At 46.3% G+C, this 124,485-nt stretch overlaps 7 protein-coding genes and 3 long non-coding RNA genes across 18 annotated transcripts; 5 read left to right on the forward strand and 5 right to left on the reverse strand.

The window, feature by feature from the left end:
* Window positions 1–49,375: 49,375 nt before the first annotated feature.
* ccne1 (cyclin E1) lies at window positions 49,376–56,569 on the reverse strand. 2 transcript variants are annotated; one of them, XM_082545816.1, is made up of 12 exons: window positions 54,910–56,569; window positions 54,391–54,441; window positions 54,133–54,220; window positions 53,659–53,721; window positions 53,390–53,556; window positions 53,146–53,281; window positions 52,730–52,876; window positions 52,545–52,640; window positions 51,838–51,972; window positions 51,609–51,720; window positions 51,366–51,523; window positions 49,376–50,206 (listed from the first exon to the last, which is right to left on the reverse strand). In XM_082545816.1, the coding sequence occupies exons 2-12, from the start codon at window positions 54,402–54,404 to the stop codon at window positions 50,036–50,038; spliced, it is 1,287 nt and encodes a 428-aa protein (XP_082401942.1). In that variant the 5' UTR covers window positions 54,405–54,441; window positions 54,910–56,569; the 3' UTR covers window positions 49,376–50,035. The 2 variants fall into 2 exon arrangements, with proteins under 2 accessions (XP_082401942.1, XP_082401941.1); XM_082545815.1 differs by lacking the exon at window positions 54,910–56,569 and adding an exon at window positions 54,717–54,903.
* On the forward strand, window positions 56,009–61,433 carry LOC309713998 (uncharacterized protein F13E9.13, mitochondrial). Of its 4 annotated transcripts, none has more exons than XM_082546022.1 (7): window positions 56,009–56,062; window positions 56,959–57,122; window positions 58,130–58,212; window positions 58,301–58,481; window positions 58,569–58,719; window positions 59,219–59,346; window positions 61,235–61,433. In XM_082546022.1, exons 2-7 carry the CDS (start codon window positions 57,050–57,052, stop codon window positions 61,423–61,425), a joined length of 807 nt encoding a protein of 268 aa, XP_082402148.1. In that variant the 5' UTR covers window positions 56,009–56,062; window positions 56,959–57,049; the 3' UTR covers window positions 61,426–61,433. The 4 variants fall into 4 exon arrangements, with proteins under 4 accessions (XP_082402148.1, XP_082402147.1, XP_082402150.1 ...); XM_082546021.1 differs by lacking the exon at window positions 56,009–56,062 and adding an exon at window positions 56,597–56,786; XM_082546024.1 differs by lacking the exon at window positions 56,009–56,062 and adding an exon at window positions 56,637–56,703.
* Window positions 61,434–61,460: 27 nt separating this feature from the next.
* LOC309714215 (tumor protein p53-inducible nuclear protein 1) lies at window positions 61,461–63,205 on the reverse strand. Of its 2 annotated transcripts, none has more exons than XM_082546486.1 (4): window positions 63,098–63,205; window positions 62,434–62,577; window positions 62,215–62,359; window positions 61,461–62,096 (listed from the first exon to the last, which is right to left on the reverse strand). In XM_082546486.1, exons 2-4 carry the CDS (start codon window positions 62,555–62,557, stop codon window positions 61,868–61,870), a joined length of 498 nt encoding a protein of 165 aa, XP_082402612.1. In that variant the 5' UTR covers window positions 62,558–62,577; window positions 63,098–63,205; the 3' UTR covers window positions 61,461–61,867. The 2 variants fall into 2 exon arrangements, with proteins under 2 accessions (XP_082402612.1, XP_082402613.1); XM_082546487.1 differs by lacking the exon at window positions 63,098–63,205 and adding an exon at window positions 62,827–63,071.
* Window positions 63,206–63,306: 101 nt separating this feature from the next.
* Window positions 63,307–67,543, forward strand: LOC309714331 (protein C19orf12 homolog). Its single transcript, XM_082546665.1, has 3 exons — window positions 63,307–64,614; window positions 65,715–65,900; window positions 66,850–67,543. Exons 2-3 carry the CDS (start codon window positions 65,741–65,743, stop codon window positions 67,113–67,115), a joined length of 426 nt encoding a protein of 141 aa, XP_082402791.1. The 5' UTR covers window positions 63,307–64,614; window positions 65,715–65,740; the 3' UTR covers window positions 67,116–67,543.
* Window positions 67,544–69,292: 1,749 nt separating this feature from the next.
* Window positions 69,293–70,472, forward strand: LOC309711510. The gene is made up of 3 exons (XR_014277991.1): window positions 69,293–69,406; window positions 69,513–69,694; window positions 70,055–70,472. It is a non-coding gene; the product is annotated as an uncharacterized lncRNA (long non-coding RNA).
* Window positions 70,473–77,909: 7,437 nt separating this feature from the next.
* On the forward strand, window positions 77,910–79,566 carry LOC309711566 (protein C19orf12-like). 2 transcript variants are annotated; one of them, XM_082541968.1, is made up of 3 exons: window positions 77,910–77,984; window positions 78,435–78,536; window positions 79,281–79,566. In XM_082541968.1, exons 2-3 carry the CDS (start codon window positions 78,449–78,451, stop codon window positions 79,517–79,519), a joined length of 327 nt encoding a protein of 108 aa, XP_082398094.1. In that variant the 5' UTR covers window positions 77,910–77,984; window positions 78,435–78,448; the 3' UTR covers window positions 79,520–79,566. The 2 variants fall into 2 exon arrangements, with proteins under 2 accessions (XP_082398094.1, XP_082398095.1); XM_082541969.1 differs by lacking the exon at window positions 77,910–77,984 and having other exon boundaries at window positions 78,408–78,536.
* A 4,737-nt stretch (window positions 79,567–84,303) lies between these two features.
* LOC309702294 (AP-2 complex subunit alpha-2) lies at window positions 84,304–98,902 on the reverse strand. 2 transcript variants are annotated; one of them, XM_082526907.1, is made up of 22 exons: window positions 98,636–98,899; window positions 96,685–96,753; window positions 95,909–96,051; window positions 94,729–94,922; window positions 93,672–93,801; window positions 93,447–93,548; window positions 93,257–93,365; window positions 93,011–93,161; window positions 92,201–92,369; window positions 91,898–92,035; window positions 91,632–91,814; window positions 90,974–91,071; window positions 90,482–90,713; window positions 90,223–90,387; window positions 89,712–89,848; window positions 88,882–88,964; window positions 88,652–88,743; window positions 87,661–87,782; window positions 87,193–87,309; window positions 86,886–86,955; window positions 86,246–86,380; window positions 84,304–86,148 (listed from the first exon to the last, which is right to left on the reverse strand). In XM_082526907.1, the coding sequence occupies exons 1-22, from the start codon at window positions 98,700–98,702 to the stop codon at window positions 86,071–86,073; spliced, it is 2,784 nt and encodes a 927-aa protein (XP_082383033.1). In that variant the 5' UTR covers window positions 98,703–98,899; the 3' UTR covers window positions 84,304–86,070. The 2 variants fall into 2 exon arrangements, with proteins under 2 accessions (XP_082383033.1, XP_082383032.1); XM_082526906.1 differs by lacking the exons at window positions 84,304–86,148; window positions 86,246–86,380; window positions 86,886–86,955; window positions 87,193–87,309; window positions 87,661–87,782 and having other exon boundaries at window positions 88,501–88,743; window positions 92,201–92,365; window positions 93,007–93,161; window positions 98,636–98,902.
* On the forward strand, window positions 96,760–111,042 carry LOC309702307 (tryptophan 5-hydroxylase 1-like). Its single transcript, XM_082526939.1, has 11 exons — window positions 96,760–97,762; window positions 101,554–102,522; window positions 102,672–102,855; window positions 102,943–103,043; window positions 103,120–103,187; window positions 103,275–103,471; window positions 107,464–107,599; window positions 107,761–107,887; window positions 109,849–109,944; window positions 110,343–110,476; window positions 110,618–111,042. Exons 2-11 carry the CDS (start codon window positions 102,367–102,369, stop codon window positions 110,793–110,795), a joined length of 1,377 nt encoding a protein of 458 aa, XP_082383065.1. The 5' UTR covers window positions 96,760–97,762; window positions 101,554–102,366; the 3' UTR covers window positions 110,796–111,042.
* Window positions 107,979–109,819, reverse strand: LOC309702315. The gene is made up of 2 exons (XR_014275427.1): window positions 109,731–109,819; window positions 107,979–109,056 (listed from the first exon to the last, which is right to left on the reverse strand). It is a non-coding gene; the product is annotated as an uncharacterized lncRNA (long non-coding RNA).
* On the reverse strand, window positions 109,851–120,188 carry LOC309702311. 2 transcript variants are annotated; one of them, XR_014275422.1, is made up of 4 exons: window positions 119,961–120,188; window positions 118,250–118,339; window positions 115,931–116,041; window positions 109,851–109,975 (listed from the first exon to the last, which is right to left on the reverse strand). It is a non-coding gene; the product is annotated as an uncharacterized lncRNA (long non-coding RNA). The 2 variants fall into 2 exon arrangements; XR_014275421.1 differs by lacking the exon at window positions 118,250–118,339.
* Window positions 120,189–124,485: the final 4,297 nt, after the last annotated feature.

Genomic DNA, 124,485 nt, shown 5'->3' on the forward strand with positions numbered 1-124,485 from the left:
ATAAACATGTATATGTGTCCATGTGAATATGTATATGCCACACACATGCAGGGTCCCATCAACGCCCCCCCTCCCCGGCCTGCCTGTGCCAGGTCTATTATCACACAGGATGTGTTGCAGGGCCACAACACAACAGCTAAATACATTTACACCCAGTAAGCAGACATATGCAGAGAACAGCCTGCTGTTGTGCTTAGCAGCACCCGCCCAACGCGTCACCTTTTCTCTACAGCGAGATCCACCTCAAAGACCCTGGAAACATTTAAACTGCGCTGCAGAAATATGAATGCATTTCAGATCTGAAAAGGTCTCAAACACGCACATCACAGTTTGGAGGATAGCGTGCTGCTATAGTCGTTATTTGTGGTTTTTCACAGCAAATCAAAACAGTCAAAGCCATCTCGCCTCATTATACCACAGAGGTCACTGAACGTGGTTCTTCCAGCTGAATCCAAAGACACCGTCCTGGACATCAGCTTTGGGCCCGTGCCATTCTGTTTTTCTTTGTTTGTCTCCAGAAGTGACCATATTTGGGTGACAGGGTGCAAAGATCAGCTCATGCAAGATTGTCAGACTCTATGGGAGAATCACTCAGACACAGAACTTCAGTGTATTTGTCAGATAATTTAAATAAAAAGGCTCCATCACTGCAGTAATGGTAAGTGGAATGGCATTTATACATTTGTAGATATTTAAATTTATATTTATACAGAGTTTACATATTCTGCTCAGAGCGCTTTCTCACTACAAGCCTCGCTCTCACACACACACACACACACACACACACACACACACACACACGAGTTGCTATGGTCTCTGAGCACATTTAACCTGACGTGTTAGCACGCGACTCTAAGCCCACCCAGTCCTGAGGCACAGACGTCTACAGACCTGTCAGTCAGGGGCCACGCCCCTAACAATGCAAAGTGACTTATAGAAACATCCTCCCCCCGTTCAGGTGTTGTGAAGGAGGAAATTCTGAACAGAGACCAAACAGTTTGTGTATCCGGCTGTAAACATGTTGTTCTCTGCCGGGAGTGTATGGGGACCAACTCGCTGCTGCCTCTGCTGGACATTTGAGGAACTGCATGTTATTTAATGGCGCAGTGCATTCATTTTTCAGCCTGGAGAATGATCTTTAGCTAAGTGTAATAAAATGCACAGCACTTTGAGGAGTTACTATTTTTTAGCCTTTAATGCGGTCAGCTTTTGCAAAGGTCAACCTGTTTGTGTCAGGCCAACAACGAAGGACCAGCATGGCAGGGAATGACAGGAGGAAGAGGAAGCAGGCAGGAATGCGGCTGCTGGAATGGGATCAGTGGCTGAGCTTTAACCTTGGGGCTCTTCATGCTGGAAAACGAGAGGGCCCTTAGCCTCCGTTTACAAAGGGCCAAAGAGGGTCTGCGCTTCCACCACCCCCCTCGCTGCTCCTCACATACAGACAATCCACTCTAAGACACGAGCAGGGTTTAGCTCTGTTCATGTCGACAGAGCCCTGCAGAAACCTTTTGATGTCCCTCTTGTTTTTGAGGGGACTGCAGAAAGGCTGCAGGACTTTTGGATGCGCTGCCAAGAACAACAAGCGAGGAGGCAGCTGTGTGCGCGAGGAGGCGGATCGGCCCAGGAATCAAAGATGGCTGGCGAAGAAAGGAAAACAGCGTATCAAAGGAGGGGTCCCACGTAATTGGAGTTAGTCAGTGTCTTTAAATAAATTGAATTGGGCGGAGGCCACCAAAACCACACACACACACGCACACGCACACACGCACACACGCACACACGCACACGCACACACACACACACACACGCTAGAAGTGGACGATCAGAAACTTTCACTTTCCAGGAAATGTTTGCAGGAACTGGAAAAACAAACTGACTTCAGCCACTTTAAAGGAGAAGCCCACCAATTTACCCCCAGTGACCCGCTCGCTATCATTAAACACTATTTTCAACATGTGGTGTGAAATGTTTCGTCTTTCATAGACGGAGTGATGGCAAAAAACAAAATGAATGGATAGAAATAAAACAGCAAGAAATTATGAGTGAAAACCTGTGAAGACAAAAGTCTGCTGTGCAGTTCTAAAGCATCAGAATAAATGCCCAAATAACAGCCCTGAGACGTTTCAGGTGACCCAGCACTTCAGTTTTATCTATTTAGCACGATCAGATAATACAGAGAAAACACAGCAATCGGACGACCCCCGATCAGCAAGTACTTGGTGACAGTGGGGAGGAAAAAGGCCCTTTTAACAGGAAGAAACCTCCAGCAGAACCAGGCTCAGAAAAGTCAGCCTGTGAAAAGAACCAGAGCAGGGTTAGCTCCGCCTCCTACCTCCTACGGTAACTAATGCTGTAAAAAACTATGAGACAGGAAACAAAGAACCGGCGAATGTTTCGACTCATCGCTGTTTACCTGCTCAGCTGATACAGGTACATCCCTGTGCTATTTTATTTTCAACTTTAATTTATATATTTTATCTTGTTCTTTCCCAGTTAAATTTACCCTTCAGTCTAATTTGTGTTGTACAGTTATTTCATTTTTAACTTTAATTTTTATATTTTATTTTATTCCTTCCTAGTTAAATTTACCCTTTTTAATTTTCATATTTATTTCCTATCTTATTCATAGCCTTTTCTTTTTTCTTTAGGTCACGAGCAGTTGTCCAAGCATTTCACTGCATATCGTACTGTGTATGACTGTGTACGTGACAAATAAAATTTGAATTTGAATTTGCTGGACAAAGACGGTGGTTACAGTTTTGCCTGTCTGCAGCACCGCACGACTAACATCATTTTTAAATATAGAGACTGTCATATAAAGATGTTTTTGAGGCTAAATCAGTCACTGCAACAGGAAACAAAATTATATCCTGATATTTCACGAACATTTGCAACAATGATATTTATGACCGTACAGAAAAAATACTGAATAATGCTGAAATGATGCTTGCAGTAAATGAAGGACATCGTGCTTTCCACAGAGCTGCTGTCACCGATGACAAGCTTTCTAATTCAGTGAATCTACTGAAAGCAGGTGGCGGCAGCATCGTAGCGCAACAGCAGTGACTCAGCAGAAGTCAAACACAAACACAGATGAAGCTCAGGTCGTGTTTCCCTGGAAATTAGGAGCAAAAGTATAAAAGAACTGCTTAATACATAACGTAGCCTATTATTACGTACCACAGAACAAATGTGCCAGAGCTTATCTTTACATGCTGTGGTGCAGATTTTGGACCAAACTGAAGTAAAAATGAAAATAAAGACAGCATGCACATCAAAATAAACCGTGTCCCACAAACCTCTGCACAGAAGGTCAAAGGTGACTTTTCAATAGCACCAGCTGGAGCTGTGATAGACTTTGGAAAATTCCCGCAAAAATGATGTCACTTCCTGTTGTTGCAGTGAGTGGTGCACATGAAAAGCATGTGATAGGTCATGTTGATCACATGATGACATATCTTCCAAAGTAGGAAGTGCTGTGAACAGCCAATCAGATGGATAAAGAATCTGGATTGTCTCGCGGCTTTGTTACCTGATTTCTGCAAACCCCGCCCACTGAGGCGTCATTAATGTTTGATATGTTAGAGTCAGTCCTCCAGGTTGTATGCTCTTATTTTGGAACCTGCATTTAAAAGGAAGAACCCTGAAATCTGTGGCGCACCGTCACAGAACGAAGCTGAAAAACATTTCCTACCAGGGATGTTGTGTGTTAGGTCAGGCTACCACATTTTCACCACCTAAACACGCCACTAACCTCCACCCACCATTTCCCCTTCCTGTCACATAGATCCTCACTCGGTGGATTCATGTCTTTACCTTCGGGCGACACGTCACCAGCTGCTAGCATCTCCTTGGCTGTACTCAGGTCGTTCCCAGCTTCAGGAACAGTTTTCCTGCATACTTTGCATTCTGGGTGGATGCTGAAGAAGCACGTGCTCGCTCTCAGACATGCCGGACAACACGGCCCAGCCCTCCTGCTGTGCAGGCTCGTCTGCCCTCGGCTGTCCAGTCAGGACTCCCGTGCAGATCACCTGGGTCCTCTAAAATCTAAAAGAGCCAATCAGCAGGCAAACAGGAAGTCTATGAGCCAATCAGGACATTAAGAGTGTCTTCTATCTTCCTGTCTTCCTTCTCTCACCCCAACCGGTTGCAGCAGATGGCCCCGCCCCTCCCTGAGCCTGGTTCTGCTGGAGGTTTCTTCCTGTTAAAAGGGAGTTTTTCCTTCCCACTGTCGCCAAAGTGCTTGCTCATAGGGGGTCATATGATTGTTGGTTAGCCTTCTTGTGTGAGCTTTTCAAGTGCACTTTAAGGTTTGTGGGATTTTTTTCCCTTTAGAAATGTCCCGCATCATTTGTCTCTTTCCACTACAAGACACTTGCTTTATCTAAAACACAGTCATATTCAAAGTAATCCGACATTGGACTCTGGCGCTTTCTCCCGACTTTTGCTGACGTGATTCTGCGTGGGACGGAGCAGCGACACAGACGACTCGACTAACGTGCTGCCACCTGCTGGCATAATGAGACACAGCAAGACAAAAACCTGGAAACGGCACTTCATTTTCACCCTTGACTCTTGTATGACACGCACACATCAATGAAAACTAAACACATTTTCGCTATAAATTCAATTTTAGTTAGTTTTGTGAACACTCATTACAGTTTTAGTTAGTTTTACTTTTCTTGCAAAGTCTTGTTTTTATTTTTATTTCCGTTAACGAAAATGTTTTTTCGCTTCTAGTTTTCATTAACGATAATAACCTTGATCAGGATCAGCATGAAGTTTTTCTTGTAATATGCTGAAAGCTTTAAGAGGAGTGTGTGAACACAGTAACATCCTCCTCCTCGCCCTGATCTGCTCAGTTAAGTGATCATGAAGTGAACTTTATGCTACAAATACACTTTTTCCATCTTGCACACTCCATTACAGCCTCTTAAGAGATATCCATGCGTTTCCTGAGGCTTCGTGCCCCCAGGGCCTCCCCTCTCCTCGCAGGAAGAAATCATCAGCTAAAGCAACAGCTTCTCCTTTCCCCCACGGCTACTCCAACCACACACATGTACCACTTATGCCTGGAAATCACATTTCCCCATCACTTTAGCACCATCGCTTTTTAAAAGCATGCCATTTCCCACCAGTTTAGGCCGAGTAAGGAGATAAAGAGGATAACACAGAGGCTGCTTTAAAGATGGCTGCTCAGGCGTGCTGTGATGTCACAGGTTGTTGTCTCCACGCTGTCCCTTTGTCACGTCGCTTTTCTCATATAGACGTGAGGTCAGACAATCGAGGTCCGACGTGGCTTCGGTCATCACTGAAGAAGAAAAGCAGTGAGCCTCGACTTCAGTGTTGCACCAGGACGGTTTGTGGACTCAAGATATTTTCTGCCTTTTGCAGACGATGTGCTTCTCCTGGCTTCATCAGGCGGTGACCTCCAGGCCATGGGCCTCAGCCAAAAAAGGGTGGAGTGACGCAGTTGATCTGCGTTCCCACCCTCACCTACGACCACGAGCTCTGGAAGCTTCCTCTGACAGGCGTCTGGACTCAGTCATTCATAAAGGGCTGAGTAGAGCTGCCACTCGACCTGGATCCCTCCTGATCGCCTCCTAGGCGAGGTGTTTCACACGTTGTACCAGGAGGAGACGCCGGGGCAGGCCCAGGACCCCTGGAGAGATTACCTGTCCTGCATGAGCTGGGAGGGGTGGACATGGAGAAGGGAGGACCGAGCGTCTCTGCTGCTCACACGACCCAACAGCAGAAAACAGATGGATGTACCAAACACGTTTATTCTGATCCTTGACAGAGTGAAACGCTCGCTGCAGTTCAGTCGACAAACTCAGTCAGAAATGTGGACGTTCGGTTCGGTGACATTCGCATCTGCTGCAAACTGCAAAATAACCTTTGAACTGTAAAATGGGCGCACACAGGAGTGCTCGATAGCACAAAGTCATTCAACTAAGTTCCATTTTCACAGCCAGGAATCCAAACGTGTTTAAACGCGTTTCCTTAATGTCAGATTTCCTCCGAATCAGGTGAAACTTTTATGTTTTGTTCAGAAGAAACAGGAGAGAGAGGCTGAAGGTGCGGACGTGTGAGCGATGCTTGTGAACAATATTTGAGCTGAGGAGAAAAAGAGGGGATGAAAAGGAGGCAGGATGAAAGCGAGAGGGAGGCAGGAGAGAGGAGAGGGGACAAGACATCCAGCCTTCAGCCACGTGTTGTGATCAGCTGTCAGGTGGATCTAATCTGCTGTCGTCTCTTTTCCTCACCTTTCTTTCATGTTTAGTCTCAGCTCGTCGACTTTGTTCTGCGCTGCTGTTACGCTGCCTTCCTTCCTCACTTCATTCACATTGTGAAGGGCTTCCACCCCCCCGCCGCCCCCAGCAGTCTGAGTTTAAGCAGAAGCCGTCGGCCGCGTGATGTTCTGCGTTTGTGGCGCCACCAAAATGCAATCAGCTGTGTTTTCACCACTTCAGTCCCGACGTGTCATCGTGTTGAGACGTTTACTTTCAGCTCGCTCGTCACGTCGTCACACGAGGAACTCCTGAAGAAGAAACACACTGCTTTAGCACTTTTTGTGCTTACAAAGCCTGACGAGGGCTGAATGGAGACAGTATACAAACGTGATAATGAGGCCTTTTCACTGATGAGACACTCATTTGAAACCGCACACATTTCTCCTACAAAGAGACGCCAAAGCTGGATGCTCACGCCGTCTCCTCAGAACGTGCTTTCACAGCCGCAGAAAAAAACAAAAGAAGAAGAGATTTTCTCCTCTGTTGTGTCCGCGCGCCGGCATCCAGCTGAACCGCCTTCAGTCTTCTCCTGGACGCCTTCGTGGACCCGTCGGCACGACAGTCAGCGCGCTCGTGGTCGTTCTCGGGTTTGAAATGAAATCTGTCGGCCTGCTCGAGGTAAACAGACAGCTAAGCCCTACAAGGCTTTTCCGCCTAAACGGTCCACTTAAAGCAAATTATCATTTACCTTTTGACGTGTGCCAGATCATTAGGCAGGGACATTAAAACCAGCCACCGCAGCACCAGAGGGGGCCCGAGTGAACCGCTGCCCGCTGCACAGCTCTGAGCGCGTGCACGAGGACAGAAGTGGGCATTTTCAAGAAGGCGTGTGCGTGCTATCAAAGAGGGCCAGCAGCCCTGGGTGTCGCCATGTGCCCAGAATCATTTGACACAAGCAGATGCATCATTAAAACGCCGCCGCGGCGCTCGCTGGCCAGCCGCTCGAACGCACGTCGACGTTTTCTGCCCCTGTTTCTTTCAAACCGCCCCCAAATTCCTCAAAGACGTGCAGAAAGCTCGCAGGACGGGACGGGGCGCATTTTTCCACGTTTTCCAGGAGAGTCGTGTGACTTTCAGCAAGCGTGTGTGATTTTGGCGGCGGGAAATAGGTTGGGCATGGCGAGCGGTGTGTGTGAGAGTGTGTCTGTGTGTGTGTCTGTGTGTGACTATGTTTGTTAGACTCTGTGTGTGTGCGAGAGCGCCTGCCCGGCCCTTCTCATTAAATCAGGCAGACCAGCTCGTGTCTGGGGTCCATGCTGGCCACATGATGCACACACTCGCGCACACACACACTCGCGCACACACACTCGCACACACACACTCGCGCACACACACTCGCACACACACACTCGCACACACACACTCGCGCACACACACTCGCGCACACACACACTCGCGCACACACACACTCGCACACACACACTCGCGCACACACACGCACACACACACTCGCACACACACACTCGCGCACACACACTCGCGCACACACACACTCGCGCACACACACACGCACACACACACTCGCGCACACACACTCGCGCACACACACACTCGCACACACACACTCGCACACACACACTCGCGCACACACACTGGCGCACACACACTCGCGCACACACACTCGCGCACACACACTGGCGCACACACACTCGCACACACACACTGGCGCACACACACTCGCACACACACACTCGCGCACACACACTGGCGCACACACACTCGCACACACACACTCGCGCACACACACTGGCGCACACACACTCGCACACACACACTCGCGCACACACACACTCGCACACACTCACACGCACGCACACTCAGTGTGACAGCGGGCCGACCGTGGGCCAGCCGTGGGCCTGTGATGTGCAGCCAGAGGAGATGCAGACAGACTTCACCTTCTTCTTCTTCGGCTGCTGCTGAGAAACAACAGATGGCTGAAGCACAACTGTCCTCACCCCCTCTCCTCTACACTCACTTCCTTCCTTCCTCATCTATCTGTATATTTATCTCGACCGAGTGAGGGTTTCAGGGTTCCAATAAACCTCGAAGTTGCTGAATCCTTAAATCTGGTTTACATTTGTTTTTCGTGTGCTGCAGCTCGGTGTTGGTCCCCGCTGACCCTCGTTCACTGAATCAGATGCTAAAGTCACCCCGAGGTCCACGTGCACACTTCCTTTTTCCTTCTCCTCCCTGTTATGTGTTCGCTCTGCAGATGTCAATAAAGCTGGGGTCGTGGAAGTTCAGCGTCTAACTATAACACAGAAGAAGCGTGAACTCAAGCAGAAGTGCTTTATTTTTACGTTTCAGCTCATTTCAAAATCAGCGTTTGAACAAATACAATCAGCGTTCAAGCTGAAGGCACGGAGGGCTCGTGAGTGTGCGACGAGTTCGCTCTCAGATGGAGAAAGACGTAAGAAACAGAGGACAGCTCAGAATGAAGACCTTTACACGACGAGCAAAGAACTACACGAAATTCCAGGTGTTTTGGATCCAAACTTGTCGGGTAACATATGTAAACACAAAAGTTATCCTCAAAAACCCACTGAACCCACTGTGGCAGAAGTGGACATGAAGCAAAGATGAGCTGGTCCTGATGTTTCATGCGTTTCTCAGGAGCAGCAGGGAGGACTTCCCAGTTCGCTCCCAGAGTCGGAGCTTTCGTCCATATTTCAGGATGTCAGTCAGTCTGAGCTCCTGTTAGCAGAGCTGGGACCACATCTCAGGAGGCGTCTGATTCAATGATGCGCACGACTTGAACTTGTTGCCAAATGCAGCGATCTGATTGGTCGGTTTGATCTGTTGTTCAGATCTAAGAATTCAACCTTGCAAAATGTTTTTAATGTAGGCCTTAAGATTAAAGTGGAAAGGTAAAACGTATTCTTTGTAGTGTTTCATCAGACGCTGGCTTCCTGAACTTATCGTGTTATTTCAAAATGAAAGAAGCCTTAAAAACAGGAAAACGGTTAAACCGGACACTAACGCAGGGCAGCTCCAGCGATGCAGTCCTGCAGATGGGGTGCCATGAGCTCTGCTGCACGTCTGCACAGGTACTCGAACGCCTCCTGGTACAGTGGGAATGGGTTTTTCTGTGCGTGTGTAATTAAGCTGCCGTCCACTCTTTCACCTGAGATCTTTTCACATGTTCTCGCCGACTCTGGTTCCTCTTCCATCTTTTATTCTCTCGCTCGGCTCGGTCATTCAGGTTTGCTCAGAATGTTTCGCTGACGGCTGTTAATCACTGAAACGCCACCGACTGACGCCGCGGCGCGAACTCTGCTTACAAACTCGTGTCTGCGGCTTTTATGTGAAAGCATTTAAAGGCGAGGACGCACTGATCCAGACGTGTCATGTTCACAGCAGCCCGTCTCACTGTCTCAGCAACTTTAAACCAAACTTTAAGTCTACTACGAGTTACCTACAACTCCGATTTACTCATACAAATCCTTATAACTTTATTCAAACTGCAGCTCAACACAGACTCACAGACCGTCCAAGACGCCCGAGCTCTGTTTGTTGGGCTGCATGAAGGATCAGTGATGGCGGTCTGCAGGCAGAAACAAAGCGCTGCAAAGTCTCACCACTAGATGTCAGTAAGGTTCTGTTTTATGAGCCGTCCTAATCGGAGCTACGGCGAGATCAAAAACATTCAGTTTAAAGTGAGTTAAACTAATGTTTGTGTAAAAAAATCTATTTTTACACACCCTCTATTTTAACGTATTAAATAATATCAAGACTTAGCAATAAATACAACTTTTCTCAGATGGCCCCGCCCCTCCCTGAGCCTGGTTCCTGTTTCTTCCTGTTAAAAGGGAGTTTTTCCTTCCCACTGTCGCCAAAGTGCTGCTCATAGGGGGTCATATGATTGTTGGGTTTTTCTCTGTATGTGTTATTGTAGGGTCGACCTTACAGTCTAAAGCACCTTGAGGAGACTGTTGTTGTGATTTGGTGCTGTGTAAATTAACTGAATTAAAAAATTTACCCCCGAGTCCCCTAAAACAGCGGTCCCCAACCCCCGGGCCTCGGACCGGTACCGGTCCGTGAGTCGTTTGGTACCGGGCCGCGAGAGTTGAGGCTCAGGTCTGAAATGTCTGGTTTTCAGGGTTTTTATCGGTTTTCAGCGTTATTTTGTTATAGTTTTTATCGTTTACTCGGTGTTCCTGGGTCTTTTCACGTGTGTTATGAATAAATCTTTTTTCGGTACCGGTACTAGTTTTATTTTGTTGTATTTATCCGCGACACCTTAAAGGCCGGTCCATGAAAATATTGTCGGGCATAAACCGGTCCGTGGCGCAAAAAAGGTTGGAGACCGCTGTCCTAAAACACTCTGCCTGTCGTTCATCTGTATGAGTGTAGGCTGTGAGCGTGCCGTGTAGCTCAGCTGGGGGAGGATGAAACTGTGACAGGAGTCCGACACGAAGAGTCAGAGACGCTCACAGCCACACTGAGGCGAGCTGTCGAGGACACGCTGAAATGAAGCACTGCTGCTCCACCGAGCTGTAGATACAAACTGAGCCGTGCTCCTCCTTTTCTATCAAATCACCTGAAAAGACAGGGAAGCCTCGGACACCTCGGGTCTACACGAGGCAGTCGGCGCTCACATGAAGCCGAACTCTTTTGGTCCAGTTGGCCTCAAACACACCAAATAAACAAACAGAAATCTCAAAAACCTGATAAAGATGCTTTTGAGGAGCATAAAATGTGATTTTGTTTATGAAAAAATCAGAAATGAACGTGGTGACTTCTTATTACGTTAACCGTTGTGAGCAGCAGAAACCTGCCCGACATGTTTGGGTCTGAACAAGAATCAGGGAGTAAGATGTGAAAAACTTTCTTAGATTAACTGAAACTCTGTTTTTATCGATCTTCTGCTTTCACGTGTTAATCTGTGCAGATGATTAAGAATGTGAGTATTAGAAACGGGTCATGGAAACAGTGAGAAACAGCCAAGATGCTCTGCTGGGTTACTGTGGTTTAATCCTTTTATAATAACTGCATCACCGAAGCGACACAAATCTGCATTTTTCTCTAAAAAAGCGCAGCGAGAGGAGGCGGACGACATCTCAGAGTCTCAGAGTCAACGTTTTTCTTCTCCGGTCTCTGCAGCTTCCAGAGAGGAAGAGGATGTTTGGTCTTGGGTCTCATGTCTACTGTCTAAGGAACTATAAATACACACCTAGACACTTCCAGGTGAAAGGACGGGGCAATGCAAACACACAAACACAGCTAGCCAGACAGAAGGAGTGCAGGGAGGGAGGGAGGGGCGCAGCAGCCAAATAAAAGTCTATTGAGCTTAACAATAGTGTTATAAAAACGTACAGAGGTAGTGTTTAACAATGCGGTAGGAAGAGACGAGGGTAAATACCTCTGGGAACGACGGGACTTGGCTCAGCATCAAAGTCCTGCCAAGAACACGGCATTGTCTTTAAATTCACACCATTGTCCTCCAACACACACATACACACAGCTCCATACATCTAAAATGATGATGTGCTGGGATATTTTGGGGTCTTTTTGTTTTTCCAATGTGGATTACGAGTCGGAGACGCTGCAGCGAAGCGCGGAGATGGATCAGAGCTGATACTGGACTCAGTTTCAGGGGAACATCCCTGCATGTCGATTATTAGACTTACGCTAGCGGCACGAGCCGTCAACCCCCAAAATCAGCCCAGACCTGCAGTTCCTCTGTCGTCCAGCAGAGGCAGCAGGGAGTCAGTCTGTGCTTAAACTTTGCAGCAGAAATAAACGTGTTTGGTCTCTGTGGATCACGTCTCCCTCCGTGACGCCAGTTATTGAGTATTACTCGTATAAGATTTAAAGTTTGCATCGTTTGGGCTGTTTTTGAAAGAGGCCATGCTGCCGTTCACCCAGGTGACCTATTAGACACACAGGTGAAAGCGCCGCACTCACAAACAGACGTGAAACTACGAAACCATTCCCTCCAGAATCAGCCACACACAGGTTTCACCGTACGTGGAGAGTTTGACGTGAGCGGCTCACAAAGGAAGCTCGGGACGATGCCTCAAAGCTTCGATGAAAGAGGATCCATCGCCTCCGTGGTCTCGGAGCGGCTCGGCGTAAAAGACATTGATAAGTACACAAATATCTGCTGCATAAAGAGACATTAGGCAGTAAATAAGACACGTGAGTATTTTCTCTCAGACATTCTGTGAAGCGTGCAGCGCTCACAACATACTTACCAAGACTGACGAGCTGTTGTCACGAATCCTTCGATAATAGCGGCGATAAAGTGCAGATTTATGGCGAATGTTTTCATCGTTTTGCCTCTATCAGTGCCCCTGCTTCAAAATTAATTATTGATTAATCACTCTGCTTTTTAAGCAAAAAATGCACACCAGCAATATCATACTATCGCAAAAAAATGATTATGCCCCCAAATCACATTTATCTGGCCCATTCATTACTATTGTATTGACAAGGCCCGAGCTGCTAATCGCCAAATCCAAAGAAAGGAGGGCTGTCAGCATTTCCGCCGGCCGTGCTAAAGCAGATATATGGAACACGATGTAAGTTAATGCATTGATCAGAGCGGGAGGCAGCGGTTGCAGGGCTAACCGTGCAGAGGAAGGTGCATATGCATAATCATCAGTTTGCTTTGGTCTCAAGTCCAGCGAAGCAGCAGCGAGACACGATGACACAGAGAGAGAGAGTGTGTGTGTGTGTGTGTGTGTGTGTGTGTGTGTGTGTGTGAGAGAGAGAGAGAGAGAGAGAGTGTGTGTGTGTGTGTGTGTGTGTGTGTGTGTGTGTGTGTGTGTGTGTGTGTGTGTGTGTGTGAGAGAGAGAGAGAGAGAGTGTGTGAGTGTGTGAGTGTGTGTGTGTGTGAGTGTGTGTGTGAGAGAGAGAGAGAGAGAGAGTGTGTGTGTGTGAGTGTGTGTGTGTGTGAGTGTGTGTGTGTGTGAGTGTGTGTGTGAGAGAGAGAGAGAGAGAGAGTGTGTGTGTGTGAGTGTGTGAGTGTGTGAGTGTGTGAGTGTGTGTGTGTGTGAGTGTGTGTGTGCAGACGGACGCTGCAGCTCAATTGCCAGTGCAGGCAGCAACAAAAGGTCAAGGCAAAGTTTAGATGGCGTGTACTCGGGGCCTTAAGATATTCACAGCCAGCATTTTAGCCTGAAACATAATGAGATGGAACTGGTAAATATTTGCTGATGGCCTAAAAAATTCCAACCATGCTTGGAAGCTATTTTGAATACAAAAGATGTCGGGGGAGGATGATAAGTGAGGACGGGGGTGGTGGTGAGGGAGGGTCACCTGATAGCTAATTAGTACATTTGCCCAAATAATTAGAATGAGCGCTCATGGCTGATATCACACAGGAGAGCGGTGTGTGCAGCATCCTGAGCGGCAGAATCTGCATTTCATAGGCCGCCGACCGCTCATAATCCGGCCCCTCGGGGCCTTTAATGGACATATTTACCTTTGCTGCATGTTGGGTATCTGTGATTAAGATTGGCAGGTTGGTGCACCAATAAGTGGGCGCCTCTTAACCCCGAAACATCCAGCTGAACACGCTCCCAAATTCCTGCAGTGCTCAGAAGGCATTTCAGTGACGAGGATATAAAGACGAGCCCTCCCACCTCTCTCCGGGCTGACAGAGAGGTCCACGCGTATTACCAGCGTCTGGAGACACACACATTACGCCGAGCAAATAGATCCTCCGTCTCATTATCCTGTCCTTTAAGTAAAAGCTGAACATGGCTGTTTGTGCTGTTATTACTACTACTTCACTGAGGCGGGGACGAGGGGAGGTTTTCTAAAAGCAGAAAATGTCTGTGTTCCTCTTGGTAATATTAATGCAGACCTCACACAAGCGTTTTGGTGATGTCAGAGGTCAGGGGTCAGACTCCTTCTCTAACAGATAGAACCAGGAGCAGAACTACAGTCTGTATGTAAAAGATGGGCAGCGCTGAATTCTTTGTAACATAAAATGAAATAAAATAATAATTTATAATAATAATTATTGTAATAATTTTACCACTGTGCTAAATCAGTTCCTTATATTTTTATCCTCATCCTCTGATCACGTCTGATTGGACCAGGCGGCGCTCACAGGGATCATTTGTAGTCACGCCCCTCTGAGCTCTGTGAACACCTTCCTGATGAGTTCATGGTCTCAGTCTCTGAAGTTTGGAGGGCCAAGCTTCACAAACCAGCTGTGATGTCATAGTGGCGGTGTACATCTTTTATGTACAGTCTATGCTGTAAAGCTTTTTTCAGACGTCCTTCACGCGTTCAGAGCGCCGACCTCTGCTAACTCCAAACCAAACTGCAGAGTCATCAGGGCAGAAAACATCTCGAATACAAAAATATTTCCAACTGTTCATGAAGGCAGCGGGACCCACAGAGGTTTCACTTCAACTCAAGCCGTCAGGAAGCGACAGCGTTTCCTTCGGTTTGGGTTGTTGAGTTAATCTTGAACGTCTTTCTAAGCAGCTTCAAAGAGTCCTGAATGTAACTCGCGTGAAGCCGCAGGAGCCCCGCTTTATCTCCGGCATGGAAAGTTTTTCAAGGTCTTCAGCAGATCATCATCTACTCGTGTGTTCAACAGAGGAGGAGGAGGAGAAGTCAACATAACTGAAATAGAAATCTGAATTAGAAACAAGGATACAGATCAAAATGTAATCCTGCTTATGGCTCGGTCAGGCCAAGGAGAGAGAGGCGCTGCGACAGAAGGAGAGAGATTATGTGATCCTGTGATACCTTAGCCTATCTTTACAATTAGGTTCCTACTGGCTCAGCACGCTGCAGAATCACATTGAACAAGCAGCCAAACAGGGTCAAGGAAAAGATGATTTAAGCCACTACTATATTTACGTGCAGCGCTACGACAGCATGCTGCAATTTGTCTCTGTCTCTCTGTGTTTTTGCAACATCTGGCAGCCAGAGATTTAGGTTAGACAGGTAATTAGTGGCACATATTTGTCCTAAAGACAGGTGTATTTTCATTTAAGAAACACTCCATCACTGCGCAGATGAGAGCCAGTTTGTCAGCCTCTGTGTGAAGGTGTCCACGTGCACCGCGTTGCTCGTTTAAAAAGTGAAGTCCACGCTGTGCACGCCTCCTTTCATCACACAAGCCTTGCATGATTGCAAAGGTTTGGCAGCGACTGTCCCGAAATGTTTTCATGCTTATGAATGTGGCATTACTCTCTGTTAACAACTTACACAGGATTAAATATCTAACATCGGCGTCCTCCTAAAAACATCGTTTCACCCGGAAAATATGTTTTTAGAATTTATCTGGAGGCGACTTCCCCGCTCGTCTTCAGCTCTCTCATCATCAGCCGTTCTCTGCTCTTTAACTCACCCCCCCTCTCCAGATGAAGCCGTATAGTCTTTTAAAATGGAAATGCACTTCATCATGGTCACCGGGCGCATGGTTCTAATAAATCAAGGGCCGTCCGCCATTGCTGCTCCTCTCTGGAAAACAAACTGCCCCTGGATGGATCTCCTCAGCTGCTCCTAATGGAGGTCACATTCACAGACACACATTTACTCACGAGGAAAAAGCAGCCAACACATTTGTCTCAAAGTGTAAGCATGAAGCAGGAGAGGAGACGTTTTAATGATCCCACTTCACTGAAAACTCTTTAACGTGTCTGAGCCGCATCCACACACGTATGAAACACGGCTCGGATTAAACATGACCAGAGTTCCCAGTCACCGTGAGCCCAGAACACTCACGGCTTTTTCTATTCCTGGATCTGGATGATGTCACAAAGAGGCACAGACACTCCACCCACCTGTTTATGGTGTACTTCAAGTTTATTTTAAAGTGGGAGAAGGTAAAAGAGCTAGTGTCAGAGGATGAGCGGAGGGGCTGCACTGCGTCCCGCAATCATATAAAGAAGGATCATTTTGAACTGTGAATCATGCAAAGCTGCTCTGGGAGAGTCCGGGAATGAAAAACACGTCTGTGTCCCGCAGTAAACCGAACGTTTGTCGCTAGCACACTACACTGGGCTCACTAGCTTTAGAAAAATATCATTAAATGAGTCACGACATCACAAACCTGATTGGTCAGCTGCAATGACATCATGTTAATATGTGACATCAGACTGTTGTGTGCACGCCTCACCGGCATCACTCATGAGCAGTTAGAAACATCCCAGTTTTCCTCACGCAGGATTCAGAGCCGTGGCGTTTCCATGCAGTCACATGACCTTATCGTCATGTGACGCCTCAGTCTGAGCTCAGACTGTTAAAGCCGTTGTTCACACTTAACGAAGCATCATTTAGAACACAGATGATTAATGGTGATAATGTTTTTGCACATTTAGTCTCTGTGATTATTCACAAACTTGTGATTATTGATGATTTCTTCTTCTTCTTCATCATCATCCACAAAGCTCTGAATGCATTCTGCAAACAGCACAGCTGGAACAGCCCCGAGTTCATAAACTCCAGTTATTAATCTGCAGGTTTCACTCACTGGGCGGGCCGGTTTTGGCCCGTGGACCACATGTTTGAAACCTCTAGATTCAGAAAACTGTAACAGATAAATAAAAATAAAAAAGACAATAATTTGATTTTTAACATCCATTCAGTATTTTTTCATTTCTTTACTTTCAGTTCTCTGTGTAAAGATCCTGCAGCTGAGAGAGGAAGCATTTTATTCTATCCTGTCATTTGCTGATTTAAATAATAAAATCTGATGGTTTTTACACCCCAAAGCAGCGCGGCGTCCTCGGGTCAGACGTTTCGTGTGAATCGTGTAAATGCTCGAAACGGAAACGACTTCAGCATTCAGAGCCGGTTCGTTTTCGGTCGGCCGAAATCACCGAACACTCTTTATTCGAACAATGAAAACCATCAGACCGACCGCTCGGCGGCCTGCCACGGCGTGTCGCTCGTTTGGTGAAATGAATCAGAAAGCTCTCCATCGCAGGCCGGCACAGGTCGTAACGAGGCACTAAAGGTCATCGCGGTGGTGTCGCGCGTTCGTACGGCGGCCGAGATTTTTCGCCTGCACAAACACACCTTCTGCAGCCACTTTATCCACAGAAATATATTCCTGCTCATTTAATTGTAAGTGGGGGGGAAAAGAAAACAATGAGATCAATTGTGATTCAACTCATTCCTCTGAATGGAATTATCTGCACACAAAAAGAAATTCAAAGTGTCTCTGCTGTACGGGCTCAATCAAAATATTCTGATCCTGGTTACAGAAACTGAATATGTATGAACAGCTCAAATATGCTGAATTTATTTTGAATATTTAATGAGATATAAAATATAAGTCTATTTCAGCAACTAATAAAATCAGTCTTGTATGAATGTGCCATAGATTGAAAATGAGTGGAGAGAGAGGGGAGAGGGCGAGACGGGAGGAGGAGGAGGAGGGGGAGACGAGGGAGAAAAACAAAGGGTGTCAGAGCTTCATCAACATGCTCTAACTGAGTGGCACGGCCATATTTTCCAGCATCAAGCTCAGTCAAAATACCCTCTTCCCCTCCATCTTTCCATCTCTCCATATTCCTCCACCCCTCCTCCACATCTCCCTCTATCTCTCTGTGTGTCCAATCACACGGCAGTCCTTCTCAATAAAACAAATTAACTGATTAGACATTTTAATCTCAGTTGTCTTTGACCTTGTAGAATATATTACTGATGTCTACATCGCTGAGAGCAGATAATGCGGCAGGCAGCTGCTTTTCTTAAAGACAAAACTGCCCTTTTTAAAGAGGCGCCAGACACATAAGCTAACAGGTTGGGGGCAGAAAACGCCCCCCTCCCAGCCCTCCTCCTCCTCTGCCTCCTCCTCATCACCGCCGCCCTCCCTAACCCGACCCCCCCTCGCGCGCACACACACACACACTCCTCCCCTCCCTGCAGGCAGCCAGCGGGGAAGGGGTTAAGGCGGAATGCATTAACAAAAGAAAATTATAGCGTAAACAGTTCATAAAATCTCACAGCCCCTGATGTCGGGGCTAGATCATTAAATTTCTGCAACAATTAGACCTTTTCTCACGGCGGCAAATTGGAGCCGTTGCCATGGCAAATCCGAGCCCTTAAGTCATATATCTTTGATTGCGGAAAGGTCAGGCGCAGACAGCCTAATAACTCAGGGAGCTGTTTGACAGATTTCATCCAAGCATGATCACATAACAGAGCCAAACTATGTCGGCAGTTGTTAAAAGCGAGGGAGGGGTCAGCAGGAAGGTTGGGGTTAGGGAATGTTTCTGCTCGGCTGGGCCCAGCCTGATAATGTTCCTCGCTCACTTTAAATAAAAAGGGAGGTGGAGGGGGTGGGGGGGCTCGTTTCTTTAACTGTACATCAGTGGGGGGTGTTTTTTTTTCTTCCACTTGACCAGAGCCAGAATATTCTGAGGAGGGGGTGATGTTAGGGACGGCTGATTTAATGTCTGCATGAAGCCTAAAAATAGAAGAGAATGGAGGAGATGGAAGTGTGACGGAGTGTTTGGAGACGCCGATGATGAACCGTGATTTATTTCCCATTCAGACACATATGTTGAGGGAATAGCGCGGGAACGGCGGCGTGGGATCGAGCTGCAGCTCAAATCCCCGTCATCGACTCGTTTAACGACCCTGACATACAGAACTTTGAATAACAATCAGCTTCTCCCGACTCTGTTAACGCTACATGTCTGATGCTACGGCTCCACAGACCAGCGCCATCGCTCCAACGCCGCCCTCCGCCCCCCGTCCCCCATCCTTCTGTCTCTGTAGGCAGTGCTGGCATTTCAGCCGTCTTTCCCCAAAGGCCTCGGCTCGCAAACGAGTACTAATAGCACCCCCTGCTGGATGAAACGCAGCACAACCTCACGCCCTGTCCCGCACAACGAGGACAGGAGGTGGACAGAATAATGTGGACACCCCACGGTGCGGTGAAAGAAAATTAAACTGGAGTTTAAGACAGGAGTCGGTGGGCCCCCCATAACAAAGAAAAGAGCTGTAATGCTCCCGTTACCCAACACTGAGACGCAAGTAAAAGAAAAACATGTGACATGTTTCAAACGTGCAAAAATGTTGAACAGATCGTGCTGCAGGAAGCCGAGACGCTCTGATTCTGAACGAAATACCAAAATAAAATCAGAGCATGTGAAAACAAAAAGGCTCGATAAGGTAAACTCAGCCAAAGCTCAATAAGACCAAAGAAAACAAAGCAGCTCAATAAGTAAAAATCCTGATGCGGCGCAAAACTCACAAAACAGCTCAAAACAAAAGAGATTGGCTGAAATCAAATCCCAGCTGAGTTTAAAGGAAACGGAGGAAAGGACGACGGCCCGGCCACTGAAACGCGCTTCAGACATTTTCAGCAGTTCAAAGAAAACAACACACATAAAAGTGTAAAATTATTATCAGACAATAATCCAACGTGCAGCTTTAGTCAAACATTTATCTGATGGGAAGAAAGAAGCTCTGCAGCAGCTTCTCCATCTGCACAGAGTCGCTCCGTGGAAACTGTCAAGTCTTCTCAAACGTGTTAATGGAACAAATATATTTTCATATTTGAGCTGCTTTAATCTGACGTCATTTCTCACGTCTGCTCAAACACGTCTCTGCTCAGGGGAAAAATCTGCTGTTCCACCAAAACTTTAATGCATCTCTGCACCAGAATACATGTCAGCGACATCAATAACAGGAAATGATGTCATCAGTTTGAAGATGGAGGATTTAAATGTTGGTGTGTTTAGATATTAGTTACATTTTATTAAATAACCAAAATATCATTTGGTTCAGTTTGTTTACAAAACCAAACATGAAACAGCGCACGTCAGTGCCAAAACACACAAAACAAACAAAAAACACAAATAAATAAATAAAATCAAAACACATAAAACAAAAGAATAAAATAAATTTAAAAATTGTTTTTAAAAAACCATAAGAAACATAAAAACACAAAAAAAACAAAAAAAACATAAAAAACAAAAAATTTAAAAACACAAAACAAATAAAAAGAATTAAAAAGAAATACACAAAAACAAAAAAAACAAAAAAACACAAAAAACAAAAAAAGATTTTAAAAAACCCCACAAAAAACCAAAAACACACAAAATAAAAAACACAAAAATCTTTTTTTTTAAAAACCCACAAAAAACAAAAAAGATTTTAAAAAAACAAACACAAAAAACCCCACAAAAAAACCAAAATACACAAAATAAAAAAAACACAAAAACACAAAAGATTAAAAAAAACAAACATAAAAAACAAAAAATTAAAAAAAAACACAGAACACATAAAAAAATTTAAAAAAAAATACACAAATACACAAAAAATACAAAATTTTAAAAAACAACACAAAAATCACACTTGCTTGCAGTCGCTCACCAACTGCTCTCCGAGTGGCTTGAAACTTGAAAAACAAATCATGAACGGAGCCGTTCGTCTTCAAAGCCACAGCTTTTACTTTGAAGGTGGAGAGTCTCCGTTAGCGTTACGCACTTTATGTGTACGCACACGCTCCGTCTAACGATGAACTACCTCTGCAGTCTGTAGAGATGCAGCGCAGAACAGCGAAAAGTCCGAATCCAGCCTTCGTCAGAGAGCTTCAGCTTAGACAGACGATCGAGCGCCGAAGCTTCTCTGAGGAGCTCGAGCAGCTGGAGGTTCAAACTGTGAACGAGACGCGTACAAGTCGACGTTCTGTGCTGGTTTAGAGGGATCTCACTGGTTTGCCAGTTACTTTGATGGTCAGGTCACAATAGCGATGGAACCACAGAAGCTCAATCCCAGTTTAAAAAGGACAAGAGTCCGAGTGTGAGGGTCACGCTGACAGGAAGGTTTCAGGGAGCTCTCTCAGGCTACGTCCACACTGGCCCGGACAGATTCGAAAACGGCGTTTTTGTCTGAAAAGCCGTGTCCACACTAGCGTTTTCAGTCGTTTTCCCAGAGTTGAGCGTCCACATTGAAACGACACAAAACCCTTACGTTCGAAGAAAAGCTATCTGGAGCACGTACAAAGATATTCATCTTTTTTGGGGCTGTCAAAACTGAGAGGAATCAAAACAACTGCTGTATAACGCCCTCCGCTATGACTGGATCACATGACTAACATGCGTCATTATTTTAGAAAGTCTCTGTTTTCGCTGTCCACGCTGTGACACGAAAGCATCGTTTTCAAATGTATGCGTTTTCGAGAGCGTTTTCAAAACGCCGCGTTTTCCATCAGCGAAAACGCCGTCTCAGTGTGGACGATGCGTTTTTAAATGAAAACGTATTAGTGTGGACGTAGCCTCAGGGACACTCCGCTTCAATCTGGGACTCGCCACCACTCCTCGATCTTCTCGGGTCCAGACGCTTTTCTTTCCGAGCTCCTGCGTCCAGCATGTTTGTGGGTTCTGCTCCTTCACAGTAACGGCAGCAGTGGAGACGTTTGGGCGAGACGAGAGAAAAAACTGTGACAAACCTTATCATCAGAAACCTGGGCCGCGTTTAATATGAACCTTCAGGAGACACAATGCTGTGCAAAAGTCTTGAGCCAGCCCTCACCTCTCTATAATTTGTTGGGGAAACTGCAGCAAACGTGCAAACATTCATGAAAACACAGCATATAAGACAAAAACAGAGTTCATGTGTTCTGAAAGGTGAACATGTAGTGTGAGCAGCTCTCTGCAGGCTCTGTGAGGATCTTCAGGAATAGTTTCCAGGCTTCCTGAAGGACACTCAAAGCTCTTCTTTGGACGTTGTGTTCTCTGTCAGGATGATCCCACACTGCTTTAGTGATGCTGAGGTCTGGCTCTGGGGAGGCCGAGTGGCAGTGTGTTTGGGATCACTGTCATGAAACATAAAACACCCAGATGTTTCCAGATGTTCCTGGGCGGACCTCTCGGGTCCTGCGTCAGGTTTGTTTGTTAGGTGACTTTTAGATTCTGTTCACCTGCTGTAGATGGTCTCACACTTCTTCTTCTGTCCTGTGTCCTCAGATTTTTTAAGGATAAGCTGCACACCATGCTGAGATATGCTAACAGCTCTTTTTATGTCAAACTTTTTATGTTTTCTTTGCTATTTTTCACAGATTCGACTAAAGAAATGGGAACAAACGATGTGTTTGTGCGACTGCTGCTGGGAAACAGATGAATTTAAAACTAGCTCTGTGCTCAGCTGTCTCTTATCTGCAGACACAACACAGCCACAGGTGAGGAGCCTTTTTATGCTTGAATGATTCATAGGTCAGAGTTCAGTAACTTAAGAGATCAAATCAATCGATCCACTGCTTCAAAAATTGACCGAACTGTTTCTCCATAATTTCACCAACCGTCAGTGTGACAAACCTGCGGCACACGAACACAGAGCTGCTTTTATTCATATAAAACTCATTTGGACTTAGTTTAAGGAGCCGTGAGCACGCTCTCGGCATCTCCAGTGAGCACAGCTTTTCCATCATGCAGCGAGCTGGGTGTGTTTTCTTTATTCTTTAATTGTCTGCAGCACCAAACGAGTCGAGCTGCTTCACATCAGACATTTAAAGGCCTCGCACAAGTTGTGTAATATTTCAGACAGCCAGCAGAGCCACATGTGTGCTGATTAATGACGGCAATAAGTCATAAATCACATGAAGGTAAATTGGGCTGAGAGGCAGGTAATGTCCATGAGTGTGTGTTCGTGTGCGTGAGAGACATAAAAGTAATAGCAGGGAAGGTGTGTGTGTGTGTGTGTGTGTGTGTGTGTCAGATGGATGCTGCCGGAGGTCTGCCGGGCCTCCCGCTGCTCACCGACACTCCAGGCGTCGTTGAGCAACGATCTAATTTGCTGACACGGTGTCACTTGTGATAATTGGGGAGTGTCGGCGAGTTCGCTCACCTGTCTCCTCACAGGTGCTGTGATGTCATCACCCAGTGGAGAGGAGCCACTCCTCTTCCTTCTCTAAGCAACATCAAAGCTGCTCGTTTAAAGATGCGTTTGCTCGTTTATCGCCTGGGGATCTGGGGACTCTGGAGGCCAAGTCAACATCTCAGACTTGTTGTTGTGCTCCTCAAACTGCTCCTGAACCGTTTCCGTTTCAGTTCATCAGCCTGCTGAAAGAGACCACAGCCATCAGGGGGCGCCGTTTCCATGTAAGGGTGCACACGGTCTGCAATAGTGCTGACGTCAGTGGGACGTGTCAGAGTCACATGTAGATGCATGCAAGGTTTCCCAGCAGAACATCCCCCAGACCATCACACTGCCCCCTCCGGCTCGCCTTCTTCCTGGTGTCAGGTATTCTCCAGGTAAGCGATGCACACACACCTGGCCATCCACGTGAGACAAGCCCACCTCCTTCCATGGTCCGTGGTCCAGTTCATGCTCACATTGTTGGTTTTTTGGTGGTAGACAGGGTCAGCATGGGCACTCTGACTGGTCACACATGGACTCAGACCAAGTCTTCTGTGCACAAACCACAGTTAAAGTTTCATTCTGAGAAGAATGAGCTCTCAGAATCAGTTCCTTTAAACTTTAATTTCTAAAACGAGTATTTAACAAAGACATGTAAAGTTACTGGTGGTTAAATCTGGACAAAATTACAGCTAGAAGATGGTTCTGGGATCAAATATAGATAGAAAGGAGACCTTTCACCTGTTTCCACCCGTCGCTAACTATTGCACATGCTAATATGAGCTGGGTAATATGAGCATGTGCGGCACTTATGTGGATCAAAAATGCTGTAAAAATGTTTTATGAGCTGATTGTGAGGATGTCAGGTGGGATTCAGGTTTGATTGATTTGGTCTGGGATGAGCTGTGGATCAGCACAGCTCGTTTTAGGCCAACGAGTCTCACAGACTTGTGTAAGTTATATACTGCCTATTTAAAAAAACACATTATTTTATTGCATGAAAAAACAAAGATGATTGTGATTCTTTCAAGGACTGAAAGTGGTTCGCATTAAGAGACACCTGGTCACCCACGTGCAGACTCATTCAAACATCCACAGAGCAGGAAGCGTTTCCCTTCCAGATGTGCTCTCTCCATCCACATCCACGAAATTCAAGTCTAAACATGCGGAGAACGTCAAAATGAATCCAGGAGGGACGGGGTTAATTTCATCCATCAGCAAAAATTCAAAAGTTAGAACAAAAACCAAAAAAAAGTCCGATTATGTGAGAAGTGAAAGGGGAGGTGAGGGGGCCGCCCGCACAACGAGGCGAGAAGGAGCAGCAGCCAAACCACTTGGGAGTAATGGTCTGTGAGGCTAATGTTTCCTCTGTCTCTGCTGAACCCTGAAGGAGAGGTGGGAGGACCGCGGGGGGAGGGGGGCTCACTTGTTGTCGGTGCGACGTCGGCGAGGTGGGCAGGAGGGGGTCACCTGTAATGGCGGAGCGCTACATTGTGGCCGTTCCACACTCATTACACCATTTACAATTACTGCTACCTATCACCCAACTCCCCAAGAGGCCGCCATTAGCACCACGACTCAAATGAAGTGGATAATTGTGTCTCTCTGTGGCATATCATGAGACAAGAGAGTCAGACGAGAGGGGAGGAGGGAGACGAGGGGGGAGGGGGCGTGCGGAGACAGAGGGATGTTTGAAATTTAAAGAGGGAGATGCGACGTTTGCGGCCCGCTGTGTGAGCTACAGGTCAGAGCGCTGCAGCAGAAAGCACGACTGCGGGTCTCATGATTAACAACGTCCCAGAAAAATCACAGCTTTTCCCTTAAAAGCGAATCAGATCTGTCACAGGGCGGCTCTGCATGATTCAAAGATCATAATGATCCTTCTGTACCTGATCCTGGGCCGTTTTAGCTCCTCCCCCTTGCAGGCCAGCTGTCTCCTGGCTGCAGATGGGCGGGGCTTCTATCCTTTCTCTGTGACTCGGATCTAAGAGTAGAAAAACTCTGAAGTTTGGACTAAAACGTATCACCTGGTGTAATATGAAAGCTCTGGTGTGACCACATGTTGAGCTTCAGTCGGCCTGAAACACCACAGCTGCTGCTCGCGTGTTTGATTATTTTCCACTGTCATTTTAGGATGTTTCTAGCTTATTATGATAACGTGATCATTTCTGGACTTCGAAGCTTTGTTATCTTCCTGGTTAAAAGATTTGGCAACAATAGTCACGTGACTCTTACAGGGTTACGACACTATGGGTCAAATCCCACACGCTACCAACACGGCACACTTTTATATCGAATTCACTGCTTAAATGAGACGAGATTCGCTGCGTGCCGTGAGCTCGACATCAACTCGAAGCCCTGACGATTCAGGAAGCGACTGACGCCATACATCCTCCCTCTGCCTCGCACTTAAATGCAAAGATGACAAAAAGAACGAAAAAGGCATCAGTGCGAGAGATGCCATCAGACGCACTTCGATGACACGTCCCCGAAGCATCACGGAGGAAAGGTGGAGCGCTGCCACCTCTCCGGAGATCTCCAAGTGGCTGCAGGGTCCAAGTGTTAAGGACCGATGTGGATCACAAGAGCCTGAAGGGCTAATGACAATCCCCATCTCCAAAGAGGAGGCCTGCGCTGCGAGTGTTCATTCAAAATGGAGCACATAGGGGTGGGAAAGAAGAATTGGTGAATAGGAGAGGGAACAAAAATAGAGATTCATCTCATGGCATCTCTTGAATGCTAAATATAAGATGAAGGCCAATAATTTTAGAGCAAGCCCAGACAGACTTGTCAAACTTTGCGCCTTTACTATCCTTTGTCTTAGCACAGTTGTCATGTAGGGCCTGTACCCGTATGAAATATTAATTCTGCATAATAACTTTCAAAGGGGAATAAAGCACAGAGTTAATTATTAATAGCATGTGTATTCAAGGCATCTCCCTTTTTTCACACACACCAAAATATTCCCTGACAGTTGCCACTCGAAGGAAGAGAATCCCCATAATGCCGCGCTGCCGCAGAAACGACAATCACTAAACACTGATGCAAGTTCCATGAAACATCTAACCTACATTTCACAGGTATCAGCCGGAAATTCCTGTTTCTTCCTCGGCTGCCTAACATCCCACGCGCTCGCCACATTTACAGAGCGTGCTGGAAAGCAGCAACGGCCACATGTGTGAGAAATTAGTATGAAAATGATTTTTTAAACATGTTTGAATTCATTTCCGAGTTTCCGTTCGGAGCTCTGAACGGTTTACCTCAGCTCGTCTGCGCAGCCAGCTCCTTCTGTCCCGCTCACACAGCTGCACTGAGCTTTTCCACACACTTATTGTAGTTTTATATTCTCACCTTGTTTTAGACTGGATGGGATGGGTGTGTTCACCGAGGCAGTGGGAGGGTGCTCGGGTGGTTGTGGGGATGTTGACCTGCCTCTACAAGATTGTGAGAAAACAGATACGGATTTGGGATTGGCAGACTGGAAAAGTGGTTCCTGTTTTTAATAAGATCGCCAGCAGAGCGGAGAGTCCCGGTAGTCGAACCTCGGACTGGATCGGATCTTTATCCTCTCAAGGATAAGAGATCTTGGAGAGGGTGTTTGAGCACACTCCTCAGGGGATCCTGTCAGGGAGGATGGGGTACAACCGCAGCACCAGCTTGGACTGCATGGAAACTGAAACATTTCTAAATTGTGTAAAAACCCGCGTCGTCTCATGGTTAATGACGTTCCCTAAAATTGGAAACTTTTACCTGGAGTCATTTTGACCCCAAAGAAATGAGGTGAAACCGCCAGTGCGTCACGTTTCATACATTTTGAAGTGAAGGCTGTTATAACCAAATTATTAATAAATGCAAACAGGAGTGTAGTTACAATGTCTCGACGCACGCTCAATCATCCAGGTAAGTAAGTCCCAAAAAGTCGGTCCCGTGCATCTGGACGTAGCGTTTGAGTCTGAGTCTCTTGGATTCAGTGACGAAACGTTTCTCCCACTGGAAACGCCACGTCCAGGTGAACGCAATCGACTTTTTGGGAGGACTGTAGTTAGATAACAGACGAGTAATCACTGCTGACCCCTCCGGCGGTGCTGAAGGACGTAAGTTATCACCTGCAAGTCTGAGGCCTTCATCCATCCAAGCATTCCTCTCCACGTTAGGGGGGAGCGCCAACACTTGGTTGAAATTCAGATTTTATGCACTGCGCGCACATGTGTGTGTGTGTGACACAGGAAAGCCAAGGTCAGGTAATCTGAGGTGTCTATCCACCAATCAGGCGTCAGATGTGGAGAAAAATCAGCGAGGCACTATGATGAGGAGAAATGTTATCTGCCAGACAATGGGCATCTCATTTACTGTATTCCCATTTCGGCCCATTTCGGCACGCTTCGCCCAGAGCCTCTTAATATACGCGTTATCCGACAGCGCCGAGGGGGCGGGAGGAGCTGCGAGAGGAGGAGGAGGGGGCGAGGAAGGCGAGACAGACCATTTCAGTGTCAATTTACAGAAATTCCCGCCGTCAAAAATGAGAAGGGGGAAAGTGAGAGTACTTCCCAGTTTCTTCCCAGATCTTTTAGTTTAATTCAATTGGACCTTTCAATAGCATATTTATGACACGCAGGAAGCATTCGCCCTATTGCATTATGGGAGGAGGGGAGAGATAAAGATGCTGATTCGTTAAAGCTCTCTGGCACAAAAGGAGATAAAAGCAGATAAAAAGAGGAGTGTGTTTTTCATCGTGAGGGAGGAGAGGATGAAGTCGCTTCATATCACCGCCTGTCTGCGTTCAGAAGACTAAACACGTTTAACTAAACGCCGCTATTTTTGACTTCTGCTCTCGCCGAACTTTAGAGAAGTCACCGCACTCTTCCATCAGAGTTTAACTCATCCATCAATATGTCCTTAAATCATTTAATCTGAGAGTTTAGAGGGGCAGGAAGGTGATGCAGATATTGCGTACACATGCAGAGTCACACCAGGAGGAAAACATTTCATCTTTGGTTTGGGTCGCTGTCAAAATAAAAGCAGCAGAGGACTGAGAGCGTCATAGTCAAGGTATGAAGGTTTTACCCAGATCATCTCGTGTTCTTAACTGATCTCCGGACTCACGTGGACGGGCCGGCTGCTGTTAGATCCACCGGCTCCCAAACCTGCCCGAGCCATTTTAGTGCCTAAACATCACCACCGGAGGCAGGTAGGATGTGCTCTGCTCTCACTGCTTCACCTCAGCTACTAAAGCCTACTTGGGTAGGTTTGGGTCAAAATACACCTGTCAAGATGGGAGCATAACCAGGTGAAGCACGCAGAGGGCCACCTCGCCACGCAGACGGACGAGTAACAGGTCGACTGTGCTCAAAGAGCCGAGCAGCAGATCTTCTCTTTTCCAGGAATCTCAATCAATAAGCAGTCGCTAATGCGTCTGACTGAGCGCGACGCACGAATCCATATTTAAATAACGGGGGGAGGGGCGGCGAGCGTTTCCTTGGGCAGATTCAGAGCGGCTTCCTGCGCCTCCCTCTGCAGGCCTTCCTCACACAGCAACGCAGACGGGATGCCAAACGCGCCATCGGAAAATGGCACATTCCCACACTTAGCAGCACCGCGTGATGGCTCCAGGCGCCACCTTTGTCTCAATCGCAGCGATGACTAAAATCGAGCATTGTAACGTGACACCCTCGATTTCATGCAACGTGGCGGATTACGGATATGAATTGAACGCTCGGCTCTTTTTTGTGTTCCAATTTCCCCAATTAGGATTTTCTGCCTTCATAATGACACAAAGTGTTCTCTTAGTCAAATCAGTGACAGCTATTTATATGAGCGCTAATCTCTCAGCCAGCTCCGAACTGCCAGAAAAGAGGGACAGCTTTCAAAGTAACGCCGGGAAACAAAAGCAACGCAGCTCTCTGTCTGTCTGCGTCCATCTGAGCCGGCCAGGAAGGGCGCACAAAGAGCTGTTTAAGACAGCTCATTTGGTAAATAACCCATAACACCGTGTTTGCTACCAGTTAGGCTCGGAATAAAATGTTCAAATAAGCAGCCCTCCCTCCACCAGCGCAGCTCATTCCTCTCTGTCGAGCGTTTCAACAGAGCAGGGCATGAATGTCTGACGAGTAGGCTATCATCCAAGAGATCATTAAGCACAAGGGTTGAAGTGCCATCTTCAGTGCCATGGCAACAGGGTTGCGAGATGAGATAAAAAACAATGCGAGGCAGGAGGCAGGAGACAGGAGGCGGGGCGGGCGCTCGCTGATCGATGGCTTTCTCTCTCCCCCTTCAGAGGCCAGGAGCAGGAAGGGGAGGAGGGGGAGGAAGGCCGGCGGCTTCGGGGCTCCGTAGGTGCACTAACAGCGGGGACGGTCTTTCTTCAAAGCGCCGATTGTTTTCTAATTGAACGTGTCAAACCGAGCGTTTGCACGGGAACGATTATCCTTGCTTTGCTGCTCAGAAGTCCGTCTAAAACCAACATGGCTGCCGGTAAACCCGGCTCCCGGCCTCGCCGGGCTCCGGGTTCTTTCTCCCTGCGCTCCAGCTGTTTGCAGCACGACAGAGGTGACGCGAATTATCTCATGCAGCTGGCAGCACCGTTCGCGGTTTCGTGCCGCAGCTCGGCGGGGGCGCCGTCGGGTTACAGCCTTTTCTCCCTTTAACAGAGAGCGGGAACGCTTTTCAAAGTGTGCGTTAAGCCCTGCGCATCCAGCGCCCCCTCCCTCGCGGAGACACGCAGTTTGGGAAGTTGCTCTCTCCCAACGTGTGCTAATCAATCTGCGGAGAGCAATCTGTCAGGAAATCTTTAGCTTTAACCGCGGATGAGGCTCTTTCTGTGGGGCAGGGCGCTGCGGGGACTTACCAATAGCTGTCTTTACGCCTCCCGCAGTGTCAATAAGGATTATGAGAGCGAGCTTTTATCTCTTCAAACACGCAGACCAGTCACTCATTTAAATGGATGAACAATTCAGGTCTGCTCAATAAATAAAAAAAGAATATAGTTCCGTAAATACATTCAAATCCCAACTCTATTCAAATTCCACCAACCATATGCTTCATTTAAGATCTAATCTCCCTTTTTCTATTTCCGCCAATTCAGCGAAGGGAAATCTTTGTACACGTACTTGTTTAAGACCTCAAAGGATAAACACACACTACCTATTGTCGATGGCAATGCACCTTTATCCTCAACTTAAGACCCCGGGCTCCTTTGAGAGCGCTGCTGGCAGATGCCGTATGCAAAGCAGGTGCACGCGGGGAAAACGTGCCTAACAAAAGAGACATTATTGCATTTCGCAACCTCCCAAAAAGACGAGCAGAATATTAAAGGTGACACAACTGTATTTACACATCGTTTCCCGCACACCTAAAATAACCTCGTTTCTATCTCGCTCTATCAAATAAAAGGCAGGCAATAAAAATGTGCCAAGAGAAGAACAAATAAAAGCAAATTTTGACATTTTGCTTTTTGACGCCTTCCATTTATAGGTCAGAGGAAACACCGGCCGACCTCTCATTGTTTTTTAAATGCCATTTTGTAAGGCTGGGAAGCGGGAATTAATTAATGCGTGGGTAGCTGCCACTGTCAAGAGGCGGCACATTAAAATCAATGATTAATAAATTCAAAACACACAACAAACTCAGCTGGGAGATGAAAATAGTATTGTGCGCTCCATAGGAAGCGGCCCCAGCGCGCGTCCTCCCACCAAACCGAGCGGCCACTCAGATGGCTAATGGAAAGTAGCCGGTGCCAGCTGTGTGCCTATGAATAAAATCACTTTAATTAAAGGAATTACAATGGGAAAGGAACTGGGAGTGTGTGTGTGTGTGTGTGTGTGTGTGTGTGTGTGCGTGCGTGCGTGTGTGTGTGAGAGACATCCTTTCCTGTCGATACTGCACACACACACACACACACACACACACACACACACACACACACACACACACACACACACAAGATGAAATCCCATAAAGACTTAAAATAACAGAGAGCCTTTGTGCTTGCATTATTAAATAGGCCTAATCCACACATGCTCCATTGTACCAAACAGCTTTAAGATTTACAAATGTGTCGCCCTCAGCGCGCATCATACGCCAGGATACAGATACTACGGCGGCGTCTGCGAGCGTGACACCCACTGACGAACAAAGACCGCCGCGTCCCCAACAAATCACAAATCCCAACGCGCAATTAAGCGAGGTATTTGTTTGCTTAAGCTGGGACAACGGAGCCAAAGCAGGACGAGATCTTGCCGGTTTGTCGGGGGTGAGAGGGCGACAACAGCACTTTTATTTAACCTTCAACCAGGTTAGGAAGTCTCCGAACACTATGGGGGCCCACTGGGGCCAAAGCCCCGGCAACGACGCCTGAAATGAACCAAACTTTAATTATTACCAATGAAACCAGCTCTTATTAGGGCGTTAATGAGGGCTCAGGTCAAAGTCCCTAGACTTGACTCAGCAACGTCACTGCATAAGGTCAAACGCTATAAACTGCAGGAAAAGCACATCAAAGGAACATTTGTATGAACAGTTTTCTTGATTCACACCAAATATAACACAAACGTATCAAAGTGCAGCCACAGACGCTATAACGAGGTAATAATGTGCCATAAGATCACGTGACTTAACATTTATATTTCTCTTCAAAGACTTCAATTCATTTCAATTCCCTGGACAGAGCACGTGCATGCACACTAATGCAGCTCGTCTATGTGCTGGCTCCAGAGCACCGCAAAAGAAAAGCCAGAAATAAAATTAAAATCAGTTACAGAGAATCATAAATCTACAGAAAACACAATATATTAACAGAGAAATTTTAAATATGTAACACCAAGTAAAAACACAGCATACAGTGGGGCAAAAAAGTATTTAGTCAGCCACCGATTGTGCAAGTTCCCCCACTTAAAATGATGACAGAGGTCAGTAATTTGCACCAGAGGTACACTTCAACTGTGAGAGACAGAATGTGAAAAAAAAATCCATGAATCCACATGGTAGGATTTGTAAAGAATTTATTCGTAAATCAGGGTGGAAAATAAGTATTTGGTCAATAACAAAAACACAACTCAATACTTTGTAACATAACCTTTGTTGGCAATAACGTTTACTATAGGTCTTTACCAGGTTTGCACACACAGTAGCTGGTATTTTGGCCCATTCCTCCATGCAGATCTTCTCGAGAGCAGTGATGTTTTGGGGCTGTCGCCGAGCAACACGGACTTTCAACTCCCGCCACAGATTTTCTATGGGGTTGAGGTCTGGAGACTGGCTAGGCCACTCCAGGACTTTCAAATGCTTCTTACGGAGCCACTCCTTTGTTGCCCGGGCGGTGTGTTTTGGATCATTGTCATGTTGGAAGACCCAGCCTCGTTTCATCTTCAAAGTTCTCACTGATGGAAGGAGGTTTTGGCTCAAAATCTCACGATACATGGCCCCATTCATTCTGTCCTTAACACAGATCAGTCGTCCTGTCCCCTTGGCAGAAAAACAGCCCCATAGCATGATGTTTCCACCCCCATGCTTCACAGTAGGTATGGTGTTCTTGGGATGCAACTCAGTATTCTTCTTCCTCCAAACACGACGAGTTGAGTTTATACCAAAAAGTGCTACTTTGGTTTCATCTGACCACATGACATTCTCCCAATCCTCTGCTGTATCATCCATGTGCTCTCTGGCAAACTTCAGACGGGCCTGGACATGCACTGGCTTCAGCAGCGGAACACGTCTGGCACTGCGGGATTTGATTCCCTGCCGTTGTAGTGTGTTACTGATGGTGACCTTTGTTACTTTGGTCCCAGCTCTCTGCAGGTCATTCACCAGGTCCCCCCGTGTGGTTCTGGGATCTTTGCTCACCGTTCTCATGATCATTTTGACCCCACGGGATGAGATCTTGCATGGAGCCCCAGATCGAGGGAGATTATCAGTGGTCTTGTATGTCTTCCATTTTCTGATGATTGCTCCCACAGTTGATTTTTTCACACCAAGCTGCTTGCCTATTGTAGATTCACTCTTCCCAGTCTGGTGCAGGTCTACAATACTTTTCCTGGTGTCCTTCGAAAGCTCTTTGGTCTTGGCCATGGCGGAGTTTGGAGTCTGACTGTTTGAGGCTGTGGACAGGTGTCTTTGATACAGATGATGAGTTCAAACAGGTGCCATTCATACAGGTAACGAGTGGGGGACAGAAAAGCTTCTTACAGAAGACGTTACAGGTCTGTGAGAGCCAGAGATCTTCCTTGTTTGAGGTGACCAAATACTTATTTTCCACCCTGATTTACAAATAAATTCTTTACAAATCCTACCATGTGGATTCATGGATTTTTTTTCACATTCTGTCTCTCACAGTTGAAGTGTACCTCTGGTGCAAATTACTGACCTCTGTCATCATTTTAAGTGGGGGAACTTGCACAATCGGTGGCTGACTAAATACTTTTTTGCCCCACTGTATACATCATTCAATCAGAACTACAGATATCGAGTTACTAAACTAAACTCAGCAGTAATAAATAAATGGGATCCTAAACGGGTATAAAAAGGTTCAATGTGTCAGTGAGTAGCGATCTCCAAAGTCTGATGCTTGTATATACCATTTATCTCTGCTCCATGTTTATAAGAGGGTATATTTATTAAAAGTATCACAGGTATGACTCACAGAGGTCTACAAATGACCTTTATAGGAACAGGACATACGATCAACAGCAAACGTACAGACCTCCTTTACTGAAGCAGAAGTACAGATACCTGTGTTAAGAAATACTCCAGTAAAAGTACTGAAGCAACTTTTTTACTCAAGCAAAAGTAATAAAGTACAGGCTCTGAAATGTACTCAAAGTACGAAAGTAAAAAGCTGAAGGACGATTCTACTCACTGCGTTTGTACAAAGGGAACTGAACCTTGTGCTAAATCAATATAAGAATAAAATAATATCAGCACATGAGAATACAAATAATGAATGTACTTAGTTTGAATCTCTTATGTAGGAGACAAGCAGCGATAAATAAATACCTGTTGGCTGCTCTGCAGAGGGTGACCTGCCCTCCACACCTGAACAGTAACGTGGGTCAGGGGTCACAGTGGGATTCAGCAGGTGGCTTCGAGTGGATATCAGCTGACCTGCTGCTCTTTGTGGGCGTGTCTTTATACTCGACAGTATACAAGTAGCGTCAAGTTGGAATTCAGTGAATTAATCTAAACATGGTAAATGCAAATTCATCTCTGCTACAGTTGATGTACCAGCATCTGACCATGAGCACCACAGCTGCTGTGCAGCACTCCAACACAGAGCTGTGAATTCACCACATTATTGCACAGTAATCTGATTACCCTGGATAAAATTACCCAGTGTTTTCATGCAACATTTGAATAACGCAGGTTTGTATAGCTAAATAAAAACACATGATTTATCAAAACACATCATATACCAATGTGATGAAAATTATGACATGTAAGCTTTAAATCTGCAGTGTATCGAGCGTCACTGAGCATCCTTCCCTTTAACTCTAAGCTCTGTTCTTCCTCTCCTGTCTTTCTTTCTTATTTTTCGCCATCTTTGAGTTAAGTTAGGTCTCTTTCTTTTCTCTCCCTGTGAAATAAGCAGCTGGACCTTTAGCTGCAACACACTGTGAGACAAACTGCACACAAACATTTTGTGTTTGCTGATGTTTGTTGATCTCATAGAAACGCTGTATTTCAAATTACGACGTTACTCTGTGCTTGCTCCTCTTCTGTAGCCCAGCTCGATGCTAAAGTAGACAACTTACACAACACAAACACACCTTACGGACACTGCAGTCCTCTGGCCACTTTATCCCCAGAGTAGAAACGCTATAAATGAACCTAGAGTAACGGGGTTTGGAAATGTAATGAGTAGAAAGTTCAGATATTTGTTTAAAAATGTACGAAGCAAAAGTCCAAAGTTATCAGAAAAATAAATATTCAAGTACAGATGCCTGAAAATTCGACTTCGTTACTTTCCACCTCTGATGTTCAGACATAGTGCCCACGTTTTTATGCCACTAATTTGTTTAAATTCTGTCTCGCGTTTAGAAGAGCTGATGAGCTTTATGGTGCACAGGTTGTGGCTGGGATTGACTGAGAGAAGCTTCTATCTGCTCTTTAAGTGATGACCTGATGAATCCTGCTTCCGGGTCCAAACTACTCTGCATTTATTAAGGCTGTTGTGGTTTTAACATGTTTTCATGTTTTGTATCTTGTTCTATTTAATCTCAACAAGCCCTTAAAAACAATCAGTGATGACTGTCGGCCTCTCTCAGTTTTTATTACGACTGTTAAATTTAAGGCTACGTCCACACGTACACGGGTATTTTTGAAAATGGAGATTTTCCGTTTTCGTTTTGGAGAATAATCCCGTCCACACATAAAGGCAGAAATGAAGGAAAATGCTGCTATGAACATGCCAAAGCAGCAGGTGGCGCTATATTCCTAACCGTATAGAAATGTTGGCCAATCAGAAGTCTAGAAGCCTCGGTGGGAAATAGTAAACAAAGATGGGGCATAGAAGCAGAACCGAGTCGTATGTGTGGAGGGACAGTAACTGTGTGTGTATGTAAGCATTTAAACACTGCAGAGAGTAGAATTAACAGTAACAGTATTGTAGAAATTCATTTCACCGAAACAATAACGTGGCGCACAGTGTGACGTCAAAAAATGCGCACACCTTTGACGCTGCGTTTTCTCCGTTTCTCGTCCACACGTAAACGCAAAAACTGAGTTTTCAAAAATATCCACCCTGGCAGGAGTTTTTAAAAATCTTCGTTTTCAGTGACCAAAAATGCCGTTTACGCGTGGACGAAAGGTGCAAACGCATAGAAAAATCTGCGTTTTCAAAAATACCCGGGTACGTGTGGACGTAGCCTAACCCATATGGAAAAGATATATATAAATCTTATAAAGTTTGTATCTGTCTTGTGTGAAACTTGTATGAAAAGCATATAAGAGTGAAAACCCTTGAAAAATTATACAATGAAACTTGTATGTTTTGGATACTTACTAAACCAATGTATGAAAGTAATGAGAAAGTGGCCACTTTCATGAGTAATCACATATAAGTTTTTACTATTTCTTTTCCGTATGGGAAAGTTCAGTGTTTAAACCCTTCCGATGTAACTACAGCCCAGCCCATGCAGCAGTATATTAATGACTAGGGGTGGGTTTTATTAATCGATTAAAATTGATTCTGGCTTGGATAACGTGATATCGATTCATTAAAATCCTGAATCGATTTTTTTATATAAATGTATTTTGCCCAAAATTCCAGAATCTCAGGTGAAACGTCACAAAATTTTGACAACCACCCAACATTTAAAACAGTAAATGAGAGCAGGTACACGGCTTCTGCACAAAGACGTAAACACACAGCGTGGACCTGCGGATCAGGATCAGTGAGATGTTGCCTTTCTCACCCGACGGCACGGACACGGTCGGGGCTGAAAGCCGACAGCTCGCTGATTCTGATGTTTCGGCGGGTCCGCGCTTTGTGTTTACATCCTTTTTGCGCCGATTCTGAAGCTGTTAGTTTGATCTCTCTCCAAACGATATTGACCAAACCAGCAGCAAAAGAAGATCCAAACTACACTTCACATAAACATCGTCATGGACTTTCGCTGTTTTGCTTCCACCACAATAAAAATCACACTTCATGCACAGCTCTCTCTCTCTCTGTACTTCAAGAAGTTTCCCGTCTATCCCCGAAATCTGTTTTCTGCATTATTCGCTTGCAAATCCGCCGTTGTTTACAGCGCTGTCGGCCGATGTTTTTTTTTCCTTTTACTTACTTCCGAAAAGAAAACCTAATTTCTGCCGTTCAATATGCTTCTGAACAAATTTAAACTTTTAAAAATTATGCAAAATGCAAAACGCTGTGTCTCTAATAAAACCGCTGTAACTTAGGAGGTAATGTTCAAGTTGATTAATGGTTTTCTTTCATTTTTGATGATCTACTGCAGAATATTTTTATAAAATCCAGGCCAGGAAAATCACCTTCATGTTTTTCTGTGTTTTATCTTCAGCTGCTTTGACACAAAGGCCTCTGCTGTGACGCTCACACCTTTGATAAAGTCTGGAAAGTGTCAGCTTCCTTTTTATAGATACAAAAATATGTAAATGTGCTGATCTGAATTATAATATTTCTGACTGTCTGAAGCAAAATTTCCCAGATTCAAATCAAATTGAATCGAATCGTGGATCGAATCGATTCAGGACCTGGTGAATCGGAATAGAATCGATTCTAGAAATCAGTGACGATGCCCAGCCCTATGAATGACTAACCTCGTATTATGGATGGATTATCTCAGTTGTTCTCCTGACTTAAGTTTGGTCCTTTTACAGCATCCTGCCATGTGACTGCATTTGTCCCTAACCATCGGGAACCCTCACGTTAACTTTTATCGAGTGTAAAAAAGTTCATCCTCCAGCTTCACTGTGCTAATGTTATGCTAACATAGCTGTGTAGCTAGCGATCACGTAGCACATCACTATATAGAAGCTAGCACAACTTCAGTAACCTTGCAAACGTCACTGCTGTTTAGTTTTCTGTCTTCATTTATGTTGGAAGTGATAGCAGAGCTGTACGTTTGAATTTGTTCAGAAATCTCTCAGTCAGAACATGCTATATCATGCTTAGGTGGAAGCTAGCGAACTAACTTCCTGCTAACTTCTAACTCTGTTATATTTAATAAATTCTGTTTAAATCATAAATCATTTTATTACAGATGAAAGACTTTACAGTTTGTAACTCTCAGTGATGCCGCAGTGTTCATTTGACTTTGGGACCTGAAGACATACATGTTAACCCTATCGATTTTTCTGGGAGAATCCCGGATTTCAGTGCCCCACCTGAAATTTCTCAGACCCACCATTCTCCCGAATTTCTCCCAATTTTCCACCCGGACAACAAAATTGAAAAACAATATCCCAGAATGCATCGTGCGGCCCAGCCAATTCCAGTTTCCAACAATGGCGGCAGCTACTTAGTTTTAATATTACTCTTATTACTTTCTGGGTTGCAAAATAAACTTTTAACACATTTTCAGGCGAGAATGTAGCTGTGTAAACTTCAAATACCTGAGCCGGGGAGAACAGAAAACTCCCGGCACATCGTTTTCAAACCCCCGCCGTCTTTCTCTACTCAGGTGATATAAATCACTTAGATAACTTAAAAATGTTATTGTTTGGCTTTTTTCAGTGTTTTATTTGTTCCTGAGTAAATTGGTTTGGCTGAGATTAAAGTTATTAGATTAGATTAAATTTAACTTTATTAATCCCTCGGGAGGGTTCCTCTGGGGTTTTCACACAGCTGAATAAACGCCAAACAAAAAACTGATTAAACAGAAGTGTGAGATGGTCGAGAATTTACGGCTGGTTTTCACTCCACCGAGAGAGCTCGTGGCGTAATTCTGAAGGCTAGACTGTTAGTGATGTGTCGGTCGCGAACGAAATGGCTCTTAGAGCCGGATCTTTGACGTGAACGACGCAAGCCGGCTCCTAATAGACCCTGTGCACGAGAAAATGCTAACTTCCTGGTTTGAGACCGGATGTAGGGTTGTACATTTCCGGTAGCTTTACTTTGCAGTCAATCACTACTGCGAAGATATCCTCCACAATCATGTCCAAAACTCAAAAACGGAAAGATTTACAAAGAGCAGAAGGTGGGAACACTCACCACTGTTGTGTCATAAAAAGTCTAATGATCAGTTTTGACGTTTAAAGCGTTTAGATCGATCAGTTGTTTACATCACTCAACACAAGCAGAACTGCATCACTGCAGCAGAAGACACATCGTCCACATGCAGAAGCACATCTCTGTGTAGTGACTGGTCTCATGATCTAAACAGGCAAATGTTCAGCATTCAAACTACAGGTGAAGAACAGTCAAACCAGATGTTTCCCCGTTATGTCGAGATCAGCTAGTCAAGTACACACCTACACAGCATGTTAACAAACCCTGAAAAAAGCCACACAAAAATGAATGATTGTAAGGGTTTCTATACATTAGTATTTACGAAGGGTATGTTGTGACTTACCTTCAAAATTACAGCGGTCCCTCGCTATAACGCGGTTCACCTTTCACCTCGCTGTTTCGCAGATTGTTTAGTGCAAGTTTGCTTATTTTTTTACATCACATTGTGTCCTGCATCCTGATCGCTGCAGACGATCTCCTCCGTGACGTCTCTCCTGTACAGTACAGAATCGCTGCATCGATGCTAGCAGTGTGACTCTGAAGTGCAGTGCTGTATGTCCACGATGTCCACCAAACGTTTTGCACCGTCAAAAAATAAAATTGGCTCCTTGATTTCACCTCTCGCTGGTTATTTTTAGAACATAACACCCGGCATAAACGAGGGACAGCTGAGAAATATAACATTTGAATCCCTTTTCTCTTTTGCTCTGAGGCGCGGGGGAAAAATATCGACAATATCGAACATCATTTACAGATATATTGGGTAAATGCCCGAGACATCTATAGAAATGTAAATCGCCGCTTGATTCATTCATTTGCTTAACTTGTTTTGGACCGTAAACCAGGCGCGAATAGGACACCGGAAACAAAGCTCCCCACAGGAGTTTCCGCACCGGAAGTAACATATGCTATCGTGCACATAGTCTATCGCGAGCCGTGGGTTGTTTTTTTTCTTTCTTTCTCTCTCTCGCTTCACTCTGCATGCGAGCCTTGTGCTTTGCGCTGGGCAGAGGGTATGGACTCGAATTGTGTCATTTCCACAACACTGCCCCCCGCCGGAGGTGGCTAAGTTTTTGGCTAAGTCCACACACAAATCTTTTTACACATACAAATCGTGATTTACAAGCAGTGTTGCCAACTCCTCAGTAAGGAAAATCGCTATTGGCTGTCCTAAAAGTCGCTAGAAGTCGCTAAATGACGTCATCGCCTAATTTGCATAATTGGTCATGCTAATCTAATTGTAACCTACGCTGTTGGAGAGAGAAATAACATCGTGGAAGAGACATAAAGTGAGTAAAAAACGTCCTAAATGCATTTAGAGTTTATTTAGAACTACAAATTAAATTTCTTTTAGCAATTTTTTTTTTTAATGTCACAATTCCAACCCTGCTCCTTTACCCGGGCTTGGACCGGCAAAAGTGACCCGAAATTGGCACTCTGGTGGAGTTACTTTGTGTGTGTGTTTATAAGTAGTTTTAAACCTTGTGATCCACAAAACAGTAAAAGAGTAAAAGAAGAACTGACTGCGTTACAGCACCCGCTGCTTGTTGAGAGTAAAAGCGATACGCGCTTTCACGTCTTTTTTTTGCGACTTTTTTTAGAGAAAAAGTCGCTGAATATAGCGATAAAGTCGCTAAGTTGGCAACACTGTTTACAAGTACAAAATATTTATGACCACAATTTGAGCCCATACAGAGGGGCGGTAGTTACACTGGCAGTAGCACAGGAACAGAGCGGGAGGGAGAGAGAGAGAGAGAGCAGGGACAACAACTCACATTAGAAAGGTATAGTAATCATCATACTTACAAATGTTCGCTATCATCAATCTTTATATTACAAAAAAGGGCCATAAGGATAATCCATAAAACTGGTTACAGAGATCATACAAATCCACTATTCTTAAAATCAAAAATTCTAAAATTCACAGATCTGGTTCATTTTCTCACAGCACAAATTATATATAAAGCAATAAATAACCTGCTTCCTGACAATATTCTAAAAATGTTTTCTAAAAGGGAACGGGGATACAATTTGAGGGGGGAATTAAATTTAAAACATCCTCGTATCCGTACAACATTAAAAAGTTTTTGCATCTCTGTGTGTGGAGTGAAGCTGTGGAACAGACTAAGTAAAGATATGAAGCAATGTCCGAGCATGGCGCAGTTTAAAAAGCGGTTTAAGGATATGGTTTTTACAGGGTACAGGGAAAAGGTAGAGATTTGATAGGGTGTTCTTGTCTAATATTTTCATGTGTGTGCGCATGCACGGGTTTGTTGGTATGGGTATGTATGTATGTGTATATGTATGTATGTATATATATGTATGTATGTATATATGTATGTATATATATGTATATGTGTATATGTATGTATATATATATATATATATATATATATATGTATGTGTGTGTATGTATGTGTGTATATATATGTGTATATATATATATATGTATGTATATATATATATATATATATATACATACATATATATATATATATATATATACATATATATATAAAATATATTAAATATATATAAAATTGTAGGTTGTGTATCCTTCAGGTGTTAATGGGGTTATTGAAAATGTGTATATGTGCGTATGTGTGTATATACGTAGGTATGGATAGATAGAAACATATATGTGTATATATTAAAAAAAAATAAAATAAAAAATTACACATAACATATAATGTAATTACAAGGAGGTATTTCTGTAGTCTATTGATACTAGATAGTGGAAAAGGGGTGGGATTAAATAAGCTTATGCTTCTTCCTGCTCCTTTTTGAACATGGACGTTATTTGGAGTTGTGGTTGCTCGTTTTCCTTTTGTTTGCTTTGTTCATTTGTCTCTTTTAATTCTATTTTTTTTTTTATACTTTTTCAACATGTTCAAAATAAAGATTCAATCAATCAATCAATCAATCCACAACTATATTCAGTTGCGGATGACAAAGGATTCAGAAAGTTTATTCACGCAGGTCCATATGACAGAATATGCATGTTCTTTTTGTTTTCATAGTTTAATTTATATTTAATTGTGTTGTGGTTTGCAGTGTTTTGTGTTGTTTCACTTTAAATTTGTAAAAGGAAAAAGCTGAAAATTTAAATAGTTAAAAGTTGAAATGTGAATAATTGATTTTTGTATTATATGATTTATTTATTACACTTTATGTGGAGTGAATAAATAAAAGTATATTTACGGTGGCCCCTAGAGACAAAGCACATACAAACTCAGAAGCTCAGAAGTACCAACGACCGGATTTGGTGTGTGGTAGTAACAGGTAAATTATTTGTGTACATACATATATATATATATATATATATATATATATATATATGAGTGTTTGTGTATAAATACACAAACAATACACATATGCTTTCAATTGTGTAATTTAAGTGATCTAGGCAGCTGTTTTGGAAGTTCAGTTAAAGCTAGAAATGTGTTTTGGAGTGTGTACGTGTTTTGTCTCTAAGGCCACTGCATATATTTATATATAAACATATATAAATAAAACCACTTTTTTTTTACATTAGTAATTCCTTTTGTGCATAATTTTATATTATTGTTAATAATAAATTAATTAAAGCAACAAAACAACCTGAAGAGCCGGTTCGGAGCCGAAAGAGCCGTAAATCCCATCACTATAGACCGTCACAGTCACTCACTTCCAGCCTACCCGGCTTTCGGAGGACCCGCCACAATTAGGCTACGTCCACACGTACCCGGGTATTTTTGAAAACGCAGATTTTTCTATGCGTTTGCACCTTTCGTCCACACGTAAACGGCGTTCTCGGTCACTGAAAACGGAGATTTTTAAAAACGCCTGCCAGGGTGGATATTTTCGAAAACTCAGTTTTTGCGTTTACGTGTGGACGAGAAAAACGCAGAAAACGCAGCGTCAAAGGTGTGCGCATTTTTTGACGTCACACTGTGCGCCACATTATTGTTTTGGTGAAATGAATTTCTACAATACTGTTACTGTTAATTCTACTCTCTGCAGTGTTTAAATGCTTCCCCTCTGCTGTTGGACACATGAACAATAACCATATGACTGTTCCCACCACTAACACATGACCCTACGCTGTGTTCACTGCATCATTCCATGATTGGCACTGATCACCACCTGCACTCATGTATATATCTTTCTACACAGCACTTTTAATTCTTATTCTCATGTATATATCTCATGCATATCTCATGTATATCTCATGTATATCTCATGCACATATCTTTCTACGTAGCACTTTTAATTCTTATTCCTACTTTTATTTTTTCATGTCTATTTAATCGCAATTTATGACAGTATGTTTGCACTGAAGCACCGCAGCAATTTCCTAATGTTGTAAACCTGCTCAACATTTGGCAATAAACCCCTTTCTGATTCTGATTCTGAAATGCTTACATATACACAGTTACTGTCCCTCCACACATACGACTCGGTTCTGCTTCTATGCCCCATCTTTGTTTACTATTTCCCACCGAGGCTTCTAGACTTCTGATTGGCCAACATTTCTGCACGGTTAGGAATATAGCGCCAACTGCTGCTTTGGCATGTTCATAGCAGCGTTTTCCTTCATTTCTGCGTTTACGTGTGGACGGGATTATTTTTAAAACGAAAACGGAAAATCTCCGTTTTCAAACATACCCGTGTACGTGTGGACGTAGCCTTAGACCGCAAACGCCGGGTCCTCAATTGGATGCAGCCTCTGAATTTGGGCACTCCCGCTGTTTCCGGCCCGACAACAATAACGGTGACAATAACTTATTTTATAAACACTGTAAAATTCAAGTTTTTTGTGTGTATATATATATATACACACAAAAAACTTGAATATATATATATATATATATATATATATATATATATATATATATATATATATATTAGGGTTGCCAACCGTCCCTTAAAATACGGAATCGTCCCGTATTTCGAAACAAAAGTACACGTCCCGTATTGAGCTAATAAGGGACGCACTTTGTCCCGTAATACAGTGAGAATCAAAAGTAGTCTATAAATGTTAATGGGATTAACGCTTTGTTTGAAAACATAATTCCCAGCCCCTCTCCTGCTTTGTGACCAATGAGCTGACAGCACACTTATGACAATTCGAGTATGACAATTCAGATTACCGCTCATCTCATTGGTCGAGGAAAGGTCCCTTGCGGAGAAAATACCGGAAGACAACAGATGACCACAACAAGAAGCATGGCCAACAGGGAAACAAACGCTGACACTGCGGTGCAAGTCTCGGACGACAGTACACCTAAAGCTGGGCAGACACTGTGCGATTTTTTCAGTCACGTTATTCAGCTCCTGCTCAAACTGCACGATTGACTCGCAGGGGTTAGAAGTTCATAGGTCACGATGCAGGTCTTACACTATACGGCCCGATGCTCTGATGAGACCTGAGTGCTCACACTGTGCGTCCATAAAATGAAGGTTATAACAGAAAATCTGTCGCTCGCTCTCTCTCTGTCTTTCACTCACACAGACACACCACCACCATCAACTTTGCTAAATTTCTAATGAAAAACATGATCAGGCAGCTGTGATTAAGCAGCATGTAAATCCAACTATTTTCACGGTTGTTGTGGTCGTGATCATTTTGTGAGGCCACATCGAAAAGGCTCGGATGAGCTTTCCAAAGTTCTACAAGTTGTGCCTCCATCGCTTGTGTCCAGATCACACGCTGCACAGCCGTGCTGCTCCGTCTTTTTCACGGCGTTTACGTGTTTGCACGTGAGCAGTGTGAGCGGCTCACGAGCGATTGATGATCGGGAGCTGGTTGTGAGGTGTTAATCACTTCTCGTTACCCCACGTATACTACACGATGCACGATGAAGGCCAAAATCGGGCCGATCACTCAAAAATCGTCTCAAAATGGGCCAAAAATCGCACAGTGTGAGCCCAGCGTTAGAGCAGCAATGTTTGTTCCCCTCAGAGAAAGGGAAGAATGGGAAAAGGAAAACACCTGGCTGGAAAACGTTAATATGGGCATGTGCAGTGAATATCAGCGCTATGTGGCCAGAAGTGTGATAATATAATTTATTTTGTGTAATAAACAACTGTAAGGATAGATGATTACAACAAATAGATGACTAATACATAAAAGTAATACATAGATGAATAATGATGATGAGTTAAGATGCGTAATCATGGGAACAAGCGGGTTTTCAAACAGGAGCAGCTGATTAGCATTAGAAAAGCTGAAATAATACCTCAGCTGAAGCCAATTGTACTAAATGCACTAAATGTGCACTGTTACAAGAATATTTTTCTTTCTATTGTTTTCTATTATTTTAAGTTAAGCAGGACAGAGTTCTTTTAAAGAAAGATTTACTTATATTCTCAAAAGTTAAGCATGACAGGCTTCTGTTTAAGAAAGAGACCTGTTTTACTGTGTTAATGTTGTCATTTTGAGCTAAAAATAAATGGCTAAATGATCACTTGTTTCACATGTGTTCATATCACAAAGAATATGCATCTGCTTAAATCAACTTCAAGTCAAATGGTTAAAAAAATAATTTCACACACAAAAAAGAGCTAGAAAATTCACCACACTGGGAAGGGTGAAGACAACTGGGTCGCCCGGCCCTGGCCACGAGGTGTCCCTTATTTATTTTCCAGGGAGTTGGCAACCCTAATATATATATATATATATATATATATATATATATATATATATATATATCACTCAAGGTTGGCAAGTATGCCTGAAGCGGAATTTGGACTCGAAAAGGCTAATGACATCAGACTTAAAGGCGGGATAATCACACGGTGAGTCATGGTGAGGCCAGTTATGTTTCCTTGGCCAATGAAGGGTCGGATATATTTTAATAACATTTGCTGAAACAGAGCCGAGAGGATCGAGTCTGCGTCGTTTCGTGGCGTCGTCGGTTGCGGGTCGGATGATGGAGCAGTAATCTTCTATTTTGATTTTGATGATTTTTTTTGTATTGCCATTTTTTTTGAAAACATAAACATTTCTTAGATAAAACGTTCTGTGATTTGTTCTTTTTTATTTAAATGTTTTCAGTTTTTTTTAAAGAAAAAAGGAACATAAGTCTATGGAAATAAAATATATATTTTTAGTTTTTCTATGAATGTTTTAACAAATAATAAACATGTTTTATTTTACATTTCAGTTTGCAGCAAAAATAGTTTCAAAATTTGTTTATGGAAATAAAATGGCTTATAGTTTGTCATTTATTAGAATTAAAACTTAAATTTTATGCATCACATGTTTTAAAATGTGTATAAAATTAAATGTAAATGTGTGTAAATGTTTTCAGTTCACATCTTCATTTTTCCACTAAGTTTTAAGAGATAACGAACAACATACAAGACCTAACTTTAACTACACAAACATAAAACACGCAGCCGTTTTTTTAGTTTTTGTTGTTTGAACGTGTGTATGGAAATAACAAAAATGTATGTATGTTAATAAGAATACATAAAATTCTGTTTTGTGTTGTTTTTTCCCCCAATTTTAAAATGTTTTCACTTCACATTAGTTTAAGAACAAATTATTTTCTTATCATTTTACAGCAGAAATAAACGTCTGTAACAAAATGTGAAGCTGTCTAAATCCAGAGATGTTAAAAGTAAAGCCTGGGGCCCAGAACTGGGTCACCAAAGGGTCCAACCAGGCCCAGTGGGTGGCTTTAATGTGTAAGCATTCAAAGCAGGAGGGATGTGGCACTTTTCACTCTGTTCTGCATCATTATCGTCTGTATCAGCTGAGCCACAGGTCTGAGTCAGTTTAACTGTCGGACTGAAAGGCATCACACGCTCTGCGCTTATACACAAGTAAGGTAGTTAAGTCCAAGGAGCCGATTTACTCAGCATTCCCACGGAGAAACTGAGACTTATTTTTCTCATCGGTTTTATAAACGCACGGTTTAGTAAATGTGAACATTTTAACATATTTAAGCTTCTTCACAGTAAAAGGAGGAGGTGATTTTATCGCAAGGTTATTGGGCGACAGCTCTTAGTGGTCCCGCCCATTTAAGATCATGCTGGAGTCTCTGTCTTAAAGAGAACTTCTGAGGGGCAGCCAATGAGGAGAGAACTGGCGTTAAAACGGCTTATTTCAAAGAGAGGATGAGTTAAAGGGCTGCACTGAGGCGGGACCAGATAAGGAGGGAGGGCAGAACAGGTCACCTTTAATATACACACACAGGTGATGAACACTGAGACACTGAGCTCAACAAGGAAACCCTGCTTCAGTAACAATAACATCAGGATTTAAGTCCTGCACAGGTAAACTGTAGTTATCGCAAGTGTCCACCAGAGGGAGGTACAATCCCAGCTAAACCATCAGGAGCCTGTCCAGCGCCTCCTCGAGCCCTCAAAGCTTCTGCAGACCTGACAAACTTTAGTGGACTCACTGAGTCTGAGCTGAAAGTGTGCGTTACCCAAAGCGGTGCCTGAGAGCGACAGCAGCCGTTCCAGGCGACATGAATGCGATGAATGAAATATTTAAGAGTAAGAGAAGAGAAAGCGGGAGAGCTGCTAACATCAAAGTGTCTGCTAACATACACTGGAGCAAGTTGTTTACATGGGGCGGTGGCACGGCCCTGAGGGAGGTCTGGCCTGGTTCTGACGCCGCTCAGCTCGAGCAAACATCACTTCACACAGGCAGGAAACACCACCCCTCCACCCCCACCAGGAGCCCGGAGGCATCCACCACGCTGCTTCACCAGAAGCCCGACGTGGATCCCGATCTCCCCGATCCGCAGCTGCTTCTTTTTTTCTCCAGCACATCTCCACGTGAAACTTTAGAAACCGTGAAGAAAGCAAAACTCCAGCCCACCCAAACTGGCCTCACAAACATATAAATACAAAAACATCGTCTGATTCTGAGCGGCTCACGGACGCTGGGACTCCAAAGGGAACCTGATAAAAAGTTTGATTAAAACAGCGACAGATCACGGAGCTATTTTCATGCACCTGTGTGAAGACATGAAACCAGGCGAGCAGATCCACAGCTCCTTCGGCACATAATGAGACCAGCGGTCAGGCCTTTTTACCCTCGAGAGGCTGAAACAAGCCCACTCTTCACTAAGACGATCCTGAAGGAGCGAGCGTGCCTTCCTGTGGGGTCAGGATTAAGTGAATTCCTGAGTGGGAAAATTCACAGACACTCCTGGAAGTCGGAGGTGGTGTTGGTGCAGCAGCAGCTGATCGGTGACGTCACACCGCAGTGAAGCGTTTTTGATTAACGGTCCAAACTGGCGGCTCAGATTCAAGGTGATTGGCTGTAGCTGTTAGCCTCCAGCACTCTGAGCACTGACAGAACAAAATCAAAAACCTTTTAAAATAAACAAACTTTAACAAAGCAGCGGTTTCAGGAGCGGTCCGGGTCGGGGGACCTGGAATGGCAGAAATTTAGACTTGTTAAAGTTTCTGATTGCTTTTAGAAGAACTCGTCAGCCCTCGTCGAGCACATCCATCATCTTTGAGACGTCCACATTGCTCTCCATCCGAGGAGCTCGTGTCCCCAGAGCCTGACAAAGTGAACCCTCGGTCTGATAAAGCTGAGCTACCGTCATCGAGGCTCACAGACCGGACCAGCACGCTCTCTGCTTTAATCTGCTGGTTCATGCTGTGTTTCCAATCCAGAGTTCAAAGAACAGAACACGAGTTTCTCCACCCAGCTGAGTCAGGTTCAGGTGACTTTACCTGTGCCCGCAGGTGCATTCTGGGAGTCCCCCATGAAGATCAGAGTCACGTGTTTGTGTTCTGGAGGGTCTGAGCTTCAAATTAAATCTAAAATCAGCACAACTCACATCAAACTGTCAGCAATGTGAGAGAAACAGAGGTCAGAGATAGTGTCTGTCTCCTGTTTCCACAGAAGAGGGGCCTGAAAACTGAAGGCTCTGCCTCCCATTCTACTTTAAATACTCTAGGAACAACAAGTAGGCCTGCAGAGCGAGAGCGAAGGAAGCCAAAACAGGAGAAATCTGCTCTCTTTCTAGTCCCTGTCAGGACTCTTGCTGCAGCATTTTGGATCAGCTGAAGGCTTTTCAGGGAGTTTTTAGGACTTCCTGATAATAATGAATTACAGTTAAAGGTGTAGTGTGGGCCACTGACTCCTGAAGGATGTAAAAGGTTCAGACCGAGCTTCATGGTCTGCGTGTTTCCTGCATGCAAAAACATTTCAGATCAGAGGAAAACCTGCAGAAGTGAGATACAGACATGTTTTAACCTCTCAGTCTTCTGCTGTGTAACACCCACCTCCTCCTATCCCAGCATCCTCCTGTCACACCAACCCTCTGCATGTCCTCCTTCACTACATCCATGAACCTCCTCTGAGCTCTTCCTCTCCCACCCTCCCCCCTCAGCCGTCCCTCTGATGGACTCATTTCTGATCCCGTCTCACTGCCAGTCAATATCAGAACATCTTCAGTTCAAGCTCTTTTTGTCAGCATCACTACCGTTGTGTTATCCTAACACCTCACCTCCTGTTTGAATGCAGTGAACTCATGTTTGAGTGCCAGAGATGCTCTTAGAGTTCCCGTTTCCTTCCTATCAGCTTAAAGCGTCTGACGGTGTCACAGTGCCACCTGGTGGAGCGCAGCCTGAGCTCGCCCATCTCACACTCATCACGTCAAAGAGCTTAAAAACCTTTATTGGAAAACATGTAGCAGCATTTCATTAAAAAACAAACAAAACAAATCATGTAGAGACATTTTTGGGATAAAAAGGTCAAAGTTCAAGACAGTCAACATTTAGCTTCTGAAGCCCGGCTGGTTCACCTGTCCATCAAGGTAGCCAAGCTACTGGTCCCCAAGCAGAACATGGCCACACTGTGCCCATTAAAAAGGAAAACGCACACACACACACACACACACACACACACACACACACACACACACACACACACACACACGCAGTTCCCATCATGCTCAGCCCACTTTATAGCAGCACGTAGAGCCAAACACGACCCTAGAAATAGTTTGGGGGCAAATGAGGCCACTAATAGATTTAAGCGCGCTCGCTCGCACTAAAGGTCTCCTCAGTTTGGCCTCTGCATAGAAAATAAAGGCGTGGTTGGACTTGATCCGAGCGTTCAGCAGCACCGCTAATAAAAAGCATGAAAACAAAGTCTCTTCTGCTCGCGCTCAGACCGGAGCTTAAGCACGTCCCCATGGCGGTGACGCGTCTCCTCGCTGCTGTTTCCCTCCCTGGAATTAAAAATTTAATCTCAGCTGAAACTCAAATCCAACACGCCGAGCTTTCCTGTCCCGCCGGCGTCAGCAGCGCTCTGCTACTGGGGGGGCGGAGACTCCATGCTGGCTCTGATCTTAACCACGGTGGCCTCGCCTCGATCCGGCTCTTCGGTCTTCTCGCTGCTCAGGGGCGGAGTCAAGACGCCCGAGGGGACGGGGCAGCCGCCGTGACACTGCAGCTCCACCTCCTGGTAGGAGTACGCCTTTTCCTGTAACACAGCAGGAACACGCATGTGAAAAAGCACACGTTTGGACCTTTTTCCACATTTACTACATCCTGTCCCCATCGACACCTGCGGTACACGCCCAGGAGTCTACATAACTCCGCCCTCTATCTGCCACCTGCGATGACCGCTCAGGCCTTAACCTCGCTGCAACCCATGCTGGAAAAAACGACGTAAGTTTTCCTCGGCTCTCAGGAGGAAACGGAAACAATCCTGAGCAGTTTTCTGGATCCTGTCTTTAAAGTTTTTGTGTGAGCATTTAATGTCATTTTTTTCAACCATTAAAGCGCCGATCGGTCATCGCCGCCGCGACGGAGTTCTTCTGCTTCGAGCTCGTTTAACCAGAGGTGGCAGCGCGTTTCACGTTTTTCTGCCGTCGTTCATCATTTTTACAAAATTATTCTGTCTGAATTTCTGCTCTGATATTAACGCTTTGGGGGTCAACGCACACGTGGGCGTGTCCTAATCACACGACCAATGTAAGGCGACATGGAGATGCAGTGATCTATAGACAAGTTTTTAAACTTCCCCTTGTGGGACTAATAAAGGTATCTCATCTTGTGTCGAGAGGCCACGTAGATCCAGAGATGATAAAAAATCTCTGGATCTACGTCTGGGAGGCTGGGACGTGCTCCTCTGTCTTATAGTGGACAGAAACTATTTTTTGGAGCGGCACAAATACAAATAAAACTTGTGTGACTCTTATTTGATGCAGAACAGCTGGTTGTTCTGTAAATACTTTGAAATGGTTATAAAAAATATGCTTGGCTGCATTTTTCGGTAAATGGCTGCAAAAAACTTTTTTATTTGCAAAACTTGTGCATAGTTTTGAAAACTTACAATTTATATTTGCATTTCAAGTTATGAAAATTATTCTTTAAACATGTTTGTGTTTGTTACAGTAAAAAATAAAACTCTGATTTTATGTTTGTCTGATTTCAGATCAGTTGTGTTAACACGGTAAACTGAGACACGAGGTTGTCCTGAAAGAACGAAACCAAACAAGGCGAGAAGCTGTTTTAAAGGTGAAATAGTCAAAAACAGCCGATTGTGCCCCGGAGCGACAAACTTATCAATAAAGTTACAAACCGGTGACTGTGAGGGGAAATAAACAAACGCACGCACACACAGCTGTTGGACCTACCAGCCAGGTCACGTAGGGGGCGTGTGTCTGGATGTTGTGCATGTCATCCGCAGAGATTCCCGGGAACGTTTTCATCGGCGAGCTGCCGACCTCTCGCAGCGCCATCGCAAACGGCACCATCCACCTCACGCACTCCTCCACCTCCACCCTCTTCAGAGCTGCACGGACAGAAGGAGGAGGAGGTGAGTCGGGGTGGAGTCACACCAGCAGGGACAAACAGGAAGTGTGGAAAATGAATTTTACCTGACACGGTCTCCACCAGCTCCAGGGACGAGAAGTGAAAGAGCGCCGAAGCAGCGAGAACGCCGTTAGAAAACTCGAGGCAGCGCACGTCCAGCATGCACAGGTCCAACAACTGAAAGCAGACGCACCATCAGAGACACTCGGCGGGAGACAGACGGTCCCACCTCAGCGAGAGACGCTCGTCTCCGAGCACATCGGCACAATTCATTTATGGTAACAGACGCCGTACCTCTGCGATGTGCGTGAAGGTGGCCTGCGGGTATCTGGGGAGGAGGAGCTCGTCCGCGTCCTTCAGGTAAGCCACCTGCATGTAAACATTGAGCCAGGACACGGGAGTCTGTGGGCTCAGGCTCCACTTCAGCTCCTAGAGAGAAGACGAGTCCACGTTAGACACCCAAATCTCCCATCTGACGCAGGTTTAAGGGCTGCGATGACAGAATGACATCACGAAATGATGCGTTCACAGCTTTGGCCGTTTGCTGGTTGTTGAATAGTTTTGTGAGCTTTAACCTGAGATTGTGTTGTTTCTGACGAAATACATTTATATTCAAAATAGATCCAGGATTTAAGGAATCGAGATCACTTGATTCAAACTAAAATTGATTTTTTTTTAAACACAATGAGCATCATTAAACTGCTCAGATGGCTCCGCCCCTTCCTGAGCCCGGTTCTCCTGGAGGTTTCTTCCTGTTTTTCCTTCCCACTGTCACCAGGTGCTGGCTCATAGAGGACCGTCTGGCTGCTGGGGCTTCTCTGTACCTGACCGTATAAAGCACCTTTGACGCTGCATAAATCAAGCTGAATTAAATGGACCAAACAGTGAAATTGTCACCGAGTCTTCAGCTGAGAAACCAAAGGAAACCTGATGACTCTCACAGGTGAGGACACAGGTGTGCTCAGAGCTCGGTTAAGGCCGAGGCAGGTCGTGCGTTTTACCTTCATGACGATGATCTCCATGCTGAGGATCTCGTCTTCTGTGCAGGCCTCGTCTGTCACGTAGGCAAACTGGTGGACTTTGGGAGGATACATCTCCTGGGAGAGAAACATTTAAAGATAAGAAACGCAGCAGACACGCTGCAACAAAGCACCCGCACGGTACCGAAGAGCTCCGCCCTCCCCACCTCGACTTTGGCGGCAATGAACAGGCAGGTGATGCCGATGAGCTGCAGGGTGGATTTGAGGACGTTCCTCTGGGTGGCCATGAAGCGATCAAAGTAGTCCTGAGCGAGGTGGTACGTCTCCCTGTGCAGCCTATAGACCTCGCTCACCTGACACACACACACACACACACACACACACACACACACACACACACACACACACACACACACCTTGAGTACATTAAGGTGACTGCATCTTTACTGTTTATTCTTAGATGAATGATTTCATGGTTTCCGGGACGCCGAGCTGCGTCTGCCGTGGATCGTCCACAGTAAAACCTGCAGCCTGAAGCTAAAGGTTAGCGTAAAGCTAAAATCTCACGTATAGACACACCTGAGATCAGGTGGTGCTGCAGGTTCACAGACTCAGTACTGACCTCCATGAGCCAGTCCAGGAGGATGGCCCTCATCTTGGGCTGCAGGTGTGGATGTTTGTCCATCATGTGGACGTCTCTGGTGTAGGACTTGTCCTTCTCCAGCATGTTGTTCCACACGGCGTCCTTACTGGCCCAGCTGACAGACAGAGTCAAACAGATCGCTGACACGGGACAGGTACAGGTGACAGATTAAAGGAAAACACCCCCGACCACTGAGGGCTGAGCAGCCATCAGCACCACTCACCAGAGCGCGGGCAGTGGCGCGTGGTGCACGGGTGTCACACATGTGGTGTGGAAGCTGTAATGAGGAAAGCTGGCGTTGACCAGGGGGACGAGCGGGCACTCCTCCTGATCAGGCGTGGAGATCCACCTCTGCGGACTCACGCGATCAGCTGCAGGACTCCAGCCCGGCTGGGAGACAGGAAGAGCTCGGTTAGAGTCGAAGAAGGGTGGAGGAGGAACACACGCCTCCAAGACTGTGGGCGTGGAGTCGCTGCAGGTAATTAGACCCACCTCACACTCGCGCTGCTTCTTCTTCGTCATCTCTGCTACCTCCTCATCCAGATCCGGTAAAACCTGAGGAACAAACAGAAAAGAAGGAACCCTGGAGTTATCGTTCTCATGCTTTTGTTATTTGGAGGCGCCCCTCCTGTGGACCGCACTTGGTGATCAGCCTTCAAATCGTCTTCCTGGCAAAGCTAATAAGTTAGGGCTGGATCAGGTGACCGCTGACCTTCGGGCTGCAGTTACAAAAAACCTGAGCTTAAAGACGCGCTCTGCGCCTCCGTGCTGTTCACCATCTCCCCTCAGATGAAGGCCCACTGCTTCTGTCAGCTCTCCTCACTGTGGCTCTAATATGATGTCCAACATTGTTGGAACCCTGCGTGACCCTCTTTGTGACAAAACACATCAATGACCCACTCCAGCAGAGTGTGTGTGTGTGGGGGGGCCCTGCTGGAGCCTCTGCCAGCCTTTCAGGACACTCACAATAGCAACATCTGCCTTCCTCTTCCTCGGTCGGACTGTGGTGTGTTTGGGGGCCTCGGCAGGAGCACTCTTCGCTTCTGTGTCTTCCCTGAAACAAGCAAAGCAAACAGCAGCTGTTAGCGAGCGCTGCCATATCCACAATCAGCCGAACAAACCCGGGTTAGCACGGGTAAACGCTCACACGGTCCAGAAACAACAGGCTAGTTAGCCCGTGAGGCTAAAGCTCCTGGTGGCTCTTCCTGCGTGGGCCAAACTCACCGTGTTCCTCTCATTATAGTCGGGGCCGTGGAAGCGTCCGTGGGAGCAAACCTGTGGACGACAAACGACTTGAAATTTAGACTTAAACAGCCGTAAAAGTGCGACGTACAGCGGCCCCAACCCCCACTCCGAGCCGCCTTCCTCCCGACAAAGCCCGGCTCAGCCTGGCGCGGAGAGCGGGGCAGCAGGCCGCTTCCAAGTGCCCCCAAAGCCCCCCCACCGGACCTCGGAGACCCGGGAAACTGCCCCGACATCCACGCCACACCGAGCAAGGTTGGTCTGAGGCGGCCACGGGGCTCGGTTAACCGAAAACAGCGATATTTTACCGAGTCCGGCTGCACATCATGGCCGCCTGATGCGGACACGGAGCGGCCAACAAAGAGCCGAACCCCCGGGGGCTGTCCACGTCTGGACCGGAGACCGTGGGGGTTTAACGTGGGAGCCTGGGTCACATTACGCTGCAGGCAATCAAGCCCCAATTCTACTCACGCAAACTTTTAGCCAGCTGCAGAAACTCACCTCAAGTTCCTCCCTTGAAGTTCACCCTGCTCCGCCGAGAGCTCCAAAAGAAGGTTTAACCCCGCAGTGGGTTCCCCTCAGGTTCTCCAAGTGTGTTCTCCAGGTGTGTGCTCTCTGTCCTCCGGTGCTCTCCTGCTCGCGGTGCCCGGGATTCTGAGCTTAGGCCGGGCTAACTGCTCCGAGCTGGCGCCTCGCAGAGCGCAGATGAGCTCCACGTCAGGAGGCGTAGATTCCAGTTGGCGCTAAATCTCCACCCTCTGCGCCGCTTTACAGCCGCATTGAGCTGCGTCACCTCAGCCGCTCACCTGTGCAGGGCACGCGGCAGGTATGCTGGCTGAACTCTACGCGGATGGTCGCGAGCGTGAAGGAAACGGTGAGTTTTTAGTTTTGCCGGTAAAAATGGGGGCGTGAGTGCCGCGCTGACAGCTGCGAGGGGCGGATCTTCGCAGACCGGAAGCGCTCGGGCACCGCGTGGCTGTGTGTCAGATGTAAACAAAGGCAGAAGCGGCGCAGAAAGACGCGGAAAACGACGCAAAGCGGGCAGAATGACGCAGCAAGTGAGCGAGCGGGTTCCGTGCGCGTTACCTTCAGTGTCTGTCACGGGACCGGGTTGTGATTCAGCGGGAAAATGAAGCGTATCGCCTCCCACATGTCCACTGCGGGCTGCCGTACTCGCCCCGCCTCCGACCGTAACGGAGTGACCCGCTCAGCCGCCTCCGGACTCCTCCCCGGGCTCCCAACTTCACCATTAAATCTGATAAAGTGGCAGGAGGCAAACCAACCTTTGACGTCAGCAAATCTGTGGCTGCTGGTCACGTGATCACATGACAGCGTCCTCACACGGTTGTTGCTGCAGGCTGAATATGATAATTCATTAGGCCGTGGTTTTAATAACCAGCTTATACAGGAAATGCAATAACGTCACATCGGTACCATCCTTCCTCCTGCTGCTGAGACATGACCCGTAACAGAGCTCAGCATCTGCATTTACAAACACAGCAGCACAGGTCAGGACAGTGGAGACTTCCACGATGATCCCTCTGAGCTGTGGGAAGCACCGAGGCTTCCTCGTGATTTACAGACAGCTCTGATCACGGGAGGAGAAATGGAGCAGGAGTAATCCTGAAGGAGGAGCCTGAGCAGTGCTGTGGAGGTGAGGAGTAACAGGCAAGGTCACCAGTATGAAGCGTGAGGTCGAAGGGTGTCAGTGTGTACGCCCCACAGGGTGGAGGTCAGAGGGGTGGAGGAAGGTACAGAAGGTGTGATCTGAGCGAGATATGAGACTGAGGTGGTGTCAGGGAGGATGTAGCTGGACAGTATCGGATGGTTGACTGCAGGGTGACTTTGGACATCAAGAAGAGCAAGTGAGTGAAGGAAGGATGCTGGGAAAGTAAAGCTGAGGGAAACTGCAGGGAGTGTCCTCTGGACAAAGGAAGGAGGACAAGGAGGCTTGGTGTGGACCCAAAGCAATGAACGGTGCACTAGAGAGGTGAAGAAGGCAGGGCGGAGCGGGTGGAGATGAATGTCAGGGGTGATTCGTGACGGAAGGGTAGCAGCACGAGACAAAGGGAAGGTTCAAAGACAGCAGTGAGCTCTGCTGTTTGGAGATGGCAGAGGATGAGCTGAAGATGTTCAGACGTTCACTGGGAGTGAGAAGGAGGAGTCCATCAGAGGAGCAGCTGAGAGTCAGAGAGGATGAGATGGTTTGAGCATGTGCAGAGGAGGGAGGGTGATGGAGCTGCCAGGCGCAGAACGACTGCTTTGAGTTTCCTGCGGTCGGCACGGAGCTTCGAGGTTTGCTGCTATATGAAGAATAGAAGTTTTAATAAGTGGGTGAAAGTGGAGGAAGGTGAGTCTGAGAGGAAACCCAGAGCCAGGTGAGTGCAGACAAACATTAATGGTTAAACTTCAGCTTCCTCAGAGAGCGTAAAAGTTAAATAGATGAGACACGTCCTGCTGGCCCTGATTTACAGCCAGGAAACTTGTTCCAGAGATGATTGTGTTCGTGTCTTCGGTGAAGCTGAAATACTCTTTTTGTTTGGTGAACAGAACAAAGTCGACCTTTGGTCAGTCACATGACCCCCTCCTGAGAACGACACAAACAGGTTTCATTCTGTGGCGTCTGCACAGAAAGGGAAGGATGAAGTTTTTGGAGCTGTTTGGGCGTCTAAAATCCGTCGTTATCGGAATGATTCACGTGAAAGCGTTGCCAGGTAACAGAGTCCACCTGTCGGCGTCCTCCAGGTTCAGGTGAAGTGTTTGGTCGTGGCAGGGGGAGGTCAGTAAGAGCACAGAGGTTTGCAAAATGTGGTTTCAGGGTGAGCTGGCGTCCAGCTTCGCGTGGGCCTGCGCGTCATCAGGTTAAGACAACATCGCACATTCTGATTGGCTCAGATTTAGCTGATATGTGACATTTTCCTGCGTACGCTGCGCTCAGACATGAACTTGATTAAGTCAGACGTGTAACATTTCAGCCTCGCACACCGGTGTGGTCGCCCTGTGACGGGGCAGTTAAACTTTATTTAACCAGGACAATGTGAGTGGAGATCAAACATCCCTTTTGCAGGCTGAGACTCGCAGCAGTACGATCGACCTTAACTTCATACGAAGATACACGGCAACAAAATACACAATAAGTACATCGATGCAGACGATGACCCACCCTGAACCCTGAACCTCGGCCCCGTTCTCCTGTCCAAACAAGGCCTGCTCTCACTTTTTCTGCTGTCATGACCTTTGACCTTTCACACACTAACACACACTTTCTGCACGCTCTGACCTTGGGGTAAACTTGCTGGGACGTCCACTCGTAGGAATATTTTGGGATTGTGTTAACAGACCTGAACACGGTCGCCCTGCAAACAGACCAAAGCTCTGCTTTTACAGAGGCGCTCACACCGCTGATGATCAGTTAGTCAATAACCTGCATCGATTAGCAGCAGCTGATAGTTTCTCACACGCTGCGTTTTGGTTTAGTGTTGAATAAATAATGACACGCTGTAAATATGCGGTGTTTTGTTGTTCGTCCAGGTGATCATGGTTGTGTCCTGATGTGTCACCAGGTGTACTCGTGACTTTGAGTAGGAGGAGCTGCAGAGAAAAACATCACAGTTTGCGCTCGTATTCTTGTACATGCATGATGTGCACATCGGTGCCCACATCCTTAAGTGTTGAGGGTACTCTTTGAGACCCTTTATAACAGGCTCCTCCTCTTCCTCAGGTAGCCCACTGGGCTCTTTGAAAATGTCTGAAATCAGCGAGGCGGCGTGCCGGGAGGCAGCGATCTACAGAGACGCAGGGGTTGTACGTTTGTGCACGTTGTTTGCGTTCCTCACAGCTCTGCAGTCTGCACAGGCGAGGCCCTAACCGAACCTCCAATCCCGTCTTTCAGGATGGACTGATCGTTGAAAACATGCACGATGTGCCGTACTCTCTGAGCGCGGGCCCCGAGGTGAGCGCCTGCATGACCGCCGTCTGCTGCAGCGTTAGGGCCGCCTGTCCGTCCCTGCCTATAGGAGCGCAGATCCTGACTGCAGCCAATCAGCAGGCTCTGGCTGTGGCTCTGGCTTCAGGTTCAGTTGTTCATTCAGTTCATGTTGATGTGTTTGGAAAGATGCAGGACGTGTGATCAGCACGGTGACGGCGCTGTGTGCTTCCAGGCCTGGACTTCATCAGGGCTGAGGCCTTCGTCTTTGCTCACGTGGCAGACGAAGGCCTCCTGAACGCCGGCGCCGGGGAGTTACTGCGGTACCGCAAACAGATCGGAGCTGAGCACGTGCAGATCTTCACCGACATCAAGAAGAAGCACAGGTGAGGTCACCTGCTGTGCAGTTATAGTAAAGAATGAAGTACTCAGTGATGCAAGAAGACGTGAAAACACTTCCTGTGTCTGAGTACAGCTGCAGATAATCAGGATGAGCGGCCGGCCAACAGTCATTCATGCCTGTCACAGCTGAGCTTTCAGGCACTGGGACGTGAATGGGGCCAGCCTGGGCGAGAGAGGTGTTAAAATGTGTGTCAGCACTTTGGCGAGCTCTTAGGCCGTCCTGGATGTTGCCTGGACCTGCGGCTTTCATGTTGATGGTCCCCTGTGGTGTCCTTCTGGTGTCTACTGCAGACACACTGAAGGGCAGCTCACCTGCTGCTGTGGGAGGAGCATCCACCCCACTGAGCAGCAAATCATGAAACTTTCACACACCTCACACAAGGTTTGATTTCTATTACAGTGCAAACCACTTATCATCTCCAGTGTGTAACATCCACACGTGTGTGTGTGTGTGTGTGTGTGTGTGTGTGTGTGTGTTTCCAGCTCTCACGCCCTGACGTCAGACGTGAGCGTCGCAGAGACGGCGCGTGCTGCTGAGTTCTTCCTCTCAGACGGCGTCATCATCACAGGAGCAGCCACAGGACTGCAGGCCGACCCCGAGGAGCTCCGAGGTCCCGCCCCTGCCGCACACACGCACACTCTGTCCAGATGTTAGCCTGACTCTCGTCACTCACTGCATTTTATCACTTTATCATCTACAATCAGAATCCTAGCAGCTTCTCGCTGCAGAATATAAAAAGGAGACATTACAAGGATTTTTATTTTGAAATTAAAATCTGAAGTTAAAATCTCAGGTCAGGTGACTCCTGTTAGAGCTGCAGAAAGGATTCACCTGCATGCAGCACAGAAACAGCTGATTGGCTCTGCAGGGTTCAGGTGTGTCTTCATCAGCTGTGCTGCGTGGGCGGATGCACACTTCACTTTATTCTCAGAACAGTATTTCACAACATATCAGACATTTTTTTTAAGCCCCCTCACCTCAGGTCCTCCTGCTTTTACCCCGTTTGTCCAGAAGAGGTCCCCCTCACCCCGAGGGAGAGAGGGCCGCGGGTCGCACTCGAACCACTGAGCTAAACCGGCGCCCAAAGAGTCTGAATTTTAAATGTCACACTCACAGCAGGGGGTCAAGCCCACCTGAGCTGTTTGTGGGAGGTAAATCCACTCGTTTTTCCCTCTGTGTCCTTAAGTGATCAGAGTAGAAAAGAACCAGTCCATTTCCTATCGAAAGCTTAGAAATGAAAGTCATGGCTCCACCGACATTCACTGAGATAAACCCAGAGCTATACCTGCCCTCAGGTGTTACTGATGAGTGCCGTGTTTTTGTGCTTCCTCATCTGTAGGTCCATTTCCTGTTTAAAACATTTAAGCAATCAGCGTTGAGGTGCTGCTCTGCAGCTTCATGCAGCTTCATGCACAGGACCATAAATCCTGCAGTAATCAGTCAGTAAGGTTTGTATCAGCTCAGGTTACTGAGTCTGAACTCTGCACCGCATCCTCGCAGCAGCAGCCAGGATATTTATAGCAGCCGGACACTCAAGCCTGTAAACAGTCTGAGGGCTGTACATGCCACTGCTGCGCGCGCACACACACACACACACACACAGGTGCTGGTCATGTTCAGACGCATTCACCAGGTCACGCGTGTGAGCGGAGGTTCACTGAGTGCAGCTCTGCAGGTGGTGAAGGCGTCTGAGGCGTATTTTCTATTCTGTCACACTCTAATGTGTCAGTCTTATATCTGCCACACCCCTCTGCGCACAGGCAGGAGACTCTGGCAGGTCAGAGAGGGCACGCCTCAGGTGAGCAAAGTCATTATGAAGCCAGAGAATATGCATGCAGTGAGCCTGTTTGCACACACACTGTCCTGCACCGACCCAAAGGACCTGCGCAGCATGCAGTCAGATACCTTTGAGCTCCAAGGAGTTAGCACTCGGTGATGATGTTTATATAGCAGAGGCTGCTCCAGGCGAGATAAACAAACCACGCATGCTAGCAGCGGCTGCATTTTAGTTAGCAATGCTTCAACCCAAGGTCCAAACAGCTGACAGTAAACGAGGCAAACGTATCAGAGACACGGCCCAAAGACCAGGTCCCAACACGGAGCCAGGAAAACACTCGGACTGTGTCAGGGAACAGAAGGATCATCAGAGTGGGAACAGGTGTGACTAATCAGGGTGGGTCACATATCGACTGAGAGGCAGGAAGTAGCACCACAGCAGCCCTCACCCCGACGCCTCTCTGTGCTGAGTCCAGCCTGCAGTGCGTTTAGTAGCGATCTACTAGATTCCTTTGTAATATTCAGAGGTTTAAATGAAATCTAAATGATCTAATTCAAATTCTAAACCTCGTTGCTCACAGCCTCAGGTGGACTTTCAGGGTTTGTAAGTCTGGAGGGTTGAGATGCGTTCGTGTGCTGCTGGACGGTGGGAAACGAAGCTTTCGACTGCTGACGTGTTCTTAAATAGAAATTCATTAAAGTGATTTTTTCTGTTTTTCCAGACGTTTCCCAGTCTGTGGGAATCCCCGTGCTGATTGGCTCAGGAGTGACCTATGACAATGTCGAGAGCTACCTGGATGCAAACGCGATGATAGTGGGCTCCCACTTTAAGCTGGGCGGGCACTGGGCCAACGAGGTGGACCCGCAGCAGGTGAAGAGGTTCATGGGGAAAATCCGGAAGCTCCGGCAGTGAACGAGCCCCCACCATAAAGACACGCAGACCGCAGCTTTAGAAAATCTCAAAAACTTTATTTTGCTTTTTTAAAACATTTTATAAATACACACAAATAAAAATTAAAATCTCACATTTGTGTCAAATAAAAAGTAGAAAAGCAGCAGGAACGCTGCAAAGGTCAAGAGGTCAACTCATCACACACTTTAACACGCAGAAGAAGAAGAGCGAAGCCGCCAAAATGACAGATTTGAACACGGCGACAGAGCACGAAGCTCTGACATCATCAACATTAATCTGAGCAGTGACTGTTCTGCCGCGCGGCGCTCGCCCTGCTGACAATAAAGTTTACAGAAGAATGAAAAACGTGTGGTTCTTTCAGCTGTTTGATTACTGCACAGGAAGTGGTGAATGTCACGTGATGTAACGGCGAGGTGAAGCCTGAGCGGCGCCGATATTGGAGTCAGTAGTTGTAGAGACGCTGGCAGGGCTGCTTGAAGTGTCCGTAGCGCCGCTCTGCAGGGCAGAAGCGTGTCTTGGTGAGGTTCTGCCTGTGAAGGGCGCCGCGGCTCAGCTTCCTGCCTTCAGCACGGCTCCTGGCACGCTGCGCCGCCGGCAGCTGGATGTTGTACGGCAGAGGAAGCCCCCAGGCGGCGAGACGCCAGGATACATGCCGCCTTACCGCCACAGGCCTGGAGAGACACACAGGAAGCCACATTATAAACCCCGCCCACCTGCCCTGCTGTCTTCTTCTGTGTTTGTAAAACTGGTTTCAGATTATCTGAATGAAAGCATCGTCAGCATCATAACCTTGAGGTTTCCTCTTCATCAGAGCCCGGCTCCTCCTCCTCGGCTCCACCCACCCCGCGTCTCATCTGGTAGACGGACATGCTCGGGTGTTCGATCAGCAGGTTCTCGAGGAGGTCCCCGTCTGGAGCCGACAGAAGCCCGTCCTCTGCATGAGGATCAGAGATGTTTAGAAGCATCGGCGCTGCAGCGTGTACACCTGAAGCAGGTTGACTTTCTCACCTGGCAGGGTAACGATGACCCAGCCCTCGTCCTCGAACTCCCGCAGCGTCTCGTGTTCTTCTCCTGCTGACTCCTGGTCCTCGCTGGCATTCCCGATAAGCTGAGCAAGAATCTTTCCGATCATCCCGACGTTTCTGACAGCACCTGTGGATAAAGAGCAGCACACAGGTGAGATCATCACAGGTAAAAAGCTTCCCTCATGACGCCGAGGCCTCAGAAACCTGAGCAGCTTGACCCCAGGTGATGTTCCACAAAGACAGGAAGCCGGGTCGTGACCTTTCACCTCCTGTTTCCACATTACTGCTCAACTGCAGTTTATAAGATCTTAAAATAATAAAACTTTATTTTCTATTAAACTGAGAACCGTTGTTCCTGTGCGTTTGTCCTGCTCACATGTTGACTGCAGCTCCGCTTCATCACGTGACCCTCAGCTTCATCATGTTTACAGAAACATCTGCGCGTGAAACACAACAGAAGTGCACGCACTCACTAACAGACACGCGCCTCTGTGCGTGCGTGAGAAACCGACCTCGGCAGGACTCCGTGTACCTCCAGCTGGAACAAGCACCCTGCCCGTGCTCAGGTACGGCGGAACAGAGACTCTAACACTAACCGCGTGCAGGTCAAAGGTCACGCGTGGGTGTAACTAAAGATTCAGACCCACCTGCTCCGATAAGTCGATGTTTTCGCCGCTTTGAAGCTTCCGGTTCTCTCTGTGCTTGTTTTCATCCACAGGTTGTTTATCTCACACAGGCTCCTCCCCCGCTGCCTCAAACGTCACCAAAATCCACCCAATCAGGCGGAGCGTATCTCACTGCATCACACGTAAACAAACAAAGCCCCGCCCCCTGCCCCGATCCTCGCACTGAGCCGAGTTCAGCCGGGCAGACCCGGCAGGCCTGAGGTCACTCCTCAGCGTACCGGTCAGGGTCAGAGGTCACCGGAAGCAGGTTATCTGCTCGCTGGGTTAACCCGCGCGCTCAGCGATCTGGAGCTCAGCAATCACAAACACGGATGAGGGTAACGTCTTTGTGGCAGTGTGACGCAACAGGAAGTAAAAATAGGAAGAAAGCGTGAAATAAAGATGCAAATAGCATAAATGTAAACATGTCAGTGATGGACGCGGAGGCTGCTCCAGCTCGCTGTGCCGGTGCTTGGACCGCGCTCTGTTTCTCTTTATGAAACGGTGATATTAGGATGCGAGGAGGTTAAATAGTCCCTCTGCTCTCAGACAGGAAACAAGACAAACAGGATTCAGACGCAGGATCAGATATGAATGTTTGTGACAGCTACAAGGTCCCGAGTCCCACATTCACCCCACTCGGGGCGTGTGTGGGACGCAGCTTCAATGAAACAAACGCTTCACATATTAAAACAAAGGGGGCGGCGCCTCCTGGTGGCAGCCGCAGGTACTGCAGGTGAGGACAGCGAGGTCCGATTTACTTCATTTTTCTTCGATTCAGCAGAAGAAGAAGAAATGAGTCAAACATAAAACACAGAAACGTCCTCTGGTCTGAAGTTCGGTAACATCCGACCAAACAAACAGCCGAAGGAGGTCAAAGCTAAACAGAATGAATACAATAAGAAAATCAAGCAGATAATTAAATATCATAATATTTAATAAAGTCAAATGTGAAGGACAGAGCGAAGTGCACAACAATTTAAAACACAACATACGAGCAACACAATGAACAATATACCACAATATCAAAACAATCTAAATCCTTATATACAGAAACGACCACAGCGCGCTGCAGGATGCTGGAAATGAACCGAGCTGACTTTCAAAACACGAAGAAAGAATTTAGTTCTTTTTTCTTTTTAATTCAAGCGACCAATGTGGAGGCTTGGGTGACGTAGCGAGCTGCAGCGACCAATCAGAACTCTCCGTGTAGAAACTTTGTTTGAAGTTTCTCCGGTCTCCGGCTTGTTTAGTGCGCATGTGCTCTTTGAGCGTATCAAACTTTGTGCGCATGCGTTCGTTAAACAAAAGTAGAGTGAGATTAGAGCGTGAGTGTTTTAACGTGAGTTCCTGAGCGGACCGGCGCACCGGACCGTCTTCTCTCCGTTTCTCCGGTTTGTGTTCAGCGAAGAAGAATCAAACAGGCTCGTGTGTTTCCTCCTTCATTGATCTGCAGAGCCGGAAGTTGTCTACAGTTTGCGGACAGTGACGGACTGAAGGTAAGCAGAATGTGTTCCGATCAGCTGTGTGACCTTTGACCTCTGCAGCCTCACACAGAGAGGGGAACGAGTCTGAGTGTTCGGTAAAAAAAAAGTCCCGAGTTCGCAGTTGAATCCAACCGGTTCAGATTATCCGACTCTGTGAATCAGACAGAGCAGCTGATGTTCACGTCCTGACTCTGTGGTTACTTCTTGTTTGCCGGTGTGCTACACCTGTCACTGCCGAGCCCGTCCCACCAAACTCCGCTCAGAAACCGTCTAATTTAAGTCCAACTGCTGTGATTGTGCCCGACGCGTTTACACGGAGCCTGTCCTGAACCCGGAGCTCTGACAGCCCCCTAAGAAACACGAAAGATAACGCAGCAGGGCCGTGGATGTGGTTTATTCGAGTAATTATAATGATCACAGGCCGTCTGATGGTTTCAGGCTGTGTTGGAAAGTAAAAGTGAAACCAAGCTGTGGTCCTTTCCGTGCCTCGCGTGTGCGTGACAGTTTTATGCAAACAGGCTGAAGGTGGATGACACTCTGCTCTTTGAATCTCACTTTTCTTTGTTACATGTCACAGTCAGCAGCTGATGGAAAACTGAAACTGGTTTTTATTTTAGGGTCAGACGTGCTGCTTCCACTTTTGTGTCTGTGCTGCATTTCTACTGTATGTTATTTCTATTCATGCGTCATCATACAGCTGCACATTTGGCACAGGTGGATGCTGGGAAAGGTGGAGGCGGAGCAGAAGGAAGAGAAGGAGACGCGAGAGAAATCGCAACCGCTGAGCAGCGTAGGCTCGGGTTGGGTGGTTTGTGTGGTCGCAGATAGACACGGAGTCAGTACACACGTGACCTCGTGTCGCACACGCGTGTGTTACTGTGACACGCTGTGTGTGACGTTAGTCACCGCTGCCTCTCTCACGGAGCTCACACACTGTTGCATCAATGATGCAGCAACCACAGAAATGCGATTAAAGATGTGACAGCTGCGACACGCTAACAGCAGATTTACCTGTGAAACTGTGACGCTGGCAGCTCACCTGTCCCAGGTGTGCGTCGCTGTGTAAGGAATAACTACTTACACTCATCTTCATTTTTGGACCTTGTTTTCAGGAAAGACACCACGTGGAGTCGCAGAGATGCCCGCCCGGATGGACGACGTCATGCGTTTGTGCTGTGAAGTGTCGGCTCACGAGGAGATCAAGGTCGCCGTGAAGAACTCCACCAAAGGGGCGATGGTGGCGGGAGGATCTGCGTTTGTGGGCGGGCTGCTCGGCGGACCTCCGGGGATCGCTGTCGGTAAGTAGAAGAAGCAGGAGGAGGAATTAAATCTGCTGATTCAGCAGAAGGAGATAAAAAGACATAAAAGGAAACAGAGGAGGACGCTGGGTTTGAGTTTGTCGGTTTAAACCTGACTGTGGACGAGGCCGCGTGTTTGCCACAGCTGTCAGAGTAATAACACGCTCTGAGGATTTGTGCTTTTTGTGGTAGAAGGCAGTAAACACGAGCAGGTTCGAGTCCTCTGCAGTAACTGCAGGTAAGAAGACGTTTGGAGGCTTTAGTTGCTGCAGTGATCACGCGGGCAGCCTCAGTAACCTGGACCAGCAAAGTCCTCCCCACACAGCAGCCATCTTGAAAGGCCTCTGGCGTTATGTAAATCGCTTTGTGTGGCCGACAGGAGAGTTAAAGCACACCTGTGTGAACGAACAGGTAAACGACCTCAGTGAAGGCAGAGCCGTTTCACATGTGTGACGATTATTTTTAACCACACGCTGAATTTAGTCGTTTGCATTGATGGAAACACAGACGCACTTTGGTCACCAAAGTTTGTAAATCTGATAACTTGAGAACGAGGCGACGCAGAGTTTAAAATTCACAGCACGGTGCGTGTACTAACATCTCATTTGATAAGAGGTCAAGGTCAGAGGTCAAGTTTTCTGAAACTCTGGCGAAGCCCATAATTCAACAGGGGAGTCACAAGTTTGTCCACCAGGAGGCTTTATGTCCTCACAGGTGCTCACATGCATGGCCTGAAAGCACACGCCTTAACACGCTCTGATCTTAACTTTTCCATAATAGATATAATATAATCAATCAATAAATGTATTGATGTGAACAGCCTGTGTTTAAAGCTTTAGACGTTTAAAGTTGGACGTCGCTGACCTCGGCCACAGCTGTTACTTAAGCCTGTTTACGCCTGTGTGTGCGCCTCTGACGCGCTGGTGTTCTTCTTCTGCGTCTCTGTCAGGCGGCGCCGTCGGCGGTCTCCTGGGCAGCTGGCTGACCAGCGGGCAGTTCAGACCTCTGCCTCAGATCCTGATGGAGCTGCCTCCCCCGCAGCAGAGGCAGCTCTACGAGTCCATCACGGCCGTCTTGGGGAACCTGGACTGGACGGACGCGGCCCAGCTCGTCTCGCTCGTGATGGGGAACTCCACCCTCCAGCAGCAGGTCGCCGCTGCCTTAATTAGCTACGTCACCAAGGAGCTGAAAGCGGAGGTGCGCTACAAGGACTGAGGGATGGTTCCACGTGGACCTGACCTTTGAACTGAATCACGGACGTCTCGCAGCTCACACAGACGAAGTTCTCAGCAATGTTTGTGCAGCACTGATGTCTTTGTTACTTTGGCTTTTTTAATCCCTGAATGGGACCAGCGTGTAATTTAATCTGGATTAGAAAATCTGCTCATTCGCACACTCTGCATCAGGGTCTTTTTAGAGTGCTCCTGCTCTCAGATTTCAAGCTTTTCATTCAATATTTGTTCAGCAGCTTTGATGACTGACAGCTCAGCTGGTACACTGTAAAATGATTACTCCCCCCGAAGACCGAGGGCTGGTACTACACCTCTGATGTTTTTTATCATGTTTTTATTGCAGCGTGTTATGACATCATTGTGACACTGCAGGACGTTGCATTGGACAAATAAAAACTGTGTTGTACAGCTCTCTGCGTCGCCTGTCACACAACGCATTTCTCATACTACTTATTTAATCTGGCTCTCTTCCACAGCATGTCTTTATCCTGTCTTCCTTCTCTCTCTCCAACCAATCACAGCAGATGGCCCCGCCCCTCCCTGAGCCTGGTTCTGCTGGAGGTTTCTTCCTGTTAAAAGGGAGTTTTTCCTTCCCACTGTCGCCAAAGTGCTGCTCATAGGGGGGCATATGATTGTTGGGTTTCTCTGTGTGTGTTATTGTAGGGTCGACCTGACAGTGTAAAGCAGCTTGAGGCGACTGTTGTTGTGATCTGTATAAATAAAATTGAATTGAAAGGTCAACATTGACCTTGGGCTTAGCCAACCTTGGTACTCGTGTCTGTCGAGGAAGACCTGGTATGTTGTTGTGAAATTTGATGATTGTGGGCAATATAAAGTTTTTACTGATCTTCATATTTGGTTGACTTTGACCCAATTTTCACCAAATCAGAAATCAGCTTCTACCAAATCTCATAAACTCAGATTTTATTCTGAGTAGAAGAGAGAAAACACATCAAATGTTTAAAATGAGAAACTCTGATGGCAGCGACACATCTGTAAAGTGGGACAGCTCCATGCTTCTTCTTCTTCAACATCAGCCTGTGATGGTCTGTGAGCTGAGGAGGGCAGCAGTCCTGGCTCTGCTGCGTCCTGTTGCTGATGCTCCAGATGTTTTCAGCTGACTCACTTCCTATGAAGCTGTGCAGCTGGAATATTGACTTCAGTAGGTAACAGAGCTACATTATGGAGCAGCTTGTGTCTGAGCAGGGAGGAACCTTTAGAAAGGTCAGTATTACAGAAGCAGGTAGCCTGATGGATTAACTGGTAGGATTGTGGGAGCGTAGGAAAGAGCTTAGCTTTGTCTTTAGACACCAGTCCCAAATCTCTTATGGTCCACGCTGGTCTCGTAGCCTGGGCGTCCTCATAAGGTCCTGTACCAAAAACAAATCCATTGCAATGAATAGCTTTAAAGAAGAGATCGTGTTCTTAGTGAGGTGAAAGGTAAACTGGACCCACGTCAGTTTGCACAGAAGATGCTCTTGTAGCTGTTGCAGAGAATTAGTGTCACGTGGACCCAACAAAGATATTTATGGACTGTTCATCTTTAATACTGGACCACATATCTTAATGCAAAGGTTATCACAGCTTAAGGGTCACAGCACACTGATCAGCAGCAGAAGGGTGTAGAGTATGGCACCAACAGGTGGGCACACCTGTCCTGACCCGGCCTCACAGGCCACAAAGCACCAATCCCTGCTTCTGTCAGTGCGGCTCATTTAAACTGGAGGAGTGATTTACCTGACACAGCTTTGCTGTTATGACACAACATTAAAATGACAAAGTAATAGTACGAGAGCGTCTCTGGCTTTGCACTGTAAAAGTCCAAAGTTCATACTTATGTGTAGGTGAGCTTCAGGGTTCAGGATCTCAGGTGTTCCTCTGCACTGCTGCACCTGGAGTCTCACTGTGACATCATTAAAACCAGTCCTGAAAGACGTGCGTATAAAGCTAAAGAAGTATCCAACCGAAGGTGTCGGCTGGCGTGAAATATCGTTTCACATTGAAAGTGAAAATTCCTAACATGTGACAGTTGTTCCGGTGTTAAGGGTCCGGTTTGGTTTGTACGAGTAAAACAGGACAAACCAGCACATTTTCAGCATTATGTACTGGATGTTTGCAGAGACAATCCAGGTAATAATGAAACTTAAGAAGAACTGGAAGCCACTTACACCTCCACCCGCCCCACAGACATCTTGATATAAAGTGGAAGCGGGATGCTCAGGTCAGTGTTTCTGTGCACAGCAGATTATCAGCTCGCACACTCAGGACAGCACGGTAAGACGTTTATTCTTATTCATGCTGCATTATTAATATGGATGTGTATTCTGTTTTAGTTCATAGGAACTTCTCGGTGATCAGTTATCATATTTTTCTCTTACAGGAGATTCACCAAGAAGATGGAAGCGAAAGATGAACATATCGAAAAACTGATTCATGAATTATCACCTGATGTAGAGAGAGAGCTGAGAAACACCTGGATGCGCCTCCTCAAAGGAACAGTTGTGACGGGAGGATGCACATTAGTATGCGCGGCTCTCTTTGGACCTGTGGGGTTTGCTGTTGGTGAGTGAATGAATGATCCAGATAAGAGGGAACTGTTCCTACAGTGGGTAATACTAAGAAAATAAAAACAAAATAAAGTCATTGTTTCTGAACAATGAGACCCTAACCCTATCTGAACAGATAACATGGAGGAGAAACACATACGGGGACAAAACCATAAATCGGATCATTTTTCTTTGGCTTTTACGAAACTTGTTCACAGTAAATATAAATCTATTATTAAACAGATAAAAATCCTCAGCTGTGTTTTCTGATGTTTTTATTTGGGATAATTCAAACACTTAACCTTTTTGTGGAAACAAGACTGGATACCAAACCTGGTTCTGACTTTCCATTCACCCTCTCTTCTGTGTCTCCTAGGTGGAGTCATTGGTGGCCTCTCCAGCTGGCTGACCAGTAAAAAGTTCAAGTCTGTGCCTGAGATCCTGGGGGAGATGACTGATGACCAGAGGAGAGAGCTCTTCAACGCAATCAGGCGACATTTACGTGGCCTGGTGTGGAAAACTGCTGAAGACCTCATTGATAAAGTGATGAGAAATCCTGATCTCAAGACCACAATTATCAATTTGTTAATCGGAATGTTAATGTGAGAACAGGCGTCTTAACATTTATGACTCTGTGTGTGTGTTGGCCTTCGTGATGGACAAACACAGTCAGTGAATTTTAACCAGACGTATTTCTCAGTTAGAAACATAAATTAGAGATAATCTGTGCCGGAGTAGAAAGTCAATGTATTTTCTTCACTCTGATTCAAATAAAAGAAAAAAACTGCTGAACATTTTTGTGTCCTTACAAATGATTTCATTCTCCTGAATAAAGTACTCCACATACTGTGCAAATGTAAAATATGGAGAATTATACTTGAAGTTGGCAGCCGGTTTTCTCAGACCAACAGCTCCTAAAGGTCAGACATCAGTTTCCTCCGGCATGTTCATCTTTAGCTCCCTGCTCGCCTTTTTGGGTTTGGAAGACAAAGAAACGTCAGAAGGTGCAGCTGAAGAACATCAACAGCACGTTTATGGAAAAAAAACGAGTGTAAAATCCACACGCAGCACATGACCAGCTTACCCACATTCAACAAACTCAGATGTTAAAGTTGTTTGAATGAAGCTGAAAGGTCAGACCAGGTGTAACCAAAGGGTGCAGTTAAAAGCAAAGGTGATAAAGAGCTTTAGGTTTCCCGTGAAATCTTAAGAACTTCGAGGTGATACACGAGATCTGAGCTGAATGTTTGGGCTGAAGTGTGTGAACAAGATGAAGCAGAAAAGCTTGTGTTTCAGTGAAACACTGAGAGTGTAATCAGACCAGTCCAGCAGAAATCCTGCAAACACTTCAGTGTGAAACCAGAGAGAAGACAGGATGTCCATTCTGAGGTCTGCAATTTCTCTGTACCATTACACTGCGCACTGACTGAGAATACAAGTATCTGAACTTGTTCTTCAGGTTTTTACATTAAATGGAACATTTAAAGGTAATCCATTCTGCTCATTTAAGCTCCGGTTCACAGTCTGTATCTGATCCTGGGCCTCAGTGCAACCACTCAGCTCATTGCATCTGAAAGAAGCGCTTTTAGCTCCTCCCCCTACCTTCCTGTCATGTTTGGGTCAAATCTGACCAATTTACAAATGATAAAACCCATAAATATTGTGTTTTACATCCGATTGCCTATGGGTCTTATGACATCCTCCACAGTATGCACTATATGAAAGTGATAAGCACCTCTTTAGTTGAATTTTGAACGTTTTAATCAACTTTGTTACATCTCTAATGTTCCCGGCCATAGAAAACACCATAGAAAATGAATTGGAATCCAACCTCCACCCCATTTGGCCTCCAACCCCCTGAATGGCCCACTGAACTGACGTTTCTTATGTTAATTTAAGAGCTGTTAAGACTAACTGGTCAATTGTGACCAGAACACTAAAGTAGGGTGGGTGTTGGGTCTAAACTTAGACCCCACTGACCCTGGGACTTATTCCCGTGAAGGACATGCATGTGAGAATGTGTGTGTGCACGTGTGCAAGAATGTCTGTGTGTGTCTCTGTGTGCGTGACTTCCTGATCACAACTGTTTCTAACAACATCCTGGTCATAAAGAGGGTAATCTCCCCCACACCCAATGTATGGTTCAATTCCTGTATTGGTTCACCATACACAACACAGTGAAGCCATAAAAAGGGCAGGAAGCTTACCAAACATGAAACAAACCTTCACAAGGATCAGAATCAGAATCAGAATCAGAAAGGGTTTTATTGCCAAATGTTGAGCAGGTTTACAACATTAGGAAATTGCTGCGGTACTTAGTGCAAACATACTGTCAGATAACGCTTAAATAGACATAAAAATAAGACTTAAAAGTGCTAAGAAGATAGATATATACATGAGTGCAGGTGGTGATCAGTGCCAAACATGGAATGATGCAGTGAACACAGCGTAGGGTCATGTGTTAGTGGTGGGAACAGTCATGTGGTTATTGTTCATGTGTCCAACAGCAGAGGGGAAGAAACTGTTCTTATGGCGAGAGGTTCTGGTGCGAATGGACCGGAGCCTCCTGCCTGAGGGGAGCAGGTCAAACAGACTGTGTCCAGGGTGAGAAGGGTCAGCTGAGATCCGAGCTGCACGCCGCAATGTCCTGGAGGTGTACAGGTCCTGCAAAGATGGGAGTCTGCAGCCAATCACCTTCTCAGCAGAGCGCACAACACGCTGCAGTCTCTGTTTGTCCCTGATAGTGGCTCCAGCGTACCACACGGTGATGGAGGAGGTGAGGATGGACTCGATGATTGCAGTGTAGAACTGCATCATCGTCCGTGTTGGCAGGTTGAATTTCTTCAGCTGCCTCAGGAAGTACATCCTCTGCTGGGCTTTCTTAATGACGGAGGTGATGGTGGGCTCCCACTTCAGGTCCTGGGTGATGGTGGTACCCAGGAAGCGGAATGAGTCCACAGAGGTGATGGGGGTGTCAGTCAGGATGATGGGGGGGAGTGGAGCTGTGTGCTTCCTGAAGTCCACAATAATCTCCACTGTCTTCTGGGCATTCAGCACCAGGTTGTTGTGGCTGCACCAGGACACCAGACGTTCAACCTCCCTCCTGTAGGCAGACTCATCCCCGTCCGAGATGAGTCCAATAACGGTGGTGTCATCTGCAAACTTGATTAGCTTGACAGACTGGTGGGTGGAGGTGCAGCAGTTGGTGTACAGGGAGAAGAGCAGAGGAGAAAGAACACAGCCCTGAGGGGAGCTGATGGTCCGGGAGTCCGAGACATTCTTTCCCAGCCTCACGTGCTGCTTCCTGTCCGTCAGGAAGTCAGTGATCCACCGGCAGATGGGATCAGGCACATTCATCTGGGAAAGCTTGTCTCGGAGATGGTCTGGAAGGATGGTGTTGAAGGCAGAGCTGAAGTCCACAAACAGGATCCTGGCGCAGGTTCCTGGGGAGTCCAGATGCTGCAGGATGAAGTGTAGGGCCATGCTGATGGCGTCGTCTACAGACCTGTTGGCTCTATATGCAAACTGCAGGGGGTCCAGGAGGGGGGCCGTGAGGGTCTTGAGATAGGAGAGAACCAGGCGCTCAAAAGACTTCATGACCACAGATGTCAGAGCCACGGGTCTGTAGTCATTTAGTCCAGTAATCCTAGGTTTCTTGGGGACAGGGATTATGGTAGAGGACTTGAAGCAGGCAGGCACATGACATGCCTGCAGTGAGGAGTTGAAAATGCCAGAAAACACTGTGGATTTACTTCCAATATTTGTCGCATTTGCAGCAAATTTACTACAGACTTTGATCAGGAAAGTGAGCCGGCGCACTCGTGCGTCTGAGAAGACGCGGACTGCAAACTGCTCTTCCTGGGATCTTCCTTTCCAACGTACGCTCACTCCGGAATAAGATGGACGAGCTGGCCCTGATGAGAAGCATGAACAGAGACTTTGCCTCCTCCTGTGTCTTATAGATGTGCTTGTGATAAAACACTACAGCCTCCCCAGAACCTCGAGAGGCTGGGGAGGGGGACAAAGGAATTCCTTTGATCACAGAGTTGAAACAATGTAGAGATGGTAAGCATAAAAATGACAACATTTAACAATTCACTTTAACAGTGGGGGTGCACACAACAAGGGGGTTAAGAAAAAGTACTCATGATTGGCTGCTCCTCACAAAAAAACACCTTCACCTCTCTGTGACAACATCCAGAACAAAGAGTTAAGTCTGTGAAGGTTCTCAGTCATCCAGGTCATCGTAGTCAAAGGCGCTTGCAAAGAAAAGCGTCTGGACTTCTTTAAGTTGCTTGAAGATGTTTCACCTCTCATCCGAGAAGCTTCTTCAGTTCTAAGGTCAAATGGTGGAGAGTCCCAGATATAAACCTAGTGGGAGTTTCCCCCCACAGAGGGACAAAAGGACCCCCTGATGATCCTCTAATCGCCTGAGCCAAGGTGTGAAACTGGGTGTGGGTCCCAATCAGGATCAATGACATCCCGGTGCATTTCAGACCCAGCAACACGCTCAGACACAAACACCCGAAAGACAAAACTCCAACACACAGACTTAACAATGTGGTGTTTGCTGTACAGTGCAGCGAGGAATGACCAGACCTCTACATTGGAGAGACCAAACAGCCACTTCACAAGCGCATGGCACAACACAGAAGAGCCACCTCCACAGCAGTCCATCTGCATCTTAAGGTCAAAGGTCACTCTTTTGAGGATGCCAATGTTCACATTTTGGACAGAGAGGACAGATGGTTTGAAAGAGGAGTGAAGGAAACCTTTTATGTGCACTGTGAGCGACCATCTTTGAACAGAGGCGGTGGTTTACGACACCAACTGTCTGCCATCTATAATCCAGTTTTGAGATCCCTCCCCAGACGCCTTAACGCCCACTCACATCCTGGGCCATCTGACCTCAGGAATTCGCATGATAAGGTGGAGCCAGGTTTCACAATGAACTCACTCGAACCCTGGCTGATTGTGACCCACACCCAGTTTCATTCCTTGGCTCAGGCGATTAGAGGATCATCAGGGGGTCCTTTTGTCCCTCTGTGGGGGGTATCTCCCACTAGGTTTAAATCTGGGACTCTCCACCATTTGACCTTAGAACTGAAGAAGCTTCTTGGATGAGAGGTGAAACGTCTTCAAGCAACTTAAGGTGTCCAGACGCTTTTCTTTCCAAGCTCCTTAGACAACAAAGAGTTAACAAAAAAGTGCTGAGAGCAGGAAATACTGTTCGTACATGGAGCTCGATATTAGAACTTCTGGTCATGTCACACAAGTTATCAGGACACAAACATTAACAGGAAGTCTTTTAAAGGTGTAGCTGAGCCAACATTAAAATGACAGCGTAATACTACGGGAGCATTTCTGGTCCTGCACTTCAGGGTTCAGGATCTCAGGTGTTGCACCTGGAATCTACACTGTGACATCATTAAAACCAGGCACAGGCCCTCCAAGGCCTATCTCCCCTCACCACACTCCCTGCTGGTAACTGATGCCCTCAGGGGTTGCGTTGGTGGTTCTTGGTGTCCGGGGCTGGGCGCTCAGGTATGTACCAGCTCACTCCCAGTGACTACTTGGCGGGGCCTGGTGCCTGTTGCTCGGTCAGGCCTCTTCCGGGGCAAAGGGGGCCCTCGGGCCTCCAGCCTCTGGGCCTGTGGCTCGGTTCACTCTGGCACAGCTGGCTGCCTGCAGAGCCGGCAGGCAGCTCTCCTCAGCTCTTCCCAGGAGGGTGGCACGGATGCTCCTCCGGTGGTCCTCCTTGGGCTCTCGCACTCTGGGGCCTCTGGATGCCTGCAGCCTGGATCTCCTCCATGCCTTCTTCATGCCCTGGGGGACGGGGCTATGGCTCTCTACATCCTCTAGCAGACCATTACATGTGGAAACCTTTTGAATACAAGCGCGCTGATCCACACAGGTGTTCACTGTTCATAGACATAAACTACACCTTTATTGGCTGCTACCTCAAAGCACATTGTGCGCTGTCGGTCCTGCGTGCTACAAAACAACATTCAATATTTAGTATTTACTGCTGTTTACACTTGGCTAGATTAACGTGATGGTGTTGTGTTTAGTATGTTGCTTTGTTGTTTTTGCTTGTTTTCTCTTCTTTTTCTCTCAACAGGTGATCCAGGAGGTTTTTTTTCTCTTCTTTCTCTTTTTAAGTGCCCTTTCTCACTGTCCCTCTTCCCTTCTGTTTTTGTTTTCCTTCATCTTTCTTTCTCCCTTTCCTGTCCCTCAGTCATGTCTGTCCCGTCTGTAAAACTGAAAATAAAATAAAATAAATAATAACAACAAAGGTCGATCAAATGGACCAATACGGCAAGGCCGTGATGGTCCATTTGGCAAAGTAAATCCATTGGGTCTCCTTGTTGGTCTTCAGACAACAATTCTGACGGCTAAAGAACCAAATGGGACAGGCGAAAAAAAAAAAAAAAAAAGAAATCATGAGAAACGCATCAGGGCTTCTTGTTTATCAGCTTTACAGAGAAAAATGCCTTAGAGACGCATCATACTTCACAGTTTATCCCAAAATGATGTATTGAACATATGTTTTCAGGTTTGAAGCAATTGATCTGGGCTATGCTTGGTAGAGGTATAATGCCAGTTACAAATCTCTCAACATGTGTACACCGTGCACCAATTTTGACAGAAAATACACAAACTGATACGAGGCTTTTTCCATCTTGTGGGGCTTACAAAAAAAAAGAAAGAAAGAAAAACACCCAGTCCTGAAAGACGTGCGTATAAAGCTAAAGAAGTATCCAACCGAAGGTGTCGGCTGGCGTGAAATATCGTTTCACATTGAAAGTGAAAATTCCTAACATGTGACAGTTGTTCCGGTGTTAAGGGTCCGGTTTGGTTTGTACGAGTAACACGAGATAAACCAGTCCAGTAACGTCCTGAAGAAATGAAACCGATGTGCTAATATGGTAAATGGGTTTATATTAAGACACTAATGAACACTGGCAGGGTCCTTAAACCTCACAGAGTGGGTAACGTGATCACACAGGTTTGGATGTTTGGAGCGTCTGTTGGAAGCACCGAGACGCCGTAAACACCTACAGTTCAGAAGCACACGGCACAGATGTGACTCGATCAGGGTACTTTCATTTCTTATTGTCTCAAAAACGATTATGATACCAACTCATCTGTTAGTCAGTGAATGAATGAACTAAACAAAATGCTGGTCACCAAGTCAGAGCTTCAGGTTTCCGGTAAATGCCAGGCGCTGCTCCAGAAAGCAGGTTTATCAGATTCTTTCTGTTTCTGTTCCAGAAGAGCCAATCAGAGTCTTCAGTCGGCTCTGATCGTGTTCATCCAACATTTGTAGTGAAAGAAGCCGGGCTGTGCGCAGCAGTCTGTAAGAGTTACCATCAGAGGCTGCTGTTGAATCCATCTCCCCCGCTGAGCTGCATCATTTATTTGTGTTCATCAGCACTGGCTCTCTGTGCCTCCAGCCTCTTATTTTAACCACGTGCCGTGCTATCCACCGCCCCCTGCTGACCGTTAAAAAGAGTGCAGGTTTAAGGACCTTCAGTTTTGGCTTTACTCTTCAGACGCTGATGAGTTTAGCTCTTGTTCCTGAACAGAAACCTGGAGTTTCATCTCAGGATGAAAACCCTCAGATATTTACCTGAACCTGGTCTCTGGAATGAGCCCACAAACAAAAGCAGACGTCTGCGAGTGAAAAATTCCCAGTGTGTTCTTCCAGCATTCACAGAGACAACAGCCGACATCAGTGATGTCAGGGCGGAGTGATGGTGCTGGATCCTTCTGTCAAACTGAGACGAGACAAACCGCTCCAGTAACATTCAGCAAAAAGTGAAGAATAAAAGGTGTTTTTGTGTCAGCGCGACAGAAGAGTGTGAATTTAGACCCTGGTGTGAAGCTGAAATCCAGCTGAGCACACATCTGTGCTTATCTGTAACTTTAAATTCATTTCACTTTTACTGCACGGCACCAATTCACAACTGCAGTCGCCTCCAGCAGCTTTAAACTGTAAGGCTGTAAAGACCCTGCAACGCTGGAGAGGAACCCAACAATCAGACGATGCTCATGAGCAGCACCTGGAGTGGAGGCTGAGGGAGGGGCAGCCAAAAGGCCAACAGAGCTCCTGAGCTCAAACTACAAAGCTTCAAATCATTTCAGACATTTTGCAGTCACTGATGAAAGTATTGCAGTATTCATAGTTGTATGATGGAAATAATGAAACTGAAACTCACACACTGACACCTCACACACAAACACACACCTGCTATAAAGGTGTGTGTTTGTGCTCGTGCTTCATTCCTCTCAGGACAGCAAAGGTAAGAAACATAGATCATTACAGCTTTTCTGTCTTTCTGCTACTTGTCACTTAAACTTGATCAGTCATTGTTGATCGCACCAGCTGATCCATGTCGTCTATATTAGCTTATTTTAACTTTCACTGCTGTGGACGAGTCAGGAGTGCTTTTTAAAAGTTCGTGACATGAATCAACTTAACAGTCAAAAATATTATCAATGATTACAAATAAATCTGAATATTTTTCTTCTGATTAAATATTAGACTGAACGTCTGCTGCTTGGACCTTACAGGCCTGATGTGATTTGCTGCTTTATGAATAAAACTGAATTTGTTCTGACAGTAAAATTACATCACAGTTACATCCAGGCAGAAACTGACAGAATTTTACCCAAATACTTCATCAGTAAGATGAACGACAAAATAAAAAAAGATCTCCAACAACTGCTCGACAAATTATGGTCTGAGCCAGATCTCAAGGTCACCATGAAGAACTCGGTGAAAGGAGGAATTAAGACCGGAGGATGTGCGGTTGTTGGTGGGCTGGTTGGTGGACCTCCGGGGTTTGCTGTGGGTGAGTACATCAATTATCCATTTGTGAAGCAGACATTAAAGCAGCTGATGATCGGGCCAAATGAAACGAAAGAATCGAGGACACAGTGAGAACTTGGACAAAATCAATCAGATTTTTTATTTTATTGGGTTATTGGACTGATAGACTGCCATGTTCAAAAAATCTATAGGTATGTGGAATTGGGAGGAAACGATCCCTCACACAGAGCTTTAACTTCTCAACTTCAAAAATATAAACTGCTGTATGTGAACTTTTTGTCCATTTAAGTGCAGATCAGCAAACTGTGAGCGGTAAACTTTGAGTCTCCATCGCTCTGCTCTCTGCTGGGAACTGTTGAACCAAACCAACACATAAGTTGCAATGAAGTGAAAATTCTTTGAAGCTTTGTGGAGTTGAGGGGACCGAAGCATTTTAGCAGTCATGCGATGAACTTGAACCTCAGTCCCATCAGATATAATTTACTCTCAGTCTCCTCTGATGTTTTTAACGAACACCTTTTATTGCTTGTAATGCACAGACACACCAACAGAGGGCAGTAATATCTCTTCAACATACATTGTAAAATTACTATTACAACATCCTCTTCAAGACAGGCAGAAATATTTCTAACTGGAAACTTGATTCAAATAATCCGTCAAAAATATAACACGAATCAACACAGTGGCCATTTCCATGGTGAGGAATGAAGAGAAACAGCTCCTAAAGCAACATATGTGACTCTCCATCCACCCTCTTGTCTTCCAGGTGCAGCCATCGGAGGCATCTACAGCTGGAAGACCAGTGACGATTTCAAGCCTCTGCCTCAGATCCTGCGCGAGATGCCTCCTGCTCAATTGGACGAGCTCCTTAAATCAGTCATGGCTATTTTAGTTCATCTGAAATGGGAAACTGTAGAGGGCCTCATTGATTATGTGATGAAAGACATTCCTCTCAAGAAAGCAATCATTGATGAGTTAAAGCGCAGGGTGAAAACTTTAACCTGAGAACAGGTGTGCCGTGAGTTCTGGCTGCCTGCAGACTTTTCATGACAGTCAGGTCTCTGTGAATAAAGAGGTTTCATGTTGAACCCTGAAGCACACAGAGGAGAGAAAATCTTTCTTCATCTTTTTCAAATAAAACAAACTGATGAGCCTTTTTGTGTTTCCACAAATGTTCGCATTATAATGATTGAAGGTGCAGCGCTGCACGTGTACATTATGGATGTACACGTGGAGCCGACGATGATGCTGAAAGACCCGATGAAGTGATACAAGCTGCCGGTTCAGTTTAAGATCTACTTGAAACTGTAGGTAGAGTAGGTTGAAATCAAAGTCACGCACATACTGAACAAAATGACTTTGGGAGTTATAATTCGAGTACCATCTGCAAATTTATTTATTTCATATTTTTGTATTCGTGATAAAACTTGTCACATTTGTTTAACGCAGCATGACAGTTACATGGAAATAACATTTTCTTTTCTGTCTTTGTGACTCAAAATTTCATGTTAAAAGTTTCTCTACATGCGGGGGTGTCGTACCACGGTGGCTATCCCCGACGGGATCTAGCACGCGCTGGGCAGGGAGAGTGGACCCAGCTGACTCCGCCTCCATTACAACCAACTAGAGGTGGAAGTGACGTTTGACTTTAGTGAAAAGGTGAAAGATGAGTGTCGTTACACTGTGGTTCAGTCTGTGGGTTACAACAGAAAATTATACATTTATTGTTCTCACCTGTTATCGGACGGGATAAATTAAAAAACAAAAACAGGACAGTTTGGCTGATAATTATTTGGATCCCACTGAAACTGTCTAAACCAGCGGTGCCCAACCTTTTTTGCATTACGGACCGGTTTAAATCCGACAGTATTTTCACAGACCGGCCTTTAAGGTGTCGCGGATAAATACAACAAAATAAAACCAGTACCGGTACCAAAAAAGATTTATTCATAACACACGTGAAAAGACCCAGGGAACCAAGTTAATGATAAAAACGATAAAAACCTTAAAAACCATAGCCAACCAAGTTCAGCTTTCGTGGCCCGGTCCATGGCCTGGGGGTTGGGGACTGCAGCTCCAAAGAGCTCCAAAACTTCAGGAGTAGTTAGTCACTATAAGAAGTGTTTGTTAACTGAAAATCAAGAATGATGGATGCCATTTGTCCCTGATTTGGAAAGCCCGCTCGCAACGCATGGGAAACAAATCCTGTCAGGGATACTTAGCGTGGAACGACACGGGCACAGCTTGGAGGCTCAGCATGACCTTGAAACTTTCAACTAACCACACCAAAGTAAGCCGAGCTATGTCAAAGCTCGCAAACCCCCCAAAATTCCTTCAGAGGAACAACAACATGAAGGTGCTACTAACAGGATGGTAGCGTTAAGAGAGTTGAGGACGCTTGGCTCGCAGTTTAAGTCCAGCATTGACAGCATTGGTAAAATGGGTGAGATGACCACCTGTGTCACAACACACCAGTTTGAGAGATCGAGCAGAAAGTAGAGCGCCGCCGCCTGCAGACAGAAGAACCTGAAGAACGTCTGGAGAGCAGCAGTGGCGAATTAGCAAAAGCAATGGAGCAAACTGCCTGGTCGAGGTGTGGCATGAACCGAATCCTGGAAAAGTGGAATACTCGTGTCACTATAGTACATTAAAAACTTGCTCCCCCATAGATTACTTCCCTGTGTCAAGAGAGCTGTTATCACAAATGAAAAACTGCTGGCACAGCTGTATAGTTATAAGTGACCATGGTCCTGTCTGTTAGCATTTACGGGTGGGTGGCTGTGGCTCAGGTGGAAGAGCAGATCATCTACTGATTAGAAGGCTGGTGGTTCGATCCTTGGCTTCCCCGGTCTGCATGTCAGATATCCTTGGGCAAGATACTGACCCCAAGCTGCCCTCTGATGCGCTCATCGGACTGTGACTGTAGATGAGTTTGCACTTGTGAATGCATGAATGAGGCATGTTGTATAGAGCGCTTTGAGTACTCCAGGAGAGCAGAAAAGCACTCTATAAGAATCAGACCATTTATATAGACGGAACAAAACGCTGAATTTATTACATACGTTAAAACCAGAACAGCATCGATTTTGGATCAAATACTGGCCAAACTAGTACCAACATAAGCTGGGAGGAGAGGAGAATTAATCAGCTTTACAAGCTCCAACATTTAAAGAGAAAAAATGAAATGGAAATTTCAGGAAAACAGATTAAACTCTTGGAACTTCAGCTTATTAAAAATAAAGACTACAACTACTCAAATCAACTTACTTCTTTTGACAGCAAAATATAACAAGTTACCCACTGACAAAGCGGAGAAAAAGCTCGCTCTGGCTCAAAACATCTTATTACAATCAAGGAGAAAAGGCTGGCAATGGGCACGGAGAACTCAGACATCACAGTCTGAGACAGCAATTAGGATAATTCTTCAGGAAACCTAATAATAGACCCCCTAGAAACTTACAGTAGTTTTAAGGAACACCACACAGATCAGAATGTCTCAATTTGACCAAAACACATTTATCAGTCATTTGCAATTTCACACAATGATGATGAAAATTTTTTTTTATTTATACAGCACCAAATCACAGCAGCAGTCTCCTCAAGGTGCTTTATACTGAAAACCCCCAACAATCATATGAGCCCATGAAAGCACTTTGGCGACAGTGGGAAGGAAAAACTCCCTTTTAACAGGAAGAAACCTCCGGCAGAACCAGGCTCAGGGAGGGGCGGGGCCATCTGCTGTGATTGGTTGGGGTGAGAGAAGGAAGACAGGATAAAGACATGCTGTGGAAGAGAGACAGAGGTTAATAACAGATATGATTCAATGCAGAGAGGTCTGTTAACACATAGTGAGTGAAGAAGAAACACCCAGTGCATCATGGGAATCCCCGGCAGCCTACGTCTATTGCAGCATAACTAAGGGAGGATTCAGGGTCACCTGGTCCAGCCCTAACTATATGCTTCAGCAAAGAGGAAAGTTTGAAGCCTAATCTTGAAAGTAGAGATAGTGTCTGTCTCCTGAATCCAAACTGGAAGCTGGTTCCACAGAAGAGGGGCCTGAAAACTGAAGGCTCTGCCTCCCATTCTACTTTTAAGAAAGCAGTCTTACATAAGGTGGAAAGATTAAATCTAGTTATAAAAACCCTTTTTATCAGTTCAACATAGGACTTAATTATCCAACCACTGATGTTAAATCAACTGACAAACTATGACCGTTTATTGAAGTAAGTCAAAGAAACACCTGAGCAATGGATAACTATGCCCATATCACCGATCAATGTTAAAATGTTAATGTCCAAAATGTTTAAAACAAACAAAAACCCCACTAGTGACAGGTGGTATAAAGCCCACCACCCCTGTATCTCTTGGTCTCCCCAGTATGGACAAATACAGTTTGGACGTCAGCAGGAAGATCGGGTGGTGGCTTTAAAATATGGTTTGAGAGGAGCGTGAGGAGGATAGGTCTTTATCTAAATGGCAGCTTTCTAACATTTAATCAACGTTGTCAAACTTATAACAACACTAAAAAGATATTTTTTTTAAAATTACAGTTAAGACACTTGATTTGATCTAAACATATGCCTTCAACACCACTATCCAATCTCACACTCCGTAAGAAAAACCCCACCATCGATCAGTTGGAGGCGTGGAGACGGGATATTCTGGAAAACATACAAGAAACAAAGGCTCGTTTAAAATCTCACAAACAGCCAGAGTCCAGAGAGTCTGGAATCCGAGACATTCCAGACTCATGTTGGAGACTTTCAGGAGAAAAAGGCTTCTTCACTCTGTATGGGACCGGTCAACACTGAAGAAACACTGGAAGACGTTAAAGTATAGTTAGGGCTGGATCAGGTGACCCCGAATCCTCCTTTAGGTGTAGGCTGCCGGGGATTCCCATGATGCACTGGGTGTTTCTTCTTCACTCACTATGTGTTAACAGACCTCTCTGCATTGAATCATATCTGCTATTAACCTCTGTCTCTCTTCCACAGCATGTCTTTATCCTGTCTTCCTTCTCTCACCCCAACCAATCGCAGCAGATGGCCCCGCCCCTCCCTGAGCCTGGTTCTGCTGGAGGTTTCTTCCTGTTAAAAGGGAGTTTTTCCTTCCCACTGTCGCCAAAGTGCTGCTCATAGTGGGTCATATGATTGTTGGGTTTTCTCTGTATGTATTATTGCAGGGTCGACCTTACAGTATAAGCACCTTGAGACAACTGTTGTGATTTGTCTCTGTCATCCAGACTAAATCTAATATTGTTGGTATGCAGGCACCTTATGAAAACTGTGCTGTAAGTGTATAACCTAACAGCATTATGTTTAACTCAAAGGAGGAAGGAGGATGACGATCCTGTCGTGGAGAAAAATGTATTTGCTGTCAACAGAAGTTACTGTTTGAAGCCGTAAACCATGTATTGCACGGCTGGTTTCATATAAATCATTGTGTAAATCCATGTTGTGGTTTAAGAAAAACTAACAAAAATGTTTAAAACATGCTTTATTTTCACATTATTGAGAAACTCTACACATCATTCACTATTCGTCTGTTATGTGACGTTTTTATTAGTGTAGAATTTAAGACAGAAAATTCCTTTTCATGGTAAGAAAAAAGAAATCAGATATTCATGTACAAATCTGAGGCAATTATATGAGTGCTGCGAAGTTTCAGCTTCATTTCTAAAAACACTTTTGAAGGTTTGAAAACATTTTATTATTTTTATTCAAAGTGAAGCGAGATCGAGTTACCAGGAGGCTTTTTTTCCTTTTTGAATAAAAACAGCAGATTTCAGGTTATTAGTTTGTAAAATATGTTTATTTGTAAAAACACATTTGGATGTTGAAATGACATCACAGTGACATCAGCAGCCGTTTCTTCTGCTTCGATGGCGTGCGATCCTTCAGCGAGGCACACGTGACTGAGCGCGAGCGTCCGTCAGGAGCGACGACGGATTTTAAAGACGTAAAGTTCAGGAAACGCGACGAGCGGCTGCTTCGGCCTGAGCCGCCACACGGAGCTTCAACGGGTCGCAAAACTTCGTCTACAGATTAGCTTCAGGACAGAAACTGAGAGGACGTCCAGCTACGACGGCGAGAGCTGGAAGCCACAGCGTGAGGTCAGACCTTAAAGTTTCCTCGCTCTGAGGTGAAGCCGTGACGACTGAGCCCGTGGCATTGAACACTTCTCTATGGGCAGTAACGAGGAAGAACGCTGAGAGCTTCCTGCTGGGCCGACCAACGCTCAGACATCGTTTCATCGCCTCCTGAAAGCTCAAACTCACGTGTGCCAAACTGCAGCCGGGAGAGGCCAGGCTTCACCTGCTGGCTCAACAAGCTGCTTCCTGCCACGTACAGGACGTTCCTCCAACATCTCTAATGTTTAGCACAAAGGCTGATGCGTCAGCAGAGACAAAGCTGAGCTTCAGTAATCAGAGTACCTGGCTCACTGTGTGCTGACAGCAGGGGCGAGCTGCGGGGTCAGCAGCCGATGAGGGCACAGGTGTAAAAGAGGCTGAACAGAGTTCACCTTGAAGGCACTGCAGGTGAGGCGTCTGACGGTCTCCTTTAAAACGATGGAGACTTTTTCGTGAACCTGAAGCCGAAACGGTGACGGCGCCGCGTGAGGCGTAAACACCGGAAACAGCGTTTTTTTTCTGTCACATCGACGTCTGTGAGGCTGAAGCCCACGCGTGAACGCTCGCTCTGTACTAGTCACGTGTGCCGTCGCAGATCAGGATGAGGACACGTCACACAAACGCAGGAGATTCAGCAAACAGCGACAGAAATGTGAAGAGTGCAGCGGTGCTTTAAGGCAAACGTAGTGTGTGAGGCAGTGATTGAGGCTCTTTGTAAGGCCTTTATGTTCTCAGTAACAAACGTTCACAGACTCGACCATCTGGAGGTAAGAACGAGGCGAGGTCAAAGGCCACCTTTAACTCATGACTTTTGGGCCACGTCCCCTTCAAACCTACAAAGCCGTCTCCTTGTTCACCTCTGCACCTGCTGCAGATTCCTAGATGGCTCCCTGGAAGTCCCGCTCCAAACGGGAAGCTTGGATCCGTGGCTGGAGGAGCAGCATTCCCGTTTGGTGTCTGAAAGCGAGCCAACCGGTTCAGAGGTGCACAAGAAGAACAGACGCGCTCCCATGACCTCATGACCTCCAGCACAATAAGAAGATCCTAGCTAGTGTTCTACGAGGACTTTTTGTCTTTGCTGAATTATCGTGTAAAATTTATGTGCAAAAGCAGAGCCGCCCCAAGCATCTGAAGTCGTTGTTACACCAAAGACAGAAAAGCTGCGGCTTTTCCTCCCGAGGTAAACGACGCCGACCTCTGATCGAGCGATTCTGGTTTGAAGGCGTGCGATTGGTGGGATTGTTCTCTAAAGGGAAAGGCGGCAGAGTCAGGACCTGCAGCGAGGCGCTCACAGTGAGGGACGATTAAAGCAGTGTGATTAGTAAAGCTGTGTGCAAAAATACATTTGGATTCATTCAGATGTAAAGCAAGAAAAATAAAAAAGACTTTACACTGTACAGGAGCTGAGGTGTGAGAGGCGGCGAGTCTAAAACTGCTCTGAGAGCAGCTCGCAGAGTCTCTGAGACACCGAGTCCCTGCTGGTCCGGAGCGTGAGGCGGTACATCTGCACAGGAAGCACTCAGAGTTACACACAGGTGAGGGTTGCACACAGAGAGTGTGTGTGTGTGTGTGTGTGTGTGTGTGTGTGTGTGTGTGTTTACCTGAGCCTGCATGTTGGGCTCCAGTCTGAGCAGGCAGCCCACCTGAGTGGTCTTCGTGTGAACGACTCCCGCTCCGACAAAGTTCGCAGGATTGGGATCGACGCCGTCCAGCAGAGCGACACCGAAACCTAAAATCTGGAGAAAAATACATTTTCATATTCACACCGTGGGAATAAACGTGGACGCTTCGGTCAGCGTCTCTGCACGCCCGCGAGTCTCGCGGTCGCCACGCCGCAGCCTCACTCTGCTACCTGTGTGCCGACCTCAACTTCGATGTTTGTGCAGCAAATTCCTGATCACGTTTGTCTTATCTCCACAGGCTGAAGAGCGTATGCTGTAATCTGATTACTGCTATAATACAGCTATATTACTGTGTAACTCTGTGGCTCATCTGCACGACTCAGGTGGCTCACACCTGAACCGAGGGTCAGAGGAGGAGTTTATCCTCATCAAAACTCCAGCGTGTAACATCTGACCACTAGGTGTCAGTAGACTTTAGACACCTGAGCACAAACAGCTCGTTATCTTACTGCACCTGACGACATGCAGCAGCCTGAGGGGGCGGCTGCTGTGATTCTAGCTGCGGAAATAAAACTGAACAAAAACTTGTTTACAGCCAAAGTGATTTGTGTCTTTTTACCTTGGCCTTGGCGACCTCGGTGTCCATCGGGTGTTTGGCTTTGAAGATTTTCTGGACCTCCTGCTGAGGACTGCGGACAAACAGAAGGAAACGAGTCCTCGATTACTACGTGACCCATTTGAACCCCGACCCGTTATCCAATCCTGAAAGCTCCTCACAGAAACACACTCGAGCTCTCTCAGATCGATCAGACGTAAAACAGAACAAATGTTTGGTGTCAGCGCTCGAATTCAGAGGCTGAAGTGTTTTCAGTCACAGCAGCGATCGACCATCGATCGGCGTATTGATCAGTGAAAGCTGCGCTTACGCTCCGAGCTGCTTCCAGCGCTGGAAGAAGTCCTGCGACATCATCTCTGTGGGCTGGAAGAACTTGTTGAGCATCACGGGGAGCTTCACAGCGATGTTCTGCAGGGCCCCACCATACCTGAACGTGAGCACACACACGCAGTCAGAAGTGAGCACACAAACACACACGTATGTATTTATATCCTTGCGGGGACATCTCATTGACATAATGCTTTCCCTAGCCCCCACCCTACCCATCAAAAATGAATGCCTGACCCTGAACCTAAGCAGAACCTAACTGTGACCCTGACACTAAAACCACATTTTGACTCTCAAAAATACCTTCAAACTCCTGGGACCCGGATTTTGGTCCCCACGAGGATAGTAAACTACCAAGTTTTGGTCCCCATGAAGATGTTAATACCTGTGCGCGTGCGCGCACACACACACACACACACACACACACACACACACACACACACACACCTACCTGAACTGGATGTTGAGCACCGGCGCATCGCTGAAGTCTGACACACACTCGATGTTCAGGATCTGCTGCATCTGAGCTCCGCCCTCTATCACGGGGTCGACCGCCTTCGAGTGGACATTCAGCTGTGGACGCGACCGTTAAGGACTCTACTGAAGGTCACAGAGCTCCACATCATCAGAGACACAAACTCCTCTGAGTGAGCCTTCCTGATACTCACGGGGTTATTCTCCGACTACTGAGTGCTACTACTGAGTGCACACGTCTGTGATCAAACTCAAACTTTCAGCTGGATTTTATTCTTTTTAAACGCAGGACGTTACGGTTCAGGCCCCCGACACAAACACTAGCACCAAAGATTTAACGTGCGAGCGCATGACGTCCAACTCGTCTGCTCTGGTGTTTCAGTCTGCTCCACTCAGAGGTCAGCTTCATGCTATTGTAATTATAAACCTGCTCCCTGTTACTCTCGGCCGTGATGATGTGAGTGCACAGACACACAGTACAAACAGAGGACTGGTAGTAAACATGCATCAGCTTCCACAGCTCTGATGGAACAGGAAGTTCAGCGGGTATCTCACAGTCAGTTTCACCCACCGGGACGTCTTTGATCGCTCTGGAGATATTCTGATGTCACAGCATTTTAAATCTGCTCTGATTGGGTTTTCCTGCACTTTGGAGGCCGACGTTTGTTTTTCTGAACTTGTTTCAGGGGGGCGCGGTCGTCACAGGACACCACGCCCACAGACACAGAGATGCTAAAGAATCGGATGCATTTCTGTAGAAAACAGAATATAAATATTTAAAGAGGGTCTCGTCGCCTCTGCTCGGCTGTACTCGCCACCTGGGTCATGATGTTAAAGTTTCCCAACCCTCTCCAGGGCCGCCTCGGCCCCCCGAGTGGTTTTCTGAGTCGTGCAGAGCTGAAGTGGGAGCTCCTCGTGCTCTGGTTCGCTGTGCTGAAGCAGAATTACGAGGTTTGTCATGAAAGGATATGAGACTTGAGTGCGTCGCTGCTGCTCACTGAGGAGGAGAAGCTGAGGAACTGGGTGGACGTCTTGTTTCCGTAGAACACATACATGCGACCTGCGAGGGTGACCGTCAAAGTCAGGCAGCAATAATAACAAAGCTTCACAGAAAAAACAAAGATAACGAGATTTTAGCCTGAGTCTGGCAGGAGGAGGTTGTGCTTTTTAAACCTCGATTTAACGAGCGGCTGCTCACCGAGGTTCTGCCGGTACTCAGACTTCAGCCCGATCTGTAACAGCTGGTTCTCGTAGATCACGCCGTTGTTCTTACAAACAAACCTGGAAGAAGGAAAACGTGACGACAGTTACACAAAGGAAACGTCTGTGTGAAGAAGAGACATCATCGTGAGGCCGAGCACGGCGGTAAAGCTCGGCCACGCCCACAGGTTTAGCGATCTGTTCATTCACTTCATCTTGTGCAGATCTCAGAGCGGCCACTGGAATGACTCGCATCGCTAACAACGAGGAACGACGGCGTACAGAGGTAAACGCGGCATTCGGTGATGTCAGAGGCTAACCTCCTGTCAGGCCGTGCATCCCGCTCTCTGCAGCAGCGGGATGCACGGCACTGCAAAGAAACCTGCGGCAGTTTGTATGTTGAGAGTTTCACACCGTCTGGTTCAAGGTGTGCAAACAGCAGGCGTGACACAGCTTCACACACACAGCCGAGGTCACGTGCAACCTGCCTGCTTCACACAACACTCACAACACGACACTTTTATGTCACGTTACACGGGCATCCTCGTGGACGACTCTGCAGCGCTGTGAGAGCGGCGTGAGCACCTCCATCGACACACGGTCACCCTGAGGTCACACGGTAAACCCAAGAGCTCAGTCTCGGTCTCTACAGGCCTCAGTTAGCGTGAGAAAGGTCAAAGTTCATGGCTGTTTGCAAAGCTGCAGCAGTGGTCAGCCTTCAGACAGCTGTGCATGAACCAACGCTGCAAACCTGAACGCGCTGCAGCATCGCTGAGACGAGACAGACTCACAGAAACATCAGTGCAGGTCACTGCAGCTGAACCCCACCTGGGGAAGTTCTCCTCCGATACGTCTGTGGCTGCAGCGGGGGCGGAGCTCTCGGAAAACACGTCGATGAGCAGATTGGCTCCTGATGAGGGGGCGGGGTTTAGATTCAGGACATCCGTAAAAGAGTGGGTGGAGCTCTGGAAGACAGATACCAGCAAACAAAGTGAGAACAGGTGGAGGTGTGAACTACACCCTCCTGCCAGGATTGAATCTCTGCTTTCACCAATGAATCGATTCACAGCTGATCGAGCAGCGCGCTCATCAGTGCAGCTACTGTTTACCAAGTCAGGCTGACAGCACCATGTTCCTATCAGAGGAGGAGGGGCGGGGCCTGTCAGGAGGGAGAAGGTCATCCAACAGTGAAGAAGAAGACGGACAGAGTTTGAAGATGAAGGACGAGCTGCTAAAGGCAGCCTGCGCACGCAGACTGCAATAGCGACCTGCTGCAGGCTTTTAAACAGGTATGGGCAGATTTCACAGCAGCCAATCACAGCTCTGCTTCTGTGGTTACCTTGTTCGTGGTGTCGGTGTTCTCGCTGTGCTCCGTGCTGCCGTTGACGCTGCGGCGACTATCGTCCATGTCTGGCAGTTTTCCAGGTCCTTTCTTCTTCTTCAGCTTGGCCAGAATGGAGGACTCCCTCTCCGGGAACGGCGGCATTTCCTCCAGGACGGTGGCCTGTGCAGAGAAACAGGAAGTCAGTTAGCATCAGTGCTAGTTCACGACAGATGTCGCCACGTCGGCGGGTCTTATAGCTGGGGGGTTAACGCACCAGGATGTCGGTGCTGGCGATGCAGCTGAGCCTCAGGTACTCGACGGCTCGCTGCTGAAGCTCCACGTCTGCGTTGCGCAGCTGGCTGTCGGAGCGCAGGACGTCCTGGATGGTGGCTTTCACTTCTGGAAACAAGTTGATGAACTTGATATACGCCGACAGCAGCAGCGCCCGAGTCGGCACAGAGCACAGGTGGAACTTGGAGTGAAGGAGATTGAACTGGACCAGAGGGCTGAGGAAGAGGAGACAGAGTCGCGGTGAAACCTGCGAGCGGTCCCGTCAGCTTCAGCAGCGACGCGTCAGCTTTACTGACAAATGACACGTTTCCTAAAGTCTGCCGGCACATTTTTCCTATTCTGTCACAAAATCGTCCAGAATGAGAGAAGAGCTCAGAAACTATTTATTATTCTTTCTAATAAAAATCTCAAATAACAACGAGACCAGACAAACATCCCCTGGACTGTGATGATCAGCTGTGGGTGTGGTTTGTACCTGGAGCGCGAGTCACCAGCAATCAGGTTACCGAACTCCCCCAGGATGTACCCGCCCACCTTCACCAGGTTCTCGTGGCAGGCGGGGGCTTGCAGCGCCTGCAGGTCAGAGAGGAAGTGACTTCATGAGACGGTAGAAGACACAAACGAACCAGTCACACGGGCCGGAGACACATTCAGGATCACAGCTGCGTTCATGAAGGATTCCTTCATCCAACCGACCAATCAAAGAGCTTTAAGCCCACTCGTTTCCTCCGTGAGGACCTCAGTGTTCAATGATCGAGCCAGTTAAACTTGTGTGTCACACAGCCGTTTGGAGCCTTTAAAGAAACCCAAACGTCCGGACAGAATAAAACCTGATCACATGATCACAGACTGAAGCCACTCTGAACGTGTCTGCTGGGAAAAGAAGTGCGAGTTAAATCTGCGCCGTACCCCGACACGCTGCTCCCTGCAAATATAACTACACGTCACAGCAGTGCAGCCTGCAGCTACTGTGATTGGCCGGGTCGGTGCCGTCGGATCCCTGTGCGACCACATGTCAAATACACCGCGCGTGAGCATGAAGCTGGCAGCGGCGCCAGCTCGACAAAGATTCACCGCACAAGTCTTAAACAGCGGTGAGCTCTGTAGCGTTCAGGGACAGCAGCGAGGCTCACCTCAAACACGGTCTTGGCGGCGTAACCTTGGACGTCGTCTCGGTTTATGACGATCTGGATGACGCGGTACCAGACCTCCTCGCTGACGTAGTCCCCAGCGATGCGGATCAGGTTCAGGATGGTGTCCACGTACCAGGTGTAGTCCACGGCGTACTTCTCCGCCAGGATGGCCACTTTGAGCACCTGAGGAAGAGAAGCCAGAGGCTGAAGACGAGCGCTCACGCCACTTAAAGCGAACAGCGAAACGTGCTGACATCACGACCCACTATCTCCTCTCTGATGGAGTAGTCGGCGGTCTCCAGGTAGCTAAGCATCTCTGCTACGATCTGCTTGGCGTTGCTGCGGTCGCACATGGCGTAGAGCAGATCCACGGCGCGCTGGCGAACACTCACATCTCTCTCCGTCTGCACGGGACAGACACCAGGAAGCAAGTGTGAATTTCAAAGTAAAGGTCAGACTTATTGGCAAGACTAGTTTTTAGTGTTCAAAGATTGAACCGAACCAAACCTTTGAGTTTTGTCCAAGTTGAGGAGGAACGGACGACTGACGTCCAGCTGAGCGAGACTCACCTTCAGAGCGTTGATCACAGTCTCCATGTGCGTCTTCACGGCCTCGTGGGAAAATTCGGAGCTGGCCAGCGTGCACATGCTCTCCAACGCCAGGTAACGGAGGTTGGTTTCTCTGTGCTGGAGGAACTGGCCCAGCTGGTTACAGGCTCGTACCAACAGGGTGGGCTCGCTGGGAGACAACGGGGGACAAGCGTGAGGCTCAGATACGACACCCGAACACGATGACGTCCGAGGACGACCGGAGCTACGCGTGTCAGGAACGTGGGCCGGGCCCAGGAACCCCTCTCTACACTGCAGCACATCTGCACAGCAGCTGCTCGCTCAGCCCTCTGACATCATCTCATGTTTGTTTGTTTTTAATCTGATTTCATCACGTTGAGCTTTTTGCATATTTTTACTTTGTACATTTAAATTTGAACATTTTAAAATGTTAAATATTTCAGTGTAACTTACTGAGCTCATATTTTCTGTTTTTTAACATTTAACTTAAATTAGTACTTTTAATTTATTACTTACTGACTTTGTGTTTGAGTTAAATTTGTACTTACTGAGCTCTTTGTTCTGGTTTCCATGGCAATGCCTTGCATTTTACACACAAACCTGATTCCTGTTACATTTCGTCTCGATCACAGGTGATGGGTCTGTCTCTGCGCCCTCCCCGCGACAGACTGGCGGCCAGCCCAGGTGTTCCCGCCTCTCACCCAATGACAGCTGTGCTAGGCACTGGCCCCGCCCACATGCAAAAGCAAACTGACGGATGTTTTGTTTTCTCCCCCACACTTGGGGATAAACAAAGCGTGTATGACCTGCCTGTCATGGTGGATGATGAGGGCGATGGCTTCAAACAGAACGGCGTTCTTGGCGTTGGAGTGTTGGACCTTCTTGGACTTCGGAGGTTCCTGGGCTTTATTGAGGATGGTCTCTAAACACTCGGTGAGACGACTTCTCAGAGCGGCGTCCTCTGCAAAGAAAACCAGACGCTTCAAGCCCCGTCGCCACGGTTACGCCTCTCAGACCTTTACTTATTCGTGGTGGACTAACGCGTGTGTGCCGTACCTGGAGGAGGGTAGCACTGCAGCAGGCGCAGCAGTTTGACGGACAGCCACGGGGCAGCCACAAAGTAGTACGTGTAGTCCTGCAGGTCGATGGACGCCGACGTCACGATCTAAACAAACAGGAAGGAGATTAACGTCCCCGCTGGTTTATGATTGAGCCGAGCGACGCGGAGGGTCACACGGACACCCACCCTGCTGAGCCGGGCCACCGCCAGTGACACGGAGGTCTTAAAGTCATCCGGATTCTTCTGGGCCAGAGTGGTGATGAGGCTGGTGGCTGCCGTCACCACGCCCTGAAATAAAGGAAGGCAGAGTCAGCGTTTCAGGGCGGGGTTTAAACTACGGCATCACATCGATCAGCTCGTTCTCACGATAAATATAAGTATTTAGCTCGCCACGAGGAGGCGGAGTCTCACCAGGTGCTGATCGTTCAGCAGATGGACGACCCGTGTGGTCCATTCGCCCATGGGCACGAGGTCGGGCGACGTCCTGTTGAGCCGTAACAGACACAGAGCTGCGCTCTGCTTCACGCTGTCCATCGTGTCCCTGAGAGAAGCAACGGCGACACGAGTTCACCAAACAGGAAGAACACCAGCAGCGAGCAGCCGAGGACACGCCCACATTACCCATTGGTAATCAGACTACATCAGATTACACAGGCTTAGACCTACAGTCTGCTCAGACTGTTCACACCAGCTCTGTGTTATTTCATTAAGCTGATGCACCACGATCGCTGTTTTCTTATCGTTCACTCGCGAGCTTGTTCCCAGTAAAAATCTGATCCGTCGCTTCCAGTCTGGCCCAGAAGGAGGTTTGCAATTTTTTTGCTGTTCTTTGATTTGTAACTGATTTCTGTTGCATCACACTGGCCCCACTTCCCTGTCAGAGTATCCCTCCTCCAAGAACTAGTTCCCCGATTAAGTGTCGACTGTGGGCTGAGGCCCAAACAGAACATCAACATGTGCGTTTCAGTCTGAACACGAATCCTCATCTATAACGTCGCTTTTAAGGGTTGTTTCCGGAAACGTTTACCAAAGTGCCGACGGCCCGTAACAGCCGCTCGTTTTACTGGATGGAGGTCGAGTGCTGACTCCAGCTGTGAGTGAGGAGACAGCTGTCTGTAATGACTGGAAGGATGGAGATGTGCGTGTGTGGTTATTCATCCGCCTGCTCATCTGTTTCACGGCCTGTTACCCACACACTGGCCTGTGGATCGTCACTGTGTAATGAGGTCGGCTTTATTAATGTGTAATGAGTGACGGCGCTGCGCTTCAGGCCACAGCAGTCAATCTCAGATAATGTCAGGTTGGATTTGGTGCCTTACAAACCGCTGCTGCAACAATCTACATAATTGACGTCGTATTTCTCACGAGCGCCCACAGCTGACCCTGAACCAGGTTCATGACCAACACAAACAAACTGATATTAAAGGACTTTGAGCCGCTCTGAGCTAAAACGTGTTTAAGAACGAACCCGGCCACTAAGACTCTGGGAATCTCCGAGGCGAACGCCTCCGCCATCTCTCTGCTGCCCACGTTGGCGATGCAGTGCAGGGCCAGGTTCATGAAGGTGGGGTTGCGGCTGGCGAGGTCGTTTTTGATGCCGTTGTTGATGAGGCGGATCAGGTCGCTGTTGGAGTTGACCAGCACTGAGATGAAGAGGTAACCCTGAAAGGAGGAGACACGGCAAAGGTCACGTGACGGGATATTCTTTCTCTCTCTGACTCTGGAAATCCACAAACACACACAGCAGAGCCGGAGCGTCAGCACCACCCACACGGAGCAGCTGGAGGCGTGGCCTCTGTTACCAAAACATCAGCTGATCCCAGCGACTCTCGAATCGGCTGCCCTGACGATCATCATCATTTATCAAACTCGTGTTAGTCTCGTGCTTAAAGTATTTTTACTGGATTACTCGTGTAACTGAACAGTCGTTGAGGCTTTGGAGGACGCCGTGCTGTGACAATGATCCGCCTCCACACGCTCACTCGTTTCCTTTAAGGAAACAAAAAACTGATCAATGAAATAAAACTGATCAGAAGCTGATTAACGACAGCTACCCCACGTCAGGGTCGCAGAGATAACAATTTACGTTTGCAGCAAAATTAACATTCTTCTGTCACACTTTAAGTGGAGTCTGGTGAGGTCCTACACAGTGAGTTTATAGCCTATGGCGCCTGCAGCTCCGCCTCCAGCGCTCAGCAGGAAGGATGCCCGCCAACAGCTCTGAATCTCAGCACAGACCCTCAGAGACGCTCGGAGAGCTCAAGTCAAAGGCAGCTAGCTCTGTCTGACCCAGAGATACGACCACAGCGAGTGTGGACTTTTAGAGACGGGACAGGTGGAAAGCTGGAAATAAAATCTAGTCTCTCGGAGCTGAAATGATTTGAGCCGATTCACGTCACTCTCATCCAGAACACTGTTGGTAAAGTTGTTATTACACAGTTATTACTGCCTGCTTCATTAGAGGTTTAAAAAAAAAACCCACCAGGACGCCGCGAAAGGGAAACGAGCGGCACTGCAATAAAAACATTTGGAACAAATGTGTTTATCAACCCAGAAGCAGAGACCACAGAGCGGCGTGAGGGGGCGGTCCTGACGCTCTCGCACGTGATAACCCTGAAACATGGCGGCCGAGCGGCTCCGACACTCACGATCTGCTTCTCCGTGTACTTGTTGGAGCTCAGGAGGTTGACTGCCTCCATGTGCCCGAAGTCGATGTCGTGGCCCAGAAGGAAGATGAAGAGCAGCTTGCAGACATACTTCTTTTTACTGTAGCCATCCAACGCCTTGTCTCCTGCGCGCGCGCACGCACGCACGCACGCACGCACACACACACACACACACACACACACACACACACACACACACACACACACACACACACACTTACTTTAATGTCTATGTGATAAACAGCAGCATTTTATTCCAAACAGCTGAGGCTCTGAGGGGAAAGCAGGTGGACTTTGTCTGATTCAAATCTAGTCAAATAATCCAAACCCAGTGAGAGTGGGAGGTTCAGGATCTGCAGCAGTGCAACATCAAACACACAATCTTTATTTTTGAATGACTGGGCTTTTATTCAGTGTTTGGAAACGTCATCATCAAATAAAACTGAAGAAAGATTGTTTTACGCCAGCCTCAGTACTTCATGGATAAGGAGCACAGTTGCAGAGACATGTGGACACAGTGGAAAGGCCTGAATGCCGGGTGGAGAGGGCGGAGAGGAGGCGCTATGTGGACACTCCCTGCCCGCATATCGCCTCCTCTCTGCAGCAGACTAATTATAGGCAGTGAGGAACAGGTGGCAACAGGAGAAACAGCAGCAACCAGAGAGTCAGTGAGGTTTCACAGGGCAACACAAAGCAGTCGGGACAGGAAGCAGGAAGCAGGTCAGGTGACTCGGCGAGCTCGTTTCTCCATCACCTACCTTTAAATTTGGAGCGGATGTTTGCCAGCTCCTTGTTTATCCTCTTTATCTCGGCCTCTTTACTTTTACCTGCAGACAGATCAGCGTTACTCAGCATGCACAGAGCTGCGATCACTCATGAATACAACATCCTGCCTTTTTTAAAGGACCCGCCCCCGCTGAGGAACGTGGCGTCCGGGTTTAATCGCACACTACAACATAAGAGCTTCCTGATGAAGCAGTGACATATCTTTACTTTATTATCTCCAGAAGCAGGAACCTCAGGCCGCCTGTTTTTGAAGCGTAGACCTGATGACGCAGCAGGATCACCCAGAGCTAATCCTCCCCGCTTCCTGCTCCTTTCTCGCTCTGTTGTGACCAAAACCTCCAAATCGAACATCACGCTTTGTTCAGTAAGCCCCGAAACCAGCGGCTGAGACCATAAACCATCATCACAGTGTTTACTGAGCTCAGGTCAGCTGAGCCGGAGCCTCTTTTTCTCACAGACTTCCATCCAATCAGACTTCTCTCTGCAACCGCAGGAGTCGCCCCCTGCTGGATGGTTTAAGACACTTCTGTGTCAGATTTACCTTTCAGCTAAATCCATCTTGATGTACAGTCTCTGATTGTGACAGTAGGAACATTTTTCATGTGCTTTGTTGTGAAGAACGTGATTTATAACCTGATGAGCGTTCGCCAACATTTCACATTGACCGGATAATAAGAGGTGAAGGGAGCAGAGTGGATGTGGGAGCACTCACTGACAGCCTGTGCGAACACAGAGGGCCTGAATCAACTGCACTATCAAATACAGAAGGCTTATTTTGAACTGTGAATCACAGTAAGCTGCTGTGGTGGATTCAGAATAAGTCACCCTGAAACGCCAGCATGAACAAAACCAGCAGAGCAGCAGCAGCCGGACGCTGCAGAATAAAATCAGTCAGGACGGTTTGTGTCGGGGCAGCAACAGGAAGCTCTGAGGCCTGTTTTCTCACCCAGAACACTAACGTGCAGTTCTGCAACACCGTCACCTACAACAGCGGCTTTATTTATACAACACCACCTCACAACAACAGCCATCTCTGGGTTTATACTGTAGGTAAGGACCCAACAATAACACAAACACAATATAAAAGATACTTCCTATCAAAATCTCACAGGGGACCAGAGGAAAAGGCTGTAAGGCACCACGTGGGTGAAAGTCACCTGACTTTAGTGTTTCAGGGTCAAGGTCAGGGGTCAGAGTTGTCACAGAGTGTAAGGATGCTGAAAGAGGCCAAAAGCCACTGGACTGGTCATCGTGCAGGTACCGCAGAGCCGTACCGTCACACAGCAGCTGGTTCAGTTACTGTAGCTGTAACTCGTTCCCACGACCAGCAAACAGAAACACGGGAACTGTCTACCTGCCTCCGTCTCACCTTTCCTGTGCACCTGCCCACTAACACGGACACACTCTCATTTCAAGCTTTTATTAAACCCGCTGCTGGTTTTCTCTAACCCCCCTGGAGAGCAGCACCGCCTCCTCTCGCTCTTTCGCGAGTACTCAGATTACCGTTTTGCGTTACTTTTTGCGATTAACGTTAATTCCAGCTAACGCCAACTGAGGCGGTGGACCGGAGACTTTACACACCGACTTTTACGACCTGCTAAGGCGGCACTGAGCCGCTCATGTTGGCCTGATAAAGCAGCTCACGCAGTTAAAAAGTGACGGTTTGGTTATCTCCCCACGGCGGCCCACGCCCTTTGACACGGTGACGTTAGCAGCTAGCAGCTAGCGGTGATTAGCCGGGGAGGCTTGAGCGCTGGGCGGGAGTTTATCCCACTTTAACGGGGTAAATGTGTCCAGAACGAGGGCGGCAGGGGCGGGAAACTGACCCCGGGCTCGAAGTCCCCCACCCGGGCAGGTTCCCTGAGGTCCCCGCGGTACAGAGGCTAGCCGTGCCTAGCTGCGGGGTGAAGGAGACAAACTCACAGTTCCTGATGTCGGAGATGAACACGGCCAGTCCGCGCATCCCGTCCCCTTTAGACACCGCCGGCATCCTCTCCGCTGCTGGGGGGCTTCAGCTGACCCGGACAACGCGCTGCTCGAACTCTGAACTCTGTCTGTGGAACCGCCGCTGCGAGCACCAGGAGCCCCGACATATGACCGAGACGGGAACCAGACGGGCCGCGTCCCCTTCAGCGCGGAAACGCCCTGTTCCAGCCTCCTAAGGCGGGCCGCGTCCCAAACATGTTCGCTTTACCCACTCAACTGAGTGAACGCACCCGGCCCAGTCCTCACCTTTCAGCGGCCCAGAACATCTGGAGCATGAGCACCGAGGACGGGAGAGCTCCCAGATGTTTGGGAGACTGCTGTCTTCACACTCAGTCTTTTTTATTAAAACTTTTATTCATTTTTTCAGTTTACACATTTGATATGTTGTGACTTGCATTCTGTTTTTATGTACTTTTATAAACGCCCCAACTTCTTTGTAATTGACGTTATGACATCAAGACAAACAGCTGGGTTATAAGGCGGAGATTCATCTTTTGATGAATTTCTGGAGGCCCTGTGACAGACTGGCGACCTGTCCTGGACGTACCAGGCCTCCCGCCCTGTGGTAGCTGGGATAGGCCCCAGCGCCCACACAACCCTGAATCGGATAAGTGGAAGAGAAATGATGGATGAATTTCTGAAATTTGATAAGCATATCGATGAATTAATGAGGACACTGTCTAAATAATTGGCTCGTTTTTCAAACTGAGAGACTTCCTTCTGTGTGAAGCTCTTCTTCTTCCTGTCTCTATTTGAGCCTCAGTTAAACTGCAGTAATGTCTATGGTGGAACATGTGTCTTAGTTATGTGGAGTAATTACAGACTTTCCAAATGAAAGTGACAAACAGTCCGAGACACGTCAAGGTCCAAACGTTTGTTGCTGGCTGGACAAAACCTTTCACACAGCCAGTGTAATTATGGACTCGTGTCTCTGCACTGATACAGGCTCAGTCCTAAAACCGTACACTTCTCAGGCCTTCACAGTTCTCACTAGTTTTCGCTTGAATTACACACTCTGATTATTTTATTCCGTTATTCCTCAGGTGCTGGTCTGCAGCGTTACTGGGCCTTAGCATCTTTGGAGTAATTTTGGGATATTTCTAGAGTCGGCTTTGCATTCGGATTCATGCTGGAAGTTATATTTGTATTTCATGTGCATTATTTCATTCATGTGAATGAAGATCAGTGCGTAACAAGGTAAAGCAGTAAAAAAATGAGCCTGCACAGAAACACATACAGCATCAGCAGACAGTGCTGCACAAAGGCCTGGGCTCTCTAATCGCATAAACAGACAGTAGATGGATCACACTCTGAGTCTGACTCTCATTAAGCTTTTCAAAGAAGCAGCATCAGACTCAGATCTGCAGCCCAGAAAATCATGGCTGCAGTTAGCAGCAAACCCACATCAGTGACGTTCATCTCAGAGGGCTGCTGAGGGTCACGTCCGGCCGTAAATGTGTTTAAATACGCCAGGCCTCATGTGGAGCCTGCTGGAGTCAGGCTGCAGTTTTAGACAAAATTAGAGAAGCAGATAGAGACTTCCTGTCTCTCGCTATAACTACAATTACTCGTTATAGACGGACTACATGGCCAATGTGAACTACCCCCCCCCCCCGTATGAGGTTATGACCACATGCAACTGAACATGCGATGAAACCTTTGGTGGAAACTTCTAACTCACAGTGTAACCTTTGTTTTTTTGTGTAAAACAAACTGCTCTGCCAAAAGCATTCCCTCACCTGTCCAAATCATTTCACTCAGGTGTTTCAAATCAAGCACCTCGGCATGCTGACGGCTTCTACAAACATTTGTGTCGCTCTCAGGAGCTCCAGCATGATGCTGCGATAAGATGCCACCTGTGCAAAACGTCCGCTGGTAAAACTGAAGTTGCTCTTTGTTGGAGAAAAATAAAGAAGAATTTGGTTCAGTTTGAATAACTAAGGCTTCGGTTCCACAGGTGACTCAGACCCGCCCTCTGTTTTCTGACAGAGGTGATGTCCTGAGCGATGACTCCTGATCACGAGATCCAGTTGATAGGTTTTGAAGTCTTATCAATAAAAAGCTGTGACGGCTCGCTTTACAGTCCTTTTGCAATATTATTATCAGTGTCTGCTCACACTGACTGGTCGCTCCGAGTCTTATTATCTGGGTAAAATAAAACACTGATACAGATTTATAGTTTGTTTCCCCTCCTTACACTGTAGTTACACGTGACTATTAGGGATCTTGTCTGTATTAGAGTATACGAACCCCTGTAGCTCAGGAGGTAGTTCGACCCCCGCCTGGCCCGCATGCCTTTGGGCTACTAACCCTAAGTTGCTGTCTGACCCATCAGAGTATGGATGTGTGTGAATGTCAGTAAGCACTTAAAATCATAGAAAAAGGTGAATGTGACATGTTGTATAGAGCGCTCTGAGTACTCTGGGAGAGTAGAGAAGTGCTGTATAAGAATCAGTCCATTTACCTCCCGAAAGATCAAAAATAACCTGCTGAATATGTAAAAAAAATTAATATTAAAACAGAACTGAACAAAAAATGATGGTAAACTTTCAAAAAATAGAACCATAAATATAATTTCTGCATTCATAACCAGAAGTTTCTTTAAAATGACTCAACAGCGTCTCCAGGTTCACCTTTCAGCTGTCTGCACCTGTGAGTACTGTGTAACTAGAGTCCAGGACAGGAGGTCAGGATACTGATAATACTCTGCTCTTTAAAGTATTTGTTACTTGAAAAGATTTTGTGTGTTTTCTGTCTTATAAATAATTCTTTTATTTTGTCCCGTGGCTAATCACCGCATAAAAACACAGTCAGCAAACAGACAAACAGGAATCTCTTCATTCCCACGTTTACAGCATTTAGGGTTCAACTGTCTTCATTTGTAACAGAAGAGAGAAGAGCAGGAACCAACAGCTGCAGCTCAAAGTGATTTCTGTGAGTTCAGTGAAAGAAAGCAAAGTTTGCTGTCCTCTATGATGCAGCCTATAACGTTAACATGTTGGATACTCATTAATTCAAATACTTGCAACATAATTTGTTCTCTCTCCATTCAAACTGTAACTATGTTATCAGTTTGATTTAGATACATGTGAGTGTTTCAGGTACTGAAAATATAATATGTATAACCTGGGACTTTATATTACAGTCATACGCTTCTATTGTTATAACTAATAAGGGATGTTAATCCTGAAACAGTGTCAATTAAAATGTGTCATAAATACAGTAAATATTTAATTCATTGTACACAAACAGTACACAGTACTATAAACCGGTTGCCATGAAGCAAACAGTAAGTCGTTCACAGTTACTGTAAAGTTCATGCGTTCGTGTATTTTAAAGGACGGTTACAGTAACACTTTATCGTCACGTTGACTCAACAATTAGTGAACAGGTGGTGACGTGTCAAGGCGTCGTGTGTTGTGATGTATATGGCGTGATGCTGATCTTCCTCCTGATGAACATCCATCTCTGGAGCGCCCTCCCCTCTGCTGCAGCTTCATAAAGGCAGCAGCCGCCGTGCAGAGTGACAGAACAGCCGGAGACTCATCCTGTCACGACCTTCACGTCGTACTCCTACCAGACGACTCTCTGATGCAGCCAGTGCCAAAGCAAGCTTACTGAACCATCACTATCAATTTCATATTTGTATCGCTGAAATCCAGAGAAGCATGTACGCCAGGAAGTCAGAAGGAAAGGAGCTTCGCAGAGGAAGGTCTTTGGACAACAGGACCGTCTCCAGCAGCTTTGGGAGAGGCTCGACAACCATCATATTCACTCTGAAAAACGAAGTCGGTGGTCTTATAAAGGCACTGAAACTTTTCCAGGTGAGGTTTCATTTTCTTTATGTTGACACAGATATGGTGTTTTCTGAGGATGCATGTGACTGGCCAGGAATGAATGTGATCAGAAGCTTTTACAGCATCTTCTTTGGGTGTGTGTGTGTTTGTGTGTGTTTGTGTGTGTGTGTTCGCAGGAAAAACATGTCAACCTCATCCACATCGAGTCCCGGAAGTCCAAACGAAGGAATTCAGACTTTGAGATCTTTGTGGACTGCGACACCGACCACGAGCAGTTCAAGGAGCTCACCGAGCTGCTCAGGAAGCACACGGACATCGTGGAGATCTCGCCGTTCGACGGCTCCGCTCTACCCGAGGACGGTACACCTTGTCGTACTTTGACTAAACAGTAGCTGTGATAGGAATGAGTTATTTCACAGGTCTGCGTGTGTCTTGACTGTGTTTCAGATGTGCCCGGTGTGCCGTGGTTCCCCAAGAAGATCTCAGACTTGGACCTGTGTGCAAACAGGGTTTTGATGTACGGCTCTGAACTTGATGCAGATCATCCGGTATGTGCGTCATCGGACAGAGCTCTGAAATGTAGCGTGAACTCGGTAACCGACTGAGGTTTTGCTGTTCCTGCAGGGATTTAAGGACAACATATACAGAAAACGAAGACAATATTTTTCTGATTTAGCTGTAAACTACAAACAGTGAGTTCCTCTTATGGATGTTTTCATTAATGAAGTTAATAATAAAAACCTAGAAGGGCTTTCATCCTTTAACTCCGTCTCTCACAGCGGTGAGCCCATCCCTCGTGTGGACTACACTGCAGAGGAGGTGCGTACCTGGGGCGTGGTGTTCAGGGAGCTCCACAAGCTGTACCCGAGCCACGCCTGCAGGGAGTACCTGAAGAACCTCCCACTGCTGACCAAGTACTGCAAATACAGCGAGGACAACATCCCCCAGCTGGAGGACGTCTCGCACTTCCTTAAAGGTAACCGTCAACAGTGTTGGTCAAGTTACTTGGAAAAGTGACCATTAATTAATTCCTGATTACGTCTCCAAAAAAGTAATCCCATTACTCTACTGATTACTTATTTTCAAAAGTAATTAGTTACTTAGTTACTTTTAAAAAACACGATACACAACCTGAATAGGTAATAAAGCGACCTTTCAGCCCAATTCTATTTTTTCTGCATGATCCATCATATAAAACTGAATCTAATGAAAAAGTCTCTTTAAAACGTGTCTTATTAGTTTGAATCTTTAACTTTATGCATCAAGGAAAAATTAAATCGTATGCAGCTGTCTTTGACTTGAAGAAATGTGTTTAACATTTAAACCTATTTTCTGCACATTCCAGCATTTAAAATAAAATAATTGTTTTGTGTTTACACTCTTTCTAATAGATGCAAGTAAAACAAAGCAGAAAATAAATAAAATCAAAAACTTAGCAGCACTGAGTCCTGTCGCTCTTAAATCTATTTTCACGTGTTTAGCAGGAGTGGTGCGGGTGGAGGTTTGCCCGGTGCAGGTGTGCCTCAGCGGTCATGCCAGCATTCTCGGTACTTGCTCAGAAGTTTAAGGTTTCATTTTCCACGCAGAGTGCACAGCAGACGCGAACGTTTGTGTTACTTTGTAAGGAATCAAACTCAAAGTAATGTGAGTACTTCCACGCTTTAAATGCTGCACGGTCGTACTCTCTCCCGCACTGCACATTATCCCTTGTTGAACTGCACACGTCTGTTACCACGAACTAATTACTTTTTTGCAATAGTAATCCCTTACTTTACTCGTTACTTTAAAAAGTAATCGGATTACAGTAATGTGTTACCTTAACGTGTTACTGCCCATCGCTGACCGTCAAATGCAAGCCAGGGCTCTAGACTAACTTTTTGTCACGGTTGCACTGGTGCGCCTAACTTTTTTCTTAGTGCTGCAGTCTCTCAGTGCAAAATTTGGGCGCTTAACACTTTTTGGGGGGAAATTCAGTCCATAGAGACACTATTGATTTGTAAATGATTAACTAACAATCTTGTCAACACAAAGTTCTTTATTTGAAGCACATTTCTACCAGAAAGAGAAGTTACTGAAAAACTGCTTGTGCTTAAAGTGCGTTGGCACTCTTTGGTAATGTTGTAGACAATGTTAAACTTAATCATCACTCTGACGACCTGTTTGCTGCTGAAAGGCCGGGGGGAGAGGGGACACAGGGCATTTATCGCAGCATATAATGTGTTTCTGGACACACTGCTGCTTTTTCAGCGCTCAGAGGTTGATGCCACCGTGTCAGAGCTGGCTATGAATTTCAGACAGATCAGACGGAGACATAACAAAAAAGTTATCAATCGTTCTTTTCATCTTTTTTATTACCCACAGCTACATCCACTCTGTCGGGCCTAGGCTGCTCACTAAGGTTGGGTATCATCACTGATTTCTATAATCCATTCGATTCCGATTCACGAGGTCCTGATTCGATTCAGTTTTGCCTCAGACAGTCAGAAACATTATAATTCTGATCATTTATTATAAAATTATGCAATATGGGTAATAAGCGAATGAATAACGCAAAAATTTAGATTTGAGATGGGAAACTGTTCTTGAAGTACACAGAGAGAGAGAGAGAGCTGTGCATGAAGTGTGATTTTATCGTGGTGGAAGCAAAACAGCAAAAGTCAGAGAAGATGTTTATCAACTGATGATGTTTATGACGATGACGTTTATCAAATGTGAAGCGTAGTTTGATCTTCTTTTGCTGCTGCTTCAGTGAATTTTGGTTGGAGAGACACAAAACCTGCAGCTCAGAATTGAGCACAAAAAAGACGTAAACAGTAAACACAAAGCGCGGACCGGCCGATGCATCAGGATCAGTGAGCTGTCGGCTTTCAGCCCCGACGGCGTGTCCGTGTACGGGCCGTCTGGTGAGAAAGCCGAGAAAGAGAAAGCTGATTCTGATGCGTCGGTCCGCTCTGTGTTTACGTCTTTGTGTGGAATCCGTGTACCTGCTCTCATTTACTGTTTGGTTGTTGTTGAAATGGTTTTGAGAGCTTTATCGCTTTATTCAAGCCACTCACCTCTCTCTATCTAGTGATGTGCGAATCATGAACGAATCGTTCAATACTCGAGAATCACTTTACTGACTCGTGAATCATGATTCACGAAACGCCAACTGACTCACTGACTCATCCCTGTTGCTGTTAGCAAACTAATATCATTAGTAGAAATATATCTAACTTATAATTAAAATTGTGGGGGAAAAAACAACAGCCAAAAAAACATTAACTTAACAAAAACATTCCTGCTCTGAACTGGAAGAAAAAACCCTGAGTAGAAGCTCACATCAACACAATAGCTCCTCAGCTCACAGTAGCATCGCTCTGCTAACATGCTAACAGCACATTTGAGTTACTCACCCCCTCCCTTGCTGCGCTGAATCGTAGCATAAACGAATCACTCGTCTTAGCAGCAGGATTTACATGAAAAGAGAAACAAATTAAGTTTCAGTGAAAATGTAAATTTTTTGCACTCTCTGGTCAACTGACTCAGTGACTCAAATGACTCAAAATCCAATTCACTTTGGTGAGTGACTCATTCAAACTCGATTCAGTAAAAAGAATCGAATTTATCATCACTATCTCTATCCACCTGCACTCTCAACTGGATCACGGCCAATCAGAGAGGTCCCGCCCCTGGCTATCTCTGATTGGTTTAGACCACGATAGAGGCATAATGTCTGTCTGTTGTTGACCACACGGAGACTTTCAGAGTTCTGCGACGTAGGATTTTTTTTAGTTGCACCATTGAAAAATGTGGTCGCACCCTAGAGCCCTGCAAGCAGTTGTTTCCAAGCTGCTGAATATCTGAGCCAAAAACAAGGAGAGTGACACCGATGTTTCCCACTGCAGCTATCAGGCACTTTTTCTGGTTTCGCACATAATGGGCAAAACCAGTTTGATTGTTTTGGAGCCTTTATCCTTCAAGGACCTGCAGTTCAAAAAGCGCCCCTCCGACATCCAAACCCATCTGTTCTCTGATTGGATTGTTACATTTGTGATTGACATGACATTGACCAATCAGCTGAAAGGAAGAAAAATAGGGTCAAAATTCGTACTTGTAACTTGAAGCTTGAGTGCAGAGTTTCACACGTATGTCCACACACAAATCTTTTTTACGCACACACAAATTCTTTTTATACATACAAATCCTGATTTACAAGTACAAAATATTTATGACCACAATTTGAGCCCATAAACCCCACAGCAGCCATATTGTTGGTCACATGATTTCATTAAAATGCTCCAACAGCACAACCAAGGTCCAGAGATCCAGTTAGCAGACAGCTAGCAGCTACAGCCACCTGTCACCACCATCAACCTGTCAGTCAAAGAGGCCACGCCCCCAATAATGCAAACTTAGAGCCTTAATACCATTTAAACATGTGAGTTATAAAATCGTCCTTAGTTATTATTAAGGGGGAATTATCTCTAGAGAACAAACAGTTTGTGTATCAGGCTGTAAACATGGTTATTTCTGCTGGAAAGTTTTAACATGGGAGTCTGTGGGGACTGACTCGCTGCTGCCTCTGCTGGCCGGTACATGAACTGCAGCTGTCATGGTAACCCTAATAACCCCTCTGCCTGCGTCCTTCCTGTTTTCTGTGTGGTTTGATCTTTGTGCCTCTGTTTTATTTTGACAGTTAAGTCCTTGTTACCTTTCTGTGTTTTTACTTCTATCCTTTGTTATTTTCTCCCATCCTCAGTACCCTCATCCTGGTGCCTGAGTCTTTGTCTAATCTTACTCCTCTTCAGTTCTGGCTTTCTTATTTTTGGTTAACTGGTCATCTTTTGGTCGCTGTTTAGATTAAGATGGACAGTGTGTGTGTGCGTGCGTGCGTGCGTGCGTGCGTGTGTGTGTGTGTGCGCGTGTGTGTGCGTGTGTGTCTGTGTGTGTGCGTGTGTGTGCGTGCGTGTGCGTGTGTTTGAGCAGAGTGCTCAGGCTTCATCATCAGGCCCGTTGCCGGTTACCTCTCCCCCAGAGACTTCCTGGCAGGCCTGGCCTTCAGAGTCTTCCACTGCACTCAGTATGTCCGCCACAGCTCAGAGCCTCTGTACACACCTGAACCGTGAGTGCACAAAGACACACACACACACACACACACACACACACACTATAACAGTCCGTTTTATTGTCTTTCTTTATTTTGTTCATATTTCTAAAGCCTTGTGTGTGTGTGTGTGTGTGTGTGTGTGTGTGTGTGTGTGTGTGTGTGTGTGTGTGCTGCAGAGACACATGCCATGAGCTGCTGGGTCACGTGCCTCTGCTTGCCGAGCCCAGCTTCGCTCAGTTCTCTCAGGAGCTCGGTTTGGCGTCGCTTGGCGCTTCAGATGATGATGTAAACAAACTGGCCACGGTGAGTGCTGCAGCGCCGACTCACCCTAAATACACCTGGATGAGGCGGGAACAACATGGCTCCCCCCACATATGAAGGGATTGGCTCATAAGGCTGTCAAGTCAGTTTTATTACACAGAACATTTTAAAACCACAGAAGTTGAACCAAAGTGCTTTACATGGACACGTATCTGCAAACGAAGAACCAAAACAGCAAACGTCACAAAGGGTTAACAAAGTTCTCACAGTGTTACAGACAGAGCGCAAACAGAAAGCTGGAATGAAACCATGAGGGACCTCAGACATGACAGAAATAGGGCCTTAAATCTGATAGAAAGTTCTCAGTTCTTCTTAAGGGGACAGGAAGACTCAGGGCAGCAGTAGCAGGTGAGAGGTTGGGCTGATGACCTCAGTGAGCTGGAGGCAAAATATGGAGTTAGTGTTGTGAAGTGGGCGGGTCCTGAGTTGAACATGTCTAAATATTAAGGCAACTACCAATAGGAGTGAAACAGACCACTGACTGACACGTAAAGGTGAAGGACACCTGGATTAGGTGCTCTCAGGGTCTCCTCTCCCTCTCCCCGTAAGAATCGAGCTCCTGAGTAGCAGGCAATCCTCACAGAAACACGCCTGTTTATCTTACAGCTGTGGCAGCGTGTCATTGGCTGGTGCATGTATAGAGGTGCATGTACGTGGTTACCTGTCCTGTTAATCACCTGCTGAGCTCCTGCTCCAAACCTCTGCTGCATTTCTACATCTCCACCACCAGGTGACACCACCAGGCTTCTCATCAGTGAGGAACGAGCCAATCACAGCAATTCTTACTTACAGTATATTCAGAGTTCCTCATAATAAGCAGTGTTGCTCAGCAGCTGATGCATTTACAAAATTCTTCCTTCAGGTTCAAAATATTCATGTGAAAAGTTTGTTCAGGTGACTTTGAGCGATTCTCAGTGTGCGCTCGCCCCGGGGTGAACGTCCGCCCCCTGGTGGACCATTGTCCTTTATACTTCCACCTGGTTTATAATCTGGGTAGCTTGAACCCACCAAGGTCATCGTCAGTGACGGCCCCGCCCTAAACCTTCCTGTCCTGAGTCTTTGAATCAAGTCGAGTTTTATTGTCAACCCAACTGTATACACTCAGGTATACAGTGGGACGAAATATCGTCCTCCTGGATCGAAGGTGCAAACTGTGAAAATAAAAAAGAATAAGAATAAATTAATATAATCAAGACTCAAAACCGCTGATTGTCAGTATGCGTGTTGTCAAGAGATTTATTCTAAATGACACTTCTTCAGCTGAGAGTCTAAGAGGAGAAAACACACAAACAGACGCTGCAGTTTTAACTTGCAAGGGCGTTTCGCAGAGCGCTCACATCAGAGTGGGGCCCTGTGAAATGCACGCTCTGTTCTTGCACTTGTCTTTATTTATACACGAGAAAAATGAATAAATTTGATGTGAGCATGTGTGTGTGTGTGTGTGTGTGTGTGTGTGTGTGTGTGTGCGCGAGGTCAGGACTGCTTGTTTGACTTCTTACTATCGCTGTGGGAAGATTCAGATACAAATATCAGAACACGTTTCATAAAGAACAATCCGTCCAGAACAATGAAAAGTACGATCAGTTCTAAGCTAGGAAATGATCATCATGCAGCATTCTATCACAAGTAAACTTATATCATTAAAAGCTTATACTGACTAAAGAAATACAATATTCTACTGACACGTGTATACAGCATGCTGAGTTAGCGCTAATGTGATGCTGCTGAGCTCAACATGAACAGAAAACATGAAGAAGGATTCAGTAAATATAAATACTGGAACGAAATGTGAAAAACTAGAAGCAGATGATTTCAGTGAACTCACCTGTCCACAGTTTCATCCACACCAGGCTTTAATCTACCAAACAGACAGATGAGCGCTGCTGACTGAGCGCGTGCAGTGGCGCTCTGAGCTGATGTCGGTGTCCTCCTGTTTGTTCCAGTGTTACTTCTTCACTGTGGAGTTTGGGCTCTGTAAGCAGGACGGCAGGCTGAGGGCGTACGGCGCGGGGCTCCTCTCCTCCGTCAGTGAACTCCAGGTGACCTCCGACCTCCACACTGCACCTTCATCTGACGATTTTTAAAAGGACTCAGATTATTAGTGATTTTTGTGTTTTCTTAAACCCACTGAGTGGTTAAAAAAATCCACATGGCATAAAAACACCATCTTAAAACTCCTCCCATTTTTGTGTACTTGTATTTTACTTGAGTATTTCCAGGTTTTGATGCTTAAAACTTCAACATGTAAGATTTTACTTCACTGCACTCACGACTCGCTCTCAGTGTTTGGTTTTGGTAGAAGCAGCACAGAGCGTCCTCCAGCTGACACCAACCGTTGCTAAGCTAGTTACCTGACGCAGCAGTCACCTGCGCTCAGGTTTCAGTAAGTTTGGACTCTATCTAAAACATCTGTGCACGTGTCTGTCTGTCCTCCTAGCACGCTTTGTCCAGCAGTGCCAACATCCTTCCTTTTGACCCCACGGTGACCTGCAACCAGGAGTGCATGATCACCACGTTTCAGCACGTTTACTATGTGGCCGACAGTTTTGAGGAAGCCAAGAACAAAATGAGGTGAGCTGCAAGTTTTCCCCACATGATGTGTGAGACGCACCGTGAACCCTGACCCTGTATGTCCCTGCTTGTCCCTGATTTTGGTTCTGAGCCGATGTGAGAGCTTCAGCTGAGGATGTAAAGTGTGTGCTGTGTCTGCAGGGAGTTTTCCAAGACCCTTCGACGTCCCTTCACGATACGCTACGACCCCTACACTCAGAGCGTGGACGTTCTGGAGGACACCAACAACATCAACAGCATGGTGAAGGACATCCGGCACGAGTTGGACATCGTCGAAGACGCTCTGAACCGACTCAGCAAAAAACTGCAGAGCGTGTAAAGAGGTGCTCACAGTAAAGCCGCTGACAGCCGAACACCGCTTCTATGCCTCTGCTTCTGCTCTGAATCTACTTCTGCTACAACAAAGCCGACACCTCCTCCTGAGGGGGGAGGGGCCTCCTGAAACATTCGCTAGGACACATTTATTGTTTGCAGGCTGAGCTGTAAAAATGCGGCACGTGTGCCGTGATAATCTGTCTGTAATCATGTGAATTTGTGTGATGATCTATAAAATACACATAATCGTGTGTGAGAGTTCTGCAGTGATCTTATCCTGGTTCTGTTTGTGCTGCTGCTCAGTTACTGCGGCATTTAATGCGACACAGCACCCGTGTCCATTAGATCAGCTGCACACACCTACACGAGGCCTCACAACAACTTTTAAAGCAACAAAGTGTTGCTGGATGTGCAAAGAGCAGCATTTAGTTGTGCATGCTTCACACCAGCAGAGGGCGCCACTCAGCCACCCCACCAGTATCCACAGCAGAGTACCAGCAGCACCATAAAAGCACTTCGCTGGTTAAAAATAGCTCACAGATATATTGTCACAGAGCAGAACCTTCAGCTTGTGACTGGGAACAGATGTCAGTCGGTTAAATACCTCTGCTCATCTCCAGCTTCATCTTTTTATTCCTGGACTCTCTCTCCCAGAGCAGCTTTGCATGATTCATAGTTCAGAATAATCCTTCTTTACCTGCTGGGCCTCCTGCGACTCCTCAGCTCATCCCTTTAGCTCCTCCCCCTTTAAGATACATTTCTTTTTTCTTTTTTTTTCTTTTCTTTTTTGTTTGCCTGTCCCATTTGGTTCTTTAGCCATCAGAATTGTTGTCTGAAGACCAACAAGGATACCCAATGGATTTATTTTGCCAAATGGATCATCGTGGCATTGCCGTATTGGTCCATTTGGTCGATCTTTGTTTTTATTATTTATTATATTTTATTTTCAGATGTTACAGACGGGACAGACATGAGTGAGGGATAGGAAAGGGAGAAAGAAAGAGGAAGGAAAGGAAAAACAGAAGGGAAGAGGGACAGTGAGAGAGGGGGGGAGAAAAAAAATAAAAATCTCCTGGATCACCTGTTGAGAGAAGAATAGAAAACAAGCAAAAAAAAAACCAAAGCAACATACTAAACACAACACCATCGCATTAATCTAGCTAAGTGTAAACAGCAGTAAATACTAAATATTCAATGTTGTTGTGCAGCACGCAGGACAGATGTGCTTCGAGGTAGCAGCCAAGAAAGGTGTAATTTAAGTCTACGAGCAGTGAACACCCGTGTGCATACCTGTGTGGATCAGCGCGCTTGTATTCCAAAGGTTTCTCCATGTAACGATCTGCTAGAGGGTGTGGGGGGGCCACAGCCCCGTCCTCCAGGGCATGAAGCAGGTATGGAGGAGATCAAAACTCCAGACATCCAGAGGCCCCCAGAACACAAGAGACCAAGGAAGACCAACAGAGGGGCAGCCGCGCCACTGTCCCAGAAAGAGCTGAGGAGAGTCCCAGATGAGGGTTCACTCAGCAGCCGCGGAGCAGAAGCCAGGGGGAGTTGCAGTGACGCGCCCGTGAGCTCCGCCGGCAGCCAGCTGCGCCTGAGTGACCGAGCCCCAGGCCGAGAGGCCGGGGGCACCCCACCTCCGAAGGGGCCCGAGCGAGCCCCAGGCTCCAGGCCCCGATAAGCGGCCGCCAAGGAGTGAGCCGGTGTGTACCTGGACGCCCACCCCCAGACACAAAGAACCACCAACGCACCGACACCTGAGGGAGTCCGCCACTGGCAGGGGAAGTGGTGGTGGGTGGAGATAGGCCTCCAAACCTTGGAGGGCCTGAGATGTCCCCAGAGAGGTGGCGCCTGACACCCAACCTGACATATAGACACAGACATACAGGCACACACAGACACAAACATCCATTCCCACCCTCATGCTCTCATATGCACTCACTCCACACTCAACCAACGTGGAGACAGACATAAAGAGACGCTGTACACACGATCACACTCCCCAAGCGTACTCTACAAACCGGGTCTAGGTACCCTTACCCCTGGAGGGGGGAACTGCACCCAGACCCAGGTGGTGTTACCCTTTTTCCTGCGGTGGGGAGAAGCAGACCGCCCCGACTCCGCAGCAGCAGGGAGGCCCCACACTCCAGACCGCAGTCGGACGGCCAACTCCTCCTCCTAGCCCCCCCGCTCCAGCAGGTCGCAGAGAATGGGGGTGGGAGAAGACTCCAAACCTCCCTCCACCCGCTCATTGTAGTGTTGATGCATGTGTGTTCTAAGGTGCATTTAAAACCCAGGAGGGCATGGAGCTACCTGCCAGAGAGCAGCAGGTAAGCGCATAGCCCCTCCTGCTAGCCCTCAATGTCTACGTGTATTTAAAATTGAGAGGTGGGCAACGACGCCAGGGGTGGGGTGTACACCCTGATGGTACTTTGGATTCCGTGATTGTGCCCACCCCCAAGATCCTATATGTATGTGTAATGAGAGTGTGAGTAATGTGAATGTCTAAGTTGTGGGATAAAATTGAGGCAGAGGCAGCCAGAAGGGGACAGAGGGGGGGGTAGCCTCCTCTGCACCCTGGTGACACACCCCTACTCCAAGGCCCTGCATGTGTGGGTGGTTGTGGTGGAGCGGGAAGAGGGAGGCAGCTGGAGATGGGGAGGGAAGGAAGGGAGGGGCAAGTAAGATACATTTCTTATGTAAACCAAAAGGTTTGAACGGCGGGTGGGTGTGGCTCCTATTCCCTCTGTGACATCAGACAGGTCGAAGAATAGAAAGCGTTTAGAGCAGCTGGGTTTGGGCTCAGAAACGTATTATTAGAAACTTTGTGCTTCTGATAACGAGTGAAGGTAAAGATTTTGTATGTAGTTCTTTTCTTATATGAAACCTTATTAGGGTGTTCCTGCAAAAAACAGCCTAAAGTTACATTTTAAAAACATGTTTCACTTCACGCTTGACTGAAAGTTTGATACCAAACTTTTAAATGTGGCCTGTACATCACTTCAGGTATATCACAGTTAAAATACTGTGTGTATAATCAGACCGATGCAAACTGGAAGGATGCTTCACACCAACAGGAAACACTGACCAATCATTTAAAGTCCTGTCACTGACTGTGATGCTCATCAGAGACTACGAGCTCACATGTAGAAGGACAGAGTCCACAAAGAGCCCTTAAAGTCAGCAGTGAGAGCTGCCAGGAGCCTGAAAGGACGCTAACACAGCGCTGCACGTCCCGAGCTGATTGGTGGATCTTTGGTGGAGGCAGCTAAAAAGCCAGCGGTGTCATATTAAAGGGAAAAACTGAAGTTTGTGTACAAGGTCCAGTGTTCAGAGAAGCTGGACTGTTAGTGCTCGTTCTATTCAGCAAAGAGTCAAATTTAAACAGCAGCGAGAGAAAATGGTTGACATGAAGTTGTGGCTTTGATATATGAGAGCCGTGCTTGTTGTTAGGAATCACTGAGTATTGAAGTCAAGAATGAATATTATCTGTTCAAATATCATCACGTCCACATCCTGCACAGCTTATCCACCGTGCTTCATCCTGATACCTGAAGTTATGGAGATGAGGAGGCGAAGCTCTTCAGCATTTCAGTCGTTTCTCAGGAGAACTTCAGGATTTACTGGAGTCTCTGAGTTTGCTCACCCTGAGACGAAACCTCACCTGGCAGGTGGCTGACCCCTCCCCTCCTGCCTGACTCTCTGTTTCACATCCTGTGAATCTCACAGCTCGTATCAGAGTTTACATCTCTCCAAACATGAAATATTTGTGACATAAAACACAGCTGACTTTCTAATCGATCAGTGATCAATGACAGGACAGAGGAAGTGATCACGGAGGATTTATTCTGAACTCTGAACCGACCAGTATTCATAATTCTGGCCTCGCTAAAAATGTCTCTGCTCTTTATTTATCGGTCGCCATGGTGACTCATTGACGGCTTTGTGATCAGAGTCTCCTGAAAAACAGGAACAGAAAACTCTGAGTTTAAATTTAGACTCAGAACAGGGCTGTACGCACACACACACACACACACACACACACTGCTCACAAACCAAAGGTCAGAGGTCATCTCTCAGTCTCTGTCAACAGCAGAAAAAAGACAAACCAGTGACTCCAACAACACAGCAGAGTCCAGGACAAAGTCCCCCAGTGTTACTGCAAACAGCTGCTTACAAACCCACAGCTGGAAGGTGATTGGCTACAGCGTTCCTCGTCCACCCAAAGCACGAAGGGGGGTGGAACTACACCCAACGGCTGAAGAGCAGCACACCACCTCTCTGATCAAACTGCTGCGTCACGTGGAAGAGCCCAAACATGCCGACAGCTTCAGTTTATCAGACGCTCGTCTCTCCTGGAGCATCTCGAGACGCTCTATTGACTATTAGCTGTTGCACAAACAAATCGCTTCCTGTGCTCATGAGGTGATGTTGGAGATCAGATAAAGTTTATCACATATTGTTGATTTCCTGTGGCCAGTAGGAGGAGCCATGATTGTGACTCGGTGCTGCTGAGCAGATGTTTCTGCTCTGACTCTTACCAGACTTGAATTTGAACATCTTCAGGTGTCGTAGGAAAACCCCGACTTCACCACGCAGGCGCTCGGATGACAAGGAACAAATATGGAGTCAGTGTGTTAAAGAAGAACAGCTGGAAAACAAACGGAGGCTTTTCTTTTCATACATGTGCATAAACGACAGAGCCACGGCTGCTTTACCTGAAGCCACGTGTGCAGGAAGAACTGCAGATTGTGCATGTGCAGGATCTGGAGCATCATCCGGGCCCAGCATGTGACTCATTTTTGTAAACAATCATGAAAAACACTCTTTACACTTTCAGAGCTCGAGTCACTTTGTACACGAACCGCACAAACCTGAATCCACAGTGGGTGTATTTTAGATACGCACGTGTGGATGTGACAAAGCCCCGTACAGCTCAATCAACATGAAACTGAAAGCTGAAGCTCAGCCAGCCAGAGAGAAATCCCCCTGGACTCCAAACCTTCCAGCCGGAACCCGGGAATAATGTTTGACTCACATTTTAAGTTGCTCATGAGTCATGTGGGAACTGCCACTAAATCTGCTTTTCAGTCATCAGAGACAAACTGATGCATGCCGTCATATCCAGCTGTGACGCACCTCAAAATGTACGTAAAACTTGGATTCAGGGCTGAGTCAGACCTCTCACGCTGTCACGTCAATGACTCCAAATCCTTTTACTTGTTTTGAAGCACTTCGTGGTCTCGGTATCTGTAGGGAACGACGAGAGGACACAACAGGACACTAGCCAGATAAAGTAAGAAAGATAAGCTTTCATTAGGCTGACAGCAAAAATTCAACAGGACGAAGCAAAAAAACAAAATCCAGAAACAAGGAGACAAACAGAGGAAGGAAAAGATAAAATAAATCAGGGATGAACATTTCAAATGTAAAGAGATTTCTCAGACAGAAGCCACGACAACTGTGGAACATGGTTGTATCACACACACACACATTTATATATATACACACACAGCGGTCCCCGTAGGTGGACTGGTCGGTAAGCCCAATGGTGATTTTTTGTTTTTATGGGCCAGATGCTGGGAGATGTATAGAAATCCATTATTGTACATAGTAATTTTTTTAGGGTCCCATCATAATTTCTTCAGAAGTAAGTACTGTACAGGGAGTGCAGAATTATTAGGCAAGTTGTATTTTTGAGGAATAATGTTATTATTGAACAACAACCATGTTCTCAATGAACCCAAAAAACTCATTAATATCAAAGCTGAATGTTTGTGGAAGTAGTTTTTAGTTTGTTTTTAGTTTTAGCTATTTTAGGGGGATATCTGTGTGTGCAGGTGACTATTACTGTGCAGAATTATTAGGCAACTTAACAAAAAACAAATATATACCCATTTCAATTATTTATTTTTACCAGTGAAACCAATATAACATCTCCACATTCACAAATATACATTTCTGACATTCAAAAACAAAACAAAAACAAATCAGCGACCAATATAGCCACCTTTCTTTGCAAGGACACTCAAAAGCCTGCCATCCATGGATTCTGTCAGTGTTTTGATCTGTTCACCATCAACATTGCGTGCAGCAGCAACCACAGCCTCCCAGACACTGTTCAGAGAGGTGTACTGTTTTCCCTCCTTGTAAATCTCACATTTGATGATGGACCACAGGTTCTCAATGGGGTTCAGATCAGGTGAACAAGGAGGCCATGTCATTAGTTTTTCTTCTTTTATACCCTTTCTTGCCAGCCACGCTGTGGAGTACTTGGACGCGTGTGATGGAGCATTGTCCTGCATGAAAATCATGTTTTTCTTGAAGGATGCAGACTTCTTCCTGTACCACTGCTTGAAGAAGGTGTCTTCCAGAAACTGGCAGTAGGACTGGGAGTTGAGCTTGACTCCATCCTCAACCCGAAAAGGCCCCACAAGCTCATCTTTGATGATACCAGCCCAAACCAGTACTCCACCTCCACCTTGCTGGCGTCTGAGTGGGACTGGAGCTCTCTGCCCTTTACCAATCCAGCCACGGGCCCATCCATCTGGCCCATCAAGACTCACTCTCATTTCATCAGTCCATAAAACCTTAGAAAAACCAGTCTTGAGATATTTCTTGGCCCAGTCTTGACGTTTCAGCTTGTGTGTCTTGTTCAGTGGTGGTCGTCTTTCAGCCTTTCTTACCTTGGCCATGTCTCTGAGTATTGCACACCTTGTGCTTTTGGGCACTCCAGTGATGTTGCAGCTCCAAAATATGGCCAAACTGGTGGCAAGTGGCATCTTGGCAGCTGCACGCTTGACTTTTCTCAGTTCATGGGCAGTTATTTGGCGCCTTGGTTTTTCCACACGCTTCTTGCGACCCTGTTGACTATTTTGAATGAAACGCTTGATTGTTCGATGATCACGCTTCAGAAGCTTTGCAATTTTGAGACTGCTGCATCCCTCTGCAAGATATCTCACTATTTTTGACTTTTCTGAGCCTGTCAAGTCCTTCTTTTGACCCATTTTGCCAAAGGAAAGGATGTTGCCTAATAATTATGCACACCTGATATAGGGTGTTGATGTCATTAGACCACACCCCTTCTCATTACAGAGATGCACATCACCTAATATGCTTAATTGGTAGTAGGCTTTCGAGCCTATACAGCTTGGAGTAAGACAACATGCATGAAGAGGATGATGTGGACAAAATACTCATTTGCCTAATAATTCTGCACTCCCTGTATATGATGCCAGTATTTCCCACATTTTCTAGATACTGCACCAGTACTGTGTGTAAAATGCCATCAAAAAGTCAGTTTTATTCTTTCTCACCTGTCTTTCTGTCACTTTTCACTTTTTAAAGGTTGCCATGTTAGAAAGAATATTTTGCCCTGTCATGCTGTTTATTGATGTGGCAAATGAATGGTTTATGCAAATATATCTAAATCTGTCATCAGTAATGATCATGTCTCACCTCTAGTCTTCTCTGTCTCAATGTCAGGTTTTCACCATGTGTTGTAGATAGTTCAGGAGATTAACTCGACCAACAGTCTACTTTCAGGTACTGTTTAGAATACCAGAATAGGGAGGATGGTGCAGGTTTAAGTTTATTAGACTGATGCATATATACCAACAAGACAGCATCCATCACTGTGACAACAGCGTTTGTTCTCAATCAAAGGCTTTATGGTTTTTCCTATAATACCTGGTGGGCCGATGTTTTGTCCCAGTCCAGCCCTGGCGGTCTATATCGCGGTTCATCTTTCGCAGCCTCGCTGTTTCGCTGATTTTTTTGTGCAATTTTGCATACTTTTCCCCCTTTTGTCTTTTTTTATACAGCGCATTGTGTTCTGCGTCCTGATTGGCTGTGGACCACTGTCCATTAGGGGTGCAACGATACACAAAATTCACGGTTCGGTTCGATACTTTGGTGTCACGGTTCGATATTTTTTCAATACAAAAAAATGTTCATGCATTTTTAATTTGTCATTTATTAAAATTATAAATATATATTTTAACTCAAAAGTACAGTTTTTAAATTTAACCCTAACCCTTGTGCGTGTTTTTTATTTTGACAGTGAATGCGCACCTGCGGACCACTTATGTGCAGCCCTGGTTATTTAGCTCATCATATCGCAGCCACAGAAATTCTTTTGTCCATGAAACCATAAAGCTGCACTTTCTTTTTGCCTTATAGTCTGATTTGTCATAACTTCTCCGTTTTGCGGTAAGCTTTTCTTTGGCTGTCACTTCTTCACCCTGACCTGTCTTATTTGGCTCAGCAGAACTGAAATGCTTTTACACACACACTCACATAAGCTCAGCGATTCTCTGCGCGATCAACCTCTCACATGTTTAAGCTGCGGGAGATTTCACTTGTCATGTTTGCATAGTAAGCTAACGATTAATAAGACGATGTCAGAGGAATTGGTGCACAAATTATCATCACTCACAGATCAGTGCTGTCGCTCTCTATACACAGTTCGCACGATTGCAAAGTGAAAGCAAAAAACAAGCGCAAATTCAAACGCGACTTCAATATGTCACATATTGACAGTGGCTCACCGATGCCAATGACATAATTACCCAGCTACATTTCTGAAAGAATGCAAAAGCATTGACATATATTTTTCCTACAATAGCCCGACGGGCAGGGCAGAGATAGATTTTGGTAGCCCGACTGAAAAAATCGCTAGCTCCGGGACGTCGGGCTAGCGATATTGCCAGCCCTGTATCTGATTGAGGAATCACTCATCTTTGGAAAAGAGAGTTTATTACAGAGAAATGGCTCTTTCCAAAATAAAAGCTATACTATCCGCTTCTTCTGGGCTATATCCTCAGCAGCATAAGGAGAATCATGTGCTAACAGCTGTCTAAATGACTCGGCTAAAGTTAGTAGCATGCTTGTTGTTTTTGTCTTTGCACTAGGATGATGTCGGTGTAAATGTGCAGTCATATTCGTTGTGTTCCCACTAGTGCTTCCAGGTTAATCTCGTTGAAATGACCTTAACGCCACAACACGGCAAATCTCCGTTAACGAGCTACCGCCGATCGCTCGTGCATGGGGCTAGACGGCCAACACGTTAACGAGCTAACTGCGCTAACACACTAGTTCACACCAATGTAATTGAGCATTGCATGGCACATCCAACATACTGTTTTACTTTAGTCCATGACTCGCTTACCTTCAGGGTCATACGTCACATGAAAACCAAAATAATTCCAAAGGCCAGATCTGAATGAGGGTGGGGGAGGTCCATCTTGCAAGGAGAGCTTAACTTCTGTCTCGCTAGCTTGCCCTGCGCTCTTCCTTCTGACTATGCTGTCTGTGTTGAGCGCTCAGTGGATCTGCGCTCGACAGTGCAGCCTAGGCGGAGTAGTCGAACACAGATTCACTGAGCGCTCAACACAGACAGCATCGTCAGAAGGAAAATTGATAAAATAAATTAAAATGTTGTATTGTTCGATACATATGCGTACCGAACCGAAAGCACTGTATCGAACGGTTCAATATCGATACGAATATCGTTGCACCCCTACTGTCCATCAGTCCCGTGCACGTGTCTCCTGTACAGCACAGAGTGCGTTCAGCTCGTCACATTTACATAAATCTTCCATCCTAACAGTGTGACTCATAAGTGCTGGACTGTACGTTTGTCAGTCTTCTCCCCAACAAGCACAACAATGTTGACGAGACGTCGTCACGTGCGGGTGTCTTTGGTTTCATCCTGTAATGCTGGACTTGTTTGTTTGTTTTTTACGAAGGTTTGAACTTTGAGCGTATAAACAAGAGAGAAAACTGAAAATGTTCATGCCTGTCTGAGAAAAGTGTCTAAAGTGTGTAGTGACGGGTTTTACAGCCTTAAAACATCTGTAATCATTGTAAATAAAGTCGGCTACTTCGCGGGTTTCAGTTATTGTGGGTTATTTTTAGAACGTAACTCCTGCTCTAAAAACAAAACAACCCAATACACACACACACACACACACACACACACACACACACACACACACACACACACACACACACACACACACACAATACAGCAGCCTGAATATTGAAACTCTCACTCTGGGCCAAAAAGGCTAACATGTGGTCATGGAGCCAACCACATTAAAGGGTTTAAACACAGACACACACACACACACATATATATATATGCAGGAAGCTCCTGAGGATGTTTTACCAGTCGGTGGTTGCTGGAGTACTTTTCTATGCTGTGGTGTGCTGGGGGAGCAGCACAGCAAAGAGGGACTCATCCAGGCTGGAGAAACTGATCAGGAGGGCTAGCTCTGTGGTCGGCATGAAGCTGGACACTCTGGTGACAGTGGCAGAGAAAAGGACACTAAAGAAACTGCTGGACATTATGGACAATGCCAGACATCCTCTGCACACGGCCATAAACAACCAGAAGAGTCTGTTCAGTGACAGGTTGCTTCTCCCAAAGACAAGAACTAACAGACTTAAAAACTCCTTTGTCCCACACGCCATCAGACTGTTTAACTCCTCTCTGGAGGGGAGAGGGAGGGGAAACAGGAGGACAAAGGAGGGGGGAACAACTAAGCTGTAGTGCCTCTTCACCTTTTCACACTTTTCTCTTCTTTCTCAGGAGACTGAAAAGATTCGGCATGAGCCCCCGCATCCTCAGGACCTTCTATCACTGTGCCATTGAGAGCATCCTCACTGGATGCATCACCACCTGGTATGGCAACAGCACCGCCTACAACTGCAAAGCTCTCCAGCGAGTAGTGCGGTGCTCTGAACGGATAATTGGAGGTGAGCTTCCCTCCCTCCAAGACATCTACAGGAAGCGGTGCCTGAGGAAAGCGGGGAGGATCATCAAGGACTCCAGTCACCCCAGCCATAAACTGTTCAGACTGCTTCCATCAGGAAGGAGGTTCTGCAGCATCCGGTCCCGTACCAGCAGACTGAGAGACAGCTTCTTCCATCAGGCCATCAGACTGCTGAACACGTCATAGACACCTCAGCTTCACTACTGGAACTTTAACATTATGCACTCCACACTGTATATAAATGCCACTTGTTTTGCACATATTCAACTCTGTATATTTTATATATTTTATTATTATTATTATTATTATTTTATTTTATTTTTTTACTATTTAATTTGTAAAAATGTGTATACACACACACACACACACACACACACACGTAGGAAAATATTTAGTATACACATCCAGAAATGCATACACTATTATATATTGTACATATATTTATTAGTTTCAGGTTGGCCATTCTTGTATTTTGCTCGTTTGTGTTGTTGTGTTTGCACATCTCTGTTGCTTGTGGGGCTCGCACACAAGAATTTCACTCGCATGTGCTGTGCCAGTGTGCCTGCACATGTGATGTGACAATAAAAAGTGATTTGATTTGATTTGATTTGATTTGATTTGATTTGATTTGACCTCACTGTGCAATACCTTGTGCAATACTTTTTGTAAATAGTCAACGGTGCAATAGACTCAATACTTGAAATGTGCAATTCACTTGTATTTTTTATTTTTTATTCCTATTTATTCTATTTATCCCCTTTGTATATTTTATTTATATTTGTCTCTGTATTTATATATGTGTGTGTGTGTGTGTGTGTGTGTGTGTGTGTGTGTGTGTGTGTGTGTGTGTGTGTGTGTGTGTGTATATATATATATATAACAGTTCTGTAACTGTAACTTCTGTCGTTGCTGTGCTTTTTTTGGAAGTCGAATTTCCCAGAGGAACCCACCCGAGGGATTAATAAAGTTCTATCTTATCTTATCTTATCTTATCTTATCTTATCTTATCTTATCTTATCTTATCTTATATGTGTGTGTGTGTGTGTGTGTGCATGTGTGTGTGTTATATTGTGTAACCCTGTGATTCATGCGCAGGGCCCTGTTTCAGGAAGCCGGTTTAGAAAACTCAGAGTGAAAAACGACACTCAGGGTTGAGTAACCCCGAACTGTCCAACTCGGAATATTCGGTTTCAGAAAGGCTGATAACAATTAGTTCAGTCAACGCGGAGTTGCTTTAACCCCAAGTGAAGCGCGCGGACGAGGATACATAAAGCCCTGATAAGCGGAGCACAGATTAAGCGAGTCACCATGGAGACGGAGGGAAAGAAGGCGTGGTCAATGTATTTTACAGCGCTTGAGGCCGAAATTCTGATGGCAGCATATGCCGATAACACGCAAATTCCGCGGAAAAAAGTAACACAGCCCCAGCTGCGAAAGAAAGGGAGCATGCATGGCAAAACATAGCCGACAGAGTCAATGCGTGAGTGTTAATATAAACATTGATCTAGGGATTTCCACCCATTTAACACGTTATTTTATCATATGTTATTTTATTTGTTATTTTATACATTTTATTTTGTGATGTGATGTGAGCGCAGGTGCAACCCAACAGGCCCCAAACGTTCCTGGCAGCAAGTAAAAATGAAATATAAAAATATAGTCCAAACAGGTAAGGTGTAATTGTATTATGAGCCATAGTGCTTGGTCTGTTTGTCCCATGTAAATCAATTGCAGTTAGAGGCTACATTAATTTTCTTTCTGTAAGCACTTATTGAAATTATCTGAGCACATTACAAGTACATATTTGCTTACTCTGTATGCTCAAATGTGGCCCGTTATAGCCAACAGAAAAAAAGCGGAGGCCCGAAAAACAGGTGGGGGTCCTCCACCACCACCACTCACAGAGGCTGTGGCCGAAGGCATCTCTGCGGGGACATCCTCTGAGTCAATAACCCCGCAAGACACAAGTGCCTACATAAGGGGTAAATTCAAAATAATACATGATGTGCATACATCCTTTCTTCACAGTCACCTTTGCAGTGCGACTCATTCATTTGATAAACTCTTTACCATAATGGATTATTTTGTAGTGAAGTTATTTTCCTACTGATTTTGCCTTCCCTCAGCCTTGGTTGTCTTTGAGAGCATAATGACAATGAAGTGTAAGGTGATTGGTATGTTTGTTAATTGCCATTTGGTCCCTTGTAAGTTATAAGTGACCTGTATAAACCTCATATTCTATCAGTTGATGGTGATGGTGTACTGCATCTGGTGCAGCCTCCTGTTGAGCCAGACCAACATGCAGTTGTGAGTAATACTCCACAGATTATATGAGTTTACAGTAGAACAGCAATGTTGTTTATTTCTTTACTACAGGAAAATAATGAAGAAACATTGACAGCTGTTACAGAGGAGGAAGCAACAGAGACACTTTATGAGGTTTACATCTTTTAATACTTTGTGTACAGGAAATACAGGCGACCAATAAAGCCAGTTGAACAAAAAATCTGTTTATTCTTCTTTCAACATGTTGAGGTGATGGGTCAAAAGAAATGATTGTGACATATGGTGTCTCTGACTGCGCTTCCATCTTGTATGTCCGTGGGAGGGTCAGGATGTTCATGGTTTGGATCACTGCTGATGTTTGGTTCAGAAGGACAGTGTTCTCCTCTAATTGTGGCAATGTTGTGAAGAATCACACATGCCACAATAATGTCACATGCCCTTTCTGGGGTGACCCTGAGTCTTTGCAGGCACTGGAACTGGGCCTTAAGCATTCCGATAGTCATTTCAATTCTGGCTCTTGTCCTGCAATTAGCCAGATTATATCGCTGCTGTGGGCCCGGTTCAGGGTCAGGGTAAGGGGTAAGCAAATAGGGTAAACATGGATACCCCCTATCACCAAGCAAGTAGCCA

Source organism: Aulonocara stuartgranti (assembly GCF_965226115.1).
Source record: "Aulonocara stuartgranti genome assembly, chromosome: 1".
Classification (NCBI taxonomy): Eukaryota; Metazoa; Chordata; class Actinopteri; order Cichliformes; family Cichlidae; genus Aulonocara; species Aulonocara stuartgranti.

Coding starts and splice junctions, on each gene's coding strand:
- LOC309714215 (XM_082546486.1), bottom strand. CDS start 62,557: ATGATCGGAAAGATTCTTGCTCAGCTTATCGGGAATGCCAGCGAGGAC. Junction 62,360..62,433: donor GGTCATCGTTACCCTGCCAG/GTGAGAAAGTCA, acceptor ATCCTCATGCAG/AGGACGGGCTTCTGTCGGCT. Junction 62,097..62,214: donor GATGAAGAGGAAACCTCAAG/GTTATGATGCTG, acceptor GTGTCTCTCCAG/GCCTGTGGCGGTAAGGCGGC.
- ccne1 (XM_082545815.1), bottom strand. CDS start 54,736: ATGATGTGCAGCCGGACTCG. Junction 53,282..53,389: donor GCGCCACTGCCCGCGCTCTG/GTGAGTGGTGCT, acceptor TCTGTCTGTCAG/CTGGGCCAGTAAGGACGCCG. Junction 51,524..51,608: donor GCTGGTGGAGACCGTGTCAG/GTAAAATTCATT, acceptor CTGTCCGTGCAG/CTCTGAAGAGGGTGGAGGTG.
- LOC309713998 (XM_082546021.1), top strand. CDS start 56,605: ATGAGATGGTTTGAGCATGTGCAGAGGAGGGAGGGTGATGGAGCTGCC. Junction 57,123..58,129: donor TCACGTGAAAGCGTTGCCAG/GTAACAGAGTCC, acceptor CCTCTTCCTCAG/GTAGCCCACTGGGCTCTTTG. Junction 58,482..58,568: donor GGCTGTGGCTCTGGCTTCAG/GTTCAGTTGTTC, acceptor GTGTGCTTCCAG/GCCTGGACTTCATCAGGGCT.
- LOC309702294 (XM_082526907.1), bottom strand. CDS start 98,702: ATGCCGGCGGTGTCTAAAGGGGACGGGATGCGCGGACTGGCCGTGTTC. Junction 94,923..95,908: donor AGTACACGGAGAAGCAGATC/GTGAGTGTCGGA, acceptor TCCTCCTTTCAG/GGTTACCTCTTCATCTCAGT. Junction 92,370..93,010: donor CTCATCATCCACCATGACAG/GCAGGTCATACA, acceptor GTTGTCTCCCAG/CGAGCCCACCCTGTTGGTAC.
- LOC309714331 (XM_082546665.1), top strand. CDS start 65,741: ATGCCCGCCCGGATGGACGACGTCATGCGTTTGTGCTGTGAAGTGTCG. Junction 65,901..66,849: donor ACCTCCGGGGATCGCTGTCG/GTAAGTAGAAGA, acceptor CGTCTCTGTCAG/GCGGCGCCGTCGGCGGTCTC.
- LOC309702307 (XM_082526939.1), top strand. CDS start 102,367: ATGTACGCCAGGAAGTCAGAAGGAAAGGAGCTTCGCAGAGGAAGGTCT. Junction 107,888..109,848: donor ATGTAAACAAACTGGCCACG/GTGAGTGCTGCA, acceptor TGTTTGTTCCAG/TGTTACTTCTTCACTGTGGA. Junction 110,477..110,617: donor GAAGCCAAGAACAAAATGAG/GTGAGCTGCAAG, acceptor CTGTGTCTGCAG/GGAGTTTTCCAAGACCCTTC.
- LOC309711566 (XM_082541968.1), top strand. CDS start 78,449: ATGAAGAACTCGGTGAAAGGAGGAATTAAGACCGGAGGATGTGCGGTT. Junction 78,537..79,280: donor ACCTCCGGGGTTTGCTGTGG/GTGAGTACATCA, acceptor CTTGTCTTCCAG/GTGCAGCCATCGGAGGCATC.